The sequence below is a fragment of the Frieseomelitta varia genome, unplaced genomic scaffold (genome assembly GCF_011392965.1).
Source record: "Frieseomelitta varia isolate USP_RPSP 00005682 unplaced genomic scaffold, Fvar_1.2 scaffold_442, whole genome shotgun sequence".
Classification (NCBI taxonomy): domain Eukaryota; kingdom Metazoa; phylum Arthropoda; class Insecta; order Hymenoptera; family Apidae; genus Frieseomelitta; species Frieseomelitta varia.
This window is the reverse complement of record NW_025110193.1, coordinates 283700-402488: the sequence shown is the minus strand read 5'-3', so window position 1 is coordinate 402488 and position 118789 is coordinate 283700. Positions and strand designations below refer to the sequence as shown.

The window sequence follows — 118789 nt, the reverse complement described above, 5'->3', positions numbered from 1 at the left end:
ACCACACTTCAGGTACAACTTCGAACGTGTAACCTCTTTCAATTGTTGGAATAGCGTGCGGGATATCTTACATTTATAAATCGAAAAAAAGAACGGCCTAAAGAAATAGTACATTATAGAATCATTGTTAAAGGAAAACTTCAAACTTTAAATCCGTAGTGGACCTTGTTGTGGAGAAAATTTTGCAATGTATGTAGCAAAGTAAAGTATAAAATAATATTTGTTCTGTGAATATTTTAATTATACTTATGTACATATGTTCAGATTCTGATATGATATGAAATTTCGATTTACCCGGCAGCTGTATGTAAAAGAAATTCGAGAAAAGTCGTTGACAGCACATTTACTCGTGTTTAAAAGAAACACGTTAAACGAATCCATAAAATTAATTAAAGATATAAGCAGACATTTAGAATTTGTATCTGGAGATTGTGGTGAAAGAAAAAGAAAGAAATGTAAGAAATACGTGCTTCAAAAATTTCAGATTTGTATGAAATACTTGAAATTATGCTTTTATCAATGTTTTTATAGGTGCAGTCAGTGATGGACCGAATGAAATTGAGCCACGATATCTTAAACTTATAGATATGCGAATCACGCTCTGTAGTGCTGAACGAACATTTTCAGTATGTAGACTAATTTCTTCAGATAAGAAACAGTAATTTACTGCTGAAGGTATAGCAAAAATTGTAATTACATATTGTAATGAAAATTATAATAAATAAAAAGTAATAATAATAAATAATGATAAAAATAATAATAATGATATATTTTGAATATATTTTGCATATTTTAATATGTAATAATTGCATAAATGTTTGCAGATTTGGAAATAATGGCCAGGAACTCAACGCATTTCACTGTCGCAGCGTTCGAAGATTCGTTCCACGTAATTAAGGTAGGATTAACGATTTTCAACAATTTTTCTTATTAAAATTATGGATGATGAATTTAGAAAAACTTGTACGTAAAAACATTTTGACAAATATTATTAAACAAATGTTATTTTATATAAAAAATTTAATTTAAAATTCCCACGTCTGTAGGTTAGGTAGTAATCAATTTCGTTCGAGTTTTATTCTATTTATTTTTATTTATTTTTATTCTACAAGGATTTATTAAAAGTATTTAAATATCATTAATAATATCAGTTAATAATTGATATAATATATAATATATGTTGATACAATGTATAATATATAAATATGTATATGTATATATGTACATATATTGATATAATATATATATGTGTACATATATTGATATAATGTATAGTATGTATATATATTGATATAATGTATAGTATGTATATATATTGATATAATATATAGTATGTATATATTGTTAACATATATATATGTATATCTTATCTAAGATATTCCATATCCTCAAACATTTCTCCCTCTATATCATCTGCCGTTGTATTTTGCCGGCAGTGATATACATATGCACTCATCGACACGTTTTCTCCTGTACGCACACATTTATATGTGTCGTCGGGGCATCTGCATCTAAAAGAAAAAAGGAAAGAGTAAAAAATCTTTTTATAGTGAAATAATGTATTCATAAGAAGTAACAGACACTGCATCTGGTGTAATAATAGTATACATTACTAGATATCTAGTATACTATAGTAGATAATAGAATAGTAATTATTTGAATATTTGCTTAATATTTAATATTTCATAAATATTTGACAAATATATTACAGCAATAAACAAACAGTTAAATGAACATCTAAAGAAACAAACAGTTAAACGAACAACTAAAGAAACAAATACATTAATGAAAATTATACTATGATATAAATAGTGGAATTATTGTATGATTACATATCATCATGTTAATCATCTAAGTAGAAATACCGTAGGTACAAGTTTCATAAAAAGTATTTAGTCGATAGCTACGCACAATCGTAATTTCAACTTACGTATTGGGCATGAATACAGTAGCCTGCCGCGTTACGGAATCATACGTGTTCCAGCCGCAGGGTGTATCATAACAGTTCCTTTTTGGTCGGTCCTCTATACTTTCCGTTGCTCTATGTACACGCCGGCTATCGAGGTGCATCTCCCTAATAATTTTCTCGAGTTGCTGAGCGAATTCCTGCAAAATAATTGCACGACAAATGTTAAAACTTAGAAAAATCTAACAAAATGTGGTGGATATACAGGATTCGAATGAATTGAGATTTTTAGAAAACCATATGATATATTACATTGGAAGAATCAATTTTCGATTTACAAAATTTTGAGAATATTTTTTTCATCTCATGTACACTTTTTCTGCAAATTCATGTTTGAATCAAGACCTAGCTTATAGTTTCAATTAAAACATAGGACTAAGAGTAAAGACAATGACTTTCCTTCCTCAGCTATTTGTCAAACTCTTGACACGTTTAACAATTTGTTAAATTATTAAATTATTAAATGTAAATTCATCTTGGATCCTTGCAGAAAAGATCCAAACATCGCAAAGTTTTCATACGTATCACAGAAAATTTCGTATAAGGAATGATCAGTGATCCAAGTACTTAAAATCGTTTCTCTGCTTCAGTGATCATCAGTAACTATTCTTATAGACTTGACAATGAAACTAATCATATTGATACAAGTCTTACCTCGGATTTAATGGCAGCAGCAAAGGTATAATCGGCGAATAGAATTCCCAGTAAAGCGAGTACGATTGGAGTCTTCATCATGTTTACAAAAGGACAAGGGAACTTATTTTGTCGAAAAGTGTATGAAACCTCTGATTGTGTTTAGATTTGAAAGTAATTTGACGAAGGGACAAAAGGTTGAAACAAAGGTTGGTAAATGATACTCGGTGAGTCTAGGTAGGAAAGGATCTCGAATGGTTGCTCGAGAAGGGCTACGTGATCTTCGCCGAAACTTTTACTCGACTTGACTAAGCGTTGCCTGCTGAATGCACGCAAAGAAATGCAAACTCAAACAAATGCACAGTTTCTGTCTCGAGAATATCGAGTGATACAGTTTATTGTACTGTTCTATACACTGCGGTACTCCCGACTTAATACCTGAACTCGCGAGTCTTGAATGAAGACTTGCGTGATGCTCGTGGGTTTATATAGGCCGAGCTAGTAGCTAGCAACACGTGGGTGGGGATATCTGCGTTTCTTTTGTTGGCCGATTCGAATATCGTTCATGTGGTTAATTTTGAACTACCGCTTCGTAAAAAGTTCGAAAAAAGAAAATTTCTTGTTTAAACGACGTATTTTACAGAGATTAATAATTGTCGATGAGGCTCGACAATCATCATAAATGATTGAAAGCAGGGAACGAAATTAACAAGATATTTTCGTTTTTAACGAAATTCTGCCAATACTTGAGTTACACATACACTCAGAAACAGCATTCGAGGGTCACAAATATTTTAGAGAGATATTTTAGAAAGATATTTTATAATAAAAGTATTCCATGGAAACAAGTTATTTTAGAGCATTCAATTAAAACTCTATTTTTATATTCATTGAATACTATTCAATCAGTGTCAATATTTGTTACAGATATTGAGAAATTTCTTAAAATTGCGAACAAATTATCTGTTCCTGCAACAGCAAAATTGTCAGTTTTATATTTTATAAATTCTATTATGTTCGAAACTTTTATTTTTAAGAACATTTATTTATCTACTCCCGTCTAATGTAAGAAAATACTTCGAAAAAGTTCAGGTAAAGTTCCTTACCTTAACTTTCTCGATTCTTAATCTAACTCGAAAGTCTGTGAGTTTGTGGTTTTCGCAAAATGCAATTAAGAGCATAATGTTCTTCGCGGTTTTGAGGAATTTTCTCTTCATTTTCATTTTGGAGTATTTGACAAATTAATTGTATATATGTTTTCTTCCTCATTTTGAAAATCATCCGAAGAATGAGTTGTAAAGTTTGATCTTTAAAAGTTTCGTACGTCTGGAATTGAATTTGGTGAAAAACGTATCATAAAAATTTTGCGTCATTATCAAGCATGTAACTTATAAAGAGACAGATAGATGTGAAAAGAAAAGTGAGATACAAAATTATCGACTTATATTTATCATACATTGTGGCGATTTTGCTACACGGCCGTATGTCATGCTACAAAAATATTTTCTTCTTCTCGAATTCCCGTGTCGTGCCGCGTTTCTTAAAAACAAGCTATATTTTATAAAAGTATTCAAATTTCTGTTATTTCAAATTTTTCATTTATCTGACGAATCTTTTCGTACTTGCAAAAATTGATGTTTCTTCAGTTTTTGACATATTAATTGAGGAATTAAGAAATCTGAAAATGAGAATTTAAACTTTATCGTAGAAATTGAAATTTACATATTGAGATATTATTCTGATGTAGGTTTTCGTCGATCATTTGCTGTAAATCATTAGTTAAACACTTTTAGAGCAGAAAAATGATGATGTCGGTAGTGCATTTGTGTAAAGGAAAGGTCAAACGTATTGTGCAACGAATTTAGAGAAACCGGAAATCATGGCGATCTTATGGAAACTGTTATTCGCAATGTCGGACTGTTTCAGATTAACCCTCCCGCAGTGTTTAATCTTACTGATCCAGAGGGGTTTTTTTATCATTGACAATAAATATGATAGCGATAGAATAGTGATAGAATATGTCTTTCTCTGCATAATTCTGTTTATTTCACGTCGTTGGGGAAAAAATACAATAACTGCTTTACACACGATACGTTTCCGCAAACAATCTGATTCTGCAATTTTAATTTTTCGCGCTCTGGAGGCTTTTCTTTTTAAATACCAACAAATCGGAGCAAATTCTGCAATAAAATATGATTAGGGATAATCGTTTCACTATAAGACCACTATAACTAATAATCACCTATATTACGATTGGCGAAACGTTCAAATTACGACATGACTATACAACATTGCCATATTGTTGATATCCGACTGCAAAGTCCCTAAAACTTTGTTCTAAATTCTTAAATTCTAAACATTTTCAGTTTTTTAGTTTCCATTCCCTCTCTCTTTTTTTTATTTTTATTTTTTTCTTTAATTAAATCTCTCAAGTGCATGCATCATCATTTTTCTCCTCGATTTAAAATCACCGCTTTGAGTGATTTTGAGGTTTACGGTTTCGATCGCGGTGATTCGACTGATCTAAATCAATCTCGATGTTCGATAATAGCGTTCATTTATTTCGAATTCTGGAGCTTCGCCCATTCGGCATTTTAGTTGAAGTTGATAAACGCAGAGAGAGAGAGAGAGAGAGAGAGTGTCTGTTGTGCAGTGATCCAGAGTCTCGACGGGGGCTAATCTTGACCAATGGTACACGGCTATCATTGTGACGTCTGCATGTTCGGAGACGGTCTGTTTCGAGTTTCATTGATTTACCCCAGTATTATATCAGTATTATATATCAGCTATTTAACCTTTTGAACGGTATAATCCATAATTTTTGAAATAATAAATTTTATTTATCTCGTAATTGCGATTGTAATTAAATGGCAAAGTACGTTAGCTTATTGACTACAGGACTTAAAATATCGATAATAATTCTCTTGACTGGAGGGAGGTGACTGTTGCACGATTATGTAGAGGGAAACATGCTGAAAATATTCCACTCTGAAGAAACGCAGTACGATTTCGAAGTCAAAGAATGTTCTTTGTCGGTGATGGATCGTTTTGTTGATTCTCCTTATTTCAATTTTAAAAAAGACTGTGTAAACTGAGTATAATGCTATTAATCCTATTAATTAAGAAAAAAGAAGAGAAACGGACACATGATATTAAATAAGTTTTCCAAGATATTCGATAAGAAAGAATATAATTTGTCCGGTGTCACAGGTTTTAATGAACTTCATCAATTTCATCGTCTTCGAAAGCAACGTATACGTTCGATATAGCACTGATGTAAAAATATTCTGTTTCTAGCTAATTTTTCAATCTGGACAGCTCGGTTTCGCATTGATCATCTCGTAGCGGAGAATTGAATCTCGTATATTAGTTTCTTTGCGGATAGATTAGACACTGTATTTATAATGTAGTAAATTGTTTCCTGTATTCATAAAGTATTAAATTGTTAAAAATATTAAAGTGTTAAATTGTTGTACTGTATTTATAAAGTAGTTTGTTTCCTTAGACGTATTGTTAGATAAATTACTCACATTGAGTAATTTAATTTCTTTTGACAGACTTGAACATGTCCTGTTTAAACTCTTGTCTTGAATTGCGAAGTCAATCTCCTCTCAATTGTGAAGTCTTAATTATATAAATTAAATAACTACAGTGAAACTTACAGTAAACGCAGCAAGTAGGTATTTCTACGAGTATAGTTTACCTTGCTATTACCAGTTGTGTTTCATTCATTAAATTTTGATAAGAGTAACCTCAGTAAAAGAGCGACATTCGCAGACAGAAAATCCCGCTTTCAAGGAAAGCGCTCGAGGGAAAGCACGATGCTCGCTTTGACATACGACGCAATACATGTGCCTGCATCATCATGGCCTTTCGATGGTTTTTCAACTTACTCGCCTGTTGCATCACCGTTGTAACGTAAGAAATCGAGAAATATTTGGCGAGCGCGTATTTCTAACAGCGCGTGAAACTGCGATATCGAATTTCGTGATCGCAGTGATTATTACGTTGGAATGCAGTTCGAATGTAGCGAGGAGGACGCCGCCATTTTGAGGAATATTCCTCGTGGCCTAGGGACAGCTTCATCGTTCAAGTATCAAAATAATTCTGAATCGCTGCGTTGTCTCGTTTGAGACGACTCGCCGCCCCCTGATCAAATGAGACGAAAGCTTCCAGCAGTTCACTCTCATTATGTCACCTCCTCCTTTTTTTTTTGGTTTTATTTCTGACTATAAATATTAGTCGAATCGTAGAGAAGGGTTGAAAATTTCTTTCAACTGTCGATTCTGATAGCTTTCTTTCACTTTGACGATGTTTTCATCTTCCACGAAAAAGATTTTAACCCTGTTTCGTAACCATTTTCGAGACAAGAAAAATTCAACGGGCTGAAGACCGAATGGGAGGGGGTAAGGTCACCGATTCGCGTGCCAATGATTTTGATACTTGATTCGTAATCGATTTAGCCGGCCTTGGTAATACAATCGGCTGCCGGCCGATTTCTAGCTGACAATTCGGCCGAAATAGTTACGTGTGCGTCTTGAGGATGCCGCATGTTCCGATCATCTCAGCAAAACTTTCCACGGGACGGTGTAACAAGAGACACCAGAGGGAGAAGGGTTCCCAACGAATGCCAAAATGCTTCGCGGTTTAAATAACGCCGTCTCATCACGGCTCATGTGCGTAAGCTAATTAACGCCGTTCCGTCATCTTCTCTGCGTCCTCTGTGCGCCGCCGTCAAACCCGTCAAAATCATCGCCCCGAACGTTGACGTGCCCTGCAACCAATTAGTTAGGGCGATCTAATGAAGTAGTTGCTATTTATTTCGCGGTGATGGATGACAAATGTCCGCGAGGGTTGTTGGCACTTTTCTCGGAATTCCGTTTAAAGCGAGCGAGAGAACACGCGAGACTATTACCTACGCGGCGTGAGATACGCCGAGACAAATAAACGATTGAGACTCGTAGTTGCGTATTTTATTTTGAAGCAAATTTTTATGATTTTCAATAATCGCGACTCTGGGTCGCGACAAACGATAATTTCTCTACTTATTTTCAATATCTCCACTGAAAGTTCATCGTGTCTTTACTCAATTTCTTCTTTTTTTTTTTTTATTCTTTATCATATCGATAATATTGCGACTTGGTAGCTCGTACGTGTATAATAAATTACACGGTGTATGTGAACATTTCTATTTATACTCTATAATAATCAACTTTTTATAATATTATAAAAATATAGATTATAAAGTAATCAAATTTTTATAATCTGTTTCCCAACTCTATCATAATCAACTTTTATAATATTATAAAAATATAGATTATAAAGTAATCAACTTTTATAATATTAAAATATGGATATCAGAGATATTATTATAGATATTTACAAATAAAATATTGAAATATTAAAATATAGATTATAAAATAATCAACTTTTTATAATTTGTTTCCCAACTCTATAATAATCAAGTATTAAAATATTATAAAAATATAGATTATAAACTTCTATAATATCAACTTTTATAATATTAAAATATAGATATTAGAGATATTATTATAGATATTTATAGATAAAATATTAAAATATAGTTTATAAAATAATCAACATTTTATAATCTGTTTTCCAACATTATAATAATCAAGTTTTATATTAAAAATAATTTTAATATAGTTTTATTTAAAAAATAAAATAATTAACTTTAATAATATTAAAATATATATAAAATATAAATATAAAAATAATTATAAAATAATTAACTTTTATAATATTAAAATATAGATATTAGAGATGTTATTATAGATATTTACAGACAAAATATTAAAATACAGATCATAAAATAATCAACTTTTTATAATCTGTTTCCCAACTCTATAATAATCAACTTTTGTAATATTACAAAAATATAGATTATAAAAAGTAATCAACATTTTACAATCTGTTTCCCAATCTCGCGCATTCGAGACAGTATTTTAATCTTCGGTCGAGGCCCTGTTTATTATCATTGCCTTGCACACGTAGCTTGCCTCCGCAACCTTTACTTAATTAATTTTCCATTTTCTCAGATTTTGTTCGCCCCGGTCCGTCTCGTTAACGATCGTTCGCTACAATTTCCCCTGGGCGATTGTGCGACGTTTCGACGCAAGAAGGTTGCGTATTCCGAGCGGTCACGTAATCATCGGGCCGTGAGATTCCTTTCAGAATTTTTCACGGCTTCAATTAGACGTAATTGTTATCGAGTCGATACCTCTGATCGCTCTTTGCACTCGAACTCTCCGTTCAACAACTTCCCGATCGGAGCAAGTCGCGAGTTTGCTTTAATTTTTTCCACGACGTCTTCCATTGGAATCAATCTGCCGAGGATGAATCATGTTTTAATTGCGCGAAAGTGCAAGCGTCACTCTGACACTTGGCGAATCTCCGTGAGCTTGCACTTTTCCGCAATTGAGATTTCTAATCCATGTCAGAATCGTCACGATGATCAAAGTGGTCAGTTTACGATTTCGAATGGGTCGTAGAAATACGACGATCTTTGACCTCTTCTGACTTTACGTACACATTAAAATTGTAAGACGATCCACGCACCAGTGATTAAATCTTTCATATTAAATAGTACGATAGGATACACTACATTGTCCACGTTAAATAGGAAATTGTTATCATCTTGTCTTGGCTTTTCCCCGTACATTAATTAAAAGTGCATGAAGCATATATATTGCTTAGGATTATAAAACTCGTGACAGCGATCTCTTACCTGCTTGTCCCTGTTGGTCCCTAATGACGTCAGTATTATCTACGAACGAGAAAGAAATTCTTCGAAAAAAAAAAAAAAGAAAACCACCGTCTCGTCTGTCGATGATTAGGGAATAGCTTCCAAACGCTCCTACATACACACGTGCATACATACGTACAGTTACAAGAAAAGGAGTCGTATTAATACTCACGCTACCCGAAATTATGTTGTTATCGTGTAATCTCTTTGTAATCGCATTTAAATTCTCGTTTTTGAAAAACTTTAAACAGAATGCAATAAATCTTGCATTTGTTTGACGAGGTATATCTTTTTGCAAACGACGTTCAAGAGATATTACAAGAATCCGATCCTTACCTGAAATACAGGGATTGTGAGGTGCAGTTATTTCGGCAAGTGACCGCAAACATTTCTTTCGTTCTCTAAGTAAACATCTACCCATCTTTCTTTTTTCTGTCGTGAACGAGAAAAATACCGGTTTTCGAGGAAATCTTCAAGTTTCAATGACGCAAACGGCTTCTACGAAGGAAGCACGGTCCGAGGGTAAAAAGTTGAACAGCCACGCATTAGCCGGAGTCTGTTAGATAACAACGTGATTAATTTCGACAGACGGGCAAGTTAAGCGTTGAAAGGTTGTGCGTGTGCCATATTCTCGAGAAAATCGCGTCACTTGGCTGGATAAATCGCCGATAAAACGAGGGCACCGGGGGTTAAACGCAACGCAACAGCTAAAAGATCAAACGCCGTCGTTCTCAAAACGAATTCATGTCTGCGGAGGAAGGTGACACACCTCCCCCTTCCCCCCACCTCTCGCTCTGGAGACCGAGCGTGAGAAGAATGGCTGACGCAAGTCGGGTCATCGAGCCGTATCGGACATTCAAAAATCTTTTCAGAGGAGATAATGCGGCAACTCCGCCTCCTTTCCTCGGCAAATAATGCAGCAATGTCAAACATTGAAATTTTGACGGACATTCGGCCACAGACGACTGTCTGGCTTTAAAAATTTTCGCCAATTTCCATTTCGCGTGTCGCAAGCAAACGAAATTATCATTTGAAAAATGTAACGATGTCACTTTCTTCACGTCAGAATGAAACAATGCAGCTTTTTAAGCTTGTCACTGCGATGCGATCGAACGCAATTTTAACGACTTTTAAAGTTTTATTTTTACAGTTACTACATATATATATATATATATAAATATTTGTCGTAATCTATTCCATCATAACATCGAAGTACGCACCAAGTCCCGTAATTAACATTTCACCCCTCTGCGAGAAAGTTCAATAGCGAGTGACTCGCTGCAAGATGACGGATGCCGAATACGTGCCGGAGTGCGAAAGAGTTTTCAACGAGTTTCAATTTAAATCGGGGGCGTAAATGCCCGCCTCGCGGGCAAAAACAACTTCGACGACGACGACGACGACGACGACGACGACGACTGGGTTTTGTTGCGCAATGACGAATTGCGCGGCCGGCGAATTGAACCAATTATCGTTGCAGAGACGAGTGACAGCAATTTCCGCGATAGGAGAGAGTCGCAGTATCGAAAGAATTCGGCTCGAATTCGGACCGTTCGAAATCATTTGGCCACATCGGTCGGGGCGCAGACGGCGCGACGCCGTTTATTTTCGCGATGAGACGTCCCGGCGAACGCACTTACGGGTTCCGCGAGTAATTACGAGTCGAAACGACCGACCAATTTGACACTCGACCGATTCTCTTTGAACTCGGATTCTTGAAACTTTCAACTCGAGGCACGAGTCACATGGGATCGGTGAACGATGGTTGCTTGGCGGTTTATTACTTCTTTCAAGGTTCGTTCTCACAGGCAATTTTTATGTAATTCCCTTAGGAGTAAACAATTTGGAAGAGGAGCGTTTGGTTGCTAGAAATTTTCTCGATTGTACTAATTCAGAAGATGAGATGTCCCGGCGAACGCACTTACGGATATCGCTAGTAATTACGAGTCGAAACAACCGACCAATTTGACACTCGACCGATTCTCTTTGAACTCGGATTCTTGAAACTTTCAACTCGAGGCACGAGTCACATGGGATCGGTGAACGATGGTTGCTTGGCGGTTTATTACTTCTTTCAAGGTTCGTTCTCACAGGCAATTTTTATGTAATTCCCTTAGGAGTAAACAATTTGGAAGAGGAGCGTTTGGTTGCTAGAAATTTTCTCGATTGTACTAATTCGGAAGATGAAACGTCTCGGCGAACGCACTTACGGGTTCCGCGAGTAATTACGAGTCGAAACGACCGACCAATTTGACACTCGACCGATTCTCTTTGAACTCGGATTCTTGAAACTTTCAACTCGAGGCACAAGTCACATGGGATCGGTGAACGATGGTTGCTTGGCGGTTATTACTTCTTTCAAGGTTCGTTCTCACAGGCAATTTTTATGTAATTCCCTTAGGATTAAACAATTTGGAAGAGGAGCGTTTGGTTGCTAGAAATTTTCTCGATTGTACTAATTCAGAAGATGAGACGTCCCGGCGAACGCACTTACGGATTTCGCTAGTAATTACGAGTCGAAACGACCGACCAATTTGACACTCGACCGATTCTCTTTGAACTCGGATTCTTGAAACTTTCAACTCAAGGCACGAGTCACATGGGATCGGTGAACGATGGTTGCTTGGCGGTTTATTACTTCTTTCAAGGTTCGTTCTCACAGGCAATTTTTATGTAATTCCCTTAGGAGTAAACAATTTGGAAGAGGAGCGTTTGGTTGCTAGAAATTTTCTCGATTGTACTAATTCGGAAGATGAAACGTCTCGGCGAACGCACTTACGGGTTCCGCGAGTAATTACGAGTCGAAATGACCGACCAATTTGACACTCGACCGATTCTCTTTGAACTCGGATTCTTGAAACTTTCAACTCGAGGCAATGGATCGGTAGACGATGGTTGTTTGGCGGTTCATTACCTCTTTCAAAGTTCGTTCTCACACGCAATTTTTATGCAATTTCTATTCCTTTAGAATTAAACAATTTGGAAGAGGAGTATCTGGTTGCTAGAAATTTTCTCGATCGTATGAATTCAAAAGCGAGATGAAGTTCTGCTGTTGTTTTATGGTCGCAAGGTTATTCGAGCCTCCGTTTGCCAATTATCTCTCCACGCGAACGATCGTGAAACATGGTCTGTTCTACTTGCTCTTTCGAACAATATAAACATCGTCCACTAGACCTGGATTCGTTAAAAAGATACGAAATTGATCAATGAAGAGAAATTTATTCGTTTGCGTGCGACTTGCAAAGGGAAAGACACAGAAAGAGAGAGAGAGAGAGAGAGAGAGAGAGAGAGAGAGAGAGAGAGAGAGAGACAGAGAGAGAGAATTTTCCAGGTATGGGCCAAAGCTATTTTCGCATCTTCCACTCGAAACCAGTTAACCCCGTAGCGTCTCTGTTTGTCTTCTTTCTCGTTCCTTGCGCCCTGTGCCAAAGCAGTTGCAATTATCGTCAAGTCTGCTCGATGCCTCTTCGTCAAGTACAAAACGGTACTATTACTATTAAAAGCAAAAGGGAAAGAGGAAAGAGAGAAAAGAATCTCGAGTGAAAATGTAAAGTGACGGGACGATACGTTCGCGAGATTTCGTACTACGGATACATATATTATACACTACAAATCGGAGATCGTGGACGCTTTACAATTCGAAATAAGGAATTCGTTTGCTAGATCTCGTTCTACGGATACATATATTACACGACGGATCGGAAATTCGTACATATGGCGCACGCTTTGCAATTCGAAATCGGGGAAGAGTTAGAAAACATTTGACAATCGTAGGAATCTGTGGTAGCCTACTTATTTTTATACGTATGTTCTTTCTTTTTTTTTTTTTTGTAGTATTTTCATATCAATAGTATAATCTTGATGTAACAATTGATTAAATCTTATTGTTCATATTTATCTATGAGATAAGATAATAATGTAAATATATATAAATTTAATATAAATCTAAGAGGCAAAAGTAATAAATATCAAATAAATTAACAATCACGAGTTCTTACAAATTTAACAAATACATCGATACTAATGCCGCGAATTTGACAGATTGTTAGATTCTGGACAATGAACGGCTAGAGGGAAACGAGTAGATGCTTATTCCGTCGTAGAAAATTCGGCTGAAAATTTATTTTCAAAGTGGCCGAACTCTCCGTGTTTTTCAACTTTGTTGCGCCTTCGTCTTATTTATTTCGAGCTGTGGAATCTCCCTTGCTTCGAATTATGTCGTGTGTACATCGGTAAGCGGGCGACGGCGATATATTAAAAGGCCAGAAAGGTGTCGGTGGTTTGAAATGGTGGATCCGGTGCGTAATCGCGAGCAAATTTACGCGTATTTACATAGCCAGCCGGCGTTTCAGCCGAGTGGAAACAAAGATGAACTCGGCGGCGTGCTGTGGGCGTGCACGATCAACGTCGTTCCTCTCTCGTCTCACGAATGATATTGGCAACGGAAAGACGACACCTTTTCGCCCCGAAGCAGCAGCCAAACAAACCTAAAGCTGTCAACGTGAGTTGTCGCGGCGCCGTGAGATTCTCCGTTTTCTTCTCAGTCTTTGTTCTCTCTCTCTCTCTCTCTCGCCGCCGGAAATAATACGCGGATTTTTTCTTTTCATCCCCCACTTGTCGCGTTCGGACTTGGCGCCAATATCATTTTTGTTTTTCTCCCCTTGCACCTTTCTCTCATCGATCAGTTTCTGCTTTCCCCTCGGTTTCGCGAGAAACACATCCTTTGCACAATGAATAGCGCAATAACCAGCGAATCATTCGTGATTAACACTAAGACTACCGACGAAAAAGCATGATATTCATAGCAAAGAAATTCAAACGCAAGGTACAAGAAAAAGTTGATAATTCAACATAAAGGAGACAAGCTTCTATTAATATATTTTATTAAAAGTCACTCGAGTATAAAATACACTGCTGTAAATATGTGAAATTTCCATAGAAATATTATATATTAGTCTTATATATATATATATATATATATATATATATATTATATATTACATATTAATATTAGTCAGATATTATATATTATAATATATATCTGACTAATATTAATATATAATATATATGACTAATATATAATATTTCTATGTAAATTATATAATATATAATATATAATATCTGACTTCGTATTATATATTATATATAATATTATATATTAGTCAGATTATAAATTAATAGTCATTTCGACCACTTTGGTAATTTAAGTGTTAAGGAAAGACACATAGATTTGTTATCGTTTGTTTTATCAAATGATCTTGTCTCACGATCGTTGCTGCGAATTGCTCGTGGTGCTTGCTTCGATTCAATGTCAAATTTTTTACCAAGAACATTGTGCAATGAGGGAATCCCGCTGTTGGAATTACGTTTTCCGAATCGCGCGTCGTTCCATCAGGTCGATTGTTATTTACCTGAGATTCGAAGCAGAAATTGAAACCGGTCTTATTATTCGATGAGACTTGCATCTGCCTGCGTGTAATTCTAAACGCGGTGCTCTGGCAAGTCATTACCGCGTCGTGTGTCACGTGGACCACTCGCCAATTTCCGGACAAATTCGGTTACCGTTCGAAACGAATCAAAACGAAAAATCTCTCTAATTCTCCTTCCTCTCCTCCATAAGTGTTCGTCTGAACTTTCTTTATTCTTGCAGAATAGCTCGATTTCAATTTGAATACGGTTTGTTTAACCTCTGATCGTTCGAGTAACATAACTGGTGAGAAATTATGTTTCGTCTTGCGTATCTGACAAGTTTCATATTTCCTGAAAATTGCGGAAATCTACGAGAAGTGAGGATGAAATTGATCTATTTTTTCGAGATGCCAACGCATTTTTTTCGATCCAAGTTTCCACCAGTCGTTTCTCCATTTTGGTTCTAACAGGTTTTTCCATAGAACTATTTTCTTTCGGTGTCACCCAAGTAACGTTAACTTATAATCTTCATTTGTTAATTAGGATCGTTTGTTAATTAGACCGCGAGTTCTCGTTTCGTCTCTCCGCGAAACTCGCGCGAGAAAATTCGAGCGCAAGCGCGTAAATTTTAGTCGGTGGACGCGCGACAGAAAGGACAGCCCCGAGTAGACCTGTCTAGACGCACAAATCGCCTGTCAACCAGGCGCCTTCCTGTAAAAATCGCTCGTACCTCTTTTTAGAAAAAGAAAATCAGAAACGATCACCGTTTCTTAGACACGACGAGTCGCTTGGTTTCTTTTTTCTTTTTTTTTCAAATTATAAATTATACAATTAACGTAGAGCAGAAACGACCACCGTTCTTTTAGACATAACAAACATCTGTCTGTCATTAGGGCGGATCGAGTTTTCGAGCGAACACTAGCTAAAGCCAATGTCGAACTTCACGAGACACTCGAGCATAATTTTCAGTGTCGCCTGTGAAAAATTGCCTTTCCACGTTGCCGCTACTATATTCCATTAATTGATTTCGTTAATTATTATTACTAAAATTATTAATTATCATTATCAGAATTTGTATAAAAATTATCAGCTAAATATTGCCAAGTAGCGCTGAACTTGGCTCAACTTCTGAGAGAAGTTAAAAATAAAGTCACTTGCTGAAAGTAATTACTGAGAGCGTAGAAGACGTAGATGAATGAAACGTAATTACAATCGCCAGTAGTGGAAGAGAATTTCTCTCGGATCGAGGAAGCTCGTACGTGCAATCTGGCCAATAACGCGGTTAAATAATGCGGCTGCGAATCGGGGAACCAGACGGTGGATTAATAATCCGTGTTACAAAGCTCCGTTTTCACGGATTGCATGATTAGACAGGGTTTCGAGATTGAAACTGGGCGATGCTCGTCGAACTGTCTCGGACTAGCTCTGCCGGATGTCGGGGGAGAGCGCGGTCTTTCACGCCATTCGTGGCAGACAGATAGCCTGACGCGTTATCGCGTTCGGTGATAAAATAATTCCGCGATTGGAATTGCCTTTCTCCGACTAAAGATGGAACCGAGTGTTATTTCTGCCGCCGGCAGAGTTGTTCTTATCTCACTGGAAAAGAGCAAAATAGAGTAAAATAAAGTTAGTTTTCCAAATAACAATCTAAGCAGAAAAGAAAGGATAGCTATGACCAGGCTTCTAATAGGACACTCCAAGATCACACATGAATACCTACTAACCAAAACGGAACCTCCTTTCTGTAACACCTGCAACCTACAAGTCATCACCCAGCACCTACTACACGAATGCAGAAAATACCGAAGCATAAGAAGTAAATATGGATTAAACGAAAACACTGCTCTAACCTGCCAGAAACAACAAAAAAAACATTATCAACTACCTAAAGGAGATCCAACTACTAGACCAGTTATAAAGAGTCAATTTTGACATGTCGCTAAAGACCTCGTAGTCGATGCGACGCTAAACCCTCCCCCATTTAAAAAAAAAAAATAAAAAAAAAAGTTAGTTTTATTTGGCGGGCTGATTAGTCGATGGACTGGCTCGGCTATTTCCTTTCTTCTCTTCTTTAATAAATAAATCCCGTTGCTTCGAACAAATGCGATCGAAATCTCGACTCTCGTTCATCGTTTCCCCATCAATATCACTGCTCGATCGTTGCTGGCGATTACGTTCTCTCCATTTATTTATCGTTCGATCAACCGACGCAGCGTAACGTCGACGTAGCGATTATGCTTAGCATTACGTGGTTTCAATTAAACTCGTCAATCGACTGAACGAGCGAGGAATTTGTTTATCGCACGGACGGTGCATGATACGTGGTTGCGCACATAAGAAGCCAAAAACGTCATTGACGATCCGATCAATTACTCGCCGTCAACAGGCCACCAATAACATCGAATTATCATTTTATTTTTCTCGCTAGCTAGATCGACACGGCCGCGTCGAGTTTTTTTCCAGGAATTCTCTGCAACTTCTGCGACTCCGATACTTCGCGCGCGCTTGTATGTAATTACAAATGATCGCAGTTGTGTCGTGCACAGTTTGTTATTGACTTCGTTGTGTCGGCGTTGTAATCTAATTTCGCGTCAACGATGCAGAATATTTTTAATGCATTGTCTAGGTCAAAAATTACAGTTTATCGCCTATGTTGACCCGTTTTGCTCGCCTCTTATCGCGTCATTTTCCTTTCCAACGTCAGATTGTAGCTGATGAGCCTACGAATTGATAACCTACGAACAGACTGACGAATTCGGTAAACTTTTCTTTTTTCTTATTTACGCTGTAGAAACCCTCTGCAGGGTTATTAGCAGCTGTGCATACTAACAGTACAGAAACAATTTGGCAAACTTTTGTACAAGGATTACACTGATATACAACTAAGATACATGTTTGCTATTTACATTTTTACTTGTAACTAGAGCTTACAACTAAAACTAAGAGAACTGTTAAGTCACTGAGAAACACAGCTAAGAACTCGACACAGATCCGTTACAGATGCCAACCATGGCTTTTGAGAAATTTGTGAATAATCTATGGTTTATATTAAATAACAGAGGAGTGGTTTATATTAAATAACAGAGGAGTGATCTATGGTTTAAGTGGTTTATATTATTTAATATGATTTATATTAAATAACAGAGGAGTAATCTATGGTTTGCTTAAAAAAAACAGTCCATTGTGTGGAGAGGGAAATAACCGATTCCACATTCGGTAAACTTCAACGATGGAATTTTCATCTTCATCGGTTGTCGATCTTTGCGAATTCTCTTGTGGACCATTCTTGGAATTTTTTTATTCCATTCGTTCATTATGTCGTTAGAATATCGCGCCGGTGATCTCTTGACATCGAAGGATCAGTGTCGATGTTGGCAGCAGCACGATAAATCGTTTCGGAAAACATCACCGCGCTGGTTGCCGGTTGATCAACCAAATTGCGGTTGTAAACGCGCAATAAACCGATGATGCTGCGTATCGATTGATCGTCGGAAATTGGAGCGAAACCGCAGTACAGGTACGCGCGATGATCCATCGATCTGTTGCCGATCAGATCGATTTTCACATATTCTGGAAGAAAATGACGTAACTGCAAGCAGCGGACGTATCGTAGAGAATCGAAGACGTATCTTATCGTTAAAAGGGACTACCGATGGGGCGTAGATCCTTCAAATTATACGTCAAGTGTGCTTCTTCTCGATTTAATTGTCTCATCTAAGTATCGACGACATGAGAAAGTTCAGGAGACAAGTTCAGATTAAGCGAAGTAAGAGGATTAAAGAAGAATCATTTCAATAAGTAGAAATCATTTCAATTGTAGAAACTTTGATAAGCTATACAGTTTCCAAATCATTTTTGTCGCCGTTTTGTTTTTCGGATAAATTTCTTTGGACAAGCGAAACGGGTGCAATGAAATTGACAGATCAATTTCTTCGCAACGAACCAATTTTCACGTTAAACGTACGTGACGTACAACCGGATTGTCAACGAAATGCATTCACACGGATCAGTTGCTATTGGATCAAAGACAAATCGCTGCGTTATTAAAAGGGCGAAATCGCTGCATCAAGCAGCCTTTAGTAAGGACGAGCAATCGCGAGCTACTTCCCAGTCACACTTTTTTTTCACATTTTTCCTGGCAGTGATCCAGTTATCACAACTTTGCCACCAACAAAGCTGAAAGAGAAAAGCTATCTATCGATAGCCGCGCGTAGCAAGTGTCCTTGTTTGTAGTTTTAAACGGGGATTGAGCGAAGCGGGGCGCGCGTTGATCCTCCGATTTCTGGGAAACCTGGCCTAAATTCAAGAGGTCCTAAGAACATCTAAAAATAATCTCGGTTGCGTCTGGCGATTCTGGACGTTGTAAATCTGTCCGCTCTCCTACCATTTCTCCTTCTCGCGGTCTTTCCTTAACCGAGAATTGAATTCATAGGTGGCGAAACACATTTCCCTTTGCCATTGCTTTGCCATTTCTCTTCCATCCCGTGGATAATTTCTTCTCCTTATGAACACGTTTATAGTCTTCTCTTACGATTCATTATCCCACGGGATTACCCACGGGATGTACTTGCACTAGACCCTCAGATGGGTTAACGGCTAAGCAGGAAAGTAATATTTACATAAATTACAATTGCAATCGATTGCTGTCTTTGGGTGTAAAGCTTTTTATAAATTGAATTAATCCTTTGACCACTGTTGGCGCATGATAAATTTGCGTTTGTGACACTGTAGGCGCCTAAGTCTCTTTGATCGAATGTCGCGACCAGGAAATTTTATCGACCATAATTCCAACAAATCTCATTTGAACCAGACGTAAGTGAATGCTAATTCAACAATTACGTATTCTGTTGGTCATATATTATTTAAATATATTTCTCCAGTTATTTTTCTTTTTTGTTCTTTTATACCCTTAAAACTGAAAAATCGGGATAATAAAATGGTCAGAGAGTATAGTACGTGCAAGTACAATAACAAAAAATTTAACATCAAAAGAATGAAAAACTTCATCGACGAATCTACTAATTTATTTCTGTACAGTGTCAATTCGTTTTATTTGAGTTACCAATTCAAGTGTCAATTCGTCAAAGTTGAAAATTTCTCTTTAATTAAGTGAAACTTCCGTCAAACTGAGCTCTTTCTCTGGAACGTAAGGATCGGTCTCGGCGACGTAGATTTAAGGAAGAAAGGAGCGTTGAAGGGAAACAAAGTTGTTTTGCCGCGACCGGCCGTGAGGGAATCGAGAATTTCGTGACTCAGCCAGATAGCATTTGATTAGTAGGATGAGTAAGCGATACTAATTTCGTCGATCGACCAGACGTTCGCGGTCCATTCTAATTTTCTACGCAGTCGGTTTCATCCGACGGTGAATCTACGCACATCGCGTTATATCGAGAACGCGAAATGTGTTTTTCACGTACGCGAACGCTGTGTTATGCTATCTTGGCGCCTACGTCGTCGTTACTCTCGCCCCGGTTGAAAAATATCGTCGGATGAAATAAAGAAAGAAAAAAAAAAAAAAAAAAAAAAAAAAAAAAAAAAAAAGAAAAAAACACGTCGCTGCTGCGACATGAATGATGAACGATTTCGAAGAAATTTTCTCTACTCTTAGGATCGTGGATATTTCTGAGAGTTTTGAATATCGCCGATAACTTCACTTATTCGCCGTTAAGTGGATAACTAACGGATATACTAATTCTTTTCGCATCTATCCCTTCTCTTCCTTTTTCTCTATTTGCCCCTGGTCTCGAAGAAGATTAGCTTATCTAGCCTCTTTGCAGGGTTGTCCATTTAAGTGACGCCACTTGACACATCTTTTTAAATCGTGACGATGCGAAAAATATCCTTCGCCTGGTACCGAGTGGCCGACAAGAATATTTTCACGCCAAGGTCATTCTTTTCAGAGCTTTCAAGATCGTTGATGTCTTTCTTTCTTTCTTTCTTTTTTTTNTTTTTTTTTTTTTTTTTTTGTTTTTTCATGCAACCGTCTGTTTTCTTTATCGCATCGCGTGGTTTGCAGAAAAATACGTTCGGTTATTTAGAAGAAGAGCACGACCTTGAAGTGACATTGACGTCCAAAAATTCGTCGGCTAACCTTAGAATTATCGTTTCGAGTAGCCGCCGCGTTGCAGAATTGCGCTCGAAATGTGTTTATTCTCACCGTTGCGATCAATTTATCATTTGGGCCGCTTTCGTAGAAATCCACGATCGGAGAAAGTCATTTCGCGGCTCGTCCAGGTTTGAGGATCGCTCGGTCGCCCGGCGAATGATTTATAATTCTGGCAGAGGGTTCAAAGAACGGATCGTAGAAGAGTTAATGATCGAGACGGTCGCTCGTGTTAACGGTATTAGTAGAGCCGCTTAAGCGTACAGTGACACACGTTCACGAGGGTCGTAGTCGTTCGAAATAGCAATTGTTCTCCGACGTTCTCCAAGGCGTCGTGTCGTAGACCGCCTGCCGCCGTAGTTGCAAATGAATAGGAATTAGCACGACGCTCGCACCTTTTTTTTTTTTTCTCTCCTTATTAAGACATCGACGCGTTGATACTTTCGCGTTTTAACGGAATTTATCTTTGCGCGTTCCAATGCAGGTTTTCTATTTCCAGCACAGTTTTATCCACTTTTTGCGCGTTCCAGTGCAGGTTTTCTATTTCCAGAACAGTTTTATCCACTTTTATGCAAGTAGGAATTTCTTTATCGTACCAGATTGAAAAATTCCATTTCAAAAGGGGGGAGATCTGTATCGCTGCCGCGATTGGCTGAAGTTGTCTAGTATGGGGCCTCTCTTAATAGCCTTAGCCTATATATATATATATATATATATATATATATATATATATATATATATATTCGTGATGCGACTATCGAACGCGACATTTTTTTGTTCGCGACGGAGCGTTTGTCAGTTGTTTCGTTTTGCACGTTCTTATTGGATCTCGCGTGAAGAGTACTATTTATTGATTCGTCTATCTATTTTTGTATTAAATTATTTATTTATATTTTAAATTATAATTTATCCATGGGCAATATCCATTGTCATGGTATAATGCCGCGAAAAAATATAAAAATAATTACGAACATGGCGAAGAAATTATACTGTCATATATTTACATACATGATAATTATTGTTCGTGTGCTATTTGAGATGTTGAACAGTTAAATTCTGAAAGACGTAGGTCTGTTTGAAACGAAATTGACTCTGTCACTGAAAGTTTGATTTAGATAGAGGGGCCTTTGGATCCGTGACGTATACATACGTGAAAACGAGAAGAATTATTGAAGTTAATAATGTCCGTTCATGATCCTAAAGAGGAAGCTCTTTCTTACGAGAGCGTATGAATCTGAGTTGAACAATGAGGCGTGGCAAGCGTAGACCAGTTCGAAAAGCTTTTGAAATTTTACATTTTTATGATTGAAGTAGCGAAATGATTGTTTATTTTTCACATCTCTTGTATGTTTCTATTTATATGGATTAAAAAAAAAAAAAAATGTACAGATAATTTTCCTGCACAACAACAATAACCCAGGGAAACTACAAGCAGTACGCTATAGAAGGAAAATTACCATTTTGAATATCTTTCTGGCGCTACTTACTATTTAATTATTATTTAATTTTATCATCGAAACAATTCTATGCAATTCTACTATTTTGTGCAAAAAAAAAAAAAAAAAAAAAAAAAAAAAAAAAGATAAAAATCCACTGTATTTACAGTGCGCATGTAAATTTCAAAAATTCCCCACTAGCTAGTTTCAAACTATGAGCCGTTACTGACCTTGACTATCCCTGAAACCTTTTTTCTTTTCTTTTTTTATCTAAAAGAAAAACATTTAAAAAAGAATATTTAAAGAAACGTTTGAGAAAAATAAAAAATTATTCCTACATTCGAAATATATAAATGTAAAATCTATGTTTTGGCACAAATGAAAAACAAACGAATCACGTAGGTTTATAACCTTCTCTTTTGGGACATTCTGCCTAACATTATGTTAAAACGGATGACATTACGTAAATCAAAATTACGAATATCAGAAATCGAAAATACTGACAAGCTGCGACAAAATTTCCCTCTTGAAATGTAAATATTTTAAAAGTGTTGTAATAATGTCATCATTCTACAAGAACAAAAGGTTACATAAAAGAAGGTTACTTTAAAGAAGCAAAGAGGAATGTAAAAAATGGTAACAACTAAAGAAATTTAACGAAAAATTTATGCCATATGTGAAAAATTCAAGCGATAAAGATGATTATTGTTTGAAATATTGTTTCAGAGTGAAACAAAGGTGATATTTTAAGAATAAAGCACAGGGACGAACATAGTTACTCTCTATGGTGACTTGTTGCTCTTAAATGAAGATTCCTGTGTGTACAAAAAGAGTTCCGTCAGTCGGAGTCTGGGTAAAAGACCCCCTTAGCAAAGAAAACTCAGGGTACCTTAAAAATCATCAAATTTCTTATTTCAGTGAAGTCCAGCCATCATTCAAAAACGAAAATGAAAATATGATCGTAGGCACGCCCCTGATTAATTTAATATATCTGAAAAATAGCAGGAATTCAAATTTATAGACATCTGAAAATAGTTAAAAAAATTTTTTTTTGACGAATAGTGCATTGTGTACGTCTATTTTAAGTATAATTAATATAACATCACACAAAGAGGTAACCTTGATGGAGAACACTTCTTTCTCAAAGGAATATAGTATTCCAGAATAAAATAATTAACATTTTGGTGAACATTTTTTCGGGCGCAGAATGTTGCTCCAAAATGACCAATAAACTTAAAGTTAAAGGTCATTAAAGCCATATCAATTAGAGGGAAACGCATAATTAAAAGAGTTTTGTCAAAGGTGACAAAATGTTATCTACAGAAAAGTATTGAAAAAGTTAAATTAGAAAAGCAAATCGAAAAAATTGAGCAAAATATTATAAATTTACCTTATCCGTGAATTTGTTTGTTGTTAATTATGTAGAATTAGTATGAACAAGTATGAAGATATTGGTTTTCTTTCGCTTGGTTTTTGTGCTACATGAGTTATAGAAAATGAGAGTTTTAAAGTGTGTAGAAGAAAAGGAAAAAAAAAAAAACGTTAAATTTAAACAAATTTAAACAAATTTAAACAAATTTACAAACCATACTTTTCAGAGTGTAATATCTTCGTGACTCGTAAAAGACGCACCACAACGTTTTATGTTTGCCTTTTTTTATCTCTGTGATACGTTATGTGTAAATAATTTTAGTATCGCACACGATCATGCGATTTTTATAATAAATAAGTATAGATAGCGATAATAATAACGTATAAAAGAACAAAATTGCGCATGGCTCCGTTTATCAATGGCACCCGTTTATTTTAATCTGTTTAGTCAGAGATTCGTTTTATCCACCAATAGGCACACGCTCCTTTTATCCCCAGGCCAACCCACGAGTATTTTTGTGCTTAAGCTGACCAAAAAATCATGACGGTAGTACGATGGCCGACCGCGTACGGTATCGAATAAATGTACTTCGTTTTTTCTATTAATTTATAGTAAATCGTTTGATCAGCTTCGATCATTCGATGAAAGCAAAGATTATAGTAATTATTTAATAATTATTCGTACGTAATTTTGTCGAATCGTAATTTAATCTTTGACAAACTCCGACAAGTAAATATCTTGACAATGTAAAACTTATGACAAATAAAAATCTTCGTTCCGACAGAAATAAGAATTTTTAAAACTTTTGACAAGTAAAACTTTTGAGAATATAAAACTTTTGACAAGTAAAAATCTTCGTTCCGACAGAAATAAGAATTTTTAAACCCTGAACAGTCAAGTTTCGATGGATGGGTAATTGAAGAGATCACGTTTTTTATTGAGATTTTGTTATTCAACGACGTATTTCGTCTCTTTTATGTATATTACGGATCTCGCGAATGAATATCAGCAACGGGAGGTGGAGCATTCGCACGTGCGATAGAAAAAAATTAAAAAAAGAAAATTAGCTCGTACATTTGCGAGAGGATGAATATGTAGCGATGATAAGTAGACAGCGATAGGTTGTTGACCCATTTGGATTACTTTACGCAACTTGGCGAGGGGGGACAGCACGTAAATTATGGCCGCACAGTACGTGCGTGATTCTTTCGTTTAGTGGGGAATATATCGAATACAGTTCGCAAATTGCGCCGTAGTTTCGATCACGCCCACAATAAATAATTCAATAATTGCGCAAGTTCTTTCTCGAACTTTGTTTGGCCGAAATTTTTCCACTCGCTACGCAACTTCATGAAATAGCGGTGAGAATTAAAAGATTCCGCTGCAAGTAAATGTCACGGAAGATCGCGGGGGCAACGATGATTAAAACAGCACGTGCGTAATCACTGTTTTCTTTTATTGATGTAAAATTTGTGTACAGTACAATGCATAAATTAAGCTGTTTACAGTTTTATTTGCAACGATAGGGAAGCAATGTTTCACAATTAGGCAGTCATCGGTGATAATTTGACAGTAATTAACAATACAACAAATGGAAGATAATTCCGTAATTTAAAAAATAAATGAATGTCAGTTAATGTCATGTTTCGTAGAAAAGATACTGTTTCAATCTTTGGAAGACGGTTCTCGTTCGTAATCGAAACAATTTGTGTGTCTTGTTACTTCCTTTAATTTGAACGTATGAAATACATGTAAAAAAAAAAAAAGACGGACTAAGTACAAAATACAAGTACTAGAATAAGATTAATTTTCCGTACGAAAAGAATTTTTGTAATGTACGAAAATTCGAGGAAACGGGAACCGATTCGTAACAAAGTTTAGGATAACACGCAATCGCAAAATACAAAGGTTTCTTTGTTTTTCTTAAAAGTACGCTGCGCTGTAAAAACAGCAAGTAACAAAATATCAGTGTAGATTAAAAAATAGATTATAGACGAGTTTTGTCGCTGTTAATCGCCTTTGCAACAATGAGTATCTCATCTTGTTGGAATTACACTTAGTTATGTTGTTTAATTAAACAATTCTTCGATCCTCACATCGAATATCGAGTGCCAGATTCGAAATATAAACTATCGTAATATGTCAAATCTGGAAATCAATCGTTCATCGTTTTTGTAAGAAATGTCGAAATTTTGCACAGATGTGTTGATGATCACGGTTTTTTTTTTTACCATCGAATCGTAACTATTAATAAAGCCTCTCTACGTAAACGATAAAAAATATTCATTAACAATGATCGGTATTTTTTTTTTATTTTCATCTAGATTATTTTCTTTTCTAATATACGTACAAGTAGACTAAAAACCATGCATTAGCCTATAAATTTCTCATAAATACTGTTCAACATAGTTGATTATGTAGTATTAAAATATGCACAAAAGCATAAATTATTCGTTGTACAAGTTATGAAAAAAAGGAAGCTAATTCAATTCGTTTGAAATGCGTGAGGAGAAAATCCAAGGAAAATAAACTTGAATTGATTGGAAAAAAAAGTCGTTGATACAAATATGCTTTTCAAGAATTAATTCTGAAAGATTCTAGATAATGCAAGTCCATATATTTGTTGGAGAATTAACGTCAGATCGTGGAGATAATAGTCAGATCTACAAGTTTGTATGTACAAACGATTAATTTTTGGCAACAAATTCGAATATATATAGCATATATATATAGTATCAATTCGAATATATATAGAATATATATAAGTATATATATAGTATTAATTCGAATATATATAGTATATATATATTAGTATATACATATATATATAAGTATATATATAGTATTAATTCTAATATATATAGTGTATATATATAGTATATATAGTATATATATATATATATATATGTATATATATCGAGTAATACTAATTCTAAGTAGTTCCGTATAATATATATACGGAATTATATACAGAACTATTTAGAATTATTAGAATTTAGAATTACATCGCACGGAACTATTTAGAATCATTAGCAATCTATTTTGGTAACCTAACAAATGTAGTTTACAACTATTTATAAATGTAACTATTACATAAACTACTTCTATGTATCCATAATGTCACAATTAAATCGATACTAATTACATAGTATCGAAATCACTACTTTCAATTAAAAAAAAAAAAAAAAGAGAAGGACGAAGGAAAGGAAAAGTTGGGATTAGTTACATATACACTACTTAATATTAAGTTTATAAAAACAGATATATGTATAAAATTGTTGTCCATAAACACCTCGCTAGACTATATCATATCGAAAACGGTCGTGTTGGCAATTAGTAAAATTTTTTATACTGTAGAGTTTAAAACTACTTTGTCAAGTTTTTTCTCATATCACATAAATGATATATAAATATCCTACTTAATAATATACACTTTTGTTATTTGCAAAAGTTCCTTTCAAATTTGAGGTTGCATTTATGCTATACGGTATATCTTTTATGAATTTCTTGTTAAATTTGTAAGTTCCTCTTTAAAATATATACGGAGGTTTAGCAGAAAACTAGGAGGGAATACAAAAAAATCGGCATCTTAATATTTTATCATTGGACAGCATAAATTTCCAGAGTAAGCAAAATATAATATTTTCTTCTCTCTCTTTCGTAAAATATGTAAAAGTTCTTTAAATTTGTGTTTCGTTCTTGCTTTCTTTGACAATAATACAAAATGATAACAAGTTCCAATGAACTTTTGTAGCACAGAGATCAAAGTGTAAAGAGATACAACTTCCACGATATTTCTTTCAATATCGTTCATATCGTAAAGCTTTAGACCACGTACCTCGTTACTCGTTAATCAACTTTATTACCCTGCAGGAAACTGAAAGACGATATTTTCGATGTATCATATCTCCTTCTTCTGTTGTAGCCTGTTTTTTAAACTTTGCAAATAAACTTTGCATGTTCTTAAACCTCATTCAGACGATTGCGACGGATTGTTATTTTCATTTCTCCGTTGCAATCGTTCTGGATGGGAGCAAGCTAACTGGCTAAAATCGCGAACAACATCGTTGAAAGTTTCGTCGCCGCTAATTCCGATCTCTGAATCTTTCATCTCTTCGTTTAAAAGGCCAAGTCTTAGTCTGAAATATATAAAAATACGATAAAATTTTCTTGATAATACAAATTTGCTTCATACTTACAATGTTACAATGTCTGCATTAGCTTCCTTCACAGCTATGGACAAGGGTTTTACACCACTTTCATCCTCGATATGCTGATCAGCTCGATGTTTCAGCAACAAACATACTTGGGCGGTATGTCCTAGATGTTTCATATAAACAACCAAATTTACGATCAATTTCTTCGAACAAATTACGATCAAATATATTTACGGCAAATGGACAAGCATGTATACCTAATTCTGTAGCCAAGTATAATGGGGTTTTTCCATCAGCATCTTGGCAGTTGATTCGTGCTCCATTTAGAATCAGATATTCGCAAGACATCACGGAACCCTGTGTTTAACAGAACTAAATTATCAAAGAACTTAGATGACAGTATTTATACTTACACTTATAATTGCCTGATGCAAAGCGTTTCTTCCTCTATCGTTGACATTCGTCCATAATTTATCAGCACCGGCTGCCAAAGCTGCGCACATCACAGGAAGATTGTGTGCAGCAGCAGCTTTGTAAAGCAGCATCTCAGGATGTAAATTCTCGATATCCTCCTCGTCCGTGAATTCTTCGTCCTCGCCAGCAGTCGAATCTTGATCGGAACTTAACTCTAAGCTATTATCGATCGTTGGCTTTGGCAAATCGCATCCGAACATTAATACGTCGGATTCTACTTTACACTGCTTCTCCGTTTCAGCGTCTTTATTCTCGAGCGTATCTTTCACATCGCAAGTCTCTGTGCTCAAGGACACTTCGCTTTTTATCGACAGGCTATTCTCTGAATTGCTCGTGGCGATTGTATCGTCCTTAATTTCAGGAATAAGACGTTCGTTATGTTCGTTCTCGACGTTCGCCTCCGTATCGTTATCGATAGTTTTCGAGATACTTTCGTCCATGTCGTTACGCGGCCGTGCTAGAATTTTCCCATACAACGTGGAGTCGTTCTTCAAATCCATATTCGTGCTGTCGTCGGAGCTCAAAGAATTTCGTTCAATCTTTTTGGTTTTATCGACTGAATTATTTAAACTTTCGATTGATGTGTGCTTGCTGTCGTCAGAACTCGTCAAACGATTACCCTCCTTCACAGATGATAATGTCGTTATTTTGTTACGATTTGTGCTATCGATTTTATCGCAACTTCGTGGTCGACGACGCAACTTGCGGACACTCCATTTGCGAAAATGCATCTTATCGCGACTTGCGTGTTGTCCGGATGAAATTATGTTACTTAAAGGCTTGACGAATTTCCGCTCTACGTATTTTGCTCTTATCCAAGCTTCACGTATATTGCTGTTAATTTAGAAGAAAAATTCAGTCATACACTGAGCAAATCCCTTTTTGGAAAGGACAATGAGTATCATTTATTTTTTATATTAATGTTACGTACCCATTGCATTTTGGTGTAGCTCTGATAATATCAGGAGGGATTGGTAGAGCTTCGTAAACATTGTTCACTACAGTGTTTCCAAGTTCTGCCATTACTTTTAGTATCTCTGGTTCCCAGTCGTCCAACGTCAACGAACGAACTTTGCTGTAATGAACACCTAAACTTCTGTGCACTCCAGAGCACTCTAAAAAGAAAAAGAATTTTGAAAAAAAAAGAATCTGATTTTTGGAATTTGTGAAAAAGTGGTTTACCTATGCAAAGCGTAATTCCAAGATTGATACTGGCCCACCGTGGATTAGCACCACCACAATCGCAGCAAGTGTCATTTCCTGCGATCTTTAAGATTTGTTCCCAGACTCTATAGAAGATAAAATGATTTTACCAATTTATTTTTCGATTTAATCTAAATTAAATCAGCTGTTCACGGCATTTTTTTTTTTATAAATACCTAGACTTGGGTTTCGTCTGTTGTCTGTTCAATCCTTTAATATTCTGCGATTGTGATTCCCGTATATTAACTATAGTACCAGTACCCATACCTCTTTGAATAGCAGCACCAATCGCCTGTTGCATGGCAGTTACCCACGCTAAATAAGCTTCTTCGCTATCAGCTTGTAATATGTGACTCCTATAAATTAAATAGCAGGCATTTGAATAAAATCACTGTACAATCTACGTAATAAATTTTGCTCACTTGGTAGGACTTAATACTTCAAAACAATTTCTTCTATCACAGTCGACCACTGGTTTCACAGTGCAGAGACGAAGATCTTCTTCCATAATGGTGTAATCATTATCACCGGTCCTCTTTCTATACACCAGTTGGTGATCTCTTAAACAAAACCACCTTCTATTCCACGTTTTAAATGCGTTACTAGTACGTTTAAAAAGATACCCTTCCATCTTTGGATTTCCGGGTATTGGAGAAGGTATTAGGTCTCTGTTCGTAACGTAAATGTGCCGATTTTCCATTTCCTTCTCGAGTTTCACAGAATCGGCTCTCATTTTAATTAAGTTCTCACCGAGATCTTTCAAAAATGGGTCTAAATCTTGCGCTAAATCAGTGCCTTGGTGGTAATAAGTAATGCACGCGTTCATGTAATTAAGTAGGGTACCCAGTATTTCGTGTCGCTTGCGTGCTTGTATCATCGTTAAAGAATGAATATAATCCAAAGCGGTATGCCGGAAACAGGATCTGGTAGCTGACAAAATATTCGAAGTTTCTTCATACTCTGTAGGCCTAGACTTTGGAACTTGAGAGTTTCGGTTTAATGCTATATCTAAATCCGCAGAAATTTTTTCAAAGTAATGACGAGATTCTTTCACCCTCTTGATATCACTGTTAAATAATATTGTTGTGTACATATATATCCATACAAATAAATACATTTTTTTAAATATTTGAATTACCTTTTAATAAATGAGTTAAGATCTTTAATTACAGTTCTAGATGCTTGATCTAATAAAATAGTGTGAAACTTATTCATTTCTTGTAAAGCATGGATTAGTTTGTTGAGTAAGGCCATTATCTCTGAATCATCAGCAAAGTACAGAGATAACTCCCAGAGACTATTGGAAAATTGGCTGAAAATAAAGAAAAAAAAATTATAAATAATATAGAAATTTATAAATTACATACTAGCAATGAGGGTAATTTATTAGATTAAAAATTATATAAAATAATACAAAAATGTTTGGTTTTTTAAATATCTTTTATTTGCGCACAAGTATGTGAAATTAGTGAAAAATGAGTAATGCCTGACTACCAAGTGCATCATTCACATATCAAACTAGCTACCATATGTATGAGTCATTCTTAACAGAGCTGTAATTCATATGTTCCTCTCTATTGCTTGGTGTCTCCCTCTTTCATTTTATCATTGAACATATGTACATATTTGATTTAAAACAACCAGCAACTCTTTAACCATATATATATTTCATTGGACCAATCAAATATTTATGGATTTGTCAACTATTCCTATCACATTGTATATGCTTTTACATTTTTATGGAAGCTCTTCTTATTTCTCTATTAATTGCATGCAACAAGTTACATGATTCGTGACATACCTCTGCTGTCCTACAAAAAGTTTCCCAGTATCAATCATCTGGCTACAGTTTTTCAACACCTACAAAGAATTCTATTTTCAGCTAGTTTGAAAACATAGATGACTATCATAATAATATTTTTGATGGAGGCTTTGAGATTACTTATGTAACAGTCTGTTACAATGTAACTGCAACTACATATAGTTATTGCATTTAAATACACTGTCAATTCATTTTGGAGTAAAGGAAATAATGCAACCCTTTATGTATAATATAACATGCTCGAAAAATTCTCTTTACAGTTTTTCTTGCTCCATGTTATCTTTTTTTTCTCTTTTTCCTTATAAATTATTTATAAATACCTTGTCTAATTTTTGTTCGAGTATATCAACGTTTGCCTCTACTTCCTCGATGCAAGATCTGCAAAATACAAAAGGAAAGTAAAGGAGCTTTTGGGATATGCTACATATCGTTTATTAATCAAACGCATTATCAATGGAAACGCGTTGATAACAATCGGAGCGGCGCGCGCACGAAACGGAGCACTCTGAGCGAACGCAACTACGCGAAGATTTTATACATGCAAGCGATTCTCACCGAAACTTTGGCGTGTCTCGCAAACATTCCTCGAACTCGATTAAAGGCTTCATTTTGTACTATCCGTTGTCTCGGGAATTTTCAAGCGCAGTATCGTCCGACGAACTGCAATCTTGAAATTCTTCCGTTCACTATTTCCCCATCAAACAGCACGATCATTTGGAAACACTGTTTAACATAGATCCCTTTCGCATTCGCTGAGAACAACAGAGTTCCCCTCTCTTCTGTCAAACGGAGTACAGGTTGAAGTTGTATTCGAGTCACGCGGGCCAGTGTTTGTCAGTGCTGGTAACATCGAGGAGCGAGAAAACGTCACGAGAAGCGAAATATATCGATTCTCGCTAAATACATCTCGTTGAGTTTTTCCATTCAACGCGTCGTTCCGCGAGATATTTTATATTTTTTCGCGTCGTTCGTTCGCCTCTGCCCTTTTATCTTCGCGAAACGATAGTTCGTCGAGTTTGCCATTATCTGGCGAATGTTCCATTTTCTTTTTCGTGTTGCAAGATTGTATTTATGTACTGTACACTTGTTCACTTCGGAAGGCACATTGAGTAGAAAAAGCCGTTCGGTATTTGTAAACATCAGATTGAAAGTAAGTACGTTACATAACGAAAGCATGTTTCCTTTCAGTTTTCTTGATCGAGAAATGGATTTCGAGTCCCGGTAATATTAGAACGCAAAGTGTACGAGGGTTGAGCCGTTTCTAACCTATTTGTTTGTCTGGCTCGACTTTCAAGTCCGAAAGAATTGCATTTTTACGAATAAATGTTCTACAAGTGTTTGGTTATAGTGACGAATATCCCTCGGTTACGTTCTCGGAGATTTGTCGCCTTAACATATTGTAATAATATATTATAGTAATATATTGGTTTGATCTATCGACTATTGTTTGTTGAACAGGACCGTTATGACGGCTGGAACTAGCACAGAAAAGTCGGCTAGCAATCCTTTGGAGCAGTTTGTGCTACTGGCAAAAACTGCGAAAGGAGCAGCTGCCATAGAGCTCATTAAGCAAGCGGTAGAGACACCAGGCGTACATGTATTTGGAGAGCTACTGGACATGCCCAATATCAAAGAGTTAGAGAACGGACCTTATGTTCAATATTGGAATACTCTCAATTTATTTGCGTACGGCACGTATAAGGAATATTTAGAGAACAAAGATAAGGTTCTGGAATTGACCCAGACGCAAAAGAAAAAGCTCCAACATCTAACCATTGTAACGCTAGCCACAAAGTCCAGATGCATACCGTATTCCGTGTTGTTGGAAGAGTTAGATATAAAGAATGTTAGAGATTTAGAGGATTTAATAATAGAAGCTATTTACGCAGATATAATACATGGCAAATTGGATCAAAAGAATTCACAGTTGGAGGTAGACTATGCTGGTTTGGGTCGCGATGTGAGACCCGATGATACGGGTGTTGTAGCTGAGACGTTAGCTGCTTGGGGTCAGGCTTGTGATACAGTGTTAGCATGTATTGAGGAACAAGTCACAAGAGCTAATGTAGAAAAACAAAAGGCAACCTATCACAAAGAAAGAATACAAAGAGATGTAAGTAGTATGAATTCTAGTAAACCGATATTTTGTACTGATGGACTTTTCACTTTCTTGTTGTTAGATTGCAAACATAAAGAAATCGCTCGCTGCACAAGCTGGAGGAGGTGGTGTGCAGGAAGCTGATATGGCAGGAGGCAGTTCTGGGGGCGAATCAAGCAGGGAAGCATTGTCAGGTCCATCCGATGCTAAGAAAAAACAACAGAAGGTCAAAGGTATTAAAGGCAGTGGTAAGTTCTGGAAGACAATTCAGTAATCTTTTATCATGTGAAATTTATTTCAATCAAAGACTTGATATTACAATCGTAAAAAGTTTCGGTTGTAATACATTACATGTAATCTGCATTGAAATTCTTGCAATTCTATGTAAACTGCGATAAACAATGATGGCCAATGCAATTAAGGAATGGAAAGTTGGAGTGATTAGAGAAAAAAGTTCATTGCCATATCGTGGCATATAGAGTCCAGAGGGATTGAATTTTCATTAATTTAAAGAAAAAGATCTTGTGTATATATATACACACACACATATGTAACGAGACATGGCACTATAAATTATTGTTATGTTTGTTTAGTGATAACGTTTGTTTATATGGAGATTTTGTTATATTAAAGTTGCAAATTTTTTTCTAAATTGTCGTTTATATTATGCGTTAGAGAGAAACGAAAGAAAGTGAAAGAGGGTAAAACGAATTTATTAATATGCACTCTATTTAAGGTAATAATTCGAGTTAACAGATGCATGGATAAGGTAGTTATATGAAACGATATCTTACATGAGGCGAAAATTTATTTGGCTTATTTAGATTTCGAGTTGGTACTGTTATTAAGTCTCATATTTTATCACTAATGTTTTTAGTGATTTTGTGCTAGAAGAGTAATCATTATTATCAAACGATATAAGATGGTAAAAATAAGATAGATTTCAAATTTCACTGCATACAGTATGCAATAATCTGCATAGATTAGCTGTGGTTCAGAAATTAAAACGATCATTGGAAACGGGTTAAATCGTAAATAGTTACGATAGTGAATCATAAATTTAATATTGAATTAATAATTTCCTCTCAGCGATTTAAAACAGACAAATGTAAATCGCGAATGAAACATGGTGAAATACAATTGTGATTGTCCTCACATCGATACTTTAAAAAAAAAAAAAAGAAAAAACCGGAGAAAATGACGAATGATTTTCTTACAAATGAGAAGAGAAAAAAGTACTTTTATAACGAATAAGCTTCCGAATTTTTGTAAATCGTGTAGCGTTTACGAGAGTTCTTTTTAACAAGACCAAAGATTTTATACTTTGTGTTACAAGGTGTGAATGATAACGAAGCAGGGTTCGATAAGTTTTATAGGCAAGTTTGATAGCTGTTGCAATGAATTTTAGCATATTTATTATTGTATCTCCGTGCCTGCACAGAACATCACCGAGTGACGCCAGAGTTTAGCGTGACGAATTACTTGAAATGTGTCACCATGCAGTATTAATCTATTTTCTATCGTTTTTGCGTTAACGTTCGCATTGTCTTTTTATTTCCTCTCTATAAAGACGATATGATAAGTAGTCGTCATGAGAGACAGACGGTAACTCGTAACAAAGCGTAACTAGTCGGATTGATCATTATTATTAAAGGAAAATGAAAAAGAAAAGGAAGGGAAAGATTGTGCGTCTGGCAGGATGTGCTTGGTATACGAACGACACGTTGTTTAGTGAGCAAGATGATGTCAGTCGAATTGCAAAGCGTTGTAATTGCAAATGGAATAAAAAGATAATTTATTTTAGCGAGGCTTTTCTATTTCTCTGCACCCTTTAACGCCTTTCCTTCATATCTGTATGGTATGAGTGACCGTGAGACTTTAGAGTGCAATTAGGTTCGTAATATATCCTCTTCGTTGAATGTATTTAATCAGCATAGGATGCGATAAATAGGAGTTTCGAATTCGATTCATTGGAATTGTTTGTCTTTTTTTTTTTTTTTGTTATTTTTTGTTATTCGTAGAAAAGCTTTTGCGAAAGGCGGCAGTGTCTAGTTTTTTTGGAAACGCGGAAATGGAAGTCGCGCGGTTACAAGTTACACCCTGTTCGATTGGTGCGTGCGTGTGTGTGTTTAACAGTAGTGGTGTGTGCTTTTCTCACAATCTAACAATGTGTATAATAGGTACAAGTCGCAAATGATACGCCTAATCGGGATTTTCAGGATCTACTAATCCGGTAAGGCACCATGAACCGAGCGATGAGCCAAATTGAGAAGTTGATCTTAGGTGAAACCTCGTGGCATATCACCAACTCGATCTCGGATTCTATCTGTCTGTCTGTCTGTCTGTGTCTACATCGCTATACGAACAGCGCATCGTTTCTTCTGTAACCTTTTTGTACTTCTTGAGAAATAAAACAGATCCTAAAAAGTAACACGTCCTTATTGTCAAGCCTCGTTCGGATTGGTCGAGTTAGTTGAATCTAACTCGTTTGAGTTCAAGTGATCTGACTAGAGACGCCAGTGAACTAACAAGTGGCCTATTTTATTGTTTCTCTCTCTCTCTCTGTCTTTTTTTTTTTTTAATTAATCGTACTACTTTATAAAGTAATATAAAAGTTTCTCAAGCCTGTCTGATAAATAACAGGTCCACACTAGTGAGAGCGGTTCCAGGTTATTCGAATTACACTGCTTGAATTCCGATAACTTGACTAATTTGAACAAGGCGTGAAGTGGGCCCGGTGTTCGTGGGAATTGAACATTGCTCAGAACGATGCTTGTCAAATTCCCTTCGTGAGATTCGAGGATAAAAAGGAGATGATACAGCGAAAGGATAAAGTAATTTTTTTCCCAGTTGTGGCTTTATTTCGACAATATTCTTTTCTTTCTCTCGGTAACTTTCGTTTATGTTTCAACGAATACATCCGTTCGTGTTTCAGCGTAACATCACGTAAACCTATGTCTTTCTCTACTGTAGCGTTTCGTACGTATTTAAAATATCCTTAGACCGTGAATAGCTCGCTTAATGTGAATAGTTCACGTGAAGTTGCCTTAGTGTTGCTTCTCTCTCTCTCTCTCTCTCTCTCTCTCTCTCTCTCTCCCTCTCTCTCTCTTAACATTGTTATTACGTTGCACCGTGGAATTCGTCATTCGCGTGGCGAATTTTAATCTCGCGTTCAAAGTTCACTTAACACTTACAGAATTAGTTTATGGCTAAATTGGTTCCGTACGAACTAGTGGTTTTCGTTTCCACGTCTTAATACTTAGCACGGTGTCAATCTATATTTACAATCACATATTTTGAATGTATTTACATACTCTCGAATTAAATCCGATCGTTCGAGATAAAAAATAAAAAAAGAATACATTCACACGTTCTCGCAAAGCTGTGTCGTACGAGTAACATCGGTTACGTTTTCTTTCTTTGATCAGAATTTTGCTTTCGAATGAAATTATTAGTTCAACTCCTGATGCTCGGTTAATGTCTCTTTCAACTTATCAAATGTCGTTGTAGCAGAGTGTTGTTTTGCTTTTTTTTGTTTTGAAAGAAACGAGGGATCGGTGCCAAACGATGGATACTGGGCTCATTTGTACCCAAAGTTCGACACGGGGGAATATCCCTTTCGAGATTCTCTATAAAAATTCAAAACGTTTACAAATCGTCTTTTACACACACAATCGGCGCTATATAAAACGGCACAGAACGAATTGCTTGAAGTGATCGGCAACTTTCGTTATACTCATTTTTCGTTTGTTCAGGCGAAACTAACGTAAGAGGAAACAAGCTACGTACACACGAGTTAGATTGAGATATGTTCGTCGTTGACTGCTACACTACGAAAAGAATTTACAAGTATATCTTAACACGTATGTACATTTCTGGTGTATCTACCGAACGTACCGTTTTTATTGTTCGGTCGCTTACACTTTCTTTCGTTTATACAGAGATCAAGCGTTGACGTTCGATTAAAATCTTAGAGCGACTACAGACGTTACGTTATTGAGAAATTTACGTTTCGCAATATATATCTCTGATTGAATTGACGCAGTTGTTGCGTCGTTTTTTCATTTTTATTTCTTTTTTTTTCTTTTTCTTTTTAAATTCTACGCGTAGCAATTCCTACAGTCTGCAGAGAGGATATCGAAAAGAAGGAGAAAAGATTAATTATCTAAGACTCTACGTTCGTATAGTCACACTTGGGAATTGTTTTTCTTAAAGAGAATTATTAGCTTCGAATTAAGTATAATTGTATATAGTTATCCTTTCGAGTAATTTACTCTGTGTATATGTGTGTGTGTATGTGTATGTGTGTCATTTCGTTGAACTATTTACAGAAATTTAATTTAATTTGTGTATAGAACAATCGACGAATGGTATTCTCGATGTATCGAACGACTGATCGTTTCCCTCCTCTTTCCCTTTCTTTTTTTTGTTCCTTAATGTTTTTCTTACAAAAGTTGCTAATAGAAGATCGTTTAAACGTTTATAATCGTATTTGGCAACGATACTTTTCTTTTTTTTTTTTTTTTTTGGATACGTGATCTTTCTCCTCTCCTTTTTTTACACAATAACGAATTTTCGACTAACGATATTTACAATCGGCAAAATGGCTCGTGTTAACGTGCACAGACGATATGAAACGACAGTGTATATACAAAATAGTGTTTATGCAATCTCACGTGGTTATTACGTGCATTACGCTATGATCACAGAAGAAATCAGAGCAGTTTTCAAAACGCCACTTAACAGTTAACCATGGTCGCGATGATTATGCGTCTCGGCACGGTGTACATACATACATAACGCTTTCGTTGCTCGTGTATTCGTAGTAATTAATCGAATCAACTCCTCTCCGAAAATTCAAAGAATCTCTCCTCTCTCTCCCCCACAAAAAATTTTTTCCCACGAGTCTACAATTTATTTATTTCATTTTATTAATTCATTTATGCTCCTCTAACCCGTTCACACACGAGACAAACTTTCGATATTGTTTACAATTTATACGATATCCTTTTCACTTTCGCATCTTCGTCCAGCCTTAACAAGCGCAGCCTCAAAAGAGAATTTATCAACGTATGCGATATCTCGATGCATGTTCAGTCAGTGTATTTACAAAATATTCGTATCGAGACGTTTCATCGATGTCGTTTCGCGTTCCCGTCCCTTTAAACTACCACGGGCCTCTTCGAAATTGGTTTCAACATCGCCGGCAAAATTGTCGGTTCTATGGAGATTTGCTGCTATAAGGGGACCTCGCTCTGATTCACCGGCCCGTTTCCTATTCTCGCGTTGTTGTTCAATTGCTTCGTTGTCGTGGTGGTGTTCTCTTTCGAGTCTTTGCTCGATATCATAGCACTCGAGTCCTTGTCGTTGTTACCTGTGGTCTGAGTCGATCGGGAAACGACCGACGCTGGTGGCTTGCCGTTCTTCTGATCCTTTATCTCCAGTTCGTAATCTGCAAGGGAAATATATTTTCCAAACTTGAAACTTTCCAATTAATCCTCCTTCAGAAGACGTTGAATCCCCCGGATGAATTTACTTTATTTCGGTTCAGATTCAGTTGTTGGATTTTAAATAATTCGATCTTAACCAACAGACTCTCTAATGCCACCTTGCAGAAGGTGGCAACTGTTGAGAAACGATGAAAAAGATTGTGAATGAATCGTTACGACGTAGCGAGGAAGGGTTGATTTCGATTTCAAAAATCATCTAATATATTTAACCTCTTGCGCTGGCAGCTGGTTCGCGGATCATAACGAGTGACCGAACGGTAAAAAATAATTCGTCGCTTTTTTTTTTTCGTTTGAACTCGTCGATATGGTGTCACTGGATAGAAATTACCAAGAAGTAATAAATTTATTATTTATTGTTGTCTATATTTAAATATATTTTATATATATTATATTTAAATATATTATAATATATTATATTTAAATATATTATAATATATTATATTTAAATATATTATAATATATTAAATATTAAATATAATATAATATAATATGATATATTTAAATATATTAAATACAAAATTATATTTAAATATAATATAATATATAATATATTTATAAAATATAATGTATTTAAATATATTAAATACAAAATTATATTTAAATATATTTTATATATATTATATTTAAATATAATATGATATATATTTATAAAATAATAATACATAAAATATGTATAAATATATTTTATATTAAATATATAAAAAATATTTAAATATATTTAAATACATTTTATATATTTAATAACAATAATAATATAAAATTAAGAAAATATTGCAACTTTGGGATACAAAATTCTCGACGTGCGTGGCAGGTCATTCCAGCGCAAGAGGTTAATTAATTATATCTTCAAGCCAAATGGTACTCACATTCGCTTTGGGTCGAGCAGTCTATAGTGGTGGCAATGTGTTTCTTCACAGCCTTGTTCTGATCGCAGGTAGCCGCGGTCAGCGTGACTGGCGCTATCATGCTCGAGGCATTGGTAGCCGTGACCGCCGAGCTTTTCGTCGTGCTGTACTTAGTTGGCATCATACTCTGACGCACGTTCCTTTCCGGTCGTATTAGGATGATGTACAACTGTCAGGGAGCAGTGAAAAAGTTGTTGTCAGTTTCAGTTTCACTCGTCTTAAATACATTAGAGATTATCCGCCAGTGTTAGGTTACCTTAGGACTGAAGAGACAGACTATAGTTACGGAGGCGGACAAGCTTATGGTGACTGACATCGATGTGATCCTCAGCGCGACGTTGTTTCCAGTTCCAAAGTACAGCGGCACGAAAGCCAACCATATCACACACGTGGTATACATGGTGAAACCTGCACACGGGGAACACATTTGCACACTTGCGATTGCTATTTCCACAGCGGACGTATTTATTCGCCAGCGGTACGCTCTGCTGCTGGTCGCAGCAGCTTATTGTGCTCTCGCGGACAAAAGATTAAGAATACGAGCGATGTTCCCTGCGCAAATCCGGCCGAACTATTCTCATTAATGTCTCAGGATTCTACTTGCATTCAAGCGCGGCTCGGGTTTATGACTTAACGGAAGTTCAGCTTTAGCTGCAGAATTATTGTTCGAACCCTTGTGTTTGAGTTATGTCCCAACTTGTGCTTGTGTTCCCAAAAAGCTGTTTGAACCTGAATTTCGTCGCGCGTGCGCCGTTGATGAAATTTTCTACCGAGAAACTAACATTAACATGTTCTGCTAAAAGCTCGACATTGTTCTATCCATGGAGTTTAAGGATGTGTTACCTTAGTCAAGATTCGAAAAGCATTGATGCATTCATTGCTAAAGAAAGTATTATTTCTTACGCTGTTCACCAATTTTGTTTCATCTGCCGAATCGAAACGAACGAGAAATTCCCCGTAACGAAAACGCAACAAGTTGCGAAATGGAATCAAAGAGATGTTTGAAAATTCAAAGGTGCACATGCACGCTCACCAATGTGTTTGCTCTCGTTGAAAGCTTCTGGGATCTTCCTGGTGAGAACAGCGTACACAGTGCAAACTACGATCAGCATGATGGGGTAGGCAAAGGCGATCATGTAACTGGCGTCGATGTAACTGTTGCAAACGAGCAAGTTGTCCTCACGGGTTGGATAGTGGTACATCGCCCTGGCCGGGTCGATTATCATCCAGACGCCGTTGATTAAAATTTGCACGAACACCAAACCGAAGCAGATGATTAGCTGCGATCGCGGAGATATGAAGGAGGGTCTCTTGGCGCTGTGCTTGCTCGCGTTGAAGATCCTCGATATTCGATTCGTCTTGGTTAGCAGCGCCGCGTAAACCACGGTGAAACAGAAGCCTGCGGTGAACCTGCGAAGCAAATTAGCCGTCGTCTCTGGTAGTTACAGATTTACGATAAAGAGCGTAATTGGTACGCGTGAATGGTGAAAAATTGTCGATACTTTGAGCTGTTGTTATCACACGAGAACCTGTGGACCTCATTTTCAAGCGTAAAGCTTTCATCGTGCAGTGGGCGAGAAAGTAGGAGCATTCTTTATATCTGAAAAATTGCGAGAATTCAGTCAGCGAAGAACGTTGAACAATTTTTTTCACGAATCGATCCACCATGGTTTTGGAATTTGGAAATTGAAAATTTCCTCTGTCAGCACAACGATCTTTAAACATTTTCTTTTCTACAATTTTATCGAACATCAAAGTATTGGCAATTTTCTATCCAAATTAGTAAAAATTGTATAAATAATTTCATTTTCTGGGAAACTGACTCCACGAGAATAATCTGCAGTTGCCAGAATAGTGATGACAATAAGTTTCTTCATAAAATTTATTCTGCGAAGCGAAAAAACATTCTGCGCATATTTTGCATTTCTCGAATTTTACGTTAAGAATTTACGTACGCGCGATTCAGTTTTGCTCGCTGTAACTTTTTATTGGATTTCTAAACGGATAGAAAGACTTCTTAACGTTCTCCGTTGCTTTTGACGAGGAAAAAGAGACTTTGGAATATATTTTCCCCCTTCGTCAAAATATCTCTACATCAAAGCAACTCTTTGTCGAAGTTGTTGGAAATTTCTCGGAGAGGAAACGAGATCGGAGCGTGCGATGGCGAGTGTTGAAAATTGGGAACAGGTGTAACTTTGACTCGTTGGCTAGATTCACCGATTCTGCTTTACATTCTTCTTTTGATCCCCCCGCCAATCGTGTTGCGCGCAATTCACGTTCGTCGATGAAATTTCGTTCCCTCGAAATTTATCAGCCTCACAGGAATCGATTGTCCGTTCCGTGTTCTCCTGTTAATATCAATTCACCGATTCGGTGACTCACTCTCTCTCACGAGGGAATTGAATTTCTTTTTTTCTTTTTCTCGTTGGCCACCACACAGTCGCTTTTTCTTCCAAAAGCCACGTTCCACGTTCTTCAATCCCTTACCTTTGAATGCCGCAAACAATGTCCGTCGGTCTGAGAACGAGGGCGAAAGTGACGAGGTAACAGAGCAGAATCCCAGACAGCAGCACGTACGATAGCTCGCGACCAGACGCGCGAACTACCGGCGTGTCGTTGTGCTTCAGAAACACGCCGCAGACGAACAGCGTTATCTATTTGACAGAGAAAACAGTTTTCGCTGGTTCAAAAGGTGAGATGCCTTGTTTTCTAATTTTCTTTTCTAAAGAAGAAGACGAGGCAAAGTAAAGTACAGTAAAGAAGAAAGGGCAGAGTACAAGGGAAGAACATAAAATTTGTCTACAGTTGAATTTATCCGCTTGATGAATCTTGTTTCGTAACAAATGCCAAGCGTGATACACTGCATAACGTGGGGGAAGCCTCGTGAATTTAACGACGTTGGCTCGGCATCGTCGTTGCATTCGTACAATCGAGTAAACTTGAATTTTTTAAGGTGCAATTTCGTGCTGACATTTTGATATTTAACGAGAAGCAATTGGAGAGGGTTAAAAAGCCGGGATCGATAATGCAGCCGTACGGTTGTAGGACACAGCACCGGTTGTACACCGTCGTCAAAATTACATATCACGCGGCCGAGAGCAGTCGGCTAATGATTATTTCATCGTGTGTATACGTTAGATTGCGGCATGTAACCGCCGTTCGTAGAGCAACCGATCCTTATCGGGCCAACCTTACCTCTCCTTCGTTTCACCCCACGATTAAACGTGGCAGAGTCGATATCGTATAATTATATTCAACGTTCCTTTCGATGCTCTTTGCAAAACCACTCGCTCACGTTCTCTCGCTGAAAGGGAGAATTGTATAATTCTCTTTCGATCGGAGTTACACACTCACCAGAATCCCCGTGGCAGAGAAAGCCATTGCCCCTATCGCCCATCCGCTCTCCGGACGCAGGAACTCCTCGGGGATGTCACGACAAGCAGAATGCGTGTCGTCTGGCACCGTTCCTTGACGACAGGGTATACATTGGGTCTCGTCCCTCGGATGTCGTATCTGTTCAACAGAACATACAAAAGTTTCACGAAAAACTCGGCCAAGCAGGTAGAAGGCTATTTTATTCTCTTTCCTCGAGAGAAAGGGAAGCTGCTTGAGGGTGCAGGACACTGCGACGGGCCTAAAAATTACGTATACTTTGGAAGGCTAGAAGAAAACTACATATTTGATTTACATGAGTTTTTGTGGTTTATTTTAACACATTATGAACACTATAAAAAGCAACATTAAAAAAGAGAAAGAAAAGAAGGCTATTATTTAGCTTTTTAAAGGCAATCTTTCACACAACTTTTTTTTACACTGCCTATCGGTGTGCATGATTCCAGCGAAACAGGATTAACTGCAACAAAAAGGCAAAAATGTATCAAAAGTAAACAATATTCTCTAGGGATTGACGATCCAACATTTTCATTTTTGTGAAAATTATGAAAACAGCAGCTATTTGTTTTCGATTTATCAAATTTATGCCAAAAATTTCTACGTTATTTGTTTATATTTTTCGAAATTGTTACAAATTAAAAAATGTTCGATCGTCAATCCCTAGTAAATGTTACGCTAAAGATACGTACCAAGTTTAACAGTAATCGGTTGGTTCGATACCGAGATATCTTGAATACCGTTTCTAAAAACCTAGTTTTGAGAAAAACGCTTAAGTTTCAGAACGTCATTTTCTATGTGTATCCTTTACTTACTTTTTTTACTTGTATATCGCGGTTCACAGTTCTTACAATTCACAACTAAATTGAATCCAAGTCCTCTGATGTTCGACTCACCAAAAGTAATATTTGAATCACACGATTTACACTTTATGATACTGCTTCAAGTTGTAGACAGTGATACAAATTCAATTGTTCTGTATCAGCAGGATTTATTATTATAAAATAAGTCGTTTTAAAGGTTAGAACCTTTGTATCTTATTTCTAAGACTTCAAACTATTTAAAACAAAAGAAAAAAATCGATTTTTTGAAAATTTCACACTGTCCGCTTAACCTCTTGCGCTGGAATGACGCACGTCGAGAATTTTTTGTTCCAAAATTGTAATATTTCCTCAGTTTCAAGTATATTTAAAACAACATAGGCAAAGCAAACAATAAATTTATTGCTTCTCAGTAATTTCTATCCAGTGATCGTCGTACCGACGAGTTCAAAAAAGAAAGCGACGAATTATTGTACACGGTTTTGGCCACTCGTTACGGTCCGCAATCAGTTGCCAGCGCAAGCGGCTAAAGTGAAAGTTTCAAAAGGACGTGTTTCTAAACGAAAGGCTGCGTCAACGTCGTTTTGCGTGCGTCGTTATCCTCGAGCTAATCCACTAAAAAGACACCATCCGTTTATTTGTTCGTCGATCGAGAAGAGAAAGTAATACCTGGAAAGGGGATCCCTTTTATTGAACGTAGACACTGTCCACGTTACGTGGGGACACCCGCGTATTTATATGCGAGACGTATATCTTCGGCGAAGGATATCTGGCGGAAGAGCTCTTTCATTTTGAACAAATGAAATTTTACTACCATGTGCACGTGTGGTAAGTGAATTCGGCGACGAAACGATCGAACACACACACACACACACACACACACACACACACACACACACACACACACACATATCGTTCGTAAGATAAACGAACGCGGTCCGGTAGGCTAAATATCGAGCTGACAAACCTGATATTGAGTGCAGTTGAAGCAGTGCCAACAGCATTTCTCACCCTCGACGTATTTCTTTGCCTGGCCGACCTCGCAGGGTAGAGAGCACACGCTTTCGGGCGGCTGAGGATGTCCAAGTTTAAATTGGATTTCTGCAAGGAATATGCGAATAGATAGCGAGAGAGGGGAAGGGGGATATATCCCTCGTTCAATTTCACCGAGAAGAAAAAGAAGACGGTACGAGGAAAACGGGGGATTGCGAAACGGCCAATCCCCGTGGCTTACCGGACTTATTCCACTTTAATTCACCGTTAACGTACTCGCCGACCCGCACCCACTTGTACTTGCCGGGCTTGATTTGTTTGAAGTGTATGATGTTGTATCGCGCCGGGCCGTCGCCGTTCTGGTCGAACTCGAACTTGTCGCCGCTCAGACCTTGAACCCGAGGGCGTACGAAATCGTGTCAATGAAGAGCTCTTGCCTTGAACAGCTCGGAGGACGGAGAATGTTAAGTGAAGGGTTAAAGTCCATTCTTCATCTTACCTTTAAAATTCACCTTTCGAAGGTACTGCAACAGCTCCGTACCCTTGTTGGGTTTCATCGTTTCGCAGAGTCCAGGTTTACCGTCGCAGAGGTCCTTGTGCATGTCTCTGGGAAACACGAGTCAATAAGACAAAATGATCGAGATCACGCGTTACGACAGGCAGGCTCGTTCGAAAGAAAAGGGAAAGGATTAGGAAAGATCGAGTTACCGAAAGGCGTGGCCGAAGGCCATGACAGCGTCGGAGACGAATTGCAGCTGATCCTCGAACACCGTGTTCTGTTTCGTCAGGCGCTCTTTCGTCGTGCACGGTCTCTTGTACTTTTGATTGTACGGTGTTACGGATGCGTTCGGGTATCTACATTGAAAGTGGTCTTCCCAGAATTCTAAAATCATTCACGATACACACTGCACTACGATACGTCATCATCTTTCCTTCTGTTGAAAGATTCCGATAAATTCCGATAAATGCGTGAAAAGATCGTGTCATACAATGATTAACCTCTTGCGCTGGCAACTGGTTCACGGACCATAACGTGTGACCAAACCATGTACAGAAATTATTAAGAAATAATAAATTTATTATTTGTTGTTGCCTATATTTAAATATATTTTGTATATATTGTATTTAAATATATTTTATATATATTATATTTAGATATATTTTATATATATTATATTTAAATATATCTTATATATTTAATACAAAATATATTTAAATATATTTTATATATTTAACACAAAGTATATTTAAATATATTTTATATATTTAACACAAAGTATATTTAAATATATTTTATATATTTAACACAAAATATATTTAAATATATTTTATATACTTAATAATAATAATAATAATATACCTAAAACTAAGAAACTGTTGCAACCTTTGGGATACAAAGTTCTCGACGTGCGTGGCACGTCATTCCAGCGCAGGAGGTTAAACAATGAAAAATTTTGCTCGAACGAGGATTGTGTCCACCCGTCATTATTTCATTCTGTTAATCGGCTGAACAAGTTGCAAGTTCTAGCGACGATAGACGGATCACGCATCAGCCTAAAATTCGCAGCTCGCGCGAAGTTAGAATTGGAGAAGTTTGACGAAGACCTCGCGTGTCTCGCTTACCAACGAACCACGGATTCCTCCGGTTGTTCTCGACGGTCAGATTCAGGAAGTATTCCTCGAAACCCTTGACAGGATTGGCTTGAGGTTGGACTGATAGGGTACCTTCCACTTCCGGCTCGTTGCCATTACTAACCAAGCCTCTGGCGCTCCACCCGTCGCTCCCGATCCACGAGAACGCGCCGGTCGCGTTGCAACGTCGAACCGCTCTCATCACACCGGCCACTTCTTGATCCGAGCCGAATATTATGCACCCTTAACAGACAGATGAAAATAATGACAAAGTTGATCGATACACTTCTACGAAATGTCTGCGATATCTTCTGATCTCAGCAGCCTCTCGAAGGATCAAACATGGCCAAACGAAGTCAAACGATCGACAAACTTGCGCATACTACATGGGGGGGGGGGGAGATATTAAACAAAATTTTGAACCCACGTGGTTTCTGATAAATTTTTCGTTACTTTGGGAATTAATTTATTATTTTAGAAATTAAGAAAAACTGAACAAGTTCGAGTACGACGATATTAAGCTCTTTGTATACCTGCATGCTACCTCTCTAACTGAAAATCTTATTCTCAAATCTCTGTCATCACATCACGTATTTTACGTCTTAAGATTAGAGTGACTAGATAAACAAGGAAGAAATACAGGAAGAAATTCTGAACGATGAGATTTCCGCTGTTCCACAATCAAATCTGCGATTAAATCTGATAATATACGATTGAACATCGATATCACGAAGTTATCATTTCCCGATCATCGTAGGATAGAATACCCATCCGCTTTGATCCGATTACTTCAATTCCCAAACGAGTTGATTACAAGTTCTCGAGGCGAGAGGATGGAACCAGGTCACTCGTAGTCCGCGGGTAGATTCTCCGTTCTGGCGATCAGTCCAAAAATTAGCTCGCGGCACAAAGGGGTTTTCCGGTCCAGCTGCTCCATAAATAACAGCAACTCGTTTCGAGTATTCTGCGAAATTCTACCAACAATGGGGGGGGGGGGGAAGATGTTCTTGTTCTTCTATTTTTTCCTTCTTTGTTTCGCGTCGAGTCAAACGAAACCCAACGGAAGAAATATCTTACCTTGGTACGCGGGGAACTGGAATTTAATTTAATGCGATTGCCGTGTATTTCTCTTTCGCCGCCCCTTTTTCGTCTTCGACGCTTCTCAGTATCTATTCATCCGTCCCGCGCGGGGATTAATTAATTTTTCCCCGCTAAAAGAGAGCAAAGCCCATCGGAACGTCGTGAGCTTCGAGAGCCACCTGTCACCTCGTTGCAATATCTACACGCGTAGAATGTTTTCCAGACGTTTCTCTGAGAGAGACGTCGTACGTCCTATGACCGAGGAACGATAAACTCTCACTACTTTCTGAAAACAATTCTCCCAAAACAGAGACACTTGTGCAAGAATGTGACCGATGAAAAATGAAAAATGGCAATCAGCCTTTTATTTATTCAGGCAGCTTCGACTTTGCTACGGCAACCACTTTTTTTTTCGGTCATCAACGCCTCGATAATTTTTTTTTTTCCATATGGGGGTTTAGAGTCGCATCGACTACGATGGTCTTTAGCGACGTGCTGGAATTTTTTCTTTACATCTGGCCGAGTAGTTGGGTTTCCTTTAGGTAGTTGATAATGTTTCTTTGTTGTTTCTGGCAGAGTTAGAGTTTAATCCGTATTTTCAGCATTCATGTGGCAGGTGTTGGGTGGTGATTTATTGGTTGCCGGCGTTGCAGAAAGGTGGTTCTGTTTTGCTTAGGAGGTGTTACGGCAAGCTCGACGGTGAACGTTGGTTGCTGCCCGCTTCGCTCGTCGCTCTCTCGTCGTGCCTTTTACAGCCTCCGGAGAGATGTTTTATGNTAAATACTTTTATTTCTCAACTAATACAAAGTGACTGAATTGAGTGAGTGAATGAGTGACCGACGCGGAATCACTCCTCTGACTGATTTAGTGTAAAATGAAAGTGAATGATTGGACTGCTTGTGACTCCTTGAGTGGTCTACGTGTGCATTTAATCGTCTGTTCGCTACGTGAATCTACGTCGCCTTTAGAATTAGTAGGCGACTTTCTGGAGCCGGCCAAGGTGCCTTGTTTCCTAGACAAGGATTTGTTTATGCCCTACCGAGCCTTTCCACATACTCTCTCTCTAAGGCCAGAGAAAATGTCCTTAGATGAGAGGTATGTTAGCACATCTGGCAATTTTCGGCAGGGCCGAGGCTTTGTAGGAATTGACCTGACTGACGCCTCGGAGGGTTCTGTTTTGCGCCAGAACACTAGTTGATAACGTTTCTTTGTTGTTTCTGGCAGAGTTAGAGTTTAATCCGTATTTCGGTATTTTCTGCACTCATGTGGCAGGTGTTGGGTGGTGATTTATTGGTTGCAGGCGTTGCAGAAAGGTGGTTCTGTTTTGCTTAGGAGGTATTCGTGTGTGATCTTGGAGTGTCCGATTCGAAGTCTAGTCATAGCTATCCTTTCTTTTCTGCTTATATTGTTGTTTGGTATTTTTTGGTTCTATTTGTCCTAGTCCAAATTCTGTTCAATTCTTCTCTTTCAGCTTTGGTCGTTGAAGCTAGTAGGTTTCGGTGTGGGATTCGTTTGTTCGGTCTGTTGTTACTTCTTTGGCTAAGGAGTCGGCTTTCTCGTTTTCTTCTATTCCTTGTTGGTGTGACGAAATCCAGGTGATTATTATTTGTTTATGGTCGTTAGTAAGTTCCTGGTGTATGTTTCCTGAACCATTTCTATGACTTTTGATGTTTGTTATCGCGTTTATCGAAGTCAAGGAATCTGTGTAGATTACCTCGATAATTTCCCATCGTGTGAATCTTGATTTTTAGACTTAGTCATTGAAGGATCATTGACGATCAGTTAGTTTACAACATAGAGACTCTGACGATCCTATCAAACTAGTCCAACTCCGTGGGAAGTAGTCGAGCATTTATTTTTTTGGAATTCTCTCGTTCCCTCGTCACTGTCTTCGCAATAGCGCCGCGCGCTGTTGACACGACACTCGAAAGCAAACTCATCATCATCATCATCGCAGTCGTTGCTTTGCAGAAGCACGATCAAGTTCAACCTCGTTTGCTTTTTCGCCACGCTTCTCAAACTTTCGTGCATTGTACAGACATTGAGTCGGTTCTTTGTTATTAATTTTTTCGTTTGAGTCTTATTTCTCTCCGATGTCGTCCAAGATTATGCATCGCTCGTTTCCTTCATTGGCATTTCATCTTTGATAAATGCAAATTTCGAGGAGGAAACGAGAATCGTGAACGAAACAAGGTCACGGTGTTATAACAGCTGGAAATGTTGATTAGATTTCTAGATGGGAAAACATCTTCACGGGGGTTTTCTCAAGTCAAATTAGCTAAAACGCCGATGTATTTTCTTTCGTGCAAATTGCCCCGTTAATTGTCCTACTTGCGCTCTTCCACGCTCTCGATCTTCCATTTCCTTTCTCACGGTGAGCTGTTTTTTAATGAATTTCCACGTAATCTGGATCCTCGTAAGAACAATCCCGCGAGGAACGTGCACCGTTCCACACAGTCGCGATTCTTCTTTCACACCGACGTGAAGCTCGAAGCTCGGACGAGTTTTAAGGAAAGAACAGCAGACAGAGCCAACCGGATGGAGATTCGAGATTGCTCTTCGATCAGGCTTCATCTAGGTAACTGCAAGAAGATATGTAAGAAGAAGACGAAACAGTATCCTTCGTGAAACAGAACTGGCCAAAGATTATCCTGTCTTTCCTTCTGTTTCTGGAACAAACCGTTGCAACTTCGGACTCTCGTGTCGATGAAAGAACAAACAACAAGGCTGAGGAGAAGCAGAGAGAGAGAGAGAGAGAGAGAGAGAGAGAAAGAGAGTGCTTTGATAGTGAGAAACTTTGGATCATGAGTGCCATTTAAACGTCGTGGAATGCAAATTGATACATTTACTCTTCCTAGTGTTTGTTCTGTGTAGAATGGTGCGATTGATGAAACCAGGATCAAAGGATTGAACGCTTCGAGAGAAATTCTAAATACTAGCTTCAATCTTTCTTGGATTTTTGTTGCAATTTCCTTGGAAATTGTGTGTGTGTTAATATAAACATATTATGGTACATTATATGTATTTCCATCAAATCGAAGGACAAACTTTTCTTTCCACTCAAGGGGAAACTAACTAGAGACTCGTTATTACCACTCGAAACAGGCCACGCAATTTCTTCGACGTTTAAGACGTGAAACGGAGACGTCTTTCAGCGGAGACGCGCGTTTATGAAATTTACCAGCTGAAAATGAACATTCGTTCGTGCAGCTTCGCCACGTATCTCGAGGAAACGTCTATCGAGAAAATTGCGATGGAGATTTACGCCTCGACTGAACCTTGACTTTTTTTTTCTGTTCGCGGTACCGCCGCCGCTTTGACGCCGCGCGAGATAGTAACTGATGACTTTCTCATGGGCCTTTATTTCCAGCGTGCGTGAAAGACTAGAACGAGGATAATATTGCCATGTCGGGTAGGGGCAGACCGAATTTTTAAACATTTTTATGTCACAGTGTTTCAGGCACTCGCTTGCCACATCTGTGAACAGGCAGATATTGAAAACGACGACCCCGTCGATTGTCGCGTTAAAAATTCCATGATAAATTCGTGCGTGACGTACTCTTCCAAACATGCAACTTACGAGATCATCTTTCTCGAGGTTTGCCTTTAAAAAATGATGCACATCATGCACGCAGAATTCGAGCCTTTTTACCTGTGTTTTCGTAACGTAACACGGCGTGCCCAACCTGCTTAGAGGGCCCGCAAATTTTTGGAGCAACAGGGGGGCGTATATGCACTTCTTTAATTCACATTGATAAAATATTCTTAAATATTGCTATACATTTTTTTATAGTAATATTTATTATGTATTTTAGATCTTAGCTATTATTTATTTTATGTTTATTATTTATTGTTTATTTATTTATTATTTATTTGTTGTTTATTTATTTATTATTTATTTATTGTTTATTTATTTATTATTTATTTTATGTTACCCTGTACTTGAACAAGCTGTCACCGTTTCGACTGTGTCTATTTATTATGTATTTTAGATCTTAGCTATTATTTATTTTATGTTTATTATTTATTTATTTATTATTTATTTTATGTTACCCTGTACTTGAACAAGCTATTACTTATTTTATGTTTATTATTTAATTATTATTTATTTATTATTTATTTTGTGTTATCCTGTACTTGAACAAGTTGTCACCGTTTCGACTGTGTTTCTGTCTTCAGAAAAAAACCTTTTGAGAAAGCCTTGGAAAAAAAAAGCGTTTAATGTTTTCCGTGAGTTTGTTCGAAAGTGGGAGTGCGCAGCGTGGCTCGTGAAAGTATTCGAGTGTTTTGAGATGTCTGGCCAAGGTACCTGGTGGAGCCAACGTTTTCCACAGTTACTACGCGAGCGTCTAGAGCTTTTGCACGAGCTTCGGCGGCTCTCCAGTTTCTCTAGAAGCTCAGGGAAATTACAACAGCTTGCTATTGCTAGGAGAGAAGTTCAAACGAAACAAACACAAAAGTAATATCGTGAAAAGAGAAACTCAGAGTTAGAATCTGGCGAAAAATCTTCTGATCTTCGAACGTCTCTTCGAGACGTATGCACGTGATTGCTTCCCGACAATTCCACCTCTGCACGCTTGAACGTTTGGGAAACTTTGTTCGATTTTTCGATACGTCGAACTTCTCTTTTAACATTGTTCACGGAGCACATTCGTTGCACGGAGCAAACCGTAAATGCATAAATTTCATTCAAATCGTAATTTTAAAAAACGCATAATCATAAATCTTAAAAGTTGAGAAAGACGGGTGTAGTATTTCATAGACTATTAGTATTCATATTTGGGCATGGAAATTTATCGCGCAACGTCATTGCAAATTATAGCCGATACTAAAAATAACTTATCTTGCACTCGTCTCGTTAACAAATCGCTCGTTGAAGTAGAGAAGGTTCTCGACAATTTCTATTGGCTCTAAGATTTAGTTTTAAATTGACTCGCGACGCTCGTTTCCGCTTTGCAAAGGGGAGAAACAAACGCGGGGAGATCCGATTCCTGCCGGAAGTTACAAGTCGATGAAATTTCAAGGATTCGCGTTTTATCCCCGGGGAAAGTATCCGATCGTCCTACTTCCCTTCAATTTTGATGACGAAACAGGAGCCGAAACAGTTACGATAAGAATCTCTGCCAAAAAGACTCGCTCCTTTATTTCTTTTATTTCACCGGGAGAGGCATCTTTGTCTCGCGTTTATTCTTTCGGTTGAAATTTCACGTCGATCGATCCTTCTCCCTTCTTTCGATCCCTTTTCGTTGGAACTTTATCAAAATCGTTCGATTGAAATTTTTTTTCTCTTTTGTTTGAAAAAATAAAGTTTCGAATTGTTTTTAATGAAAATGTCGGACACTTGTCACTAGGATATTTATTTTAAATAAAAATGTAGGATATAGAGGGATTTTTGACACTTAGGTCAAAATGACCATTTGAATATTTTTGTTCAACAGATGTACACTTTTTAGATGATGAAATTGTAAAAATATTTGGAATGATTCTTAATAAGTAATATTATCTATTATTACGAAGTATTATAAAGATACAAATAATTATTGTTGTATGAATAATTACTATTTCTAAGTATTACAAAGATTTTCTGTTTCTTTCCGATGGAAATTTCATGCTTCACTTATTGATAGTATTAGTGTTAAGCTAAGCATCGGTCGCTTGATAAAACTTGCGACAAAAATAAGATTCCTACGCGCGTTTAATTTTGGAAGGACGTGCATTTATGCCATTTTTTTCAAACGGGCGTTCGATTTTCTCGAATGATACGAGCTATTCGCGTGCTGGACGACATGCGACCGGAGAATCGATAGCTACGTATATTTGGAGACGCGAGAGATTTTCAATTTACGATCCGCCGCTATCGAGTTGACCGTTGCCAGTAAAAATCACGGGGTTCCGAAATTGTTTGTCGTTGGATCTTTTAATCTGTTTTCGCGATTTACTTTCGCTGTGTACTCGGAGATAAGCGTTTCTTCCATTTTATCTCGCCCTGGTCACGCTTCTCCCCCCCCCCGGGTGTTTTAACGCTACGAAATCGTTGCGAATGAAAATCCGATTTTTACAACCTTCATGCTTCTTTCTCTTGCGTTTTTCTATCTCGTTCGCGGGGATAAATCAAATATTTTTCACCCGATAGACGTACCAATCCACACACGTATACAGTTGTTTGCAAACTAATGTTAAAAATAGCTTACCTCGTGCTCTCGGTTTAGTCAGCAATTTCAACACGATATTGTCGTAAGCGGTCTCCTCGGCAACGCCGGAATCCTTCACCAATTTCTCCTTAATCGCGATGCATATGTTGTTCTTTCCTAGCAGCTCCTCCAGCTCCTCGAACGCCTGCAATGAAAAAACGAAGGCAGCGCCGTCGCGATCAAAATCGAATTTCTCGTTTTTTCAAAAAACTTTCCACTCCCTTTGTTTCTTATTAGTTTGCCTTGCGATTGGTCTTAGGCAGAAGCTTTGAAACGAGGAGACGAAACGGAAAGACAGAGAGAGAAAGAGAGAGAATAAAGTTTCATTTCAAAGGGACGACAATGCGCAGCTGAGCGAATCAGCGACTTTTAATGGAAAAAAAAAAAAAAAAAAAAAAAAAAATAAACGCGACGTCAAAAAAGTTGATATCAAGATCGAGTCTCAATCTTTATACCCAGAGTTCATTTCTCCAACGATCCCTTCGACACGCGAGGAAAGAGAGAAACAAACTCGAGAGAGTTAAAAGAAAAAAAAAAAAAGAGAGAGTTAAAAGAAAAAAAAAAAAGAACGCGAGAGAGTGCAAAAAGATGGATAGCCTCGTGTAACGAAGATCTAACTTCGCCTGATCGATTTCGAATCCATTCCCAGAGGGAGGATAGGGAAGGGGGTGGAAAAGAGGAAGAGGGAAGTAGTCGCGCCGCCGCACGGTCGCTCGTTATCGATTTCCGTTTTACTGGTAAACTTCGCCATCTCCGCGTCCTTCCCGCGTCCATCGATCCGCCATTACACGTGTCTGATGTTGATCTCTCGACAGATTGCCACGATCCGATGATTCGACCCGGTGGAAATAAATTACGCGTTAGCGCCCGGCCCCGGTTAATATCGGCTCTTAGACGTCAAACACAGCCGCGCGCGTCCATCCCCCCTCCCCCCCCCTGAGATTAATTTCTCTGTCGTCGTTTCGTTCAAACAACAGTTATAAATTTGACGTTACGTTGCCGATGTGCCGGCAACGTGTCCAACGTTTAATTACACACGCAGAGATAAAACCGGGATATACTGATTCTCGCGAAGATTTTTACCGGTTCCCCGTGTGTACGATCGTCGTATGTGTATTCATCGTGTTGTACTACTTAGTCTGTTAGTCCGGCGACATAAATCGTGCGATGTTATAGTACGCCGCGACATCGCGAGTCGGAATTATTTTGAGAGGATCGAAAGGAGCACTAACGATCGATTGTTCTTTATTTTCACTTTTCGTCATGGAGTAGGGTAGAATAATTAAAACAGTTGGAGCAGTTAAAAAACAGTTGGTTTAATTTGGTGAGATAGAATAGTTGTTTAATTAGTTATAGAATAAATGTATTCTAGTCTGGGATAAATATAATTAAATATAGTTAAATTATAGTAAATAAATAAAATAGTAAATGAATGAATAAGTAAATAAAATTATAAATAATATAATTAAACAGTAAATATATAACTATTTAATTAGTGGAATTTATGTAGAATTCATATAACATTAGTAGAACATAGAATTTATATAGTTAGTTAATTAATAGAACAGAATAGTTGGAATAGAATAGAACAGATAGAACGATTAGTCGATTAGTAGAAGAGAATAGTTATTTAATTAGTAAAATAAAAATATCTTATTTTAATAGAATAAATATAATTAAATATTAATTAAATATATAACCATTAAATTAAATACTAATTAAACATATAACATTTAATTAGCATTTATTTAATAGAATTTATATAGTTTATGTAGAATTCATATAAAATTAGTAGAATATAGAATTTATATAGTTAGTTAATTAATAGAACAGAATAGTTGGAATAGAATAGAATATATAGAATGATTAGTTGATTAGTAGAAGAGAATAGTTATTTAATTAGTAGACTAAATATACTAATTTTAATAGAATAAATATAATTAAATACTAATTAAATATATAACCATTAGCTATATAATATATAACCAATAGTTATTTAATTAGTAGAATAAATATACTAATTTTAATAGAATAAATATAATTAAATACTATTTAAATATATAACTATTTAATTAGCATTTATTTAATAGAATTTAGTTTATGTAGAATTCATATAAAATTAGTAGAACAGAGAATTTACATAGTTAGTTAATTAGCAGAATGAAATAGTTGATACGGAATTACCATCCACGAGAACGTTTGCGTCAGAACATTTCCCTTGTGCAGTTTCATCGGGCGAACGCTCGTAACTGAAAAATTATGTACACGTAATGTGTCTAATCACCGACTCGAGCACCGAAGTAGCGTAGCCAGATGATTCGTCCGCCAGCGATTGGTACGTTACTCGCGCGAGTGTTGTATTTTTTCCCTCCCGGAATAACGGGGACGCATTTTCGCGAGAATTCGCCGGCAATAAATGGGAGGGGAGATAAATGGGAGGAATAAACACGTGGAACGGGTAATTTACGGGCGATCATTTTTCTCTCGCCGGTCGAATCAGCCTCTAACGATAATGATAATGCACGCGCGGCGCCACGGCCACGCGCGGATAAGCGTTGTATCGGAATAAAGCGTCGCAGCGCGAAGGCTAGGGAGGAGGAAAAAAGAAAAAAAAGAAAAAAAAAAAAAAAGAAAAAAAGGAGAAAAAGAAGTGAAGAAACGAGGAAAGACGCCGCGTTTTTTCCATGCGTTGCTCAGCGGAAGCAATTCGAGCGTTGGCAGCCACGGGGAGCGGAGAAATCACCGGAGGTCATCGGTTAGAAGATTCAAAAGAAAATTGTCAGGCCAACGTCAACGCCGATTTACGCCCTCTATCTTATCATTTTCTTCTTCGCGAGAACGTAACGGCATTTTTTTCTTTTTCTCGGCGATTCTCTTAAATCACGAAACGAGAGCGAGAGAACGGGGAGGTAGGGAATTTCGATAATTTCTACTCGCTCGGAGCGATTTAGAACGATATTATGCGCGGTTAAGGGAACCGGAGATTAATGAGAGACGTTATTGCGGAAACGTGACTTGCCGAAGTTTCTTCTTTTTCTTTTTTTTTTTTTTTTTTTTTTTCGGAAAGTCTTAATGCAACACGTGGGGCCGCGAGGCATTTGCATTTTCCTGTTGTTTCTCACGCGAAAATGTTAAATCCGGGAAACTAATATCGGAGACAAACGCTGCAGTCGCGGGTTAATTTGGTTTTAACGATGCGCGGAAAATGAAACACAAAAAACAATCAAAGGAAATGCACGAACCTTCGGGAAAAGGGAGTGTGTTTGACGATGAATGGACGTTCGTGGAGTGAAATTGAAATTTTTAATAAATAACTCGTTGTCTCGAGGAATGAGAATGAATCGAGGCTCTGAGATCTTACTTATCAAAATTGGAATAATTGAAGAATTTCACTGTTTCATTATTCGAATAATTTTAACCACGAATGTTCACGGTGTCTCGTTTTAGAGAGATTTTTTTCTCATACGAAGCACATAGAAAATAAAATTTTAGACTAACATCTTGAAAGTAGTCTTCGTATTGCCACTATCTGTATCAGATCAGATACTGATGAACTAGTATCTAAAAAGGTATCTTTAATTAATATAAATATATTAATATTAATATAAATATATTAATTAAAGTATCGTTTCATTGTAAAAATTGTTTTAATATTCTCATAAATAGTATAAATTACGTTGAACTGGTAAAAAAATATGTGCGGCCCAGAACAAACTTTTTGTTGGCCAATGAGGCCTAGAAGACCTAAAATATTGGATACCCATGCTCTAAAAAGAAAAAAGATAAGTTACGTGTTTTTTTTTTTTTTCGGTAAATGGTACCTGATATTTCAGAAAAAAACGAGGAAAGAAACGTAATTGTTGTTCACGGCAATAATATTTAGTGCTTTTGATGTCAGCTAAATCTTCTGTTCTTTCACATCGACAGCGAACAGAGTTTGCGTACAGAATGTAACGCGTGATCTTAAACCGTTTAGAAGAAAATGAGAAAATCGTTCGAACTGATATCACTGTGCGTGTGTGTACGACGGATGAAGGACGTGCATGTGTCATTGCTGAATCAATGGCAACATCTGGGTCAATGGCGCTCCCCTCCCCCCTCCCCCCCTGTTGGTCACACACCTGTCCATTGTTCCGTAGCGGTGATGTACGTGACGAGTCGCGATAAATTTGCGAGCAAAGCCGACAGTACGCGCTGCAGTTTGCTCGCGAAACTGCTGCAAGCTGGTCTCTCCGAAAAGAGAGAGAATCGAGAGGCCACGGGCAACGCAGCGCGTCCGCGAAGGGGAAATTACTATACGTACGTACAAATTACAAATCTGGCCGAGCGCGAGCACGCTTCGGGAGATTTTATTTGAAAAACAAATCAAATTCACGTATGCAGCCACGTGAAACAATCTGTCGCGATCGATCGTGATCTCGCTGGTGAACACGCAACCGGTTATCGCGGGGGCGGGATCGCGCTCTGTACGTTCACGGCCCTTCCCCCGTTGTTTTCAATCGGTATATCGATCGTCCGTTCGAGCTTTGGATCGCGCGAGAATTCCATTTTCACCAGTCGGCACGTGCAGTGGCAATTTCGCGCCATTCGGGACAGTCTGGTTATTACAGACGCTGAAGGGGAGAGAAGAAAAAAAAAAAAAAAGAACGAGAAATGGCTCACCGAGACAAGCACCGATCTTGTCGAATATTTATCAACTCATCGCGTTGACCGTGAAATTTTTATAAGACAGCCGCGCTCGTCGCCACCAGAGCGTCGTTTAATTTTAATTTCCTCTCTCCTCCTCCACGGCGCGATACTCGATAAATACAACGAGTTTATATTCATCTGGACGTAAGATCGGGCTTTCGCGCGACACGTGAATGGTAATTAGAACACCCTCGTGATACCACGGTCATTAATCTTTTTTTTCTTTTCTCCACCCTCACTCCAACACGGTAGCACTTACCATTGGCGGTATCGAGATTTCAGGGCTTAGATAGACCCACATTGTTGACTTGCAGCAAAGTACGACCGCGATAAGAGACGTTGAAGCCTTTTTCGATCTTAACGCGTTTTTTGAATTAATATTTAATTTGAAATTAAAGTCGACGGTTTTTCGAAGCCTTGGACCTTCAAGATCAACGTATCCCGAGCTCAACCTTCGGCTTCGGATTGCGGGTCTCGGATATGCTTTCAACTTTCTCTTAGTTTCTCCAGTGGTATTGGAAATTCCAAGCTTTGTAGTCTCGATTGTACTCGAGGCTGAAGTTGTTCGATTAATTGTTATAGTAAATTTAAGATGTCAACTATCCTTACGGAAGTTGGTTATTTGAACACCAACGATTAAAACGTGAAATTTTCATCGGAGGTGCTAAAGTAAAGAAAAGAAACATAGAAAATTTGGTAATACAATAAAGTACACAAGCTTTTATTTATACATCTTAGGAAAAATCATTTAAATCTCTAAAAACACACTGTTTCACATCTGTAAAATATAAAAAAAAAAATTATAAATTGGTCATTTTAATGGTAGATTAATTTCCAATTACATTTAATTTCAAAGCTATCAAAATTGAAAACAAAAAAAAATATGTGGCTCCGGTATCGTTCGAATTATTAATCTCCTTTTTTTTTTTTTTTTTTTAAATCATTGAAATTGTCAAAAGCGTGTATTTTTCGTGCGAAACGATAGAATTTCTGCCAGAAATTACAAATTCCGTTCATTCGAAAAACAAAATTCAAAAAAAAAAAAGAAATAAATTTTTACAATTTCGACGTTACAGAAATTTTTACGATTTTAATATTATTTATTATACAGAAATTATTTACGCCACAACGAGCGCTGAAATTGCGGCGGGGAGGAACAAACGAATGCATCGATAGACGAGGCAAGGCACCGGCAAAGTTTGTCGTCTACTCGAATGTGTACAACAGTGTTTTCTTGCATGCGCAGAAAAATGCGTCCGCGTCCCGTGTTCGGTGGCGTGATGGCAATATGGGCCACGCAAGGTCGGTTGTTACGTAGCCAGCGTATTTCGAGAAGAACCTAATTAAGCGTGCTCCCGTTTTCTCCGCCGTTTTTCCCTCTGTTCGCGCCGGGATCGCAAAAAAATGTCGGATCGACGACGTGCACGCGACTTGACGTGCCCCGGTGACGAAGTATTTAACTAGCAAACCGGCGCAAACTGTGCGCAACGAAATCTCCGGCTGCTCGGTACCACTTTAATCGCGTTCGTCCATTGGGTCCGCGGTTCGCCACCAACAAGAATTCGCTCGGCATTCCGCCGGTTTCTCCAACGCGTTCGAACGCTGTATCGATCTGACTGGTCGTAACGAGTCGCGCTGTTCATTACCTCTGTCAATTAGTCCGCGTTTTGTACAATAGTTTCGAATTCGCCGATTCGATCTAGAGCTGGTTGGCGCACTTTTGTCTCATTTGTTTCGAGATCGTTTTAGTCAGCCGAGGCAGACATTTATTTCGAATGATAATTTGTAGGTAAATTGAAGCTGAATGTTCTTTGGTAAATAGTGGAGGATATGTGGTTGATTGAATGAAATTCGAAGCCAGGCAAATAAGAAATCTCATTGTTCGAGAGAGTAATATTTGTTTGGAAATTTGAGTTTAAAATAACATTCAAAGTAAATATCAATGAAGTTAAAATACTTGAGTGAAAAAAAAAAAAAAAAAAACGAGTGATCAATGAAGATCAAAATAATTTATTAGTGTGTATTATTACCGCAGAAATTTGTCTTAGTTTCTAATAAATACGACTCATTCCTCAAACGTTTGGTCCGTTAATGAACAAAAGTTGCAAATGAGAATATCTCTGAGAGTCTCTCTCTGTCGATGACGAGTAATACGCCGGGAACGGAGTATTATATTTTACAAATACCTGTTTTATTAACATCTAAATTTCTCCTATCGTCATTAAAAAATCGAGCGATATCCACTTCAACTTGTGTGTTTGACACAACTGTGCCGTAGTCGCAGAAATGGTGAACATAAACATCGTGAGAAAGCAGTTATTTCTATCGAAATCAAACCACAAATAAGAATCCTGGCGAATAGTGAATAAATTTATTTCACGAAATAACAAATAAATCGTTTAATCGGAAACAAATTAACTTCATTTTCACGTGACACACTTAGTGACAGATTATTTCTGAAACAACTTTAAAAAGCAATTTAAAAATAATGTCGCTTGAAAAGTTTTTCAAAAAACAGCGTTGTTAGAGATTGTCTCGAAGATAATTACAGCAGATACTCAGTTCGATACGTAGAAAATGGAAAGATTTCAATTTCGATAATTACGTGGTTGTATCAAGAGAGCAGATAAGCTCTTTTCCTTTCCTTTTCTTTTTCTCTCTTTTTCTTAATAAAATTTTCCATAGACTTTCTTCAAACTTTAGAGAATACGTGTTGTAGACGCGTTGTACGCTACGGGTATCACATGTTTGACGTAATATCACGCGGGTTGGCACGTCCTATGTATCGAATGTAACTTCCAGTCAACTCTATCCTCCAAGGAAATTTCATCCTGCTGTTCTTTCTTCCGCTTGCAAAATATACGTGCCGGACGTATTTCATTTTCTCTCGTCAGGCGGAGGAGATCTTCCTTGCCCACCGAGAAGAGATTGCGGCGGATTTATTTCGAAATCGGTGTTTATCACCGTTATTACTCTCACTTTTTCCTGAATTGCCCTGATTACTTAGCGGCCGGAGCGCCGTTATTATTTCTTGTTGCGTCTAATCTCTCGCGCGCGTACATCTCCTCCTAAGTGTTGCTCTCCGTTGTTCTCCCGTCGCTTTTTGCTATCCCATTGAATGACGGCGCCGCACTTTTTTTTCCGCCCCTCCTCCACCGCTGTTAAAAAAAGGCCAGCGATATTAATTATCCGTGGGATTCGATGTTAAACGTTGTTGTGTTCATTAACGTTGATATCGGAACGTGCGTATCGCGCGGAATTCATCTGCTAATGTACACCTAGAACGTGAAATACCGTTTATTTACGTGCATGCGCGCGCGAGTAATTTACACTGCACTCGTCCGTTAATTTCGTTGTCGTGACGCTCTAATGAGATGTTGAGTCGATTCACTTTGCACGCGGCGCGTGTCGTTTCGTTTCGCGATCGTATTATCAACGAACGGACTGTTCAAGATTCCGCGAGCGATACGGTTATTGTTCATTTGTTTCCTCCCCTTTCTTCGCGAATTAATCTCCAAATTATGCTATCTCACGCGAGGGAAGGAAAAAAGAGAATTCAATTAATTAATTTAATTAATTTGAGGAGAAAATTGTCAATAATTATTAACTGGTATTCTGGTAACTTTGTAAAAGAGAATCATACAAGACGATCTAATTGGTCTCATTTCGAAGACCGTGACACTTTAAAAGTAGTCGAGATCGCTTTTTCCCTTTCGTTTTAAAAATTACCTTTACCTCGAAAAGTGTGTGGAAATCATCATTTTAAAGGCTACAGTCTTCCCTTTTACGATCCCCCCCACTCCCAATCATTTTATCGAACGCTGAATATCGGAGTTAGGCAAAAAGAAATTCAAGAAACCCTAACATTTCGTCATCGAATCTCAATTTTCCAAGTTCAATAAGAAGAAGAATCAATTTTCAAGATTATGGACTTGGTCACTGAAAAAAAGAAAAATTTTTTTAGTGTTTTTGCAGTTTCCCCTGGCACGCGACGTAGAATCATCTTCGAAAAGAACGAACTCGACTGTCAAATTAGAGGCAACTTCAGGCTTTCAAATTACACGACGATTTTTTTTACGAAATTGTAACGATAATTTTTCATCGTCACTGTTAATATTAATATTAAAAAAAAAATATATAATTATTGTCACGCGGTTAGGAATAATTCAGCCGTTCCCCATGGTTTTTATTACTCTCGATTAGCGGTGGTGACGACAAGCATAGGAAGTCGCGAAACTGACACCGGAAGGTAGGATAGACTTATCGAAAAAAAAAAAAAAAAAAAAACGAATATGTTAGAAAGTTACGGCTGTTTAAACAGGCGACCGAGAGAGGAAGAACCCTGACGACCAGCATGCTTCCCCGCGGAGTTATTTGATTACGCGAATGCCAGGCAAATGAGATACATTGTAGTTCGTGGCCTGGCGCGAAATATTCCGTGAATTGTGGTCGAGTGGTTGTCACGTTCCCCAGTTGAGAAATTAGAATATAGTTTTCCTGGATTTAATCGTGAATTAACGCGACCGGTCTAACTTTTGTCTGTTCAAACATCTTCCCGTTGTTTTTTTTCTTTTTTTATTTAAATGTAATCTCGTTTTTTTTCAGTTTTCGATAATACAGCGACAAATATTGAGAGAAATTAACGAAACAAAAATAGAAAATAGAAATACGCAGCGAGAGTTTGTTGTTCGAAAAGTTGGGATCGGTGACAATTTTATTTTTAACCGAGTGAAATTCGTACTTTTGGTTGATGATTAAGAGCAATAAATATTGAGAGAAATTAACGAAAAAAAAAAAAGAGAAGAAAGGAATACGCAGCGAGAGTTTATGGTTCGAAAAGTTAGGATCGGTGACAATTTTATTTTTAACCGCGCGAAGTTCGTACTTTCGGCTGGTGATTAAAAGCAACAAATATTGAGAGAAATTAACGAAAAAAAAAGAGAAAAAAGGAATACGCAGCGAGAGTTTATGGTTCGAAAAGTTAGGATCGGTGACAATTTTATTTTTAACCGCGCGAAGTTCGTACTTTCGGCTGGTGATTGAAAGCAGCAAATATTGAGAGAAATTAACGAAAAAAAAGAGAAAAAAGGAATACGCAGCGAGAGTTTATGATTCGAAAAGTTAGGATCGGTGACAATTTTATTTTTAACCGCGTGAAGTTCGTACTTTCGGCTGGTGATTAAGAGCGACAAATATCTGAAATTTATTCGACGAGAAAATAAAAAAATAAAAAAAATAAATAAATAAAAAAGCCTCAGTTTGTGTTGCAATTACCATAGGATATTGGAGATTCGTTTATTTAAAAATTACGGCATACGCGCACGATAGAATCCGTCGTGCATGGTGGTTGAATGGGAATTTTCTGGGATGGATAGTCGCAGTTTGCAGTGATCGCATTGTCGGCTAAATGCATTGTTTCGGAACTCTTGTCCGCCCGGAATCGATCAGCTGTCGGTTTCGAATATCGCGCGAACCGAGATTCGCATTTTTCACGCGTGCGTTCACATCGCCGCGACACGTCCCAGTTAATTCACTCTTCTCCGGTTTAGTTACGCATAAATTCGATAATTATCTCCATGCCGTAATTCGCGGATCGGTCGATGAACGAAACAATCTGCGTTAAAACTAAATGGACAATTTCGTTCGACGTGTGGATATTTTACGGTGAAGTGAGAACGAAACGAACGATATCATTTAACCGTCTAACGAAAATTACCCCATTACCTCGTTCGTAGAAATCGTACGAACTATCGCTGTAATTTGAAACGAAAGTGATCCATTTGCTCGAGTGAAAATGACTTGACGCTGGTGCTACTTAAGGCGGCTGAAGCATAGAATTTCCATTAGAGGCGTTAAAGTCCAAAGAAAGTGAGAGAATAGAAAAACATTGTGGTACAACGGAGAATACGCTTTATACACTCTGCGGGAAATCATTTGAATAATTCCCACTCTGTTCATTCTTTCCCGCCACTTTCCCTGTCTTCCTTTAACTTCAGATCTCTTCACTTGCTTAGTAGGGAAATAAACAGAGTGGGTGAAAAAGAGAGAGAGAGAGAGAGAGAGAGAGTGGAGCGCATGCGCAGAAATTTCAATGTAGTAGGAGGGGATCGATGCAATGGAGGGGATAGCGCTAGAAAAAAGAGGTAAGCGGGCCGCCAGTTAGCCACCACCTCTGTTTTAAAATATCTGTGTATAAAGCTCGCAGACAGAGACCATTTAAAAAAATTCGAAACTATACGTCCGATAAATTTCAGTCTCAAGTGCGACGAGATCTTCCGCACCATAGGATTGCCATGTCATGGACATAAATTTTGGGTTTGTATCCGAAGTATTGTGCAAGCAATCATGGATCGAGTGTCGTTGGCACGTTATTTTACATCTATGAAATTTCCAACAAAAATGATAGATCGACCATTTCGATCTCGGTGATTTTGGGCTAGTTAAAAAATCCGAGTTGATCCGTTTCTGGCGGAGAGTGACGTACCTTTATCCCGTAGTTGCTCTCCTCGTATATGATGGACACGTAACTCCATCCTATGTCCAGCACGATGTCCACCATTGCTTTCACTTGATAGTGATCGCTCGGAATGGTGCGCGTGAAATACTCGAAGCGTTGTTTGTTGGATAGTTCCGGGCTGGTAGAGAAGAAAGAGACCTGCAAGAAATTGGGAATTACTTCTCTGGTAATCTCGAAACGCTACCGCATACTAAATTATAAAATTATTATTTTTATATAGTAAAAGTAATTATTTTTAACACTCTTGACAAATGCAAAGTTATTTTATTTGGTCTTTATTAATTACTAGTTTAGAAACTTTTACTATATTTATAAAAAGTATTTGTATATTTATCTTGACATATAAATACGTTAACGTATATAATTATCTTAATTAATGGAACAAAAATCGCAAATAAAATATTCATCACCCTCTTTAACATTCATTGCCCCAAATGCATGAATTTACTGAACATTAAACATTTATACCTCAGTATGAGATAGAAAGATGAAAAGAGTGTCGAAATAATCTATAAAATACAAATGTCAGAATACAAATTGAATGCGAATACACTAAAAAAAAAAAAAAGACAATCACAAAAACATTGAAACTCTTCGAGCCGAAATTTTTAATTCGGGACATCACGATACCGAAACTTGTCACACGACATTATGCCATATAATTCGGTCACGCGTCGAAATTCTTATTTAAAAAAAAAAAAATAATGCTACCCGTAATTTATCCTGTTTTCCCCTACTGAAATTTTATGGCATTTTGACAGATTGTGCGTGTCTAAAAAAAAAAATTACGTAACTTTCCTGTTTAGTCTCGTTTCGTTGCCAATTATCGCAGAGAATAATAAAGTCCCGTTAGATCTCTTTCGAACAGTATCGAGGACGTTTGGTAATCGAATTTTGGCAAACGATAATACATTTGGGAACGAGGTCTGTTTACAGCGGCCATTTCACGCTCGCTGATGTACGGTAAACTCGCAGGATTTTCGACGTGTCGAAATTCGTTGTTCCAAATGAAAGCGTCGGACCTTTAAAACCCGCCTCGTATAATCCACAAGTATCCAATAAACTGCCTGATAGGCCAATCGTCGCGCGAGTTTGTTTGCCGTTTGACTGCCGTCGCTGAATTAGTCATGTAATTGCAATTCGCTCGCGGCATGGTTATTGGTTTTCGTTCTTCCCGTCGCTGCTACTTTCGTTGCTCGTTGCGATCTCACGCCTGGCTAAGCCTTCTCACCATCCTTTTGCACTTGCGATACTTTCTTTTTTTTTTCTTCAAATACAAACGACCTTAAACTCTAAATGATTTCGCGATTGAACGATCAACCGCTTGCGCTGGCAACTGATTGCGGACCGTAACGAGTGACCAAAACCGTATGGAATAATTCGTTCATTTCGAACTCGTTCGGTACAATATCACCGGATAGAAATTATTGAGAAGTAATAATAAATTTATTATTTGTTTCGCCTGGGTTGATACTTATACTCAAAACTGAGAAAATATTGCTACGCACACTAAATTACGCTTTTTTTTTTTTTTCAAATGATATCCTCGTTTCTCTTCCCCTCTCTTCCCCCTATTAATTGGCTCTCGTTGATGATACGAGTTACGCGTGCAAATTCGCCGTTCTTTTGGCGTTCAGCTCGAATGGAATTAGCTCTCTCGCCTTGCATGCCCGGGACAAATGTTCGACAAATGTAATTGCGCGTCGCTGGCGACTTGTTACTTAAAGCAAGACAACTTACGGGCATTAATCCCTGACAAGTTGACGCGTACCCTGCATTTTTGAAACGAAAACGCGTTGCATCATCCGCGCTGTCTATCTTCTTTATCTTCCCTGCGCGAGCAGCGGAGGATCGCGCAATTTTCCCGCGTCTCTGAGCAATTTGCAAATATCTGCAGAGCGTATGCGAACACCGCGCACGCCTGTGCAGCTGCATATTTACGCGTAATATAATATCAGCTACTCCCGTTGTTACAGCGTTGAACGCCAACAACGCCGGTATCAGTATAACGCTCGATGAATTTAATCAGGGCGTAAAACGCAGCCCGTTGAAATTATCAAGGGGTACGCGTTTACTCGTTGCTCGAGGATCAACGAATAATTTTCGTTGGGGTGATCGCCGACCGAGGCCAAACTGAACTTTCACGTCGGAACGAAAGTGCTGTACGAGCGGGATAACCATGAGGATTTCCTTGGGGAATTTCGTTGAAGGGTGTTGGAAGTTGCCCCGAAGTATTCTGGTATGGGCGGCAAACTGCGGGTAAACTCTTAGTGGCAAGCAGTTCTTATCGTAAATTTTCAATTATTCAGTCGAGTATTAATAATGATAACCGTTCGTGATGGAGTTATCGGTAATTCAGAAGCCTGGCTTATCGATTTGCGAAAGATCGTCCGTCGTACGAAAATTGCGAATTGCAAGAGTATCCCGTTGACGCGATTTTAAAACTTGCAATTTGCACGAAAACCTCTCTCTCCCTCTCTCTTTCTCCCTTTGGATTATGTATTTATATTTGAATTAAAACTTAATCCCTCTTGTCTCACTCGGGTCAGTTTGTTAAACGGATACTGCAAATTTTCTTTTAACGAATTTGCGACGCTAAAACTTTCTCTTATGCAATATTTTCTACGTTTCACGTCGTCGACGAATATAGAATCTTTAGTATCTTAATTTTAACTCCTTGCTGAATGATTGATTCGTCTCATTGTCAGATGAATAAGGACGATTCATACGATAGCATCGTTGATATTAACAATACCGTAAATGGTTTCTCTCTTTTGTTTCGACCTTTGTGATGAATGGATGGGTTTTGATTATTCCGACCTTTCTACGATTCCAGAAGAAAAGCCAGGCAATAAAGAATCCGGTCTTAATTATCATCCACGTTTCAACCCACGTTTCTCAAAAGTTGCGTGAAACGTATAAATGTCAATTAGCCTCTTTACGTTGAAAATGATCAACCCCCGCAACGGGGGTGAAAACGACTTGATCCGTCATTCGACATGTTGCAAATTCTCCACCGTTCCGTTTTTTTACGACGACGTTTTACGTCTTGCTGTTAGTTAGAAGGTAAATAGATTAAGAGTAGCCACGCGAGGTATAAAACCGACTTAATTAAAATCGGTTTCTCTTTGGTAACTTTTAACTTCGCGATCGTGGAAGTTCCCGCGGAAGTACGGGCGGATGATCTGATTAAGAAGTTAATTTACGAAACTTCGATTCCATTGTTCTCGTGAAATTCTCAATTTTCATGCAATTGCCAACTCTTTTCACTGTCGGTTGCTGTAGTATCGGAACTTGATCGCCGGGGTTAAATTCACTTTGGCCGTAAGATTAGTTTCATTACAAGAAGCCAGGTAGTGGAAGAAACCCCGTTTCGGTGTGGTGGAAAAGTCGGAAGTCATAGTTTAGTCGCATAAATCACCGCGATACTACAATGCACACACATTTTATACGACATTATACACTTCCTGCATTGTCTCTCTTCCTTATCTCTCTTATCATTGAATCCACCGCAATTCTCATTCACACAAATTCGAACGAACAACAGCGTCGTGAACTTCATTTCCTAATTTCATTTCATTTCATTTCGCATTTTTTCGCATTCATTTCCCAACTTTTTCATATCTCCACGTTTCTTTCTTTTAAACAAAAATTTCCCCTTTCCCCTCCCAAAATGATGAACATGATTCCATAATTTAACCGGCCTGCACCGGTCTCCCGCGTGACGATTTTTTTTCGGTCGAGCGATTCCTGATGGTCATACGACACTTTTCGCGAGCAGTAACGAAGGAACGCGCTCGAGCGAGTCTCCGGCGTAGGATTTTCGTTCGCATGTGGCCGGTTCACGGTATTGCGCCCGTGGTAGATGAGTTTATGTAGCGAGAAACGAGTCTGCGCTTATCTCCTGTTGCGCTGCTACCAGCTCGGATTCTCTCTCCGCAACGTTGCACGCCATTTTATCCGAGGCGCGGCGTTTCGCTTTTTTTTTTTTTTTTTTTCTTTTGCGTTTCACCATCTGGTAAATCCGATATGGACCGATGGACCGAACATATTTATCAACTTTCTTCAGGCAACCGATTTCTCTTCGTAATGATTCGGTCTCTCTCTACTACTCTTTTAAACGTTCTGATTATTTCCGATGATCTCCAGGTTAAAGAGGGAAAAAAAAAAAAAAAAAGAAAAAATTGTGGAACACGGAACAATTTAATCTTCAGTTCGCATTTATTTCAAAGGCTTTCCCATCCCGGAATTGCGAGCTCTATCTACGAGCATTGCTTTTCCATTTATCCGTGTTTTCTTCCTGCCTTCCTCCTCCGATCGGTTTTTGCACGATCTTTCTTCGATCCTCCCGCAGGCTCATTTTTCCTTTTCGGCGTTTTAAGTTTTTCCTGTTTGCGCTCGAGGGTTAGCAGAGGTTCGGGGGCGGGAGATAAATGATGAAAGGGGAAACGGTTCTAATGGACCGATTTTCTCGTCCATGGACCTCGTTTCTGTAGCCGTAAAAAACATTCAATAGGTAGAACAAAAGAATCTCTGCCGAGGAGGATTTATGGAAACGTAGATTGATAGAAAATTCGCCTTGTTTTTTTTTTTTTTCTTTTTTTGCTCGGCGGTGGAAAAGAATAGAAGGGAGAGACGACGAGCTGGTAAGATCCGGGATATTTCTGTCGAAATACGGAAGAGATCCAGGAAATTCGGTATCTTTGGCATCGATTCAAGCGAGATCAAGCGAAACTTTAGTCGAACGTCTTCGTCACATTATCGTGGAAAAGAAAAAACGGAAAATTAAACCGCTGGTTTATAATGCAAGGTTTATTAATGTTTATTATAGGTTTATTATAGGTATAGATTTATTATAGGTTTATTAATGTTTATTATAGGTTTATTATAGGTATTGAAAGGAAAACTGAATACGGTGATGACAAAGAAACATTTTTGAGAAAAAAGATCTCTGTCTTCATCACTTTACACACTCACACATACAACAATCGTACGCTTGTACGTGTTAAACATCTTAAGATTAGGCTAGACAGGTCTGGTCTTTTTCGCAGCAGGCGATAATTGTCGCGTTCTTAGGCCAAACATATGAAGAAACCCCGAACAATGAGACTTTCTCATTCCACAATTATATCATCACCGTTTGAACAAATCAGTTTAGTTTTTATGTGGGAACGTTCCACCAGTGGCCGCATCTCGGAAGGTCGTTTCGGAATTGCGAGTCCCTTTGTGAGGCGGTTTAAACGACGTTATCGTTAATTGAAACGGACCGGCTGCGCCCGAAACCGCGCGAAATTGCAGGCCGCCGAGACCTCGATAGAAGCGAAATAAACGAACGCACTCGATCTATCATCGGAGTCCTTCTCGTATCTGAAAAACAAATCCACAATTTCTTGATAGTTTCACAATCCGCTAATGCCAAGGAAAGTTGCATTGTCGCAACCCTTGTAGGGGAAAGTAGGGTAGAACCGTGTACCCAATTTAGCTTCGTAGTAAAAAATCGGATGTCAAAAACAAACTAGAAGGAAATTTGCAGAAGAGCAGATTTTTTTAATTGGCCCATATATAATAAGAAAATGATCGTAGAAAAAATTCTTTTTTATGAAATGCTCAAATGGGAAAATAAAATATTCTGGAGATACGCAAATACGTGGTTTTGCTCTATAGGGTGGTATAGGTGGGTTGAAAACTGTTGAAAGAATGTAAAAAGTAAATACAATGCAGTTATAAAATTTTTATTTTAGTTAAAAAATAGTAAAAGCAATTATTCTTAACAATCTTGACAAATGCAAAGTTATTTTATTTGGTCTTTATTAATTACTAGTTTAGGAACTTTTTACTATATTTATAAAAAGTATTTGTATATTTATCTTGACATATAAATACGTTAACGTATATAATTATCTTAATTAATGGAACAAAAATCGCAAATAAAATATTCATCACCCTCTTTAACATTCATTGCCCCAAATGCATGAATTTACTGAACATTAAACATTTATACCTCAGTATGAGATAGGAAGATCAAAAAAAAGCGTCGAAATAATCTACAAAAATTATAGAATACAAATGTCAGAATAACTGATTCCTGAATGCGAATACACTTAAAAAAAAAAAAAAAAAAAAAAAACGAAAACATTGAAACTCTTCGAGCCGAAATTTTTAATTTGGAACATCACGATACCGAAACTTGTCACACAACATTATGCCATATTCGATCACGCATCGAAATTCTTATTTTAAAAAAAACAATGCTACCCGTAATTTATTCTATTTTCTCCTACCGAAATTTTATGGTATTTGACAGATTGTGCGTGTTTAAAAAAAAAATACGTAAATTGCCTGTTTAATCTCGTTTCGTTGCCAATTATCGCAGAGAATAATAAAGTCCCGTTCGATCTCTTTCGAACAGTATCGAGGACGTTTGGTAATCGAATTTTGGCAAACGATAATACATTTGGGAACGAGGCCTGTTTACAGCGGCCATTTCACGCTCGCTGATGTATGGTAAACTTGCAGAATTTTCGACGTGTCGAAATTCGTTGTTCCAAATGAAATTTCGGACCTTTGAAACTCGCCTCGTATAATCCACAAGTATAAACTGCCTGATAGGCCAATCGTCGCGCGAGTTTGTTTGCCGTTTGGCTGCCGTCGCTGAATTAGTCATGCAATTGCAATTCGCTCGCGGCATGGTTATTGGTTTCCGTTCTTCCCGTCGCTGCTACTTTCGTTGCCCGTTGCGATCTCACGCCTGGCTAAGCCTTCTCACCATCCTTTTGCACTTGCGATACTTTTTTTTTTTTTTTTTCAAATACAAACGACGTTAAACTCTAAATGATTTCGCGTTGAACGATCAACTGATTGCGGACCGTAACGAGTGACCAAAACCGTATGCAATAATTCGTCGCTTTCCTTTCGAACTCGTCGGCACGATATCACCGGGTAGAAATTATTGAGAAGTAATAATAAATTTATTATTTGTTTCGCCTGGGTTGATACTTAAGTACACTCAAAAACTGAGAAAATGTTGCAATTTTGCGACAAAAAGTCCTCCCAGCGTAAGAGGTTAAAGAAACATTTTTTTCATTTTTCAAGAGAACTACGGAAAAATTGTAGATGAGTAGAGTACAATGCAAGAGAAAGAGAAAAAAGATTTTTGATCTTGATTTCATCATCTTTGACCAATTCATTCATCCATGATAGCCAGGGATAATCTTTTCTCTCCATTCGTTTTTATTATACGGTAGCTTTGACATTGAACGTTCTCACAATTATCATTGGCTCGCGAACGTTATTCTGATTCGCGTCAGAAGCGAATTTCGAATATCCAGACTTGATGAAAATCCTGTCTGTCAATGAAGGCCGGGTGGTGAATGCGATAAAGGAGGGACCAAGTAATGATCGTCACCAGTGAGAGGCTACGTGAATGGAAATTTTAATGTAAACGATTCGAGACGCGGTTATTTCGCTGAGAATAAGGGTTCCTTTCCCCTCTATCTTTGCGAACTTCGCGCAGGTCCTTAAATTTTATCGCTTCGTTCTGCGCGCAGTGCTCGCGCCTGTTTTATTTTCCTTTTCATTAGCTTTTCGAGCGGATATAACAGTCTCGCCGGTGGTTGTTTTAAAGACCATTTTGGTTAACTTGCAGCAAGCACTTTTGCTTCGAGCGTCGGTGCTAAGACACTACGAACGATGATTGATGGAGAAGCTCGTTTTAATTTAAAAAAGCGGTATCATAGCCGCTCCCCATCGATCCACCGGCGAACAATAGCCCGGCATTACCGTAGATTTTAATCGCTTTCTTCGACGAATAATTTTTTCCCTAATCCCTTCCGTCGCCAATTCTTCAGCCGATTCGATTTCCCGCCGAGAATTTCAGCCGAGAATTTCATTGTCCCAGCCTCGCAATATCATCGGGAGGGGAAATTTTAATTAGCGGGGATGATTGACAAAGACGGCCCTGTTTATAACACGTAACAGCGCAATTTCACTGATATTTTCATAATTTATTCATTTAATATTCCCGAAGAGTTCCGCGACTCGTTCGCAACGTCGGCCATTAAAATTTTACTGCCGGAAACTTGGGCAGGGGGGTGCCGCCTTCGCTGTTCTTCCAGCCAGCCACTCAACGTAATTGCCGTTTAACTTTTTCACCTAGCTTCGGAACTCTCCGAGAAGGCGAAACTGTAAACTAGTCGTGAAGACTAATCGGCTACCAGACAGGTCCTCCTCTCATTGTTAGCGTAATCGAATCGTTTTCTTCGTTCGTGTTCCACGGCAACGTTGTTCCTCATCGCTTCACGGCCCTTTCTTGCTGTTTCGATTCGCTTTTATCTTTATAAACTGTCGCCTCGGAAACGAATCGCTGGCAAAACAAACTTTCTATTCTTCCTTTTGCGACTCTCGTTCACTCTTCCTCCTCCTTCCTCCCCCCCTCCCTTTGTCCTTCGATTCTCTATACAGATCGCGCAGCCCCCGATGTCATTTTTCAGCGCGACGCTGCTCGCGATACCTTTGACGACGTTAATAAATAACAAAGTCTCGAAATGTCGAGAGCGACGGTGCATCGATCACTCGCCGAGATCACCCGTTAACGAACAAACCGATTAATTCTCAGTATCGAATGGAATTTGATTCGTACGCTGATTAATTGTCAATCAAACTTGAATGCAGATGATTTCTACGAACGGTGGGAAATTGAACGCGTTTCTGCAAATGTTGAGTGTTTGTAACAAGTGCAATGGCATTCGCGGTTTATTCGAGGGATTTCGTAAATTCGAAAAAGTCGTTTTTACTCTGGAACTCGATAGAATCGATACTCTGGAAAATAGTTGACTTACACATTAGAGCTTTCATCGGTATCTGTAACTGTGACGGATAACTGAAACTTTAAAAAGCATGTGCCTCTCGAAATGAAGTTTTGCCAGAAATATCCGAAAGATTATCGACTCAATTTGAATAGAGATTCGTGATAATATTCTCGAGGCTATTGTTTGAAATTTTGATTCGTTCATCTTTCTTTTTTTATCGAGAAGTTGTGAATATTACACCAGTTCCATTTTAAACAGCTGTCATTGTTTTTTTCTTTAAGAAAATCGTCTTTGATTTAACATACAATTAAAACAAATTTGCTCTGAACAAAATCACAAAACAGAGACGTGGCAGTTTCGATAAAATGACCAGTAATCGAGCAATCGTGTAACAAACTGTGCGTATTATTTTTTTTTCACAAAATTTGTAATTTTATCTCCAAAAAAAAAAGAAAAAAAATTCTTAATTGTCAGTTCCTTACGACTGATGAATTTGCTAATCAATTGGACGTTATTTTCGCATCCCTTCAATATCTATATCAAACAATAGAGTTTCATAATTTTGCGCGAGACAACGTCATTATAAATTGTCGCGAACTTTCGTTAACGGACCACCAGCGCCAATTAATTATTAATTATCAATTTCGACGATGGCTAATTTCGCCTGTGTGCAGAACGACAATGGTCAGTTTACGGAGCGTTGTTTATTCAGACAGCGCAACAATGAGCGAACTCGCCAACTCACTCGATGGCACGCTATTGTTCCGTGTCGATATCATTAAATTTCATTCGATGACAGAATGCCTGATAATAGTGACGTAAGCTAATCGCAACGAACAAAAGTTCCTCGTTCTGGATAAATTTTTCGTCCGACGTAAAACCGACCACGGAGCACGGTTCATACCTGGCCATGCAGGTCTTTATTAAATTTTTCTATCCAATGAGACTGGCGTTCATTCACTCGTAAATTTTTCCCCAAGCGTAATATCGTCTGCTTCTGTTTTTTTTTTCGTTTTTACTCACACTGCCGCGGCGAAAAAGGTGAGGAAAGGTTGACGTTTATGAGTAAAGTTAAAATTAAAATTCGCTCGGGTTTAATCGCGCTGTAATCCACGCAGAGAAGACTGGAATTTCTTTCTAGTCGTAATTTCCTTTTTTTATTTTCTCGATAACGAAGCATAGAAATTTGTCGAGGAGACAAGCGACTTCGTTCTACTGTCTGATTTCCGAGTACGAGAAATTTTTCGAGCGAAAGATTCTCAATGATCCAAATCTGTGAAAGATTTGAAATCATTTTGAATATAAATTTTATTTCGCCGCGTTTCGGTGCAGATTCGTGCAACGCTTTGTACACGAGGAAAGGAAGGAAATAACGAAAGGGGAGCAACGCGTGGCCGTGATCACTATTGTTGTACCTGAGGCTAATTTTCCAACGGTAGATGAAGGATAGTTTTTTAATTACCCGCGATCCGCAAAGACAGATCACGCTGGGGAATTGGTTTGTGCCCGATGTGTGTATATAATTCATTGGATCGATACTATTATACAATGGCTGTGAAATGCTATTATTGCTTGATGAATTGCCTGCTTAATGAGACTGGCTAGCATTGCACGTTATCGCGTCTCGAGAGCATCGTGCAAACAACGGCCGAACGGAATCGATATTCATGCCCTCGAAGTACAACTTCTTTTTTTCTCTCTTTTTATTGACGCGTTGTGCCTTTTTGCAGGTTCCATCTTTTTTCCTCTTCGGCGAGTTCTCTTCGTTGACGTGCCGGGGAATGGAAACGTGTCAACGATGAGCCAAACGTCTATTCACGGGGCGGCCTCGACTCCTTATCGTCGTCACGCTGTCACGGGATGAACGAGCGGCGCAACGTCGGTGAGTGATAAGAATTAAATCTTAAACGAACGGGGAATGAAATTTTTTTCGCCGAAGTGGCGAATGTTGTATATTTTTAAATTGAGCATCGTAGCGATGTAAAACTGAAAAATTTACCTCGGCTTGGTTCAAGTTCAAGCAGGTCAATGAACAGAAACCAAAAGGCAAGAGGGGAAAGTTCAAATGTTCAAATTGCACTTGTTCTTAAACTATTCTGCACGAAAGTCGTGAATTATTGCAGAGTTAGCTCTCGCACGAAATACAAAAGTTCCGGTTGCTACGAACGAGAGGATGAATTGAATGCTCGGTGTTCACGAGTCGATAATCTCGCGACCGGACACGTTGATCCGGTCATGAACGTGTGGTATCGTTACTAAATCACCGTTTCGCGTCGCGAGATTAACCATTTAGCCGCGAAATATTTATCGCATTTTAAAAAGCCAATATGCCACTGCGAGCGGGACAAATATTGGGAGAGAGAGAGAGAGAGAGAGAGAGAGAGAGAGAGAGAGAGAGAGAGAGAGAGAGAGAGAGAGTCAATAAATCAGCGGTTCGTCGATGCTTATACCTATATTTATCTATTGGATTTCGAGTTCTCGATACGATGGATTACTTGCGTCGCGATTGTGTTTGCAGAGCCGATCTATGGAAGCTGTGCATTGTCTCGGGTCTAATCGCAAAACGCGACGTAACGCGAATTAAGCGAAATAAGCGATTGTTTCGCTATTAATTCTGGCCCAAGCAGCGGCAGAAATTTACATTTATTTTTCGTACAACCGGGCGGGGAAATTAATCGTTGCACCCTAATTATTAATTATTGTCGAAACTACTGCTGATTACGATTATTAACTCTCTCGTTCTCGCGCAACGTGGACAACGAAGTAGCCATTTGAATTGCAGACGATAATTAATCGCGTTTAGCAGTATCAAGATCTGGCTTCCGCTGGCTTGACACTCGATTATGTGTCGGTGGCATTAACCGATTCTGAAACGCAATAATAGGTTTATGATCCCAGAAACGTGTTATTTCCACGGGATTTGTGCGTCCTCTGTAAGTTAACACCCCGTGTCTAAATTCATGGGACGATTCGATTATACGTATGCATTTCATTATCCGGCGCTAAATGACATTCCCGCTGATATCAGTATCTCATTGTGCGTCCGTGAATGATTATCTCGTGGAGAAGTTTCGTTATACATTTACGCGTTCCGTGCGTTTAAATTTCCCTAAGACGATCTAAGGTAAAATTCGACGAAGATAAGGAGAATTTTGAAAAAGAAGATCGATGTGTTAATTCTGGAAATTAACAGGTTAATTCTTCAGATTTTTCGTTCGAACTCGTACATTCCTAAACGTAAACCTAACTTATATTTCGTCTAAAGTAATATCGTATATTACTGTATATTTGTATAATATATATAATATATATATATATATTTATAATATTTATAACATATATAATAATATAATATTAAATAATATTTATTATATATATTATTTTTATATTAATTATTTTATTTTTAATCTTTATTTCTTTCTAAGATTATTATGAAAGTTTTATAAAAAGTCACACTAGGGAACACTTTTGAACAGTGTTCTTAGGTTGTTTTCATTTTCAGATAAGAAATTTTCTGCTGGAAACTTGCATCCTCCCATTCTAAACTTATATTTCCGTCATTGTGGAATTTTGATAGACAAATTTTTGTTATGCTACAGAACACTTTTGAATAGTATTCTCACGGGACAAATAGTTTAAAGTCTACTATATAACAAATGTTACACGGAAACAAGTTATTTCACAACATTTAATTGAATGTCCATTTTTATATTGCACTGTTCGTCGAATAGCGCGTTCAGTATTGCAGTTTTATTTCTATCGCGCCATTTGTCGAATAGTGCATCCAGTACATTGCTACAAATATCGAGAATTTGTTTTTGACATTGATATTTATTTATTTGTTACTCGGCAACGCGCAGACATTTTTCGACAATGTTCTACGATACACGTTCGAAGCTTCTCCAACTCTTTCGATCCCTGGATTATAATTCTCTATTTTATATGTACGAAACGAGTTTCGAAAGGATCAGTCTACCACTGCGTGTGTTACTTATTAACACACCACGGAGGGAATTGTGTAACGGAGAAATTAGCGAAAGTTCCTGTACAACGGTTAATTCACCGTAATTCGCTCCCTTTTGTCCGACCGAAACAGGAACATTCTACTTAACCGCGCTACCTACTTTCCAAGTTGCGATCTCGCGTTCCTCGGGATATCCCGTGTCGAACAAAACAGCAGTTGCTGTCACGCTAATTAAAACGATTCAATCCGAACTTTTTCGTGGGTAGGGGTGAGGAGGAGGGGGGGGGAGAGGGGGAAGGGAGAGTAAGTTATGCGGTAACTTTTCGAGCATTCCCTCCCGGCATAATGAGCGTGATACGCCCGTTTCCTTCCCTCTCTGATAATAAAATAAGTTTGTTAGGAAGTTGGCAGGCAGGCGCTGCGAGGCCAAACGTGCGAGTTTAATAACAAACTTAAATCCGTCAAAGGAGAGGAAGTTTGCGTCATCTCCGCGGGCTGACCTATCGCATAACGTTAGCCAGGCGAGAAATTCTTGCCAGTTACAAATTTTCCAAAGTTCATCGCGCCGCTCATCAAGGTCCGTGCTTATTAACCTCCATACTCGGACCCGCCTTATCTTATCTCCCCTCAAACTTATCGACAATGACGTTTTCCCTCTATCATTCATCGGCCATTCCATTTTCAACTTTTATCGCTCGATTTTATTCTCCTCGATGACATTTCTTGACTGTCGGTTTATCAGTCGAAGTTTTCGTTGAGAAATGTCGGCATTCGCATCCGAGCTCGAATGAAGCAAGAGTTTTTCAAAGAAATTGCGTGGATCTTTTATATCGCCAAGTTTTAAGGGGACAAAACGGTGCGACGGGCCTAAAAATTACGTATAATTTTGGACGGCTAGTAAAAAGAAAACTACGTGTTTGATTGACGTGAGCTTGACGTTTGTGGTTTGTTTTAACACATTATGAACTATAAAGAGCAACATTGAAAAAGAGGGCTCTTATTTAGCTTTTCAACGGCATCCTTTTACATAACTCTTTTTTACATTGCCTATTGGTGTGCATGATTCTAGTGAAACGGGATTAGCTGCAACAAAAAAGGTAAGAAAAGTTCAAGAGTGAACAATATTCTCTAGGAATTGACGATCTAACATTTTCACTTCTGTGAAAATTATGAAAATAGCAGCCATTTGTTTCTGATGTATCGAATTTGTGCCAAAAATTTCTACGTTTTTTGTTTATATTTTTCGAAATTGTTAAAAATTAAAAAAATGTTCGATCGTCAATCTAAAGATGCGTACCAAGTTTCACGGTAATCGGTTGGTTATATTCCGAGATATCTTGCACACCGTTTCTAAAAACCTAGTTTCGAGAAAAACGCTTATGTTTAAAGTTTCAGAACGTCATTTTTCATATGTGTCCTTTACTTACTTTTTTTACTTGTATATCGCGGCTCACAGTTCTTACAATTCACAATTAAATTGAATCCAAGTCCCCTGATGTTCGACTCACCAAAAATAATATTTGAATCACACGATTTACACTTTATGATACTGCTTCAAGTTGTAGACAGTGATACAAATTCAATTGTTCTGTATCAGCAGGATTTATTATTATAAAATAAGTCGTTTTAAAGGTTAGAACCTTTTGTATCTTATTTCTAAGACCTCAAACTACTATTTAAAACAAACAAACAAAAAAAAAAATCGATTTTTTGAAAAATTCACACTGTCCTGACCCCTTAAGTGGAATTTAATCGAAAGTTGTCCTCTTTTAAATATTTCAATGAATGAAATATCTTTCTTTCTTTCCTTTTATTAATTCGTAATGCTTCGCGAGTTTTTTTCTTTTTTTTACGCGTCCCTTCGAAGACGAGAATGCAAACGAGTCTTTGTCAGAAATTAAATCCGTGCAGTCTATCCTCGAGGATTTATGCTCCTCCCGATTCAACTTTCTCCGGTTGTGAATCTGCCCGAGATCTCTTTGGAACTTCGTGCTTTCGCGGGTTTCGCAACCCGTCCATCTGCCGGGACAGAAGTTCTCGACTTTCGTGTACGTTCTCCTAGCCGCTCGGACTTTTGATTTATCGTTCCAGATACTTTCAACCCTAAATTCCACTCGGCGCGGTTTTATCACCTTCGTGTGTATCAACTCTCTCCGTCCAACTGTTTTTGATGATAAAATACAAACTCGCGTCATGAAACACTGTAATACAACGAAGAACCGTAAAACCGTAAATTTATCACAATTTCTTTTTCAGTGCTTCTGATTTTATTGATTCCATAGAACACTGTGTGTGTACTTTTTGATTAGGCTTTTCATTTACGAGCCTCTTCACATAAATTCCCATCCATCCTTCAAAAATTTTCACACAAGTTTCTCTTTGTAAATCAAAACTCTGTAACTTTGCTTTTGTGTTTTTATTTTAACTCCTTCTTTTTGGTATTTTTCGTAAATCAATATGATTTTTGCGTACAACCAACTAGTCCCGAAGATACAGAACGAGAGAGAAAAGTCGCCCAGGTCATTCTTGACGAAGTGAGTCGTAGAAAATTCGGAAATGTTTTTCATTCTCTCCGCGAGAAGCGACAGACTTGCGACTAACTCAGTTTGTAGCGACTAAGATTTATCAGTTTGATCTGATTACAACTTGATATCCTTCTCAACTATCTATTACCACGTTTCAAATTTTAATTTCATTTTCCATTTCAATTTGCCAACTCGGTGAGAAGCAGAGAGCAAATTGATTCGAGAACGAATTGCGCGCGTGTGAAAATATGAGTGATTAACAACGTTCACTTATCGAGCAACCAGTTCGAAGAAAAATGATTTCCGTTCCTTTCTGACAAATTGCCAGAAAGGACGTCTGTCGGGCTCTTATCGGGGAATTCAGTTTGCGGCGCGGTTGAGGAACGCGAGGGATCACGCGGCCGAGAATAACACGGAACGGAGGAAACGCGCGCAATTGCAAATCTCGCCGACGCGGATTCGAGGTCGATCTAGATCACGGTGGCGAAATTGCCGATTCGTTTAACACCAGAAGCTTAATTTCCTTTCTTTTCTTCGCGTGGAATCGCATTTCTGCGAACGTGACACGCGAGAGATGTTGCTGCAACGCGAAACGGCGCTGCACGTGAGGCTGAAATTACGTCGGGATTGATTAATACGATTCGTGTGCAAAACTGCGCGCGTAAAACACGACAAAATGCAGGAGTATAATATTGTACTTGGATGCCTGATGGGTCACGTTTTATTTAAAATCCACCGATAGAACCTTGGCACGATGATTGATGGCGCCAAGTTGTTTATCGCCTGCCGCGAATTTTCACGTCTGCCGACGCTGCGGATTTTTTCGCCGCAGGAGGGACACGCGAAAAAAAAAACACGTCATTTTTGGATTCGTCGCGTGACTGTTCTGTCGCGACACGCGTAACTGTCCACACGCCGTCATGGCTGTTCGTGTAATAAAATAATTGTTAGAATGCACGTGCGAATGTTAAATACGCCAGTGTCGTTACAAATGAAAAAGTATATATATTTCGTATTATATTATATATATATTATATATTATATAAATATTATATATAGATTTTATATATTATATTATAGATATATTTTATGTATTATAATATTATATATTTTATATTATATATACAACGAACTGATTTGTTAGGATATAAAATATAATAAAAAAGGAACTTTATCTTTAGTTAATTTTAACTGATTACTCTCACGCTTTTGTATAAATATTATATATATATATTTTATATATTATATATATATTTTATATATTATAATATTATATATTTTATATTATATATACAACTAACTGATTTGTTAGGGTATAAAATATAATAAAAAAGGAACTTTATCTTTAGTTAATTTTAACTGATTACTCTCACGCTTTTGTATAAATATTATATATATATTTTATATATTATATTATAGATATATTTTATATATTATATAAATATTATATATATATATATATTTTATATATTATTGACTAGCTCTGGCTTGCTCCTTTCTTCTGTTTCTCGACTGCTTCCTCGCCACACACGTACACAGACATCACGCACACAGATCCATTAAGACCGCCAAATTTAAATCGTAAACTCAACAATAATATTTATATGGTGTACGATTTTTCTCATTCTTTTGTAAATTTTTAGCAAATTTTAAGCGGACGAGTTGCCTTGAAAACTGAAGTCAAAGTGAACAGAGCCGCGCGCGGTATTTAATATCCACTGGATAGGTCTGTTAATGGCGTCGTCCATTGTGAAATATACTTTCGCGAAGGTTTATCGATGGGGGAGGGGTCGTCGGTGGATATTGCGGTTTCAATGAACCGATACGTTTCCGCAAGTCAACCGGCAGCTTTTGAATTTACGAGCCGAGGTGCTTTTATAAACGCCACGGCGAGATGTACAACCAGTAGAAGCGGACTGGCGTGTGTTTAACGTGTCTCGCGCAGCGGTGACTCGCCTCGCCGTTCCGGCCAGAGCCCCGCCCCGATATTAATTATATTTCAACGATGATTGAATTATCTGACGCTTTCATCGAGCGTGAATATAACCTCCATTCAAATTTGCTATTTTGTGTTTAAACATTGCTCTGCTGGCCGCCGATCGTCTAATATTTCTAGATATTACGCATCTAGAATTATTAAACGAAAATATTAAACGTTCGGCGGGAGTTTCATTGATTAAAATCGTGTTTATTCGCGTGTATGGAAGGAAACACGCGTGGTACGCGAATGTTTCAGTGCATCGTGGTGATTTCTAATTTCACGGTCCGCGAGAGTTTGCGTGTAAACGTGCCGAGATTTGCAATTCCTTAATGGGAGACCTCTCGTTCGTAAATTCAGAACGGGGCTCATTTTGCATCGAGGTCTCTTCGTTTAAGCAGAATTTCTTTTCGACTGCGCACGAGACCATAGATATATATTCGCATAGTCACCCACTGCGACTATCTTCACTGCCACTTGTCGTATTTACTCGTTTCCTTTCCTTTCGGCGAAATATTTTCAGAGTACATTACACATTATTTGGAAAAATAACGAACGAGTAAAGTTATAAAACTGATCACAAATTGAAATAAATAAACAGTTACATATGCATAGCAAAGGAATAAATTTAGAATCGGTCCATCGTGCGATTGTGCGAGAGTGTACGTGCAACAACAGCGCAATTAAGATTGGACGGTAGTAACCCTTTGGGCACCGATTTATTTGAAAAAATTTTTGCATATGGAACAGATTTAATTTGTCGATGCATGGAGTAGTACGTAAAAGCAGTAGATTTTTATTTCAGTGATATGCATATTGAGAGGATTTCGGCTAATTAGAATTGCAAAACAAAAAATAAATAAATAAAAGAAACAAAATGAAAACAAATAAGTTCAATTCGAATGACGAGATAGACTCGTTATTTTGTACAATAAATAAGTAAAATAAATTTTGTACCTTTCGTATCAGGGTTAATTAATTAATTTTAGTAATTTTAATTATCTCGAAAGTAAATGATCTAAATGTATATGTGTATTATTGTTTTTGTGAAGTAAAAAAAAGTAAATATATATTTAGAAATTAAATGTTTGTCGTATTTATTAATATCTAGTTTTTTCTTTTTAAATAAATTTAATTTACATATAACAGGGAAAACAAGTGCATGGCGAGTGTCAAATGTGCCCAAGGGGTTAATAAAAACAGACCGAACATCGAAACATTTAAATATTCGGCTACGTTACACGAAAAAACAATAAATTCTATGTCAAGAGTAAAAAGGGGTTGTAGTAAGAAGAATTTAGAGCCCGTATACAGGGTGGTTCGTTTAACGAGACTTGACTATCTTTTCAAATTGCAACGACGCAGAAAATATTTCTTGCTTAACGTGAATGGTATCCCTTATAACTTACGCGTTCCCAGTTTCAATTTTCTCTACTCTCAAATAGATTCCATCAAATCGCCGCTTTGATCGAGCGTGCGTAATCGTACTCCTGAATTTCAAATTCCCCCGTCGCAAGTTTTCCTCATTTTCGTCAATAGATTCACCGCGTCGTCGATTTTTACGTAACGACGGGGACGAGTGTACGCCGTACGATCGGCGTTATTGATTTTAACCCCCCCCCCCCCCCCTTCCCGATGGTAATGCAAAGGATAGTTACGCGTCCGTTCCGAGAGCATTGCAAAATCCACTCGAATCGGGTGGTTCGGTGAATCTTCAAATTGATTCCGTGAGTAACCTTCCGTGGAGTAATTCCTGCGACACACAATGAACCGGCATGGCGGGGCGAAGCGTTTGTCGCCTCGGCGAGATGTTAGCTCCGCCACCTACGAGATTAATTCCGTCCCGATCTTCTTGACGTTCTCCTTGAGGCGGGGCTCGCCACGGGGCGTTTTGCTCTTCCCTTGTTTAAGTTCTTGCTCAAACTAATCGAGAATTCCTCCGTTCCGTTCCGTTCCGTTCCGTTCCGCGATTCAACGGATTGTGCTCCGACAGGGAAATTGAATAGGAAATCAGGAATTAACCACTTGCGCTGGAATGACGTGAGAAGCCACTCACGTCGAGGACTTTTTGTCCCAATATTGCAATATTTTCTCTCAGTTTTCAGTGCATTTAAGTATAACCCAGGCAAAAGAAATAATAAATTTATTACTTCTAAATAATTCCTATCCAGTGATCGTCATACCGACGAGTTCAAAAGGAAAAGAAAGCGACGAATTACTGTATACGTTTCGGTCGCTCGTTATGGTCCGCAATCAATTGCCAGCGCAAGAGGTTAAGATTAACCTCTTGCTCTGGAATGACGTGCCACGTACATCGAGAATTTTTTGTCCCAAAATTGCAATATTTTCTCTCAGTTTTCAGTGCATTTAAGTATAACCCAGGCAAAAGAAATAATAAATTTATTACTTCTAAATAATTCCTATCCAGTGATCGTCATACCGACGAGTTCAAAAGGAAAAGAAAACGACGAATTACTGTACACGGTTCGGTCGCTCGTTATGGTCCGCAATCGGTTGCCAGCGCAAATGGTTGAAAAAGAAAACAACAGCACGAAATGGAGACTACTTCCATTTTACGCTGATTTCGTTCTCCTCACCTGCGAAACGATAGAAATTTTTCATTTGATGATGAAACAGTCGGGGGACGGAGGGGGGAGGAGAGAGAGAGAGAGACATTCCCTTATCGTTTCCTTCGACGTCCGATCTCTCGGAATCGAGAGACATTCCCTCTGCTTAATTCAAGACACAGGACTGCACTCACGCCGCCGTCAAAAATGCAAAATTCGCAACTTCCACGAGCTTCTCTCTTTCCCTCGATCCAAGGTTCGAAATTTTAGTCTCCATTTAGTTTCTCCTTTTTATGTAGTCTCGGCTCGCAAATTCTCCGCCAGATTACACGATATACACGATGACGATCCAGCTTTCGAGGGGACGGTGTCGAAAGGCAAGAAACGGAAGAACAAAAGTAGACCAACGCCAAGAACCGTGTTCCGTGTAGGGGAGAACTTCTGGCTTCTTACGCCGGTGAATTTTCATTTCACGGTGTGCCACCGGCGGTTCTTTGATTCAGCCAGCCCGCCGTCGTGAATAAATGTTCGCTCCAGTTCGCTCCCTCGCCGAGAGCCACCCAGAGAAAGAGAGAGAAAGAGAGAGAGAGAAAGAGAGAGAAGGTGGATAAAAGAAAAACCTTTGCTTCGCTTCGCCTCGCCTCGCTTCGCTTCGCTTCCTTTCGTTTCGTTCCCCGATGCTATCGGCGAAGAAACACGTTCGTTGCCGTTAACTTCTACCAACTGTGCCGAGCTGCTACTTTCTAACTGGAAGTTCGGGTTACGCGCGTCCATTCTGATACGTGCAATCCTCTTAGCTCGAGAGAGTAGACGCAGAGTGCGTTTAATAAGAACGTGAACGCCGTTTCTCTGGGGAGAAACGTTCTTTTTTTTTTTGTAAAAAAATTTCTCACGGATCGAAGGAAACTTCACACCTAAAACACCGTTGATTAATAGCACTGAATCAATTCTGCCCTTTCGCTGCGACAGATTTTTGATACGTATCGCACGTAACATATCAATCGTAGGATTTCAGTCGCGACTTGCATTGAGAACGACGAACTCTTTCATCAGCGTGCATTTCTCAGAATGTACATTGAAATAATCGACAACACTGAACTAACGTTATTTGTTTGTTTGTACTCTGTTAATGCACGTACTAAAAATTGCGCAGTAACATTCAGCTTTATAATATATTAGTATATTAGTATATTTAGCATATTGGTATATTAGTATATTAGTATATTTAGCATATTAGTATATTAGTATCTTTATAATTAATTCATAATTAGCTTAATAATATATTAGTATATTTAGCTTCACATATAATATAATATATTAGTTATAATATAACAGTTTCATATATATTAGTATATTTAATATTAGTATATTAGTATATTTAGATTTATACATAATATAATAGAATATATTAGATGTAATATAACAGTTTCATAATATATTATATAGTATATAGTATATTAGTACATTTAACTTTATAATTAATTTATATTTAGCTTTATATGTAATAGTTATAATATAACATTTTCATATATAGTATATTAGTATATTTAGCTTTATAATTAATTTATATTTAGCTTAATAATATATTAGTATATTTAGATTTATATATAATATAATATATTAGTTATAATATAACAGTTTCATAATATATAGTATATTAGTATATTTAGCTTTATAATTAATTTATATTTAGCTTAATAATATATTAGTATATAATAGAATATATGTATATATAATAGAATATATTAGTTATGATATAACAGTTTCATAATATAATCTAACAATGTGGTAAAGCGTGGTAACATAATTTGAAACGTGGATCAATACGTGATCTTACGTCACATTTCTTGCGACTCGTAACGTGTCTCCTTTCTTTTGTTACGTTTTCATAATACACTACACACTGTATTTGCGCCTCTTTGCGATTAATTTCTTACCATGTTTAATTTAGAGCCTGATAGTGTTTTAGTGTTGTACTTTCGATTTGTGCGGAAAGGATCTATTTCTTTTCTGAGAAATGGCGTTTTCTATCGAAGTTCTCACTGTAGTCGTAACTTATTCCCTAATTGTACGTACGTACATTGTTATCCAATGGAGAAACGTAGGAGCTGTGAAAAGCGTTGCGCAAGAGGAGAGAGCGATAAGGACTTTTACCGATTCGCGACTTTGTTTTATTCAGTTATACGACACCCGTGCATTTTACCGGAATGTAAACGAATAAACGAGCTCTTCGCCCAGATTTCGAGGAATATGAGAATTTCATCGAGCTTCTGCTTCAGTGGCAACAAAGCAGAAACATTTATAGACTATCTTCAGTCTTTCTGTAAATGTATTTATAATACATTTGAATCTTCAGTGTATCTCGAATCAGTCGATCTATCAGTATTATTGGATTGCAAATTATTGGATTTAGAATCATTATTGAAAATTATTGTATTCTTATTTCCCTTATAAATGAATTTACAATAATTTAAATCTGTAATGTATATATTTTGAATTGGTCGATCTCTCTCAGCATTATTGGATTGAGAATTATTCTATTTTTATTTTCTCTATAAATGAATTTATAATAATTTGAATATGAATAGTATATTTGGAATCACTCGATCTATCAGTATTGTTCTATCAGGATTGAAAATTATTAGACTCGTTGGATTTAGAATTATTATCGAAGATCATTATATTCTTATTTTCTTTGCAAATGAATCTCTAGATCTATCAGTATTATTGCATTGAAAATTACTCGACGAATGTGTCTTGGCGTTAAAATTTCAAGTTGCATTGTATCTGACGATCAAACCCCGAGCGTTTCAGAATCGTTTAAAGACCATTCGAAAGTTTCGCCGGTGAATCGCGTTTAAAGATCGCGAGAATCGTCCGGATTCAATTCATCGAACGTTCTCCGCAAATTAAAAATTCCAACCGATACGACCTATCTCGAATCGTACAACAACCCACAACGGTGGAATTCGATCTCACCGCGTGGCAACTTTCGACTTTCGTGGTTTCCCGGAAAGTTTCTGGAAGTAACAGCACCAAAGAACAAAGTCTTTGAAGTCTTCCATCGGTGTTCTCTCATTTCACAAAAATTGCAACCGCGGAAAGACTTTCGACTTTCATATTCCCTTCACCCAAGGGCTTATCCCTTTGCCCTGTGGTGAAATTTTTTATTACCACGCCACGCGCCTCGCGCTTCGATAAACCCGACTCGACCGAACGCGCTTTCTTTTCAAATCGCGTCCCTCTTTTAAATTACGTTACTCGTTCTCCTTCACTCCCGAAGTCAACGATGTTCGCCTCCTTGTAACCCCCTTTAAATTCTTATTTCCGAAGAGTCCTTATCTTCCGAGATTATTCGACATCCCTGGATCGAACGGGGCCAATACAAAGGGGCCGTGTATTTGAAACCGTACGGCCGGGTCTTGTAATTCGCGGCACGTACCTGCGGTATTCGAAAAAGTCGGAGAAGGTTCGCTACTTGGATGGATGTGACCGAGCTTGCTGCTCCGACGACTCCGCTGATGACCTTTCGCACTGCAGTTTTATTGCAGTTGTACTCGGCGCCGTCTATATTGCTTATCGATCCTGCAACATAAATCAACACGCCCCGGCATTAATTCCATCGTACGAACACAGTATCGAAATTTCATCGTGTTTCTTTTGGGTTAGGTTTTCCATTAATTTTCAATTTATATCAACGAACAAATATTTCGTTCGTTCATTTTTTCCCTTTCGATTAATTTATCATTGCCTTTCAATGCCACATTTTGGCCAGAAAAGGGGAACGAGTCGTTACTCGTATGTCTGACCGTATAGGGGCTCATTCTATTTAAAATGTCTGATCACACGTGAAGGCTCTTTCTATTTGATTTGTCTGCCCACATAGGGGTTTACTCTAGCTGAAATGTCTGACCATCCATTCTACTTAAAGTATGGCTGATCATTAGAGTCATCAAAATGTATCTTGACCATATAGAGACTCGTTTCACTTAAAATGTCGGGCCATATAGGGCTTTGTTCTACTTAAAATGCATAGCCAGTTCTATTCGAAATGTCCGACGAAACGGAGCCTTATTCTACTTGAAACGTCTAAACACAACATGGAGGTTTATTCTTAAACGTAGAATAACGGAAGTGGAATAACTTAGAAATTCGTGGAATACGTGTATTTAAGCGACGAATCGCGGTCGCGATGTTAGCTTTTAATTTCGCTCTGGAATGTTTCCAGTTTTCTCATCAAACGGACGCGCTTTTTCAAGCACTACGATCTGAACAATGAATCCTACGGACTTTTTTAAGAACTCGAGAAGCATGGAATCGCTCGGGATTTCAGTGAACCTCTTCCTTGAAATTTCAGCCGTTTAGAACAAGTCGGGTTGAACAAATTCGAGACACCTCCTCGCACGTACAACGTAGGATTCGAGATGTCAGTTACAAATAAGCGGCTCTCGAATGCAGTTAGTTGCGCAAGTAAGTAAGTAACTGTCTCATATTTTCTAGACACCGTGATCCACATTCACCCACCCTGGAAACGCGCGCACGATTCACGTAAATAACAGATAGAACAAATAGCAAAGTAACGCTTACAGTCGTCGGTCTTTCTCGCTGGTTGAGCCACATGGTGCAAGCTTGGGGCAGGTTAGTACGCAGAGAGACAAAGCAGAGATAGCTAACTCGTTCGATATTATACTTGCTCCTCTCTACGCGATAATATCTCAGCAATTGGAAATCCTACGGAGATGAAACGATAACCGTTTCGAGGGGGAAGTTCTCCAGTTTCTGCCACTTGCGTTTCATCAACAGATTACGGACAAGTTCTCCATCACAGTTACGCAAACATTCGTTAGTGTTACAGTATCCATTGCTCTTCATTCTCAATTTTTTGATCTTTATTTAATTGCCACAAATTAATACACAGATTAGGTTTGGTGTTATTAACGTCGTTACTTTTTTTATCTCTTGATGCACGAGTTAAACGAAACTCGAGGAAAAATGATATACATTTTGTAACATTTGTGTAAACTCGACAAAGATAATTTTTGTACTTTTATACTTTATACTGTAAAATGTCATAAACACAATGCTCGTTTAGTCTTCGTTCTCAGTTGGTCTTTATTTAATCGCAACAAATCAGTATACAGATTACGTTTGGCGTTATTAACGTTGGTATTTTTTGAATCTCTTGATATACAGGTTAAACGAAATTTGACATAACCAAAAAATGATATTCATTTTGTAACATTTGTGTAAACTTTATCAAGGATAACTTTTACATTTTAACTTAACTAAAGATAATTTTTGTACTTTTATATTTATACTGCAAAATATCGTAAACACAATATCTATTAGTCTTCGTTCTCAATTGGTCTTTATTTAATCGCAACAAATCAGTACACAGATTACTTTTTGTGTTATTAACATTGTTATTTTTTGATTCTCTTGATATAGGTTAAACGAAATTTGACATAACCAAAAAATGATATTCATTTTGTAACATTTGTGTAAACTTTATCAAGGATAACCTTTACATTTTAACTTAACTAAAGATAACTTTTGTATTTTTATATTTATACTGCAAAATATCGTAAACACAATACCCATTAGCCTTCGTTTTCAATTGATCTTTATTTAATCGCAATACAAATCAATGCAATTTTCAGATTTGGTACGTTGTAACGAACGTGTATTTCAACAAATCAAATGAAATTCGATACGACCCGAAAATGATGTTCGTTTCAACATTTGTGCAAACCTAACAGAGATTGTTTTAATACTTTTACATTTATACCGAAAAAATGTCACAGACGCAGTACTGACGAACGTAAACGAAATTAATAAAAAAGAAAAAAAAAAAACTTTACGAAGGAAAAAACTAATAATTCAATAGTCGTTGGGAAACGCGCGACGTCAGGGGGTTAAAAAGCTGTTCGTGACTCCCTCCCCCTCCCCCTCTTCGCTTTTAATCCATCTTCCATCGAGTTTACAAATCACGTTCGCGATTTTCGCCAAATGGCGAAATGCGGCCGCCGCGAATTAAATTCCACCGTAACTCGGGGGACACGTTTAATTCGGCCGGGAGTGCACGCTCGAGACTTTAACGTGATTAGGTCGTCCGTTTTTCCGAAACTCCCTCCTCCCTGTGCCCCCCCCCCCCCCCCACCTACGTTCTCTGTTCTCGCCGCGGACGAATCTAATTCTCCGGTTGTGTGTATCTTTTCGAAGTTGCCGAGGAAAACGGGGACACGGCCGCGTGACGGAATTCCAGATGACTTTTCCCCTCTTCTTGCCTCTGATTTCAGAAGAGACCTAAACTACAATTTTACGCTTCGTTTCGTGGGCGTCGCGCGGCATCGCGATCCCCGTGATCTCTCGTCGTCCTACGTGCCCTTCCAAATCGAGTATGAAGCACGGGCGATTCCCTTCGATTCGACGGGTTTCTGTTTTCTGCTTTCTGCTTTCTGCTCTCCTTGGCACGAGGGCGCCTATCGATCCGGAATGCTGCCGACAGTTTTCCTTTTTCTTTTCTTTTTTTTCAATTTTTTGACCGCGGTCGCGAAAAGAAAAGCGCCCCGTCGCTCGTTACCCGCGACCCGCTCGCTCGTGAATATTCAATTCCAGATGCGTTCCTTTTGTCTAACGAGCGTGGACTGGCGCCCGCTGGCTCAAAGCGACTGCGAATTGTTTCCAGTTACTTTCATCTCGCCGCATTAGAGACGAGATTTTCGCCGATTTGTTTTACGGTGCATTAAATGTCAGTCATCCCGCTCTTTCTCTCTGTGCGCGGACGAATTATTAAATACTAAACAGTTGGTTGCTTTTTTTTTCCCACTGACGTTACGTCGTGAATTTTTGTTCTCAAAGCGCGTCAAGTGAGCGAGTGAATTTCGCATATTTATTATTATTTATTATTATTCCAGTATTGACAATCCATGTCGCACGCTTTGGGAAACAATTCACGCGTACGTAACGCCCCGAGTTTCGACAAAGCTTTCGCAAAGCCTCTGAATTCCCTCCGGAATGAAAGAAGTTCCCGAGAAGTTGGAAGTTCCAGGCTCTCCTGATTAATTTGTTTAGTCGCGATTGCTGTCATTGCGAGTACGAAGCTTGGCTTGGAAACTCACCGGTGAAACTTCGCCGGGGAATCAGTTGGCAAGTAACGGGATTCTGAATTTTGCAAACGATATCCTCAATAATTACTGTCCGTTTCCAGTGTCACGATCAAAGTTACCCGACTTTTCCCAGGATAACATCGTGAACTTCCGAGATAACACTCTATGTGTATAAGAAGCCTAAGAAAATCAATAAAGTCAGTTTAGTTGAGCTATGAAAAGCTCTTTTTTTTGTATTTCGTCGAAATATTGTAATATTTTAACATTACGCTACTATAACACGCGTATTTAATACTTTAATATTACTTAGTAATATTTTATATTATTTATATTACTTTGTATATTTTATATTATTTATATTACTTTTATATTACTTAGTAATATTTTATATTATTTAATATTATTTAATACTTTAATATTACACTATTACGCGTCAATTACACTTAAATTTTCACAACGAATCACAGATCGCGAGCGTTACAGTGAAACAATACAGCGCTTTCCTTAATTATGACGTCAGAAACACGCTTTTTCTATTATTGCAATTTTCTATTATTGCTCAGTGTTAGTATTTTAGTATCCTGATCAGTATTTTTCTTTTTTTGTAGTAATCTTCTTCTACTAACCTCGTCGCGGTCATTTCTAGTCTTCGCGCGAACTTGTCTCGCAGCTGCTAATAAAGAGATACCACTACCGATTGCCGCGATTGAAAGTTCTTAATCTGTTTGCCAACAACTTGCTCCGTGTGTCAGAACTTCAGTTCTACTGAACTTGCGCTTTTCATCTCCAATTTCTTTCCTGCCTTCGTTCCGTAGCACGATCCTCCATTACACTTAATCTACGATTAACATCTACCAAGTCGGTGAATATTTAATCTTTGCTTCTTTCAATTAAACGAGAGATCCTCGACGGGAGCGCAGCTGAGAGAGCTGTGCGAATTAAAGTACTTCGTTTCGAAAAGGATAATCTTTACTCATACGATTTTTAATCGATCTGTAACTATTTAACAGAGACGCGCAACACGTTATTTTACCGACAATTAGCAAATAACGCACATTGTTTCAGCGAGTAATAAATTTCACGTGCTCTTTTCGTTTCTTTCCAATTTTGAAAACTGAAAGGGTCCTCGGAGGAACGGGGGCAAATTTCGTTCTGAGTTATTTAGTTCGACATCAACGAGATACTTTCTACTTTCAAGATACTAATCTATTAGAAACTGAATGGTTTTCAAAACTAGTGTCAATTTGATGGAAATTAAATTAAATGATGATTTATTTTAGAAACTTTATAGATACGAAACAGTGCATTTTTGGAGGTTTAAATAATCTTTCACAAAGTATATAAATAAAAGCTTTTATTGCAATTTATTGTGCACCGTAGCACTAAAATTATCAAAATGGCCAAAACGACCAATTTATTATTTATTTTTGAAACTTTTGAGTGCAATTTTATAGGTTTAAATAATCTTTCGCGAAGCATATATTATAGATAAAAATTTGCGTAATTTATTGTGTAATTTATTTTCGAAATTTTATAGGTACGAAACAGTGAATTTTTGGACGTTTAAATAATCTTTCGCAAAGTATATAAATAAAAGCTTTCATTGCAATTTATTGTGCACCGTAGCACTAAAATTACCAAAATGGTCAAAGCGGTCAATTTTGTAATTTATTTTCGAAACTTTATAGGTACGAGACAGTGCATTTTTGAAGGTTTAAATAATCTTTCGCAAAGTATATAAATAAAAGCTTTCATTGCAATTTATCGTGCACCGTAGCACTAAAATTATCAAAATGGTCAAAACGACCAATTTATAATTCATTTTCGAAACTTTTGAGTGCAATTTTATAGGTTTAAATAACCTTTCGCACATAAATGAAAGCTTGCGCAATTTAGCGCACCGTAGCGCTCTTCTATTTTTCTCGAATGTCTCTGACGGATATATTTGTATTCTCTGCTGTTGAAAATCTCCATTCTCACGTCGTGTTAACTACTCCAGCTCCCCTGTCGAAATAATGGGAACAACAGCAACGCGCGAACTCCTACCCACCGGCGGTTTTCCAACGCGATATTAATTGATTAAATCCATTCAAAATCGATGGTGTCAGCCAACCGGCAGGATAATACGGTCGCTTTTATTTCAGCATTTCCGTCAGCGTTCGGTGATGGTTCTCTCGCCTGGTTCGATCGCCCGTCGTTCCCTCGTTTCAAATTAATATGGTAATGAAGCCGATTTATGGACCGCGTTGCAAATTGTTTCGTTATTGCGTCGGTTATCTCGGATCGATTAATCAGTTTATGGTAATGACGGGAGGGGGAGGGGGGAAAGGGGGAGGAGGAGGAGGCCGTATTTCGCGAAACGCCGCCGACAAAGAAACAAATTCACGGGCAAATTGACAAAGTCTGCCGTTTTCAGCGGTCGCGGGGCATTACGCGTCAAATAAATCACCGCGTGTTATCCGCGGCCACGTACGAGCGAAATTTGAACCAACCGCCCCGTCCGGAAATTTCATCGTTCGTTCTCTCTCTCTCTCTCTCTCTCTCTCTCTTTTTTGCGGCATGCAAAAAAATTTCTCCCCTGCGAGCTACGAAGTTTCGAAAAGCTGCCCTCTCAACTCTGTTCAGCTCTGTTCAACTTTCGAATAATTGGCTAATTCGGGAAACGGGGTCTGTTCCAGCGATGCAACAAGTACATTTAACTTCGTTAGCATTAAACAAAGCAGCGAAGTGAACTTTCCCCCTCCCGTGAATCCCGATATTTTCATTTTTAAAAATTCACAACTCCGATGTTTATCTTCTCCGCTAAAGTTCGCGACTAAACTGCCTCGGAACTTCGCGTTCCTTCTAGTAATTTATTAAGCCCGGAATATTCGAATTTGTTTTTACCTTTGATTTCTCTATGTAAGAGGAAATTGTTTCGCTTCCTACGAAATGTTAATTTGTACACACCGAGTTGGCGTACAGCAAGGATCTGTCGCTCAGTCTCTTCGTCGTTTCTCTCGAATAGAAGCACGATCCTCCGTCTCTGGCACGCTGCTTCACGTAGTTTCGCATGTTACAGTAGCACCTGTTGAATCGTACCGGCTTATATATCCGACCTAACTACCCGGGCATCGATACCCGGTGAACAAATCGCGGGGCTGGAAGAACCAGATGAGACCCTTCTACTCCGTCGCTGTAATAAGGCGTTGCCCCAAAGTTATGCGACCGAGCGACAAAACTGCAAAATTGGGCGCACGTTTCAACCGGATCGTGCGAGAAATTGGTGAAATTTGAAATTTCCAATGTTCCGGTCAAGACCGCCTCGTTGATTCTTTCGCTAGATTCTTCTAGAGACTTTGACAGACGTATCGCATGTAGCACACGTCTGGTAGGAGTTCGAATCACGTTCAATCATGTGAACGACGAAATTTCTCGTATATTTCAGAAATTATGTTAAAATAATCGTAACACTGAATTGTACTACATTGCAAAACTAATATTGTTTATTTATTCATGTTCTGCGTTGAATTGTTAGTGTACTAAAAATTTCATACAGAGTGACCTTGTTTCATAATATAGAGTGGCCAGGGTGATCACTGAATGATATAAAACAAAAAAAACTTTTACAAACACGTGTTTTTTATAATTTTTTATTATTTTTTAGGGAAATATAAGTTAATGGATTTTTTCCAGTATTATGTGTGAATTTTTATGAATTAAAATTTTTATTAGTATTTTTATTAGTATAATTAGATATATTGATCAGAAGTCTTGTACATATACTCATATTTTATTTTATTTTTATTTATTATACATACTATATTTATTATTCATTATTTATTATACATACTACACCACACATGTTACTAGTCTTTTTTATTGCAACGTTCAATTATATAGATATATTAATTACAATATAATTAAATGTCTTGTAGAAACACTCATATTTTGATCTTTATTTATTGTACACACTATTGTACATATTACTAATCTCTTCATTGCAACGTTCGATTACATTATAATTAGGTATATTGATTCGAAATTTTATAGATATACACTCATATTTTAATCTGTCAATCTTTTATAGATATACACTGTCGTACATGTTACAAGTCTCTTCATTGCAACGTTCAACTAGATACATTGACGTTTAATAAATCGCAGTATAAAGTATAATTTAATGAATCTCGTCCCGTAATTTCGTTTCGTAATTTCGGCCTCTGTGCAGCGCCCAGATTAATTAATTAGGTCCGATAATTGATCGTGCGAGGATGACTTGAAGCGGCGGGGGAAACCTTAAAAGGATTAAATTCATATTTAACGTTCGTAATAGCGAATCGCTCTACATTCCGTTCGTTATGCAAATGCAGTCCCGCACGGTGTGCTCATTACACGAGCTCCATAATCCGCGAACCTCGGCCACCTCGAAAACTTTCACGATTCCCAGGCCTTCGTGTAATTAAAATTGCACGAAGTGGCTTAAATCGCGCATAATAATCGCCGCGTTTCTCTCTTTTTTTCTTCTTCTCGCAGGAAAATTCTTTAAACTCGCGATGCGACTAATTACTAATAACGCGGCACTTCGTTACTCTCAGGTGTCTAATTGTTCGATGTGCGGCATTTTCAGATTCTCGAGGAGTCGAGGAGGAGAGAAAAAGGTGGAATCGTTTCTCCTTTAATCGTTTTAATTGCGACAATGTACATAATTTCGTTTAACGGCAGAAGTTTCATTTTCCCTCTGGAAAATCTTCTGGAAAATTTTGTTTCGACAGATTTTCCACGACTTTACGTAGAAATTGAGTTTGTAGAAAGTTCAGTTGGTCAACTCGATCTCCGAGTGGTTCGATTAATGTGATTTCCAGTATGCCTGACCATACACGCCTAGTCCACTCGATCGATCTATACCTCACTTTTGTCGAGAGTTCCATCTTCCGCAGGTTAAATATTGGCATAATGAGAGATGGAATGATTGCTTACGAGTTACAAGTGCATGAATCGTACGATACCGTAGAATAATTAGAACGCGGAACAATCTCGAGGGAGGCAATTTTCCTTTCTCTCACGCTTCTACGAAAAGATTTCTCCCTCCCTTGCGCTGGCAACTGTTTCGCGGACCATAACGAGTGACCGAACCGTGTACAATAAAACGTCGCTTTCTTTCTCTTTCGAACCCGTATGATCGGTATGACATCACTATATATATTAGGATAGAAATTATTAAGAAATAACAAACTTATTATATGTTTCACCTGGGTTACATTTAAATATACTCAAAACTGAGAAAATGTTCGCAATTTTTTCGGGCAAAAAGAATCTAAAGAAGGTGAAAGGAGTCTTTAACAATTCAACTGCGATTCCTAGCGTTCGCTAGCGCTAATTAAAAATCTCTTTCCTTTCTGTACGATACAATCAGCAAGCTTCGGTATGCAAAATTAATCTCATAAATAAATGTTAAAGAAACGACGACGCAACCTGCTTCAAAATACATAGATTCCTCTCCGTCCTCTTAGAAGAATAAATATTTCATCCGACACGGCTCCTTCTAAATGTATATAGAGCAACGTTCCACGAATAAACACGGCTCTCTCCGATTTTACACGATATCTTAAAGCGCGGGATTGGGAGACGGGGTGAAAAAAAAGTCCATCGTCTCTCGCCTCTGGTTTCCTTTCAACGGGAGCCGAGATCGATCTCGAGCCACTCCATTCATCCAGCCGTTCCTTATCAAATTTTCAGAATCATAATTCAAAGCGAGGAAAAGGGGAGAGGGGGGGGGGGAGGCAAAGGTTCGCGGAAAAGAAATTAGCTGATTCCGCACAATCCTCCTATCCTCTCCTCTATCTCTTTCATTTCGATTCTCCACTAATACACACGTACAAACGTACACACGCACAGGGATCGCGGAAATATTTGTAGAGGAAACTAGCTGTCGCTTCTCCACACAGACAGTGCAAATGTTTGCCGAAGGCTTAACATGCGGGTGGTAAGAGGGTTTCCCGTCGGGCTGTGAATCTTCCGCGGCGGTTCACATTCAGTCCTCCCGTGTCCGCGGAATGTCCCTTTCTCGAACCGGTTCTCGAATCCAACCGACGAAACCGTATCGCGTGTGTAGAAAAACTAAGGATATTCCTCGATGTACTGGATCCCTCTTCGATGAGACGACTTCTCAGTCTCTTAACTCCAATATGTGATGGAGTAATTATTGGATCAGCCATTTCAAAATTATCTCGATCTTTTAATGAATAAGGATTTTGTAAATTAATAAATATATATAAAAATTTCATCTTCCAAAAGCCGCATCTATCTTCACGGCAGAAGCTCGTGCAATTCTCGAAGCTTTTCACCATACACAGAACAACAATACACAATCGTCCATCATTTTTACAGACTCCATGAGCGTAATCAGAGCAATAGAAAACATAAATAGTAAGACAAAACATGAAACCATTCTAAACACTCAACGTATCTTTACGTGTCTCACCGACAATAACAAAAACATAATCATCGTCTGGATTCCATCCCACCAGGGAATCGAAGGTAACGAGGAAGTTGACATAGCAGCCAAAGAAGCAACATCGTCCTCGTCGGATGTCATTCGAAAACGATTTCCTTATCAAGACTTTTGTTGTAATATTACACCACGCCGAGAAACAATTATGGAATACCTCCAAAAGAACAAAAACTCATAATATAACTCAAGATTTCTATCAAACAATGCCTACCCACAACATCAAAAGAAAAGACAGAATAGTTACGACAAGGCTTAGAACAGGACACTGACAAACTCACGCATGAGTATCTATTAAAAAAAAAAAAAAACAGAACCCCAATGTGTATCCAATGCAACCGAATTTTATCAACCCATCATCTTCTATTTGACTGCAGCAAGTACCATGCTCAAAGGCAAAAATACAAAATAACTTCACCGGCAGCCCTGACCTCGCAGAAACACATAGGAAATGTCCTGAATTATCTAAAGAAAACTAACATCTATCATAAGATATAATCGTCTTGAAAGGAAGGAAACAGTACCTAGCCGTCGCTAATAAAGATAGATGCGACGTTAATCATAAATTTAAAAAAAATATATATATATATATAAATTAATAAAATAAAAGTAATTGTAATTATATCTTCAGTTATAAAAATATGGATGAAAAATAATTTTGTGAATATTACTTTTCGAATGATTATAAATATAATTATAATAATTAAAGGTAGAATGGAATGAAATGAAAAAAAATCGATTTAAAGTTGAATTGTTAATTGAAAATCCTTCTCAAATTTATTCAACAGTTATTTGACCAATGTAAGGTAATGCTGATAAGATTTATTAATGCAGATCATTCTCTCTCTCTCTCTCTCTCTCTCTCTCTCCACTTTGATGTATAGACGTTGAAAATGAATGAATAAGTTTATTGGCACTGTCAAGTTTAGGTATCAGGATGAGGTTCGTCCTCGACGATGATTTGACTTTTAGTTCTCAGGTTATGAACGAGTTTGTTCAATATACATCCTTTAGAGGATATGTTCGCGTCAATGACAATTTCGCGTTTTTAATGCCTCCGAAAATAAATTCCTAAAATATTTCTTAAAATATTAATCCTCCAAGAATAATTCTTTTCATAAATTTCACGTATAAATTCAGTCGTATAAAGACGATCAATTTTTCAAAGCTCATTTCACGTAAATAAATTTCACATGTCGCAACAGTTTTCAGTTCTACGGCTCGCGAGCAACTCCACAAACGCAAACACTGTTCATGAAAGTTTCCCAATAAAACTAAGTCCACATATCAGCGTAGAGTTCCACGTTTGACTTTTAGTTTCCAAGTTTGTTCAACTCGTACGGATACATTTCCGTCATTCAATGAATTAGCTGACGAACATTTCTCAATTTTTTAACATCCAAGGGACAAGTAATTCTCTTCGTAAATTCACACGAGTCATGTAAAAATGATCAGCAAATTGAATTTGATATATCGCGACATTTTTCAGTTCTTGCAGCTCATGTGAGCAACTCCACAAATACAAACATTATTCTTGAAGGTTTCCTTGAAATCTATCCCACGATGAGCGAACTTACGAAAAAGTATCGAACGAAGAAACGAACAAAATTGTCCGCGTATTCTCCGAAACTATATATTTTAAATTATATTATAAATATATAGTATTATATTATATTATATTACAAATTCTGTTATAAATATATAATATTATATTATACAAATTTTATTATAAATATATAATATTATATTGTATCATAAATATATAATATTAATATTATGTTATATTATAAATTATATAATTCATATTAACTATTTTCGCCAAACGAAAGAATTATTCCTTTTTATTCCTGAAAAAAGATGGTCGAAAAAGGCGAGGCAATGTTCGAGGAAAAAACGACACTTTGAACAAATTGCACTTTGTAAATCGATCCACCCCGAGTTGTAATCTCATCGATCCGTTTTTTTTTTCGGATCCTCGCCCGCGAAGAGCGACGTCTGGGATTTCGACGCCTCGGGGATTCCCCTCGTGGAACCAAGTTCGCGACTACGAGCGCCGGGATTTCGAAAACGTTCGGGGTTTCCGACTCGCCAACTTCGAAACGCCGACGACCGAGCGTGCAAAGCTCGCGAGAATTTCAGACGCATGCACCAGGGTTCCTGATTTCAGACAGAGACGCGCGATAGTTTCAAAGTGCTTGCCAAAGTGAGATCGAGGATTTCGAGGTCAGGTTTTCGAATAGTCACTCGGGAATAGTCACGTATCACACACACGCACACACACATATATATATTTAAAGGAATTTTTTTTTTCTTTTCCCTTTTTTCCTGACGACGTTCGAGCGTTGAACGGGTTCGTTATTACGAAATACCTTCGGGTCCGTGGCGAATTGCCGGCAGAGTTATTGGGGCACAAGTTGCCGACGTCGTTTCAGCATGAAATTCTTAACAGCCTCGTTAATTGTGCGTTGGTACGGGCTGCACGAGCATTCGTTAGAATGCTTTTCTCGCATAATAACGCTGTCCAACGTAGTTTAATATGCCTGACGATATTTATCCTAGCTAAATTTCTTTAGATTTATTTGGTTGAAGCGTGGAGAAAAACCTGCGCGAGTAAAATGAAGTTGCGTGTTTACCTTCGAATATCGTGCCTGATCAGTGACGGGCCTTATCACTTGACATATTGCGTATACGTATAATTTGAATTCTACACTTTGAGTTTAGATTTATTTGTTATTATCTGGTTCTAGGAATCCATTAGATTTTATTTATTTAATACGTACACGAGTGAAACATTATATATGTACGTGTAATTTGAACTCTAAACTTTGAATAACTTTCAGATTTATTTATCTGTAGGAATATTATTTATTACTTATTATATATTGTATAATAAATAATATTGTATAATATTGTATAATAAATTAATAATAAATAAATTATATATATTATATATTTATTATTTATTATATAATAAATAATAAATAATAAATAATATTCCTACAGATAAATGAATCTAAAAGTTATTCAAAGTTTAGAGTTAAATTAATAAATATTATTTGTTATTTATTTATTTATCTCTTGGAATTCCTCAGATCTATTTATTTAAAACGTGGAAAATATACACGAGTATAATTATGTATTCACCTTGGCATATCGTGTCTGATCAGTGACGGTTCTTGTCACTTGAAACACTTATACGTGTAATTCGAACTGTAAACTTTGACCAAGTTTAGATTTCTTTATTCAATTGCAGGGATTCTTTAGATTTATTCATTTAAAGCGTGGAAAATATACGCTAGTAAAATTATATATTTTCAATTATCGTGTCTGACTAGGAGTTTGTCACTTTGTTTGAAACATTGCACGTGTAACTTGAACTCCAAACTTTGAATAACTACTAGATTTATTTATCTGTAGAAATGTTAGCTGCAGGAATTCCTTAGATTTATTTATTTAATGCGTCGATAAACCTGCGCGTGTAAAACGTTGCGTATTTACTTTCAATTATGGTTTTTGATTCGATCACTGAGGGGTTTTATCACTTGAAACATTGCACGTGTAATTTGTAACTCCAAACTGTGAATAAGTTTAGATTCATTTATCTGCAGAAATTCCTTAGGTTTATTTATTTAAAGCGTGGAAAACATTCCGTATTTACCTTCAATTATCGCGTCTAACGAGTGACGGGCTTTATCACTTGAAACAGTGCACGTGTAATTCCTCGTGTAAAACTTTGAGCAAATTTAGACTTATTTATCTGGTTATAGGAATCCCTTTTTCATTCATTCGTTCAAAGCGCGAGTAAAATCATGTATTTATCTCCAGTTAAATCGTGTTTGATCAGACGGGCCTTGTCAGTTGAAACATTATACGTGTAATTTGAGCTCGAAAGTTCGAGCAAGTTTAGATTAGGCACGTAGGGTTTCGTCTCGCGAACAAAATCCAGCGAAACTCGAACCCAAAAACTAAACCCAACACCAAGGGTGAGCGGGTTGAGGGATACCTGTTAGCTACCGTGGATTTAGCAGGATTTACGTGTTGGAGAATCTCATTTCGCGCGAGTGGGATACGTTTCGGTGCGGAGATAAATTCTTGAAGAAGACAATTGACGTTCCTGGCTGGAGGGGAAATAGGGAGAAAAAGAGCCTAATACGGTGCAATGTTCCGAGGAAGACGTGAATTCATTTCCAACGACGTAATAAATCTGATTAATTTGCAAAATTGCAAAATGCAAAATTATACAAATTGTACAAAATGCAAAAAAATACAAATTGCAAAATTACTGAGTAATATATAACAAGATATATATAAATATATAATATAAAAATATATAAATATATAAATATGTAAATATATAAATATATAAATATATTAATATGTAAATATAAATATGTAAATATGTAAATATATAAATATATAAATATATAAATATATTAAAAATATAAAAATATATAAATATATAAATATATTAAAAATATATAAATATATAAAAATACATAAAAAAAAATTACAAGTGTGTACAAAAAGATTCCAGAGAATTGATTTTCTATTGAAGTTTGTAGGAAACACGACCCAGGCAGCATCATAAATATAATTTCAACGACATGGATCCAGAATGCAGTCTGAGGTAATTGTCAGAAACTTTTCATGGGCCTGATTGTGCAGATTATAGAAAAACAATGTACTTTTTAACCGGAGAGATCGACTAACACGCCATACACTGAGTAATAGCAAGTTTTCTAAAACTAAAGGTCCACGTAATGTAAGATGTCATACCTCGTGTGCAGCCTGTGCGTGCCTTTTCTACTTTCGCTCTCGCAATATTCTCTTAATAAATAATTAGTGTTTGGACTGTTGTCACCACATATTGCCATCTAGATTTACGTCATTGTTATTACGCGTAGCGAAAAATGTTTCAAATGAAGTTGAATGGTTTCGAGCGGGGCACATTTTGATGATGCGAGTTTTCTTGTAGGTGGACGAGTAGAGGACATATGAAGGTCACTAACGTTTCTTTAAATGGAATCACATATTTTTTATTGCACCAGTTGATGCACGTTGATGTTTACGAAAATGTATTAACCTATTTATGTCAAAGAATCATTAGTTTAGGAGATATTTCAATTTCAATGTTGTTAGGAAATCGTGACTATTTCGTCAATATCGTGAATGTGTGTGTGTAATGTAAACATTGAATTCGTGCCACATTAGTGAAACAAAAACACTGAAAACACCAGAAACTCTAGAAAAAACACTGAAAAGCTACTGCGCGAGCAAACAAAAATTGCAATTACAATCGTCTGACCAGTCGCGAATCTCTCTACTGAAAGTTCCTCCTTAACTCGGGGAGTTTATACCGCGAAATTAGGTCACGTAGAGTGCGTCGGCCCGTGAACTCGCGAACGTGTTAATTTGCGTACTTTGGTAAAATCCGGCCGATCGATCAAAGTTGTTCGATGCAGACGAGTTGGTCGACGCAATGGTGAATCCTTAGGGTGACAATAGTCTCTGTCCAAAGGACGCAAGCGTGGATCGCGGCGTCGGTGTATTAGATTAGGATGGTCGTCCTCGTGCCAGCTCAGTCCACCATTTTTCGCCGCCTGGCTAACATCAAGAAACTCTAAGCTAAGCGTAAAAAATAAGCTATCTGCTTAAAATTATAATTAAACCTATTTTTATAAACATACGGGCTACAAATTTGGGGCATGGCAGCCAAGTCGAACATAAAAAAGATAGAAAATCGACAATCCATCATCCTACGTACAATACTAGACGCTCGATGGTATGTCAGGAACGATGACATAAGAAAAATTCTAGGAATACCAACCATCAAAGAGGAAATATTAAAGCGCGCAAGGACACATCAACACAAAATCAAAAATCACAGGAACCTCATGGCAAAAGACTGTTACTACCCAGAAGACTGAAAAGGAAACATACATTAGATCTTATTAATTAACAAATGGAACTCAGCCAAACATGTATAAAACTAATCCCACAAGAAAACTAGCGATTGCCGATAACTGTATCGAAATCCACACGATCTCAAACAACAATAATATAAAAAATGAAAATAATTGTAACTGAACAATTAGACTCATACACACGGAACAAGTAAAAAAAAAAAAAACAAATTTTTAACCGCTGTCGGAAGACGGGACTCTATTTCCATGAATTTTCTGCGTTCTTTTTCTTAATGCGCGGAGGAAATAGAGGGTTGAGGCTTCAAAGGAGATAACAAGTGTGAAAGTTAGGAGAAGGGTGGGAAGAAAATTAATAAAAATCGAAAAGGTCGAGAAAGAGAAGAGAAAGTATCGATCGAGGGTGACGGAGGATGAATTCTCAACGAGCTCTCCGTGGCTTCTCGATTTTATTGATACCGACGTGGACTTAATTCTCGATTTTGGCAGCTGAGAGAGGCTGCTCGGGGCTCCATCTCGGCGAGAGATATAAATGAGGACGAGTCTTGGCTCTCGCGAGCGAAGCGATCGAGTTTTGAAACGTCTGGCACGGCTCCTCGGCCGCAGTCATTGTTCACGCCTGATTCTCTTCCACCTTTGTGATTATTTCGCCGTGGAAAAACTCTCGTCCCCTATCAAAATTCTGAGATCCGTGTTACTTCTCACTAACGAAATCTCCCGGAGGAATTCTCTCTTGAACTCGAACGGCTTATCGATTCCATCGTCCGAACGAATCGAGCGAGAGATGTACAAAGGTCGAATCTCTCGAAAGAGGCGATTGAAAGTTAATTATTAAGGGATTATTGATTGATTAACGTCCTAACCCAGATTTCTCGAAAAAGTTTCACGAAACGTTTCAATGTCCAGTCTCGGTGAAAGACAAAACACGATGAACTGGTGACAAAGGTAAACGTTTCGTTGAAGATAAAAAAAAAAAAAAAAAAAAAAAAAAAATACCAGGAGCATTGGAATAAAACATCGAACATTCGCGTATTACGAGGAACGCGAGTTTCAACGTTTGCTCTTCTTTCCTCCGGTGTAATTAAATTTCTAACTCTGACGTATGTAGTTAATTGCCAAAAGAAAAGGAAGGAAGAAAAAGAACAAAAGACAAATGAAAGAAAGAAGTGGCGCAACGCGGTGGTGAATTGCGCGGAGAAGCTGGTTAATAATTCAGCAGCGTTACTCTCGCGGGCACAGTAACTGGTTCCAGTTCACTTTTCCTCGCGGCTCACGTGTCCTCCGAGACGATAACATGTGCTACAAACCTCGGTGCCTTAAATCTCTTTGCAGCGGAGTTCTTTCAACTAAAAGCCCCGATGGATAAACAATGAAGGGCGGAAATGCCGTGAGCGTGTGCACCGTTCTCTCCGTGGAAGAACTTCCCGCAATATCGGTCAGTGCGATCGTCCGTTTGGATAATCTTTACGAGAAGGAAGATCGGGGAGAAACAGACGAAAGTTTTCCGAGCTTTAGAAACATATGTCGCGAGAAGGAAAATCGAACGAGAAATCCGCAACCTAATAATGATCTACAATGCGTATTTATTCACGTCGCGGTTTTCTATGGATAATTACGCTAAATGACAATTACCGAGTTGCGGTGATTGGTCATTTTGGAGCTTGAAAGACCCGGTTTCAGTTTCGCTAATTAGCGAACGAACAAAGGCAAACCCAGATAATTTGTACATTTTTGGTGATCGAGGAGGACTCGAATTTGCACAGTGAATTACCAAATGGCTCGTCCGTGTTATCGATTCTCTTTAGTCGACGGAACGTTGCCTTTTGCCGCCTCGTTGGCTAATTTTCGACGAATAATTAAAAACGAATCAACGCGGAGCAATCGTTCGTAGAAAATAATTCGTGGAGAATTGGTTCGGCTGGTTAATTGGTAATTCGTGGAAATATGAATTAAGCGGCGACACACACGCCAGAGCGAGGAGAGCACGCGCGTTAAAATATTCGACTGCAGAGGCACAGCGTTCACATCTGTATCTGCGTCAACGAAATTATCATGGGGAGGGGGGCGTGTGTTACCAAGTGTGTCAAGATCTTTTCTTCACATCGATCCTTTGAAACTCGCTTCTGCTCTGTAAAAGTTTGCCCGAGTCGTGAATCCAACTGAAACATCCGCCGCATTAGCAAACTGAAGTTACCAAGTCGGCGACGGTGCTCTTTGAACTTGCCTCGTCTGTAAATACGTCGCTTAATGAACTTGGAATTCACCGCGGAAATTTTTCGGCGCAGCTTCATCACGGTTGATCTCGCCCGACCCTTTCTTTTTCCCCAGCTGACGATTTACTCGCCTGTTTTTATCAACCTGATTACAAATTTTCACGAAGAAGACACGTTGGAATAGAAGTGAAAGTTTTTTTTTTCCGTAGTTTGGTAAATTTGTACGAAAAGAAGGGAAACAGCCACGTCGAATGATTTTGTTCAAACAACGACGTCAGAGAATCGCGTTTCCAGCTTGATAATGAAGCACGACTTTGAATTTCGATGCTGATTACGATACGAATGTTATTGCAAAGAATAAAATGTCGCGAAAATTTCACGAAAGCAGATTTCTTTCCTTCGTTTAAGTTTGTCGTTCCACCAAATTCCATTTCCCTCGCCGACAATGCGACAAATCCTCGCCCCAAGGGTCGATTTGATTAGCATATTATTTCGCCAGCTGCATCACTGATTTTTCATTATCGATTCCTTCATATGTAATAAGATTCCTCGAATTCGTCACGGACGAGCCTGAAGCTTTGAACACGATCGAATATTATTCGCCGTGCTTTCTCACTGAAAATTAGGAATTCAATCGTGGCAATTGATCGGTCAACAATAATTCGGTAATTACTTATTTCTACGCGAAAGGAAAATCTTGGGCGAGTTTTCAATTTAAATTTGAAGAGGCATTTTTCCCCAAGTATGGAGTCGAAGATGTCCTCGAATTTATCGCCGAGAAACCCGAGCTCGACTAAAATGGAATATTCCGCCGTGCTTTGTGACTGAAAGTTAGAAATTTAATCACGGCAATTGATCAGTCAACGATAATTCGGTAATTAATTAATTATCGTGTAAACGTGAGCGACGCGTATAAAAGCTCGGTAATTAATTAATCAGTTGATTTACGCGGGGAAAATGTAGACGAATTTTCAATCTAAATTTTCCAAGTAGACGGAAGATTCCACGATTTTATTCTGATGAAGCCCTTTAGATCGAACATTCGCCGCGCACCGTGACTGAAAATTAGGAATTCAATCGTTGTAATTAATTCATCAGCAATAATTCGATAATTAATTTCTACGCGAGGAAAGTTCTCGGGGCGAGTTTCCAATTCAAATTCCAGGAGAAAATTCTCCCAAGTACAAAGAGTCGAAGAGAACAAAAAATTGCAGCTTCGTTGCTGTCGAAGTTTCATCCTTGCATAAATCTTCGTATCTGCTTGTTTCCCACCGCGTCCGTACTTTCATGAAAATCGAAAGCGTCTCCATCTCATTGAGATCTTTTAACCTCTTGCGTTGCTCGAGGATTTTTTCTCCGACATTGCGAACATTTTCTCAGTTTCAAGTATAATTGAATGTAACCCAGGCAAAATAAATGATAAGTTTATTACTTCTTGATAATTTCTGTCCAGTGATATCGTACCGACGAGTTCGAAAAGAAAAAGTAAAAAGAATTATATGTATACGGTTCGGTCGCTCGTTATGGTCCGCGAACCAGTTGCCAGCGCAACGGGTTAATCCTTATTTATTTCAATGTCTTCCTCAACTTTCAGTTCCCTTAGGGATAATCAAAATATTTGCTCCTTTTGTTCCCCAAAGTAATCAAAATATATGGACCAGCGTATTTTTAAAGATTTACTCTATCTAAAATCTTACCCTTGAAGCCTCTGTCTTCATACACTCACACGCAGAATCATACGTTCGTATTTTACGTATATTTTCCTTTAGACTGGATAAATATTCCCAAGTCTGCGACAATCGCATCAAAGAAAAACTCTAAACAACAAGATTTCCACGCCCCGCATTTATTTGTCGCGTGATACGTACATACATGCTCGCGCGACGATTTCCACGCCGTTGAAAAAGATTTTCACGAAAGCGAGCACTTGCCCTCGAAAAACAAAAGAAAAAGAAAAAGAAAAAGAAAATGAAAAAGAAAAAGGGGAGACACGTCGGCAGAAACGCCGCCCCTGGAGTGTGCTTCTACGATTTTCTCGCCCGTTGAAAAAAAACGTCCGCGAATACTTTCCTCCTTCTGCGAGCCTAAACGAGTCGCATCGCGTGGATTCAGACCTTTTCAGGCCTGCGTTGAATACGTTTCCGATTTTCACGTTGGGACGCGAGAATGAACGCGGCACCGGCGCGGAAGCGGCTCGCATTCGCCCTGGCTAGCTCGCGATTTATGCGAGGCAGGTCTCGTTAGGGACCACCCTCTCGAGTTGATATAACGCGGCAGTAATTAATTACACAGCTCAAAGAGCTGTTCCCTATCGCCGGCGATGGATACGCGTGTAGGAATGTCTCACTCGGTTTCCCGTTTCTCGTTGGTCATTAAGTGCTATTGCTTCCTTCAACGGAGCCGAGGGGAATCGGACCACTCTCCTCACGTCTGAGAAATGTGCGGTTAATGGCGGCGATGGCGGACTGGTCTGTTTTCATAATACATTGCTTTCGGCGAGCGTAAACGCCGCCGCAACTTCAGTTTGCTAAAGTGTATTTCCGGGTGTATTTGTGAACGATTTTCGTGAATGTATCCATGTGGAATTTTTGTCGAGTGTTAAACGCGTTTTTCATTGACGATACCACTATTGTGTATGATACAGCGGGTACAATCAATCTGTAAATAGTGCGAAACATTGTTTAGTTTATTTTATTCAATTTATTTTGTCAAGTTTTCGTCTCAGTTTTGTTTTCGATTTATTTTACTCCATTTATTTTGCGAAGTTTCTGTTGTTGCAAGTAGTGTGCCACACTACACATGTGCATTATGTTATATCTACGAATATAATGTACATTGCATGCAACATGATACAATGTTTACAATATATATGTAAATATAAAATATGTATGTTTGTAGATATAATATAATATATATTACAATATATAATGTTATGTTATATTGTATCTACAAATATATATAGTATATATAAAATGTATGTATTTGTATAATATAATGTATATTACACATATTATATTACACATATTATATTACATATGATACAATATGTATACAATATATATATAAATATAAAATATGTATGTTTGTAGATATAATATAATATATATTACAAATATTATGTTATATTGTATCTACAAATATATGTAGTATATATAAAATGTATGTATTTGTATAATATAATGTATATTACACATANTTATATTATATTATATTATATTATATTATATTATATTATATTATATTATATTATATTATATTATATTATATTATATTATATGTGTAATGTGTCTTATACATATTATATTGTATCTACAAAAAGTATGTAGTATATATAAAATATATATATTTGTAAATATATATATAGTAAAACAATACAAATAGATTTGTAAATACCTCGAACATTCTTCTCTCAAATGTTTGAGAGCAGCAATTATATTCGCTTCATTTACACTTTGATTTATTACCCCAGCCACGTTATTATATCCATTATTGATATCATTCACATGTATTTGAGCGAGGAGGGAAGTATATCATAAGAACATTTTCCCATTTTCATTTCCTGCAGTGTCCTATTGATACGACTGAGACTTGATATCATTATAAATGATAGCTTCAGCGTGTGTATATGTATATATACATATATCAACATGTTTTCAGGATTTCAATTGCCAGCATTTTCACCACATTACGCTATTATCTTTCTCTAAATATTATTTCTCGTTTTCTTTTTCTTTGTTTCCGCCAGATATCACGAGAAACGTTCGCCCGTGGTTATTCGTAGCGTCGGGCGAACTTTATTCAACGCGTTTGTCACTCGCGAAGCACGATCATAATTACGTCTGCCGTTGCGGCAGCTTAATCTCGTGATTGTACACACGTTTGTGCTGAAATTTCGCGGTTTTCGCGAGCGATAACGTCGCAGCCGATGTATAAGAGAACCGAGTACGTTTCTGCACGGTCTGTGTGCCTCTCGGCAGCGTTCAATCGGTCGAGAAACGTGGTCGAGTGGCGCAACGGAACAAGGAAAAGAACGTCCCTTTATAGAGAGTGGGAATGCAAAGAACGGAGGGAATAAAGGGAAGGCAATTCGTGGAAACGATCCCGAGCCTCCCGTTCGTGATTAAGAGAGAATAAAATGTCAAGAGCAGAGACCTTGGCAGAGAGAAACCTTTTTTTTTGTTTCTCCCGAAGGATGATCGATCGAAGCACTTTCGCTTGAGAGGCACGCCACGAAATTTCCGCAAATTCAATTACTTGCGTGAGAACACAGCAAGCCAGTTGACGGAGCGCGAAAAGTCGGAGTAGATCGCGATCAAACTCCAGACGCACGGTCCCACCGGGAGACAGGCGTACAGGTAATTTTTAATCCCGTTCTTCGCGAGGTGATCACGTCCCTGCTTGAAATTCAATCCACGCGGAGCGTAGCCCTTAACGCTCCGTGGGCGAAATTAAGAACACCGTGCTCGCCCGAACGATTTATCCCTGACAACTGGCAACACGGTCGCTCGTATATTCACCGCCCCCGAAGAAATTCTAATCCCTCCGGGCGAAGAAGTTGCCCGCGTGTTATACGACGATGGCGTTCACCGCGTATGAATCGTAATTCACGTTCAGCGCGATGCGTTTCGTTGGGGCGATCAGCTCGCGCGTCGTTTCCAGCCGGCGGATCGGGGACAATAGATCCAGCCCAGATCGTCGTCGTTCACCTTAATTCGCGGCCCCGCGAGTTACTACAAACACGCTACAATCCCGTTAATGCAGAGTCGAAGACGCTCCCGTTCTTACGGTTGTTTCGATCATTGTTTCCGCTGACTCACGCACGAACGCACACACACGGACAACGAAAATCCTGAATTTGAAGTCCTCCGTGGGTTGATGCTCGTGCAACTTTCAAATCACGTAGCATAATGTTTCGATATTTTGTCAAATGTCATTTGATTTCCTCTAACAGGTGTATATTCATTGTGTCACGGAGGTTGTATACGGAGGTTTATTCTTTTTAATAAATATATTACAAGAATTAGCCAGAAACTTTATTATATACTTATAATTTTATAATTTATTATATACTTATAATTATTATTAGATTATTTGTTATATAATTGGATTATTTATTATATAATATTATTATTATTATTATTAGATTTTTTGTTATATAATATTATTAAATTATTTGTTATATAATATTATTAGATTATTTAGTATATAATATTATTAGATTATTATATAATATTTATTATATAATATTATTAGATTATTTATTGTGTAATATTATTATTATTATAATACTATTATATAATAATAATATTAATATAAGAACAACAGCTATTTATATTAATTTATTTGTGACGACCGCTCGCTTTGCACGATTTTTAACGCCAGAGCTATCGACGATTGAAGCATGAAATATCAGTCGGAGACGTTCAAGTCCAAAAAAAAAAAAAAAAAAAAAAAAAATAGAGAAACTTTGAAACACTGGAGAGTGTACAAGCTTTTATTTATATATTCTGCGAAAAATTGTTCAAATTTAAAAATACACTAACAGAATGTCGCATAAAATGTCAGAGAACCTGTTTAGAAACTGTTTGGGAGGGGGAGGAAGAAAGAAATAATTATCCTTTGGAAAATTATTGAAAACCGAATCATAATCCCCCGGGGAATATGTGCCGCGATGATCATTGAATAGAAATTATTTGCCAAACGATCGATCCAACGTTGAATTCCTTCAATTCGCGCGGCTTTTAATTTCCCTTTTGCTTGAACAAAGTCGGGCAGGGTGTGTCGTAATTATCGGAGCAACGAAATTGCGGGCAACCGGAGAAAGTAATTGTGAAAATGACTTGGCCGCGGCGAGTTTCATAAAAGGCGGAATATTTTAAAACGACGTCGGCGTTTCACGCGCGAAATTAAAGGCAAGCGAGAGGGAAAATAATTTCATGTCAGAGATTGATTAATTGTATGGGACGAACACAACGCCGGTGTGAAAACGTTCGGTTTCTTTTCAGTGGTAGATTAGTTTCTTTTAGTTTTTTCGAATCGCTTTGCAATCGGCTGCCATCATTTTTCTCGGCGGGGGCAGGAACCTCTTTATTTCACACAGAAGTAAGCAATCAATTTGGTTTTGCTCTTGTTTCTTTCAAGGTAACTTCTTTCCAGTCTTTATAAAATGTAAAACCTGTTCTCAGACCTATGGAACGCGATTCTAGAGTAGGTATTTGCAAGACAAATGAATCACAAAGCATCGCAAACACAGACTCCTTCCTCGACCCCTTCGGTGTGCATCTTCTCGTACGATTTAATCAAGAATCTCTATTCTATACATAGTTGATAAGTAAACAGCTTCTGTTGATAATATTATTTGTTATGGTACGAATTGAATTATTCAGATTGGCAAAAAGATAGAGTTAGTTAATAATTCGCGAATTATCAGCCGAAAAATCGCAAAGTAACATTGCACAATTCCTGTAACATCGGTTTCAAGCATGTCTGACCATATACGGTCCTATTTCTCCTTAATTTCTAAAGTTTTGCTTCGTACGCATTAAAAATTCACATAATTGTTAATAACTATCGACGGCACTCGAATGTAAAATTCATTACATTTTTCAAAGTCGATCGATATTTTTAATTAATTTAATTAACGCTGAAAAATCACAAAGTTGCATTACACAATTCCTGTAACAACGATTTCAAGCATGTCTGACCATATACGGTCCTATTCTCCTTAATTTCTGAAGTTTCACTTTGCATGCATTAAAAATTCACATAATTGTTAATAACTATTGACGGCACACGAACGTAAAATTCATCAAATTTTTCAAACTGACATTAAAAATATCGATTTTTTTCATCAAGAATTCCGAATCTCCAAGAACTTTTCCCACCACGTTCGTTTCAATCCGGCGCTACAGGCATCGAGTGTGTAGCTCGTGCCGTACATGTTACAGTTACGTTATATCGATTGTCGAGTGATATAGAAACAGAGTGCCTCCGAGTGATTCACCAATATCCGCCTCGAGTCTCAAGCGCTCTAATGGAGATTTAGTGGCTTTAATGTCGATGATCATTACCGGATTTCTGATAGGCCGCGTCGACGAATTGGGCAGACCTCGAGGATACGTGGAATTCAATTAATCTTGCAAATGGCACGCGTGTGTTCAACGATCACCAAAACGCGTCAGACTTAACAACTAGCTGCAATATACAGGGTGTTTCGTAACTTGTGGGACCCACTTCGGCAGCTGAATGTACGCCAAAAAGTAATGAAAAAGAGTCATACAAATATATGTCCTATTTATCTTCGTTTATGAGATATAATGAATTTTATAAACAGAGCAAACTTTAGTAAACTAGTTTTACCAGGGATGGTATATTCAATTTTCATAATAATCATAACTGGGATGAAGAAAACCCACGTGTTATTGTGCATTCAAGATATCGACACCAGTTTAGTTTAAACGTATGGGCAGGAATAAATGATAAATTTTTAATTGGACCTTTTTTTCTCGATGGGAAACTAACAGGCACAAAGTACGTTGATTGTTTGAGCGCGCGTTTACACGAAATATTAGAGGAAGTTCCAGTCGATATTAGACTTCGTATGCGGTTTATGCATGATGAAGCTCCGTCGCATTTTAGCCGAGTGGCTAGGCAATTTTTAAATCAACACTTTGCAAATAAATGGATTGGTCGTGGAAGTGCTGTTGCATGGCCTGCTCGTTCTTCGTATTTGAATCCATTAGATTTTCATTTGTGGGGACATTTAAAATCTATTGTATACGCAACATACTGAAATATTACGAAATAGAATAGAGCAAGGTTTCCGCGACAAATTCGAGAAACACCAGGAAAGAGTAACCAGATGAATGACAAGACGCGTGCAGACTTGTCTTCAAATCTAAGGTGATCATTTCGAGCATCTTTTGTAAAAGTAATTAAAACAGAAAATTCATTATATCTCATAAACGAAGACAGATAGGACATATATTTATATGACTTTTTCCATTATTTTTAGGCGTACAATCAGCTCCCAAAGTGGGTCGCACAAGTTACGAAACACCCTGTATAAGAATTACAGCAGACGTAGGTAACTGTGTTTCTTCGAGCGCGTGTTTAACCTTGGTCAGTGTGCCACTGACGGTGAGAAAGTAATTCATAGACAGAAGGGTTTACTCTTCGTTAGGGCTTCATGCAAATAAAACGTATGCACTCTGCGCTCGTGCACGTGCCTATTCAACTCTGCCCATAAGTTACTCGGACGTTTGTTAGTTGAGCAGTAAAAGATATAATGGAGTTATAATGGAGGTATAATAATAATATTTTGATAATAATATTTATCCGTGGGCGGCTGGTTTGGTTACACGGCTGAGCAAACCACGTGGACCGTTGTTATATGGAAATGTAATTACATGGAAAAACAATTACGCCATTATAGAATATAGTGTAGAAATTATCCTCCTATGGACGAGCGGAAGTGCCTTGTTGGAAAAGCGATAAATGGTGGCGATAAACGAGAATTGACGTTGTGCATTGTATTATTTGTATTTTTCGCTTTCTTTCCATTTAAGAAATATTTTTAGCAAAAAAATTATATATATATATTTAGAAAAAAAAATATATATATATTATCTAGAAATATATACATTTCTAGATATATATATTCATTAAAATATTTTTATATTTTATATATTCATTAAAATATTTTTATATTTTATATATTCATTAAAATATTTTATTTTACATATGTTTATTTGTAGCAAATATATATATATATATATATATTTATTTATTTATTTATTTTCCCACCGAGATATTTGATTAATCTCTGAACAATTTAATCAGTCAAATTAAATCTAATCGATTTAATTATATCAAATAACAAGCGTTTCAGTTTGATTTTGCGATTGTGATCCCAGAATCAGAATTTCAGTTCAGGTATTTTCTGACTTGCGAACGTACTTACGATATTTCGTCGTTATACGAGATATTTCATCTGAATCACAGCTCCGATTTATTCGAAACAGCTCGAGTATCGAGGATCGAATTCACGAAATTCGTTTACTTTTTAAGGTTGGATAACTTTCGTTACGTTGTGCAGTCTGGCGGCGGTGTTCCAGTTGCAAATTGTTTTCTGAAAAGCTAGGCTAAGCCTTTGGTCCCCTCTCCTTCAAATTCGAAACTTTTAATCGCCAGGAAAGAAAATCGGAATTTCACGCGGAACGTTGCTTTTTAATTGGACAGAATGGTTCGTTTATCGTTCGTTCTGCCCGCTTGGTTTTTTTCTTTTTTTTTTTTTTTTTATTTCTCGAGTCGACGCGATACAAGCGATAATCACCCGCACACCTCGAGCAATTTGCTCGATTTTGTTTCGCGCCACGGCAAAAAGTCGGCAAAAAAAAAAAAAAAGAAATTGCCAGCGTAACTTTTTTGCGCGATTTTTTTCCCCTCCGAACCTTTGAGGTGATTTTTTTGTCGCCGCATATTTTTCGTCAGAATAGAGATTAAATCTCGAGCTTTCAACTCGTTTCTAAATATCGTTCGAAACGTTCCCCTCTCTCTCTCTCTTTCTCTCTCGAATATTTGCTAACTTGTTGCGAAAGCAGCGGCCGAAAACAGAAAAATTGTTGCCTCTTTAACCGTAATTGCGGGTAACGTAATTAACGCTTATCAACGCGTGACCGTGGCTCGAGTGAACGAGTGCGAGGCGAGATTTCTCCGATTTGTAAATGCAACGTGCTGGTTCAACGCTTACGCGGCAGAGATGGCTAATGGCGTTTCCATTTACTTTGGCAATTAAATTACGCAGCACCGCGTCAATTTTCAGATAACAGGCAGGCTCGTCATTTCGAGACGTAGCTACTTTCTTTTCCAATCTTTCATCAAAAAGCGAACAAACGCTTGGATATTGTCGACTATCACGTATCGGACTTCTCTTTATAATTGCTCTGCTAACTGTAAGGGATGACATTACAGTTGTAATAAATTAGAATTGAGGTTGTTGCACGATATTATCCGAATGGACGTTTAGGAGTGAAAGCTTCTTGAGGTAAGAAGGGCAAAAAGCAACATTATAATTATAATTGCGACATCATAATTATAATTAATTATAATTAACGCTGTTTGCCTGATATTATCCGAAGAGATGAGATTCTTCTTTTTCACACAAGAAGAAGAAACGAATTTTCAAACGAAGAAATTGTACAATTGTGAATCGATCGACACAATTCATTGGAATAATTCACGTAAATTGACCTTCTTATCGCTTCTTACGAAAGTTCGTAAAATAACGAGGGCTTGAAAGTATCCTACGTGCTATACTTCATCTGGCCAACCCGTAATGCGCATTGATGATCATTTTGAACTTAAACGATCAGTGAAGTCGTCAGCGAAGTGTAATCAACAAAATTTTAATTTTTATTAAGAACAACTTGAACAGCACGATTATTTTCGAGTACGATGATGCCACATTGCATTGACGATTACTGTGAACTTGATCACGTGCGCTGGCAACTGATTGCGGACCGTAACGAGTGACCAAAACGTACACAATAATTCGTCGCTTTCTTTTTCATTTGAACTCGTCGATACGAAATCAGTGGATAGAATTTATCGAGAATAGATTTATTATTTGTTTCGCCTGGGTTATATACTTAAATATACTTGAAACTGAGAAAATATTGCAATTTTCTGGCAAACAATTCTCAAAGTGCGTGGCACGTCATTCCAGCGCAAGAGGTCAAACGATATCGCACGTGAGTGAAATATAATCAACAAAATATTAAATTATAAAATTACACAGAATGATCATTCTCTGAGTAGGATAATTCTACATCGTATGATCGCGTCGAACTTAAACGATCTCGCCAGCGAAATGTAATCAACAGAACTTTAATTCTCATTAAATACCATTTGAACGATATGATTATTTTTAAGTAGGATAATACACACGCTGTTTGCCTGACAGATGATACGAGAACATTTCCCAAGGTCAAGGAGACCGATTTCAAACCCCTTTTCGGATCGAAAGCGTAAAAATGCTCGTCTCACAGCGGAGAGAGGATTGCGATAGGTTTAGGTGAGGTTTAGGCGTAATAAACGCGATAAATAACCCGTGTAAATCAAGCGGCAGCGAAAGAGGATGAATCGTTGGATTCGAGGTGTAACGAAGCGTGGCAGCCGGTCGCAAACAAACATCGAATCGATCGCGAGAGTGACCGCGCCATAAACTAAGTTCACGTCCGCCGTCGGATTCGGTCCGTTTCGCCGAACGAACTGCCCGTTCAGCCCGAGGGGAACTGAGCCAGACACTCTGCCCTGTACGCTCCGCCAGTAGATCCGCTTCTGAATCCCGAATGATTGATCGCATCTTTGTTCCAACGGCGGCTAGCCGCGGATACACGCAGCGATCAAACGCGGCCGTCGACGAAACACACACACTCCGGCAACGAAAAGCTCGACGTCCGATTCTCTTTCGACAGTTTCGTCGAAGCAGGCCGAAGCGATGATGTATGGACGGCGATACCATCATCTTCCTTCAGCCAACAATAACAGCTCTCTCCACTCCTCTCCCTCCCCTCCCCCTCTCGCCCATCGTAGAGTCGTTTCTCTTTCTCCAAAGTTGAGATGTAATAAATCGACGAGAGTTATTATTTTCCCCGCTCTCCGGGGGAATCTTCTTCGCTGTCTGACAGGATAAAGAAGGAAATCTTTCCCGCATGGAGATCGTAGGATACGCGAGAAATAAACATTTCAGTCGATGATCGAAGGGCGAATTGAACCGACGGGACGATAACTCGATGTACGAAGCGTGTTGCGAATTTTTTCGGGGGCCCCATTGAAATCATCGACTATCTCACAGATTTCTCCGACAATACATTGACCGACAACAACGTTAGACAATCGCATATCGCCACAGACGTTGCCTCAGTTTGCGTTCGGCTATGGTCTTTATTGCTACTAGTATATCGAATTATAATCATTCTTATTGTTTGTGGCAATAGTTAATTATACAATACTGGTATATCGAATAGTTAATTATACAATTATAAT

The 118789-nt window shown here is 37.8% G+C and overlaps 4 protein-coding genes and 1 long non-coding RNA gene across 11 annotated transcripts in view; 2 read left to right on the top strand and 3 right to left on the bottom strand.

Annotated features, from left to right (window-relative positions):
- The window catches only part of LOC122532220, a 17986-nt gene extending 1289 nt beyond the window's left edge, over positions 1-16697 (top strand). The window contains exons 2-3 of the long non-coding RNA XR_006307470.1: positions 5681-5683; positions 16687-16697. This is a non-coding gene — a long non-coding RNA (uncharacterized LOC122532220). The remainder of the gene's footprint in view (positions 1-5680; positions 5684-16686) is intronic.
- Positions 1305-3065, bottom strand: LOC122532217. The gene is made up of 3 exons (XM_043660800.1): positions 2621-3065; positions 1931-2106; positions 1305-1511 (listed from the first exon to the last, which is right to left on the bottom strand). Exons 1-3 carry the CDS (start codon positions 2699-2701, stop codon positions 1367-1369), a joined length of 402 nt encoding a protein of 133 aa, XP_043516735.1. The 5' UTR covers positions 2702-3065; the 3' UTR covers positions 1305-1366.
- A 10231-nt stretch (positions 16698-26928) lies between the features above and the next one.
- On the bottom strand, positions 26929-32119 carry LOC122532214 (arf-GAP with coiled-coil, ANK repeat and PH domain-containing protein 2). Of its 3 annotated transcripts, XM_043660790.1 has the most exons (12): positions 31897-32119; positions 31662-31719; positions 31321-31379; positions 30658-30831; positions 29942-30586; positions 29696-29875; positions 29499-29605; positions 29248-29431; positions 28256-29150; positions 28100-28199; positions 27885-28005; positions 26929-27824 (listed from the first exon to the last, which is right to left on the bottom strand). In XM_043660790.1, the coding sequence occupies exons 1-12, from the start codon at positions 31947-31949 to the stop codon at positions 27656-27658; spliced, it is 2745 nt and encodes a 914-aa protein (XP_043516725.1). In that variant the 5' UTR covers positions 31950-32119; the 3' UTR covers positions 26929-27655. The 3 variants fall into 3 exon arrangements, with proteins under 3 accessions (XP_043516725.1, XP_043516728.1, XP_043516727.1); XM_043660793.1 differs by having other exon boundaries at positions 31006-31379; positions 31662-32113; XM_043660792.1 differs by having other exon boundaries at positions 31046-31379; positions 31662-32113.
- A 119-nt stretch (positions 32120-32238) lies between these two features.
- On the top strand, positions 32239-35870 carry LOC122532216 (COP9 signalosome complex subunit 7). Of its 5 annotated transcripts, none has more exons than XM_043660795.1 (4): positions 32239-32487; positions 32800-33454; positions 33522-33687; positions 35659-35870. In XM_043660795.1, the coding sequence occupies exons 1-4, from the start codon at positions 32375-32377 to the stop codon at positions 35706-35708; spliced, it is 984 nt and encodes a 327-aa protein (XP_043516730.1). In that variant the 5' UTR covers positions 32239-32374; the 3' UTR covers positions 35709-35870. The 5 variants fall into 5 exon arrangements, with proteins under 5 accessions (XP_043516730.1, XP_043516732.1, XP_043516731.1 ...); XM_043660797.1 differs by lacking the exon at positions 35659-35870 and adding an exon at positions 33745-35098 and having other exon boundaries at positions 33522-33672; XM_043660796.1 differs by lacking the exon at positions 35659-35870 and adding an exon at positions 33862-35098.
- A 727-nt stretch (positions 35871-36597) lies between these two features.
- On the bottom strand, positions 36598-88597 carry LOC122532215 (metabotropic glutamate receptor 4-like). The gene is made up of 14 exons (XM_043660794.1): positions 88451-88597; positions 65135-65305; positions 53962-54106; positions 46682-46933; positions 45767-45941; positions 45558-45664; positions 45300-45449; positions 45033-45166; positions 43209-43367; positions 42342-42508; positions 40888-41264; positions 40111-40262; positions 39816-40023; positions 36598-38891 (listed from the first exon to the last, which is right to left on the bottom strand). The coding sequence occupies exons 2-14, from the start codon at positions 65207-65209 to the stop codon at positions 38677-38679; spliced, it is 2316 nt and encodes a 771-aa protein (XP_043516729.1). The 5' UTR covers positions 65210-65305; positions 88451-88597; the 3' UTR covers positions 36598-38676.
- Between the last annotated feature and the right edge of the window lie 30192 nt (positions 88598-118789).

What these genes read in the sequence shown, in the direction of transcription:
- LOC122532214 (XM_043660790.1), bottom strand. Translation starts at nt 31,949, where the DNA reads ATGAAGCCTTTAATCGAGTTCGAGGAATGTTTGCGAGACACGCCAAAG. An exon ending in TCGAACAAAAATTAGACAAG is followed by an intron (nt 31,380 to 31,661) that starts GTATTTATAAAT and finishes AATTCTTTGTAG; the next exon opens with GTGTTGAAAAACTGTAGCCA. An exon ending in GCTACACCAAAATGCAATGG is followed by an intron (nt 29,151 to 29,247) that starts GTACGTAACATT and finishes CTAAATTAACAG; the next exon opens with CAATATACGTGAAGCTTGGA.
- LOC122532216 (XM_043660795.1), top strand. Translation starts at nt 32,375, where the DNA reads ATGTTCCATTTTCTTTTTCGTGTTGCAAGATTGTATTTATGTACTGTA. An exon ending in AAGAAAGAATACAAAGAGAT is followed by an intron (nt 33,455 to 33,521) that starts GTAAGTAGTATG and finishes TCTTGTTGTTAG; the next exon opens with ATTGCAAACATAAAGAAATC. An exon ending in CAAAGGTATTAAAGGCAGTG is followed by an intron (nt 33,688 to 35,658) that starts GTAAGTTCTGGA and finishes CGGGATTTTCAG; the next exon opens with GATCTACTAATCCGGTAAGG.
- LOC122532217 (XM_043660800.1), bottom strand. Translation starts at nt 2,701, where the DNA reads ATGATGAAGACTCCAATCGTACTCGCTTTACTGGGAATTCTATTCGCC. An exon ending in CTGCTGCCATTAAATCCGAG is followed by an intron (nt 2,107 to 2,620) that starts GTAAGACTTGTA and finishes ATTATTTTGCAG; the next exon opens with GAATTCGCTCAGCAACTCGA. An exon ending in ACTGTATTCATGCCCAATAC is followed by an intron (nt 1,512 to 1,930) that starts GTAAGTTGAAAT and finishes TTTTTCTTTTAG; the next exon opens with ATGCAGATGCCCCGACGACA.
- LOC122532215 (XM_043660794.1), bottom strand. Translation starts at nt 65,209, where the DNA reads ATGGTGGACATCGTGCTGGACATAGGATGGAGTTACGTGTCCATCATA. An exon ending in ATTAAAGTGGAATAAGTCCG is followed by an intron (nt 45,167 to 45,299) that starts GTAAGCCACGGG and finishes TATTCCTTGCAG; the next exon opens with AAATCCAATTTAAACTTGGA. An exon ending in ATTGTTTGCGGCATTCAAAG is followed by an intron (nt 41,265 to 42,341) that starts GTAAGGGATTGA and finishes TTTGCTTCGCAG; the next exon opens with GTTCACCGCAGGCTTCTGTT.